General features: G+C 46.0%; 3 protein-coding genes across 15 annotated transcripts; all 3 read left to right on the plus strand.

Annotated features, from left to right (window-relative positions):
• The first annotated feature begins 2,329 nt into the window (after positions 1 to 2,329).
• LOC141743532 (epigen) lies at positions 2,330 to 69,462 on the plus strand. 12 transcript variants are annotated; one of them, XR_012587093.1, is made up of 13 exons: positions 2,330 to 5,185; positions 11,613 to 11,797; positions 13,121 to 13,243; positions 17,399 to 17,551; positions 18,330 to 18,437; positions 23,567 to 23,659; positions 29,361 to 29,486; positions 46,996 to 47,113; positions 47,890 to 48,042; positions 48,350 to 49,681; positions 60,211 to 60,364; positions 61,115 to 61,191; positions 69,373 to 69,462. XR_012587093.1 is itself a non-coding variant. In XM_074587943.1 (10 exons), exons 1-10 carry the CDS (start codon positions 4,830 to 4,832, stop codon positions 48,402 to 48,404), a joined length of 1,470 nt encoding a protein of 489 aa, XP_074444044.1. In that variant the 5' UTR covers positions 2,330 to 4,829; the 3' UTR covers positions 48,405 to 49,981. The 12 variants fall into 12 exon arrangements, 5 of the variants coding, with proteins under 5 accessions (XP_074444044.1, XP_074444046.1, XP_074444045.1 ...); XR_012587095.1 differs by having other exon boundaries at positions 48,350 to 48,487; XR_012587094.1 differs by lacking the exons at positions 60,211 to 60,364; positions 61,115 to 61,191; positions 69,373 to 69,462 and having other exon boundaries at positions 48,350 to 48,487; positions 48,879 to 49,981.
• EREG (epiregulin) lies at positions 64,402 to 82,378 on the plus strand. Of its 2 annotated transcripts, XM_074587950.1 has the most exons (7): positions 64,402 to 64,468; positions 69,373 to 69,462; positions 71,789 to 71,847; positions 79,774 to 79,857; positions 80,167 to 80,290; positions 80,829 to 80,975; positions 81,968 to 82,378. In XM_074587950.1, exons 3-7 carry the CDS (start codon positions 71,841 to 71,843, stop codon positions 82,026 to 82,028), a joined length of 423 nt encoding a protein of 140 aa, XP_074444051.1. In that variant the 5' UTR covers positions 64,402 to 64,468; positions 69,373 to 69,462; positions 71,789 to 71,840; the 3' UTR covers positions 82,029 to 82,378. The 2 variants fall into 2 exon arrangements, with proteins under 2 accessions (XP_074444051.1, XP_074444050.1); XM_074587949.1 differs by lacking the exons at positions 64,402 to 64,468; positions 69,373 to 69,462; positions 71,789 to 71,847 and adding an exon at positions 73,217 to 73,298.
• A 16,246-nt stretch (positions 82,379 to 98,624) lies between these two features.
• On the plus strand, positions 98,625 to 107,110 carry AREG (amphiregulin). Its single transcript, XM_074588512.1, has 6 exons — positions 98,625 to 98,789; positions 98,917 to 99,084; positions 102,254 to 102,437; positions 102,889 to 103,047; positions 104,797 to 104,899; positions 105,831 to 107,110. The coding sequence occupies exons 1-5, from the start codon at positions 98,747 to 98,749 to the stop codon at positions 104,882 to 104,884; spliced, it is 642 nt and encodes a 213-aa protein (XP_074444613.1). The 5' UTR covers positions 98,625 to 98,746; the 3' UTR covers positions 104,885 to 104,899; positions 105,831 to 107,110.
• Positions 107,111 to 141,933: the final 34,823 nt, after the last annotated feature.

The following is a 141,933-nucleotide window of genomic DNA, read 5'->3' on the forward strand; positions in this document are numbered from 1 at the left end:
GTGCTTCCAACACCACACTCACTTAAGAAGACATTTCAGAGTCAGACCATGCCAGACAATAAATGCTAGTTATTAATCAAAAATGCATCTACCCATAAGTGTCAGCACTCTGCGAGCATTGATTTAATGCCTTGACACCTGTAGAGAGGGATGCCAAAAAAACTAAGATCAAAAACTCTCATTAAAACAGACTTGGCCAGGTATTTATTTCTTCAGTTTGCGCCTTAAAACTGCGTATTTGAGCCAGGATTTTTCTAAACATACAGTGTTGACTGGTAGCCCGAGGACTCCCAATAGTTACATGAAACTATTTTTAAAATAGTTTTTAAAAGTTTGCCTGTGCTTTGATGTCTATATGTCTCTTCAAGATCCTAAATATGAATTTCCATCTTGAATCTAGTTCTCTTTCCTTTCCTACAGAACAATTTAATACCTGTTTTCTATTTCAGCTGACAGCTACGGTGAAGAGAACTTGTGCCCCTGTTTGACTCTGTTTCCCTGCCACCATCATCCAAGAGCAGGTCCTAAGAGAAAATGAGATGTTTAAACAAGTGAAGTGACTGGAGGATCTTATTTCACGCTGCAGAATATCGACTACGCAGCAATAGATGCAGTTAAGGCCGTCACTAACGATCGTCCTGCCATTCAAACCGAACTTTGGCTGCCCAATTAGTACAAGACGCAGCAGGGGGAAATCAGTGTGAGGCCAGCCTAACGTGTGGCATGAGTGCCTCCTGGTGGCTAGTTTTCCATGTGGCATGGCAAACCCGGGATGGCAAACGCTTGCCTTTGTAATTATCCTAATGCAGTCACAGACTTTCTCTATAAACAGAAGGCGAAGGCACAATCCGGATTATTGATGCGCGCTTTAAGACAGCCACAGCGCGTAGTAACACACATGCACACACAGACACAATCCAGAGCGTTCTGATGAAGGAAAACCCTTCAGGCTTCAAGTGATGTTCAGTGCTGCCTTCTTTTCCCCCCTTGTCCGAACAGAAGTTGCAGGATGTTGGACCAAAGTGCAAAATATGCATTTGTTAAGTAAATTGGTCACACATCCTTTTCATTTAGTATCTCTTCCTGCTCCAGCAATAGCTGTGACTCTCACTTTTGTTCATATTCCAAAAATGCCTGGTATTCTGCTGTCAGGGCCCAGGTTTTATACACAGTTTGTTGCTGTACGAAGCAGAAAGCTGAAAGTGCCAGATGGTGGGATCTTGAGCAGGGTTTCTTAAAATACAGTAACATGTTCGACCCCAATACTATGTTCGTCCCCAATACTAGTATCCAAAAATAGAGGCTGTGGTAGGACTGCTAGAAAGTAAAAGGCCAGCAAATAAATTCTATTAAAATGCAAAGCTTCCCAAGGGTAACAATTTTTTTTCTTAAACTAAATGTTTCTCAAACTAAATTTTTCTCAAAGTACTTTTTCCCCCTAAATTAAGATTCGTTATTTCCTTAAACTAAGTCTGCAAAATACGGGGTCGTCGCCTCTCTTCTCAACCTCTTTGTCTCATACAAATGTATACCCTCCAGCAGCTGGGAAGGCAAAACAGGGAAGAAAAAGTGGAAATGTGGACAGAAAGACATAATATTCTCCCAGGATATAAAAAAAATTGCTCATAAAATTTTTTGCAAAGCAACATTTCCTGATAGAGATTTTCACAAGATGAGAGAACCACGCTTCTTACTGAACACTTCTTACTAAACAACTGTGTTTGACTTCCCCTTCACACACAAATAATTATTAAGAGATAATTTTAAGTTGATGGTGTTGTTAGTGCCCAAGACAGTATTTTTTAACTATAGTCCTTTATTGTATGCACATAAAAATACTTCAACAGTAATAGACTCTGAAACAACCTGTTAAGAATACCCACCTTCTTCCCAAATGTCAGTGCCTAACTCTGCTTTAACTGTCACGCAAACCAAATTGCGTATTTTCAGCTTTGTCCTTTGTACCAATTTCATCACTGCATTTTTGTGGATCATATGCATACTGTTATTTATTATTTATAATATATGCAGCAGATTTTGAGCAATAGTAATGTGGTCACTTTTTGTAGGCTATGCTCTGCAAACTGTTAATTATAAATATTGTCACCATAGCAATGATGAGCTTTCAGGCATTTTTTTTTCAGGAATGATATGAAAAGGCAGTATATTATTTTGGTGTGAATGACTGATATTAGTGGCATTTTTTTATATGTACATTACTATACGCAGCTTCAAGGTCAAACCTGAGGTTGCCAGTATGGTGCAATTTGATTGGTGTGAAAGTTAATTTAAAATGTTGTGCTGTTTTGTTTGTTGTTTTTTTAAAAGTTGTGATATTTAAGTACCAAACTTGAATGGGATCTAAAACCCAAGCAGTTAACTCAGGTCAAGAAAAAAATGTTTCATCCTCATATTACTGAAAACCTATTTTTATTTGTTTGTAGGCATCAGTATGAATAGCAGGAATCCAACTGGTACAAAAGGGGAATCTGCATAAAAGATAACAGGCAACTTTTTGTGTGTGTGTGTTTAGCATCACTAACTGAAAGAGTATGCTTGCCTACATTTGTCAAACATTTTGTAACTGATGTACTTTTGACGTAAAGCAGTTCTCCAGTCACAATTTGTATGGCAAATTTTATCAAAAGCATTTATAATACAACTGCTTTTTCTAGTGTAATAATTTGGTAGAAAAATATGTGGTGGATGTTCTGTTTGTGGAAAATTTTAACAACAGCAATTCAAAGTTTTATAGTCAAGTATACAAACCTTAGATAAAAAAAAAAAAATGAGTGGACATCCTTTTCCATCCTAGACAAAAGGAAACTTTTGAAAGAATTCTCTTCCCTGTAATAACAATTTTTAGGACCACTGATATTTTTTTCCCTTTCCCCATCCTGTTTTCTGTTACCCTCATCTGCTTTTCTTTCTTTTAATATCTTACCCTTTCTTTGTGATACACATATATACCTCCTTGAAGTAACCAACTCCTTTTTTTAGGATTACTTGCAATCCCTTTTCCCACCACCACATAAGGTATCGATCTATCGGTACTTGAACATCTCTGTTCTTACGGAACTGTTGATATGACAGTCCTAAAAAAAAAGCAGCATTCAAAAAATGTCTAGATTTTATATAAATGAGCTTAAATATTCAATTTACATTCGTTATCTTAATTTCTTTAGAAGATTAATAGGATAGATTAGCATTTGAAGATCTTTGTTCTACCCTAAAGGATCTACTCTCTGTTCAGGACTGTAAATTTCCACAAGACTTCCTATAATCCTCACGTTCATTTTTCTGCAAACACGATAGTAACAAGAAATAATCATAGGAGTAAAGGACAGCATATATAACGGTGTCAATGAATCTTTTCCTTTTTTAAAAAAGCTTTATAATTAATGCAATATGTACATGCTAGATGGTGTGTAAAGTTTGGTGTCACTCCTTTGTTATAAGGTAAGAGATAGCAACCTAAAGGGGAAGATTTACATAATATCTACAATACTGGATGAGAAGATTCTACGAGGATGTGAAAAATAGTGAAGGTATTGTTGGCTTTCGCCATAATAACAAGGCTATAAATCTTTGATTTATAAGGATAACTAACCTTTAGTAAATTAGGAAACATGAGAAACCTCAAAGATAACAATTAACAGCAACTATGAAGAAAAACATCATGAAGAAAAACATCCGAGAGAAACAAAAGAGAACTTCTCCAAAAGACTCCACAAGTGATTAACAGAAGGAAACAGATGCATAGGAGAAGGGAGCTGATGATAATCCATCCTACCAGAAGGAAACACGTGCATGGGAAAAGGGAGCTGATCCTACCAGACGGAAACAGATGCATGGGAAAAGGCAACTGAAGATCATCGATCCTCAGAAACAATTCAGAAGGAAACACACAAATAGAAGAGAAAAAGGACTAATAATAATCAATAATTATAAACAATTACTCTGTCTAAAATAGTGAATACGTATGCAATATTGAATGTATATAAGACATGGTTGAAGTGTTAGCTGGTGTGCCTCTGACTTGAGTCATGCACCCAGCGCTGTGCTTTTGCTTTATTGACTTTGTCGCTGTAATAAAATAAGTGCCATTTCTGTTTAAGGGATCTGGCTACTTATTACAGAGGACAAATCATTAAAAAACAATATGCACATTGTCTGTGGAAACACCTGAGCCACTTTCCTTACACAAACACCTAACTTATCAAATAAGCTGCCAGTACCATAGCAGAAACCGTAGCCTCAGTAACCCGTCGCATCTTTTCAAAGCTTTTGCCGGCTTCATAAAGGAATGTTTCAACTGCCAGGAGGTGCAGTATTGTACGTAAGGTTGACGCTATTATTTTGGCACGCTTGGTCTATGCTACTTCAGATCTCCATTTGTTTTCTTCATCCCCTCTACAGAAGATTTTTTGCACGCATTTTAGCAAAAAATCTGCCACAAAACATGACAGAAAGCACTAATGATGAACAGCAAGACGGCCCAAATGACTGGGAAAAAACCAGGGTGCAGCTGAGAATTACCAAGGGCCTCGCTGTTGTCTGGGTGGCTCTGACTCGGTGTCGGCTTTGCCCACACCACATTTTGGCGGGAAGAGACGTTCGTAGGAGCCAAAGGACGCAAATGAAGACCTCTTTTTTTCACCGTCATCTGCAGGGGTTCCCGCCTCAAGACCCCGAAGCCCTGAGGGGAGGCACGGCCTGGGAAGGTGTGCGGAGGGGAGGCTGTGCCGCTCGCCCTCTCACCACACAGACGCGCAGGGGTTGCTAGCCCCGGGCGCTGTTTGCTAGCCCCGGGCGCGGTACGCCCTGTGATGTCCTGCCCGCAGGTGAGCCTTCACTGGCGGCGCTGCCGCTGGGCACCCGGGCGGTGCACCCCCCTCGCCCCTCAGGCCCGCTCTCTCTGTCACGGCAGCCGGGCGCTCCACCCTCCCCTCAACACCACGCCAGGCCCGGGGCCCGCTACTTGCCCTAGCTCCTCCCCTCGTCGCTCGGTTGCGGCGGCGTTTCCGTCCGTCGGGACCGACATGGCGGCGGCGGCGGCGGCCGCCGTCTTCTCCTCCTCGGTGCTGCGCCCGGGCTTGGCGCCGCTGAGGCCATGGCGAGCCCTCTCTCACGGTGCCCTCCGGCCCGCCTACAGCACCAGCAGCTCCCCTCGCAGCGCCGCCAGGTACGCCGCACCGCTCGGGGGCATCTTCATCCCTCATCTTCCCTCCTCATCCTCCTGCCGGGGAGTGCTGTGGGGAACGGCGGGCCGGGCGCCGCCGCCGTTTAACGGTCGCACTGGGCGCGCGGCGGGCTGAGGGGAGCCTGAGGGAGGACGGGGCCCGCTGGGCGCCATCCGCCGTCGCCTGGGGCGGGGCTGACCCCCCGCGTCCCGGCCGGGTCGCCGTTCTCCCCCCTGCGAAAAGGGGGCTCCGCGGCGTCCGAGCCAGCATGCAGAGGTACCGGGAGGGAGGAAGGGCTGCGGCACGGGCGGCGCTCGTCCCGTGGGGATTTACGGGGTGCAGGGGAACGCGGGAGCCTCGGTGGCCTTCCTGCCCCCTCCCCAAGGCGGGTCTGGCGATTAAATATTTCTTTGCCGCCGGTGCCTTAACGGCCCTCTCACTTAATTTACACAGAATTACTCTGAATGTTAATTTTTTTACATCTGTGATTATTTTCCCTGATGGGTTGCAGCGAGTGTTTTAATCTTTGCTGGAGAATATTACTGTCTGCATGAAGGGACCTGTGATGGTGACAGCCCATCCCATTGCCTCTCCCTGCCCTCAGCTAGGCAGGTGGTGTGACACCGTGACGCTCCTTTTTTTCCTGGAAAAAGAAGTAAATTAAAACAATACACATTTTTAAAATAAAAATATTACTAATATAAATAAGTAAATAAAGCCCACGTGGTCTCGCTGTGTCGCAGGTAGCACTGCTGGTGTTAGCGGAAAGCCTGGGTCCATGGGCGAGCAGGATGTGCTCCGATGCAGCGAGGACCAGTCTCCTGACGTTGTCACCCACTTTGTTTGGTTTAATGTGCTGGGTGGTTTGGTTTAATATGTGGTGGGAGGGTTTTGCCTGAGCTCTTTTTTCATTTATACTGGAGTTGTCTTAAATACTGACCTGAAAGTTGCTCAGTTCCGCAGGTCACAAATAGCCTATGCTGAAAACATTATCTTTGCTCTGTGTTTTTAAGCGTCAACAGATTAGTAAGCTGTACTGTGACAACTGAAATAAGTGTCTGACTTCCTAGGTATCTGATATGTCCTGTATAAACAGAGGTTTTGATTCTGCCGGGTTTGGCACAAGTAGATGTATTTCTGGAACAGTGCATGCCTACTTCTGTTCTTTGCTGCTACTAACTGTTTTTGCCAGTTCTTTGAAAAGTAGATGCTCATATAGTAATGATTTTACGGAGTTTTTAATGTGGTATGTATGGGACTGAGAAGGTCCCATTGTGATTTTAGTGTACAGGTTGATCTAAAATAGCAGCTGGCATCTTTGTTTCTGTAATGTCCTGCAAGTCACTGGATGCAGTAACAAGAAAATTAAAGTGTGTTAATTGTTCTGTCCTAAACTCACAAGGGTTCAGAATAAGAGCATCCATGAGTGTAATCACAGCCGGTCAAGTTTATCATGTGTATAAAATTTAAAATAATAATTCACTTTTTAATTTCAGTGTCTTGAATAGCTTGCTGCAGTGTAACCTTCTTGTACAGCTGATGCTTTACTTTTTCATGTAGTTCTTGCATAATATTTCCATCAAAGGACTTAAACTATCTAGATTCTAAACCTCAGAAGCATCAATATAGTATAATACTTGCTATTTTTATATTTGATGGTTGTGAAAAATTTTCTTTACTTCAGAAAGTTGTATACGCAGTCTTTTTAATAAGTAAGTAAAAGGCTTTCAAGAGCATTACAGTGCAACTAAGGAGAGTGGCAAGGTGCTGGTAGTTTCTCTTTAGCTATATATTTAAAGCCTGTTTTTTTATTTTCTCCTGTGAGAGTTAATTTTATAACTGGGTCGTTTTGCTGAGTCAGAGTTCTGAAGGTCCAAGTAACAAATGGAATAGTATTTACTTAGTTGTAGTAAAATATTCTTCTTGATACTTATTTCACATATGAAATTACTATTTGATGTATAGAAGGCAAATGACTGTTGAATTCAGGAAGTCACAGATGTTTTCAAGGTGACCTTGTTTTAATTAAACAGGTTGCTCAGAAGGTTGCTAGAATTGGCACGTGGGCTGAATTTAAGCATATTTTGTGCAGCACGTTGTATGTGTTATGCTAGTGCTTCATCTTTCCCTGATAAACTATCAGCACCATATGCATTGCATCTGGAGAAACACTCAAAGCTTTAATGGTTGTTGAGTAAATTCAGAGAATTTTAAAATGTGGTTTGAAGAGATGGTGACTGTGTAGCAGAACGTAGGTTCTTGATGAAATGTACTTCATAAAAATAAATCAATAAAAATAAATCAGCTGTGTTACATAAAAAGTGATGTTAGTGCAACTGTTTTCTTACTTTTGGGAAGGTGATTTCTGGAGTCATGAAGGACAGAGAATAATCTTGGAAGGAGGAGAAACTTCTCCGTTTGGAATGGTAAATGACAATGCACTGCCACCTGACGTGTTTCCTTTTTGGTATTTGCATCTAAACCCAGGAATTATGTCTGCTTTTTAGGCCCTGGCATTTAAACAAGTTTCTTTTAGTACCTTGGTGGGTAGCAGCAAGAAGACTGTGGTGGTGTTTTGGGTGCAGTTAAAATGCGTAGACAGTTGGTTTCTTTTCCAGAAGTGCGGGCAGCAGCTGTCCATTTCCAAATGTGATCTTACTTAAGCAAAGAGTTCTTTTCAAAAAATGGATGATGTTATGGGTGGGATGATGCTTCTGGCATTTTGCTTGTGCTTCTAGTGTTATTATTATTTTTCCATCTTGAAGAGAAAGGAAGTTGTTTCAGAACTCATCACTACGCATTTCTTCCATATGCTGTTAGGATAATATTTTGAAATCCTTAATGTTTTACCATCCATGTGTCTATAAAGTTTAAACAAATATCTCTGGATAAATATGCTATCTGCTGGCTTTTAGATATTTTCCCTGTGTGTTGAATTGTTAAACAATTCTCATGTTTGAGTATGGTGATAAACAGACAAATGTGCATCTTGTTAATATAACAAAACATTAATCATATGTTGTTTTGCTCCAGTTGTGTAGTTTCTTATAGTAGAGACAGACTGCAAAACTAGTTTTAGACCATCTCAGAAAGCGTGGCGGGTTGTTTTTGTTTTGGTTTGGTTTTTTTTTTTCCTGAATGTTATTCTAGGTGCGGACTTGTTCATCCCACAGAATAATGTACAGAAAAAAACCCAACTGATCAGACTTGCAGCACTCTGAAAACCAGTCCGATTCTAACGTAAGCCCAGAATGCTTTATTGTTTTTGCAAATGACTTTGAACTACTTTCATCATGGCAAATTAACTCAACATACATTAAACATTGATGTTAGACGTGTTTGTGTAGAGATGTGCGTTAAACTTCAAGCATATGTACTTGCAGAGGGTGTGTTGTAGCGTTTCAGTTCTGGAGGTTGAGGGTAGTCAGGCAAAGAAAAAGATTACGGTGGAAAGATGTCAAGCTTTTATTCTTTTAATACCTAAACAAACATCTTTTTAATCTACTGGGTTGGGATTTTTGCTTGTTGTTGTTTTTTTTTTCTTACACAATACATAATGCATGTTTTATATATATATAATGTATTGAATTTGTACCCTTGCCTTAAAATTCTAGATGAAAGTGTAAACCCACTAGAACTAATAATGATCAAGACAAATAATAAATACTGTTGTCTTCCTAGAAAATAGAGGTAAAATGCCATCACATGTTTTGCTTGTTTTATGTGTCAAGCAAAGTTCAAGCAACAAAACTTGAAGTAGCCAAACACTAGGTGGAGGAATGAAGTAATTCATTAGGGTGATTAAATGTAATTTATTAAAATCAGTATCTTGTCTTGCTGTAATGATTACCAGCTGAGATAAATCATCATCAAGAGGGACATAATTAGTTTTAGGACATTTCTAGATAGTCTTCACCTGTACAAACTATTGAGTGTTGAGATTTCAATTTGCATAAGTGAAATATGTATGGTTAAGAGCAAACACTAATTACTTATGTTCTTAGTTAGTTAGTTAATAAAGCAGACTGGTGGAATGGTAATGCATGAATAGTTGCTAATTGTGGAATGTACAACCATGTAAAAGAACACAATAATCTTTATGTTCTCAGTACTGTAATGTTTGTTTTACTCTTGGTTTTGGCCTTGGGATTGTAAAAATTTAGGTGCTGACTGATTTAGGGCAAAACCATTTGCTATGTATGAAGGTGACATAAGCTTTAAAATCTGTTTGAAAACTTCTGCTAGGAAATGTATAAGGAAATGATGAACACATCAACCTAAGTGGTGGTTCTTGCAGTAGCAATATTTACAGCTTGGTTACAGTGATGGCATTTTTCAATGCAGTGTTAACCTAGAGGATACGTGGAGTGCTTTTAATAGCTTGGGACTCGTGACAACTGGGATGCTTAGTTTCTGAACCATTATAAAAATTGTTAGCTGAATTCCAAAAAAGATTTGCATTAGTGACATTGTACTGATTTTGGTAAACTATGGGTGGTTGATCGTGGTCATCAGCTATGAGAAGATGATGGGGGGGGGGGAAGCTTTCTTGCCTTAAACAAATGGTGAAATTTAGAGGGGGCCGGGGGGGAATCAAGAGAGTCACAAGATGTGCTGGTTTTTCCTTCCTTACGAGCGAGAACGTTGCATCTGTAACTTGACAGGCTCTGCATCTGTAACTCTAAGATGCAAAGCTAACCTTTCACACTCCATTTTCCAATTATTTGGTCATTTCAGTTGCTTTGTCGTTTGTCGTCAATCTCCAAAGCAAAGGCTGAAAGTTTTATCTAAAGATTTCTTTTCTCTGTATTTTGGCTTTATTGAGGTTCTCCTGTCCTGTGTGGTGGTGGTGTTGCTGCTGCTGTTCCCCTCCTACCTTCCTTCTTCCACACCCTTATGCATTTAGATTGTTTGGTCATGAAGATTTGGTAATAATGATTGAAACTGCACAAAATTCTGAAATAAATAAAATGCATCTTATTCTTTTTGGCTGCTTAAAATTGTGGTTTTGAATCTTACAGAATACCATGTTTTAAACCAGGCCAGTGATAAAATTTCTTGCTCTATAGCTTTCTATCTCTTCCTGCTTTCTCTCCTCTAAGCACCACCAGCACCAAGCAATGAAGTCACTATAAAGGCTGCTTATCTGATACAAAAGGAATTAACATCTTAGCATATGAAAGTTACACATGCTGGAGGTTTCTTATTTGTTGCAGGTTGGTGGAGTGTGTGTGTGGAGTTCCACATCCTTGGTTGGGGTGATGATCACACCAATGACAGAGGGAAAGAGGAGGGCTGAGGAGTTCTGGTACAAGTTCATGGCACAAAACTTTTTCAGTTTTCCTGAAGGGGTAGGGCAATGGTTGTGGGCCCTTCTCCTAAGGCGGGTGTTTGTCTGCTGTAGTGCTGGTTAAGGGCAGAGTGAGGTTACTGGAAGGATGGGGAATTGAAAATACAAAAGTGGGGAGGGCATGACAGAAGCTCCCGAGGCAGTCACCACTGGCTTATGTGAGTTAAATCCTAAAAAAACTGAGAAAGAGTATCACCTAGGCTTGTACAAAAGAATAGTGTGAATAATCCCACGTCAAATAGGTTTTTCAAGGAAATTTGGGAAGGCAGGTGGGTAAAAATGTGCTGGAGCGTGTCCAGAGGAGAGCTACCAGGCTGGTGGGGGGTCTGGAGACCAGGTCATATGAGGAGAGGCTGAGGGAGCTGGGCATGTTTAGCTTGGAGAAGAGGAGGCTGAGGGGAGACCTCATTGCCCTCTACAACTCCCTGAAAGGAGGTTGGAGAGAGGTGGGTGTTGGCCTCTTCTCCCAGGTGAATAATGACAGGACTAGAGGAAATGGTCTGAAGTTGTGGCAGGGGAGGTTTAGATTAGATATTAGGAAGAATTACTTTACTGAAAGAGTGGTCAGGCACTGCGACAGCCTGCCCAGGGAGGTGGCTGAGTCGCCATCCCTAGAGGTGTTCAAGAAACGTCTAGATGTGGCACTTCAGGGCATGCTCTAGTGGCAGAGATTGTATGTTGTTTGGTTGGACTCGATGATCTCAAAGGTCCTTTCCAACCATAAAGATTCTATGATTCTGTGAAAAATTCCTTAAAACAGAAAAACTTAAAGGCGTAAGAATATTCTCATGTTCTGTTCCCAAATGCAAGAGTTCATAGATACGTTCAACCTGGCTGGCTGCATGTGTTGGGAAGGTGGGGCAAGGCAGGTGAGCTCCTCTTCTGTGTACACTGATGACACATTCCTGCTCTTCCAACAAGTGGGGAAACACTTCTTTACCTGGGTGGATTTGTAGTGCGTTAGTGTTTTCAGTAATCAAAGCATTTGCAAGTATTTAACACGGTAGACCACATACTTCAAAGTGTCTTGTTTATGAAATTTTAGACCTAAATATCATGTATCTTTTTTGTCTTTATAGTGATGAAGCAACCATTATCTCAGGGACAAAGCTTGCTAAACAAGTTTTGAAAGAAGTTCAAAGGGACGTAGAATCGTGGATATCCTTTGGAAACAGGAGACCTCATCTCACTGTCATATTAGTAGGAGACAATCCAGCTAGTCATATCTATGTCAGAAACAAGATAAAAGCAGCTGCAGCTGTAGGTATGTGTTTTGTAATATGAATAATCCTATGGTAAGCACAAGATACTGTTATTTAAAATTTAAAAAGCAGGGGGAACCCCCTTTGTATCTTTATTCAATTTGGACTGTTTTCTTCCTCATCATCTCTGATTAACCTAAAGAAAAGAAGTTGGATTGACGTGTGAATGAAGTAGTTTTAATGGCACATGAATGGTAGCCATAGGTTCAGTTCTGTATCTTAAAATGTTGTTAGGAAACAGTTTGCATCCTTACCGTTAGAAACTGGAAGCTAAAGGAGAGCACTGGGGAAGTTTTTTGACAGTTAAAGGTCTGAACTGGCTTTGAGAAGCTTGGAGAATAAAGATAATCAGAGAGAAATTATGTCATTTTTTAGTTGTTTCTGCAAGACACTCTAATTGTTTTTGAATATGAAATGCTTGCTTAAGAACTTGCCTCCTTAGTGCATGTTAGATTCCTCCTTTTATATGTGGATTTTTCAGCTTGCCTCCAACTGTGGTAGTAAACCTTACTACCCCAGAATTGATGGGAATAGTGTTTAAGTAACCAGTTTCAAATGAAGATATTGAGAAGACAGTTTTTCTTCATACTGTCAATCTTCTTGTATATTTCCTGTATCTCATGTCTGTCTCTCATTCCTGTATCTCATCATCCGTCCTGTTGAATGCTTTAGGTCCACAGTAGAGCCAGGCAAGTCAATCCAAAACCAAGGCTTCACAGCTCTGAATATAAAGGGCAAGCTTTCAGACACAATGAAAGCAGAGTAAAGCAAAGTGGCTGATTACACAGGATAAAGCCCAGTCGCTGCAACATCTCTTCTCCAAGTGAAAGAGTATCATAGCCTAAACAAGGAACTTGAATGTTGTTCCTGTCAGAGAAATTGCAATCCTGTGAAGTAACCTCAAAAATTTTCTTTTCTAATATTGAGTTTTGTCCCACAGAAGTAGAAGGTATCAGATAAAATGCCAGTAATGCTAGTGTAGCTTTAGCTGTTCGGTTTTAGTTGTAATTCTCAAGAGCACGTTTGTAGAGAAGTTAAATGCTTTATTTTCCAAATATTTCTAAACTGTTGATTAATTTTGGAGCTACTATGTACAACTGTAGATTTATAACCTTTTTTCTGTATTTTTCATTATAAGATTGTACTTGACATCTAGATATACAGCATTAAAGAGCAGACAGCAAAAGCAAAAATTTTAGCAAGTCCTTCATGGTTATCTAAGACAGTTGTTAAGCATCAGATGGATTTTTACACAAAATTACTAAGCTGTCCATAGGTAAGTCTCCTGATACTAATATGTGTCTTCTGTTTTTGGTTTTTATCAGGCATTTCTAGTGAGATCATACTGAGGCCTAAAGACATTTCTCAGGAGGAACTCTTAGATATGACGGTAAAACTCAACAAGGATTCAAGAGTTAGTGGTTTATTAGTTCAGCTACCTCTCCCAGGTAGGTGACATCTTTTGTCCCGCTCCTCATATACAGTCTAAGAGAAAAGAATTCTACAGTTTTGGGTTGCAAGCGTATCTTAGCTCTTGAAAGAGAGCGTGCATAATGAAGGATTAGTTGAGAAGTTAATTTTTTTTGTTATATACTAACCTGCAGTTCATTTTAAACAAAAAAGCAAATTAAATGGAGAGAGTCATTTCATATTATCAACCTTGCCTTTTTTGAAGTTCAGACAAAATTCTATTCCAAGGAGTTTCCCTCCACGCACGTACTTTATCCATTTTATTTCTCTTTTTTTTGTTGTTGTTTGCTCTTTAATGTATTGCACTGTTTTGCCTTGAACTCCAAGACCTTTAACGTAGTTTCATCCCCTGTATCATGCCAAGTTATGCTACCTAGCTGATGATGCTACGGCCTTTCTCACAGTAATTCCAGGTTTTGTTTTAAACATTCATTTGTGTTTTCTGTGCTGTCCCTAATGTCCTGGATAAGCTTTGTGCTCAAGTCCTAAAAGCCTCTACTATGTTCTTTTTTTTTGTATTTACCTTCTCCTAATTTGTAATAAAATCTCACTAAAATATCACTTGGCAGTAGCTGACAAAATGGTGTTTTGGCAGTGTTAAAACTTGCGGTTTCCATGTAAATCTGTATAAGTCAACTTAAATAAACCACTGTGTGCTTCCTAATGGAGAGGTACCTAAATTACTGGAGTCATTGTAAGAAATTGACTGGCGTGTTGGTTTTCCCCTGTCTCTGTGTTTACAAGTGTTGTCTTTTATCATACCTTTATACTGTATGCTGTGAAGGGGAGGAGCTCTCCTTTTGGCATGTATAGGCATGATTTCTAGCACTAGCTGGGACTCCAGGGGTTACTGTTTACAAGTATCTCTGACGATGGTGAAGTTGAAGCTTTGTTTCTAGGTAAACTCTTAACTTCTACTTTTATTCCTAGTCTTGGTCTTCACTTGCAGACGGTTCTCACTGCCTTTATTTCATATCCACGAAACAGCAAAAATTAGGGTAGATGCTGAACATTATAGAGAAAGAGGAGCTTTGCTTGTATTTCTAATAAACATAAGCATTCGTGAAAAGGAAGTTTTGTGCTTTGTGTTATTTGAAAGCTAACTGAAATTGGCCACTTGTTGAAATAAGTTGGCCACAAGGTGGAAGTATATCACAACTAAGGAGATTGATCTTGGATCCAAGTAAGGAACTCTGAGAGCTGATGGAGTGTGGTCGGTTTACTTTGAACAAACATCTTTCCCGCTAAGAACAGATTAGGGGAAATGGGTAATGTAACAAATTTTAATTTCAGTAGTGAGAACTCATGCAAAAAATGGAGCACTGACAGCTTAGGGATCAAAATCTTTCTGTGCGAAGCATGTAAGCAAAGGAAACAGACTCTCCACTGGCCTCCCAGTGCACTGTTGTGTTCCCCTGAACTGGGAGGTGTCATGTGTCGCTTGTCTTACTTGTGTGGGTACTCAGTAAAATTGTTAGGTACCTCTTGCAGAAATGCATTTATTTTTTTTTATGGGGGGGATATCTGTCATTACAGTATGCATACAGTATCGATCTGTCTGCCTTCATCGATACATAGTTCAGCAACAGCTTTAAGTCTTGAAACTTGGTGAATTTAAACCTGTTCAACATTTGAAAACATAAACCCCCTGAAGATAACCGTAGTTGTGGGAATTCAAATGTCTGATGCTAGTACACTTAAATGTTTAAGCCCTAAAGTAATTGGTTGAAGATTCTTTTCAAGAACTATGGTTACAGTAACCACATGAAGACTAATTAACCTTCCTCTACCCTATAAAACTTGCTAGTTTGAGGCCTGGCTGTTGCCTGCCTTAGTGAAAATCTTAAAGTAATTTAATCAACAGAAGAACTTTTTCAATATTGCATTGTCTGTGTAATGAGGTTTAATGCGCACGTTATCATGAACTGAAAACGTTCAGGAGGTTCTTTGCATAACTGATGTCAGATATAACTGATTACTGAATTATTTTTTTTCTCCTAAAAGAACTTCAAAAACGGAAGGGCAGAAAGCTACATTAGCTCATTTTCCAAAAGTCTTCTGCATTGGGTTGTAATGGAAGGAGACAAAGCCTAGGTGTTGTGAAAACTTTATCAGTGAAGGCTGCTTATTCCAGAATTGAGGTGGTTGTGTGGGGTTTTGGTTTTTTTTTGCAGTAAACCACACGCAGGTGTGGCTTTTGATCAACATGGGGATAAAAATAGAAGCAGAAAATAGCTTTGTTCTCTTTCACTTTTGGGAGCTGGAGCAACTTAACTTTGAGGATTGTCATCTTTGCCTGAGGAAAACTTCCTTTCTGCGCACCTTTTGAGTGCGTTACCTCTGATGTGGTAATGGTTTTGTGAAGAGTTTCCTGTATCTTTTAAATTGCCTAGAAGATGCTATGAAATGTTAGATGTCTATTTGAGATAGAATGTGAAAAACTCAAAGTTTACTTCGTGGTAAGCAGCAAAGAACTATGAAACAAATGAGTACAAACACGATGTCCCTCTTGTGAAAGACTGTGCCAGCCAAAGTGCGGCCTGCTTTGGTGGGACTGAGTGTGAAAGTGGTAGCTGCGTCTCAGTATAGCTTCTCAAAATTATTTCCGGGGAGCTCATTGCTGCTGTTGAACAGCTTCCTCCTTGTTCCCCGTTCCTTGATCGTATGGTATGTTTTTGAATCCCTTTTGTGCTGTGTTTTTATTTGCATCAGTCTTCCCTTTTGAAAACCAGTCTTTACTTTTTGTATGTCAACATTAGAGGCACGTGTTGTTTATTGTGTAAATAAGAGTTTCTCTGTGCGTGCCAGAGTAACTGGGCAAGTGATGCCCGGTGTCGCCTGGCAAATTCGGTTAAGAAGTGAAAGGGTGAGTGCGGAGAGGATCTTGGCATGGAGAGTAGCTTGAAATGACAGCAAGTAAGTCTGTATGAATATCAGTTGAGAGGAAGCGAAGTATGTTCTATGAGACCGGCAGTAACTTAAGCAATTATTTTGTTCCTCTGGAAATGAGTGAGGCTATCTGCAGTCAACTGGAAACAAACCAGGAAAATAAGTTTCTAGAGGCAAATAGAATCTACCGATTAAGTAACATATAACAAACTATACAGTTTTAATTGGTTTTGTGTGTTTTTTTGGGGGATGGCCCACCCAAGATAGTGCTTTAGAAGTGTATCTGATGAAGGAGGGAAGGTGTCCGCATCCTCTCTTCAGGCCAGTGTCAGCCTATATGTCGCCAGCTATGCAGCTGCATTTCTTCCCAGTACTACGTACCCTTTTCTGAAATTCTGCAAACCAGTTTTGGGCTATATGCTTGGGTTTGTAGCTCCGCAGAGGTAGGGCTGGCTAACGCGGTTTTTTTTTCCTGATTGGTACCGATGCATGTATATATGCAGTATAAGCTTTAAGCAGTTGCAGACCTATCTCATATCAATAGTGCGTATAAAAAATGTTCGTTACAAATAGATATGAATAATAGATTAGGTGCAGATATTGTCATTTAAGGCATACTTACAGTTTCGAGCTCATCAATATCGAACAATTTTATGTGTTCTCACAGTTTTTCAGTGAAGTAGGATACATTTTAGTCCTGCGGATTAGCAAATTACTAAAAACAGTTGTATTGTTGTGAAATGGAAAATGAGAGCTAGACCTGCAAAGGTATTTCAGCTTAGGGTTTCCGTACATGTATTTAAAACTTAGGTCGTGTATCCTTTGTGATCTTAGAGACAGGTAGCATGCGCAATAACTTTTCTCCTGTGATTTTTTTTTTTTGAGGCACTTGATAATTAACACTTCCAGAATACAGAAGTGGCTCTGAAGTGTCTTGCTTAAGTGTTTATTTTTATAGTTACTAAGTCATCATTCTCAGCTGTGTATCAGCCTCTCGTATTTTGATTTTTATCTGTTGTACTAGCAGCGTCTCAAACTGAATCATTTAATTTTCAGTAGATGACTTTAAAAGGTGAAGTTACAACTGCTGCCTTTAGGGGGAGAGTGTAGTTTATTCATAATTAATAATAATAATTAGCCTAGCTAGACCAAACTTGCGTGGTTTTCTGTGTAATGATTTCAGATAGTATTGATGACACCTGACAAGTGAAAGAACTGTAATTTGAAAGCAATGTGTTTCCTAGATCACATAGATGAACGAACAGTTTGTAACGCTGTCGCACCTGAAAAGGATGTGGATGGATTTCATATTATGAATATTGGACGTCTGTGTCTTGATCAGCCTTCTATAATACCTGCCACTGCTGCCGCTGTGTGGGAAATTATAAAACGGACAGGTAAGAAACTCAATTATATTGAAACTCTTTTTATCTCAGAAGATGAATGAAGGATAAAGTCAGGTGTGAGTTAAAAGGTGTAGGTTATCTACATGGATTGGGCCGATTGAAGAGCAAACATTTAGAGGATTAATCTAAATAATAAGGAGATGCCAAATAGATGAGATCTTTTGCCAGTAGCAAAACTATTAATTAAGTGGAGATAGTAGTCTGCATGGAATACTTGGTGCAACACTGCAGTAACTTATTTTTTGCATTTTATAATGTTGCAAGGAACTTTTTATGATATTGCTGACCTCCTAATTATTTGTTGAATAGAAGATTTGAATGCATAAACTCCTGTGGGGGAAGGGGAAGAAGCAAGAACAAAACCATGAACGTTTAATTTAGTGCTAGGAGGGGAAAAGAATGCGTATGTATTCAATATCTTGAATTCAGTTTTATAATCAATTCAATTTTATACGTGTAATAAGAGCTTCCATTTCCCTTGGTTGTCAGACAAGAGAAATTAAGTCTCTCCAAAGGGTGATTCGGATAACCTGAATGAGTTGCCAGCTTTGTTTCTCTGCGGTGAAAGCTGAAAGTTGTGTTGTGGATTCATCCCTCAGGATCAGCCGTGTGGATATTTCAAGTCATGTTTATGTCATCGGTCCACAACAGCAAATAATTATATCTTGGGGATTAAGAAGAAGGGTTTAGGTATATCAAAATGGTGGAATACAATTTTTTGAAAGTGTTTTTTTTCTTTTTGTTTTGTGTTGTTTTTTTTCCCAATAAGGAATACAAACATTTGGAAAAAATGTTGTTGTAGTGGGAAGATCTAAGAACGTTGGAATGCCTATTTCAATGCTTTTGCATACTGATGGAGAGCATGAAAGGCCTGGAGGTAAGTCCATGAGTGTTGTTCTAATGTATCCGTTTGTGAAATCATTAAAATAAAGCTGACCAGAGGATTTGGATAAAAAGAGAAAGCTTGTCTCTTGTTCAACCACAGCAAGGAAATAAATTTGCTAGTGTATTTCCCGACATATTCGCTGGAGAGCAGTTTCTGGACTTTTCCTGGTGTTATGTCATGATTTTGTCCTTCGTTTGAGACAGCTACTGCTTAAACCTGGTTAGCACTGAAGGATATTACCTGGTATAGTTGAGGGTATTACCTGGTGGTGTGGCCTTAAAAAAACTACAGAGGTTCATGTGATGTTTATACAAAGTAATACAGCTTTATGCCTTATCCTCGTGCTTATGTAATACTAATCTCAAGTTTTTCATACACATACGTGTGCACACATATATATACACATACACACATATATATATTAAAAAATATGTGACATGTGTCCTGTGTTGTGCTATGTTAGTTAGGTGGTTATGATGAAAATATGTAAATGACCAAGAACTTTTCCATATGACCTCTATGATATTACACGTTGGCCTGGGGGATTTTTCTGCAGCGCAGTTTATATCCCCATGGAAATTGGGGGTTGTAATGGAAATATTTTTAAGTAATTCTCATTACAGAAGCATGCATGTGCTCCTATAATTGTGCTGCAGAAAGAAAAACAAATATAATTTGAATAGAATACTGTCCTTTTGCAGCTTCATTTTGATGTTAGAAACTGCGAAGGTGGTGTGCGCAAATGAGGTAAACATGAATGTTTAATCCCAGGCATATTTAATAGGAGTGGAGTGAAATCTGTTATTAATATAATAAAACAGTAAAAGCTTCTTACTAATCATGGAGTTGGCTTCTCCATTCAGCCTCTGTGGGAAAGTTGCTATTTGAAACTTCTCTCAGTGTTTGAATTTTAATTACCATCAGTGCATAGTTCTGGTCTCATCCCCATTCCCATGAAAATTAGTGGCATTTCTGACATTTGCTGCAAATATTGGGTTATATATATTACTGGCAGTGTAGTTCGGTTTTTGAAATAGGCTTTAAACAACAGTTATGTTGCAAACTACTTGCATGTTTCTCAGTTGGAAATGAGGAGACTTAGTGACCTGTGATTCTTTCAGCAACTTGTTATAAAACTCAGTGGTTGCATGGAAGTTTTTTAGCTGTACCTAAATACTGTTTTGTAGCTTTCAGCTTTTGAGTTAGTTGGATCCATGTCCCCATTTTTTGTTGACTTGATTCTTGGGTTTGTAGCTCTTATTTGACTGGTAGTATGACTTGTTTTGGGGGGCTAGTCTGTGAGTTTGCTGGCCTATGAAAGAACTTTGTTGTGCTTCAGGGTCATCTGCCAACGTTCCGATTCCTGGCATAATACACGTTACTTCACTGGCAGCCCTATTTACTGGCGTTGTCATTGATGCCATGTATGTCAAGTGTTCTGTGCAGGGACACAAAAACATTCAGATATTCTCTTACTGACAGTGATGCTGGAATCTAGAAGTAGAAAGAGTTAAGTCATTGAATAAATTGATTTATTTTTAAGGTAGTTTTTATTTTATTTCCAGCCTGCCAAGTGGTAGTATACAGTATAAAGCAGCCGGCAATGGGAAAACAAAGGAACATTTGTTCTTCTTTCACAACAAATTAGCATTAAGTATGTGTTTGTCATGTACATGGTGATAAATACTTCAGTAGTTGGGGTAGGCTAGTGTAGTTTTCGTTCCAGATTCACAGATCAGGCTGTCCTTGAACGTCTGGTTGGTTTTCTGCAGTTAGCTTTCTTTTCTGCTTAGAGAAACAAGAGGCTAGCCCGGATGGCGTGTGGGGTGGGAGGCAGGCTAGATGGTGGTTTCAGCTTTACCCCAGTGGTTATCAAAATTTGCGGATATATCGTGACAGAGAAGGAGCTGCAGGCAGTTGAGAGTTGCATAAAGCAAAAGTATAGTGAGATAGAGGAGGTGGAGCTAAAGATAAAATTGGAAATGTGAATGTAATAAAAATTATAGTTTGGACGGAATAATCTTTTCCACCTCTTTCTTAGCAGCTATAGTGGGGCAAAATTTGTGCATTATGATCGGAGACGCGTCAGGATACAAGATGAGGTAGCTTTAGCAAGTCTGTTAACTTTCTAGATGAAGTGAGTTTTGCAGTTGAAAATTACACGTCGGAGTTGCTAATTTTATTTCTTACCAAACAAAAGCAGGCTTTCTTCTTAAGTGCGTGTTTAGAACAATTTAAACCTGTTAATAGAAATGAAGTAGAAGCTTTTTTATTCTTTCTTTTTTATTATTCAGGGGGATGGGGACCAGACAAGACCAACAGTTAAGTAGTGGAAAAAAACCCCGTATCCTGACTGGTAACCTGAGAAAGTTCTGTTGGCAATTGGGCTGATTTGATTAAATAATTGTCATGGTTTAGCCTCAGAAGGAACCAGGACAACAATTTTTAATGAGAAGTGATGCAAGGAAGGGGACTGGGGGATGTGTTACTATATTTTTTCTTTGTTTTTATTGTAGGTTTTAGTTGTTATTTTTTTACAGACTGTGAAGGAAACTGAAAAGCAGGGATCTGTCTTCATCTGTGATGTTTTGCATGTAGAAACTGTCATGTCCTGCAGGTGGCAATATCTGATCAGATCGGAAAGCTATCTAACTCTACAAAACAAATTGTGTTTTGTGTAGGCAGGTCAAGCAACTGTCTATTTTATAAGCTAGTGAATTGGCTCAGTGGTATCATGCGAAATCTTAATTGCGAGGTATATTCCTCTTTCGGAACAAATAGCAGTGTAAAAATAGTTGTTTATTTTCCGTTTTGGCGTGATCACAAATAAATGGAAAACCTACCCTTTCCAAGGTGTCTCTAAGCTTCTGGACTGCTATTCTGAAGGTAGGGGGTTTGGGTTGGTTTGGTTTTTTTCCCCTTCTTTTTTCTCCTCTTCTTTTTGGTAGCGAGAGCAATCACTTGTTTTCAAGAGCTGACTACAGACACATTCCTTGCTAAAATCTTGATGGGAAAGTAGCACAGATTTTATTTCTTATAAGGTGTGAATATTTGTAACTTGGGATTTTATCCATTGGTTTTTCTCAGCCTCTCTGCTGAGTACGGGATAAGAAGTTGAAAGAGTCTTGTTATGTATATGTCTTTGGAAGTAATAATTGTGGGTTTGGGCAAGGCAAATTTTGCACTTAAATTCACGGGAAGTTATAGAAAGTTGGTGAGAGATTTCTAACTGCTGGCAATTCCCCTTATTTCATGGAATTGCTTATGCACATGTGTGCTTTTCTGTTCTCATTATCTGAAACTGTCTTGATCTGCTTCTCTTTGAGGAGATGATATGCACTATAGAGACTGAAGGAGAAGAGGGATCAAAGATGAGGGGAAGCAGCAGAGAAGTCAGAGCACAGACAAGTTGAAGATGAGATGCTTAAGGGAAGAGCGTTAATGAGATTGGAGGCACAGATTAGATCAGTCAGACACATTCCAGAGCAAGTAGATGTGGTGGTAACATCTGAGACCGTAAAAACTTTAGTTTAATGGTTCGTAATGTGGCTTAGGAGTCTGTGATGAGTGGAACGTGGAGATGAGGGGATGTAACACCTGAACACTTGTGCGGTACAAATAGTTGACAGGGAGAGAGCTGCCAGGATTCTCCTTTGATAGCTGTTATCTTTGCTGTTTTCTTGGGCAGTCTGTGAGGGATCACCATGCTTGCTGTTGGATGCAGTATGAGACTTCAGTCCTTATCCCCGTGATGATTCATTTTGTGTTTAGTGGCCTATCCTCAGTGTCTCCATGAAACAGGACAAGGCTTTTTATGTTTTATTAGGAGGGTTTGTTCGTAGCTTCTTGCCAAGCAATATGGATACATGCAGGAGCAGGCCCCATGTCTTTTGAGTTTGCCCGAAAGGATGTGTGCTTCTGTTTGTGATAACTTCAAACTCTTCTCACTCTGGTGTGAAGTAAGGGTTCATCCGTTTTTCTTTTATCAGGAGATGCAAGAGATGGTAGGACACCTGCAAAAATTTGAGCACCTTTTTGTCCAGTCTTTTCCATTGCTGTTGTTGTGCTTGAGCTTCCATAAAATGATGACTTGGAATGCTCTGAGTGTGTGGAAAAATATAAGCATTGGATGTATCGATCCCCTAAGGGGTTATGGTGATAAACCTTTTCAGATCCATCTAATTGGAATTTTGTAAATACTGATGCTGAGCTCGATTGTGTTTGAGAATGCCTCTCCTTGATGAGAGCTGGTACTGTTCCAGTCAAGAGAGGGATTTTGCTGTCTGACCCTTGCATGCTGTTACTGGTCGGCAGGGTTTCTAAGCAAAGAGCCTTGGCCCAGGAGCATCCTTGTTATCATAGGTACTAGACTCATTCCCTACGCAATCAGGCCCTACAAAGAGAAGAGCCTCAGTTGTCAGCTCCTGTTGCTGGCCAGATTATCAACCGTGTTAATTCTTGAGAGGGGGAATGTCAGTAAGAAATGGTGCCACTTCGCTGAACTTGAATTACCAATTATTCCTTGAGCAATCAAAATCTGTCAAAAACACAGGCCAAAGACTAAACTTTGTCTCGAAGGAGACGCTGTTATGAAGTTAGGTTGCAGGTACAAGGAAGACTGTGGTCTTCCTTCCTGCATGTACAACAGAATGTCAAGGGAAGCATCTAGAGAGCTTCAGGACAGGTGAATGACAAACATGGTTGAGGACAGAGATCCGAACATGGTGATCTTGTATGTGAAGCTTGAGTTTGCGAGAAACAACTGAGTCTTGTGGCACATTTTATAAATTGTGCTTAATAAGCTAGACACCGGATTCCATGCTGGGTTGCTCTGTGTAATTTCGCTAAGGGTAATGAAGCTGATTAAGGAATAAGTTAGTCCACAGTGTATAAATGAATTCATCCTGTGAGAATTTTTAAGAATAAGCTTTTTTTTTTTCATATATGTGAACAGCAAGTGTTGTGAGCCTTCTGCTATGCTGAAATTAGCGATGCATCCCAAGACAAATCTGATCATGATCTGTACTACTGTTAATGTACCAAAGTAAGTCATTTGCACCTCAGGGTAAATGCTATACAAGCATTTTATATGTGACAATTAATTGATAATCTCATTTCAGGTGATGCTACAGTGACCATTACTCACAGATACACACCAAAAGAGCAGCTCAAGATCCATACGCAACTCGCTGACATTGTAATAGTAGCTGCAGGTAATATTAGTTGTTGTTCATACTCCAATCACAGCATTTAAAACCTAAAAAGTAAACTTCATTGTCTGTGTTGGTGGCACTACTAGCTATTTTACATTTCACCAAATAATTGGTGCTCGCACTTGCTGGAGGTGTTGCAGTAGGATTTCTTGTTGTAAGAAGGGCAAGTGATTTGACTCTTTGTTCTTGCCCTTGACATTTGCAGAGTCATAAACTGTTTCTCGTCACATGTGACACCTTTCCCTTAGGGAGACTTTAGAGTGAACTCAAGATTGGGAACCAGTGCATAGTTTATACAGGTATAATTATGTAAATTAAAACGTTCTCTCTGCAGTGCAAAAATTGTGAGTCATTTAAATTTTGACAGAAGGGTTTCTGTAAATCAGCTGGAGGCTGCATTTGTCAAACAATGGTATCTTTCCCTTGCTCTTAGAATTAAGAGCAACCTTGCCAAATAACTGGTAGTTTTGGTAACTTATGTTATTAACGGCCAAATTTTTATTTTATTTTTTTCTTTTACAATTATCATATAAAGATGAAGAGAATGGTAATTGCCTAGAGGAAAGGGTCTGAAAGATCAGTGTCTGTACTCTTAAAGCAACGTTGAGTGAAATCCTTGCAGTTTGACTAGTCTAGAACAAATAAACAAGCAGAACTCTGCTTCTGAGTAACCTCTGGTTTTTGATTACGGGGATTATGAATTAATTTTAAAAAAACCCAAAACAATTCAACTTACTAGAAACTTGGTAAAATTCTGTGTCCCCTCGCAGCTCAGGATGCTTTCCTTCTCTCATACCATTTTGGAGGAGTACAAGAGAATTGTGTCTCTCCTCTTTTCTGCTCCCTTCCTCCCTCTTCCTCACCCTCAAGACTGAAGTCTTGCTTACTTATTTTCTAGATGAAGACAGATCACTTCCTGTTGAAGCGAGATGTCCTTTGCTTCAGGGCTTAACTGCACTATCTCTTTCTCATGCCAGGTCAGCAACAAGAAACAGCTCAGTTGTCCCACGTGTGATTACTCAACTGTGGGCCTGACCAGAATTCACGCGCTGTGAATGAAAATCGTATAATAATGTGTGTGCTAATTGAAAATAAACTAGTAACTTTTCATCCAAATTCACTGCTTCCAATTTAATCATTGCTTCTGATTTTTATGCTGAACAAGGTTTGTCATCAGTTATGCTTGTAGTTAAATGGTTCAGTAGCAATTCAGCCGTGTTTGTTCTTCACATTATTTTCCTCCTGTCATTTGTAACAGGAGCATGATACAACACTCATTACACAACATGAGATATACTTGGAATGATGAAAAAACCTAGGGCTAGATTGTGCAAACAGTATGCGGCCCTGCCCCAGCGGATGCTCTGGGGAAGATTACACTTCAGAAAGGTGGAATCCCTCCAAGGTTCCCCTTGTTACTTGAGAACTGTGCACACTGTACCTTTGGGATCACACGTTCCCCAGAAACGTGCGACCTGTTCAGTGAGTGTTGCAAAAATGGTAACTTCTGCCTTGCCAGATAGAAACGGCTGCTGTCATAAGCCACTGTGCAAGATGTGCAAATGGAAAACAGCTTCTTGTGTGTGTCTGCATGTGGGAGCAAGATCCCTATTCTCATTCTCCTCTTCCCATGTAATACTTTTAGAAGAGCATCTGCATTCTGGGTCCTGGTCTGGTGGCGTGTTGCGGTGTGTCTGTTCATTCTGATGCGGTACTCTGTTTCTGAGGAGTTTTCTGTTCACTTGCATTTATGACTTTTGTAGTGCTTCAAATCGGGTGCTTCTGTTTTTACTCTTGAGTTTGAGAATACCTGTTTTCACATGGTTTCTCTCTTTTGCCCCCAGCCTCGGGACCCCAGTTTTCCAGCTTACTTTGATTGTAACTGTCCGTGCAGTTTAGTCCTTCCCTCTCTTTCCCTCCCAACTCCTTGCATCATAAGTTCCAACAATGCTGCTTTTGTCCAGCCTACCCCTCCCTAAAATCGGTGTCTCTGCTTCCAGGTGGAGCTTCCTAAACTCTTTCAGTACCACACAGCTTTTGCGTTTCTAGGCAAAGCATAATGTTTCGTGTTACGGAAGCAGAACAGTACATGTGCAGCACTTTGCATCCCACTGTAGCCTTTCCAGTCTTAGCCCACTGTCCCTGCTTATACAGATATCCCATGGAGTCTGTTCGTTCTGCCATGGGCCCAGACCCGTAGTAGAACAATAAGTGCAGCTTTACCTGTGGTGCTCGTATGGCCACCACAGTATTCCCAGGGCGGTGATGGAGGCCGTAGGCAGTCTTTGACTAGTTAACCTGCTGCTTCTGCTGTTTTGGCTTTCCAGTCTGCCTTGAGAGAGACAAGTCATCTGCCTGCAAGGTTTGGAGAGGGGGTAAAGAGGAGAAGGAGTGGGGATGCCAAATGCCAGGTGAAATTCTGCTAGGACTACTTGTGCTGCCCCTCGGGGCATGATCTGTGGTCCTCTTGTATAGGAATTGCTGATTTGTCAGACCCCTTAATTCAAATAGTGGCTGGTTAGCTTTCTCAGGAGTTAGTTACTTTACAGTCCTTGTACCTAAGCTGGGATTAGGTAGGGCTTTGTTTCTCTTTTGTTTAAGAAGTGATTCATCGTTTTCTACAAAAATTACCGATGAAAGATTTTCCCACATTCTTCAGTCAGTGCATTTTAGGAATAGCTGCTCTAACGCTTATCTCTTCTACTTGGTATGTAAAGCAGGCTTAAGTAAATAGATCTGCTCATTTGGTTTGGGGGTTAGTTTATTTGTTGCTATTAAGTATTTGGCCTATTATCAAACCATTTTACAAAGGGTGTAACTGTGCAGCTTCCGTTAATATGCTTCCATGCCTATCACACACAGATCATTTACCCCCATAAGGCTGAGGCATTATCCAATTACGAGCCGGCTTGCAATTGATTGCATAAGAGTGTGATGAAGTAGACGCAGCCAGATGTTATCAGATGGCATTGGAAGGAATTTGAGGTCTTGGCTTGCTCAACATCAGAAGCAGAGTTTCAAGCTTGTGTGCTATGGGGGAGTGAGAAATGGAGAGCAAAGAAGGTTCTTGTATTGCCTCTATCTAAAGGATTAATTGGCTGTGATCCAGCACTTTAAATGAAGCCAAAGCCATTGTATACCAGAGCTCGCCTCCAATAAAACTACAGTCTCAAACCATGTGGATTTGCTTTTTTTTTCCTTCTTTTCTTTTTTTTTTTTTCCTTCTCTGCACCTGAGAAAAAGCTGCTTTGGTGGGGAGAGGGGAGCTTAGACTCCCCCTTTAGAGATACTCTGTTACTGGGATGAGCATTCCTCACAGTACTGAGGGAGAAGCAGCAAGGTGAATTGTAACTCTAAAGTTGGAATGTCCCGTCACTCAAAGTTGGAGGTTGCATTGTAGGAAACAAATTTAGGAAGTCATTTAAAATTAATACAGAGAAGAGACTGCTGCTGTTGCAATTAATGTATGATAGGCTAATGCGGATGATGTATAAGGACTTGATATTCTTGGCTCTCTGATAGCATGCAGTGACTTTGGTCTCAGATGCTGCTTTGCCTTAACATTCCAGGAGGTGCTTCGTTTGTTGTGATTGTCCAGGCATAAACTTTCAGATGTCTGGTCATAGATGATGCTGCTGTTTGTAAAGCAGTGCTAGTATGTTTGTTCTAAGATGGCCTTTCTTGTAATTAAAACTGCTCTCTGCAAAGCGGGATCCTACTGAACTGCTGTTCTTGAAAGGGAGGTCTTTTCAGTGCATCAAGTGGAGCTGTTGGCATGCCATAGAAGTCTTGCCTCTAGCTTCAGCAGACTGGGGAGGCTGGGTAAGATTGATCTTCTCAAAGTACACGTGGTGCTACCTGCAGTTAGAAATCCCATGCAGCAGTGATCTTTACAAAGTGGAAGACATTCACTGTCCGGTATTACTCCTTAGAAAGTGTGGTGTTTTGCCCCCATCTCCTTTGGTAGGACCCAGGTCAGATTTTACATGTAATTCAGTTGTCATTTTTGTACTTCAGTTCTTTCGATACCTAAATAACTGTTTTGGTGTCTCTTGCTGTGTATATAGATAGCTCAGCTGTGCTGACTGGAAACATACAGCCATTGACTCAGCTCCTAATCTGGAACCTGAAGTGACCTTTTAGGTTTTCTCAGTCCTGACTGTTGAACATCTTTGTGATGAATATCAAGATGCTTTACATTTAAATGTGCTGAAGAAATACGGTGCATATGAAAGAGATGAGACGGCTTGTTGCAGCACTCGGTCTTAGCTGCAGTTTCTTAATAGCAAAAAAATCATACTCTAGGACACTGAGGCCAGGCCCTCTTTGGTCAAGCGGGGAGATGGCCCAATTTGCTATAAATAGCAGGACATGGTGTTTTGTAGAAGTCCCCTGTGAGAGGTCAGTGTCAGACACTGTGTGTGTCGTGCAGTAGCATGGTTGTGTCTGTGTTCAGTTCATCTAATCTCAAAATTCTTTTTCTGAAAAATTACTGCCTAACCAGTTGTTTGCTGTCTCTTGCCTTTGTGAGGTGTAATTATTTGTATGTAAATGTGGTGTCTTGCCTTCCTCTCTGTTCGATGTCAAATGATTTTAGATGCTTTGTTCCTTGTTTCCAGTGGCACTTGAAATCTAAGCTAATCTCTTTAAAGTTCTTTCCAGCTTCGTGTCATCTGCACCTTATGCCCCTAATAGATAATAAGCAATCTCTGCCATCGCGCTAGTGACATTATAAACAAACACCTGGTCTTTGTGGTACTTCTTCTGCACACGCTTTCATTTTCATAAAGTACCATTGCAGCCTCTTACATGGATACGATTACCCACCTGATTTTCTGTCTAGTATGTTTTTCTTGCTTGCTTATGAGAAGATCAGGTGGAGAAAGCTTTGCTTAAAAGGCAGTTGTTTCTCTCCTACAAATTGAGCTGCTGCTGTTTATTATAGCTAAATCTGAGCTGGCCATTCTGTTTTTCCTTGTTGTCCAACTGTTGCTTATAAATGACAGGAATCAAAAATAAGAAGGCAGGGTAGATCAGATTCTATTTCTGTGCTAGCGTATCTCTCTCTATATATATATATTTTTATTTTTTTTATAGCAGTGGTATTTCACTATGATTTCATGTAGTTCTTGTTCATTATTTAAGTAACTGCTTGAAATGTCATGCAGCTAACAAGTGAAGTATATGAGAAATCAGAGGAGTCGGGAGTAACACAAATGCAATACAGATATTAAAAAAGTAAAGATTAAATAAAATGCTGTTGAGGTTAACATACACAGCTTGCTTCAGCAGTTGACAACACATCTCTATCAGCAGACCTCTGACAATACTAACAGTTTCTGGTGGCTCGCAGAGCATCTTTATCGCCTAGCTTTTCTTTGGAAATGCTATGAAATGGACTTATTACCACAGACCAGCAAGTACTTCCATCGTTGAGGTCATGTTGACTATGTTTGTGACTGCAGGTTTAGCTGAGAATATTAAGTCAAAATGAACAAATTCACCTGTTCTTCTTATGATTACAAACTGTGTGAAACTGGGGAATAATTGTTTTCTGTGTGATGTATCAACAAAAAATCAAGTGAAAGACTTACCTTCTTTTCTGTGCATACATACACATGCATGTACACCCCTTGATATAATTTGAAACTGATGACCTAAGACTACCTGGCCATATTAATCAAATCTATCTTGATTCCAGGTATCCCGAAGTTGATTACAACTGATATGGTGAAAGAAGGTGCAGCTGTGATTGATGTAGGCATCAACCATATCCACGATCTTCTTACGGGAAAGACCAAATTAGTTGGGGATGTGGACTTTGAAGGTCAGCAAAACACTCTTTATACGAACCTGTTGGATAAATACGTTAAGTTTGAGGATTCATTCATGATAAATACTTGGAATAGCCAGTGTCTCAAATGAGATAAGACTTGCAGGAATTTTTTCTAATTTACTTAAATAAGAAGAAAAACTATATGTTTGTATATCTGCTCTCAAGAAATGGTATGTTATTTAAGAGAGGAAGTGTTACTTTCAATTACGCATACCAGCAACCTTTAAGAGATGCAGATGAGCTGTTACAGCAATGAGGTGGCAGAAGACGCTTGTCTCCCGGTTTCTTTAATCCTTTGTGAGTCTGTGAAGCGTTTCAAGAGTAAGCAATAAAAACAGTTTCTGCTCTTTCACAAGTATAGGGTCTCCCACTGTTTATAGCAAAGATTATTATACCACAGCTTCTCAAGCCTCCTTTTCTGCTCTCACTCTACACTCGTATGTGAAAATCTTACTTCTGCTTTACAAGTATACTTTATGCTAAGGTTTAATGTGGGTTCGTTTTAAGCTCGGTCCAGGCAAGCCTAACAGATAAAAATTTGTATTACATATTGATCTTTTTATGTTTAATGTGTTGCAGAGCAAGTTCACAATTTAACTTGATTAAATATCTCTGCTCTGGAGGAGCTCCAGACTGGAATAGCAGGATTGTTGCAGTTGAAAATTAAAGCTTATTGGCAGAGTTGACTGTGGGAAGCTTAGACAGCATTTCCCCACATTATTAATGGTTCTCAACAGTTCCTTATTTTGATAAGTATGAAAATCACCCACAGGTTTTTTTCACGGTTATTAACATCTTGGCTGGCATAATGTCTCAAAGCTTAATTATATTCAAAATGTTTCTAGCCAGCTGTATATATTTGTCATTACATCACTCCCTTAGTTCCTGCTTCTTTTACTTATCGTACACGATACCTGTCTGTTAAAGTCAGTGAAATTACTTGCACGAGTGTAGCTAAGCGATTGTCTCGGCAGGCATTTGGAAATGTATAACTGTACGTGTACAATAGAGCTCCAGTAGAAAAATACTTGGAGTGCAACTCAGATTTTTTTTGGTTTGTTATCCTGCTTATACTATCACAAGTAAAAGGTTATCTTTCTGTTTTCAGAACCGAACTAAAGTACAGAGAGTTTTCAGGAGTTTTTGTTTGCTTTAGCAGCTGTGGGAGGAAAAAAAGCTTTAAGTTTGGGAAACATGAAATAGTATCCTTTTTGTTTGTTTTTCTTTAAATGCGAGACCTTCTGAATGTATTATAGGTGTAGATTCAATGGCAAGGCCATGATTCAGAGTTTCAGCAATGCACTGTATATGTCTCGTCATGTCTGCTGTGGGTTGTTCTCAGGATTTTACCTGGGGGGAGGGAAGATCCAAAAAAGAGGGAGGAACTTCAACTTGGATTATGCCACTACAGTTGCAAATAGCATTTCACTGTACATTGCCAAAGGGAGATTGTTGTTGGTTCGTTGGTATCGGTGAAAGTTTCACTAAATCTCTAACAACAAAAAAGAACCATCCCAGTGTATACAGTTCTAAATACTAAAAAGTCAATCACCCTTGCGGAGTATTTGGTTTGGCAGTTAGGAAATGGAACAAGCTAGTGTATTCAGGTAGCAAATAATTTTATCCTTTGACTCCCTTTGATCACTCGACTGAATTTATATTTAAGCTTCAATGAAAATGATTTTTGCAGGTCAAGGCTAGGTATGTAAATGGCTAGCATGACATGCAGCACCTCTTTAACATCGTGTAGCCCACCAGTACCTACTGTCTCATCAGCTGCTTTTTTAAGTAGGAAAATGTGGCCATAGGGAGAGCAGAGATTTAACTGGGCAATCAGAGGTTAAATTTGATTTGTAAGAAATAGATGGAAAGGGCTTATTTCACCAGGTCATCTGACTGAAAATCTCCCGTAGTGGAAATTAAGTTTATTAGATGGGTGGAAACTGTTTTGATTCAGTTGTCATATCCTAGCAATACTTGGATGCTATACTCTAATCTCTAGGGGGTAGGTTAAACACTAACGTTTATTTTTATCTCTTTAACAACAAAAGGATGACATTTCAAAATTTTGTAATGTTGTTCATTATTGAATTCAATGTAAGAAGTGCCTAAAGGAAAATATTCCTACCACATTCCTACCACAGGCCAAGAGAATTTGATAGCTGCTCAAAAAAAGAGTTTTGAAATCCATTCTGAAATCTGCATTTGTTTGAGTCATGCCCGCTTCTGCTGTAGGCAACAGGGTTGCATGCAGTCACCCACAGCCAGAGACCTTGCCCTTGACAGCGCTTCCCACAGTGGGCTGAGGACTGACCTCTGCCATATGTGTGTGTACACACTCTCAAGCCAAGGAACACACTTTGGCTGTCCTTTAAACTCAGCAGATGAGGAGGAGCAACAAGATTATTTAGTTGACTTAAAAAAAATTTAATGGTATCAGACTTGTGCGTATCACTACTACAGCTGCTATAATGGCTGGCTTGGTAGCGATGGCATCAGGGTACCTCTGTGCTTGTCAGACTTAAACATTTATTTTGGGCAAAAATCACAGGCTGTGTTATGGAATGTCTTTAAACAGTATTTGTGATTTCCCCCATCCCATATGTCCTCTTTATTTTGAGACTCCAAACAGTGTCCACATCAAAGGAAGAGATTTTTTTTTTTTTTTTTTTTTTTTTGTCCAGAATAGCTTACTGAGCAGTTCCAAGGTATCTGAAAGAACATGAGTGGAAAACGCAGTGCACATGGGGGTCAGCTGTGAAGCGCTGAGGTACCCAGTCTGATATTGCTAGGACATCTTAAAGTGCGTGTGCACCTCTCCATATATAAGCAGCACAGCACATTCCATGTACCCTTATATATGTTAAGAATTTGTCGAAATATATGGTCCAGGGAGAGAAACTTTTGTAGCTTCTGGGAACCACAAGAGGGAGAGTGAGGTGACAGGGAGGAGGAGAAGCAGTGGCATCCTGAGATTATTGCTGGTGCCATTTTTGCTTTTGCGCAGTGAGTTTCAGGCACAGAAAGGGAGACATATTTCTATGAACAGGGTAGTGCATGTGTGGGTGTACTTGGCCCTGTTTTATAGGGCTTTTGTTGCCACAGCAGTAATGCTAAGGGGGGAGGAGGGCTATGAGGACCAGGAATATGAAGTAAAGCAACAACTTAAAAAGAGCATTTAGCTGGAACAGCTTTTTTGGGTGGAGCACCGTTTCCAGGAGTGACTGGTAGAGCAGGGTAGTTACACGTCAATGTAGTAGCTAACCTTTGAAACTGGAACTGGAAATGCCCGTGAAACCAAAGTGTAGAGAACTCAAATGATTCTTCCCATATCTCTGACAAGCAGATGGTAATGCTGGTTAGAGTCTTTATTGGATAGGTGATATAGTTGCTATATCAGTGGAGGGCTTTATAAATGAGAATTGCTCTCCCCACTCGTCTGTCTTGCACAGCCTAGGGGATGTAAAAGAGATTCTGGAAAATGGGTGCCACCAGGAGTAAAGAGGGGTTCCCATTGCTGAATAGCAGAAAAGACTGCCTCAACAAGTGATGGATATGGTAAAGGGTGATGGGTATATAGTATGAATTTGCTTAGAGTAAGGATATTTGTACATAGTAAACACAGGGGAAACAGGGAAATGGTACATTGAGTATTATTAAGGTGGAGAATGGACCAGATTGACATACTGCTTCTGGATAGACCAAGTGTACCAAAAAGAATCAGTTGAGTGAAAACCAGGGAAGCGTATCCTGTCCTCATCAGCTACAGGACCAATGCCTACCAAATAATTGGGCAAGCTGACAAGTTTCTTGAAATTTCTTCATGTAGTTTAAGAGATTTACCAGGATGGTCTTCGAATCCTATTTCTTAATGGACATAGCGTATCAACTACAGTTGGTGGAAAACCCAGGCTTTGTGACATCAGTCGCTTCTGACGGTTGTTTGCTGATGCTTTGCATTTGTTGCGTTACCTTCCAGGCTGCAGGCTTCTCTTCAGATTATTGAATCTTTTTCAAATTATCTCTCTGTGCAGCTTTTTCAAATGCTGGTTGTGAAACTAGAAGGTGGATGTTCTCGCTGCTTTTGCTATGGCATTTTTTAGTTAATTTCTCGGTTGATTTTGAAGACCTGGCAATAAAAATCCAGTCTATGCAAGCTTGTCACCATATTGCTGCTCTGCAAAAATCGTCGAAAGCGTTGCCTGTTGTGATGCTCTGCTGGTGCAAGAAATAAATAAAAAGGTTAGCATTAGGCTATGACCGCCAGGACGCTGGATTGACTGAGTGCTGATGGCTGGCAGTAAGTTGCTGGATGGCCAAGTCTAGGTACTCTTCCCAAGGCTACAGCGATATCCTATCCGCTGCTGATTAGCTGAATGCAAAGAAGTTTGTGTGCATAATTACACACTGGATTTTTCTGCCCCAGATGCCTCTGTTGCTTGGCTTTTAGAGGTACTGGGGGAGGAAAGATCTATGTATGCAGTACGAGAATTACAGTACTGGGCCGTAATTCCTTGGTTTTCCTTTATATTGCTGTTAAAATAGCTGCGGTAAGGGAAACAGAGGTAACACCAAAAAGAAGGAGCTGTGCGAAAAGGGGTAGATGCTTGCTGGTCGGAATCCCACAGTGCTTAGTGGGAGGAATCCTAGGATTTGTAGAGTAGAACGTGGGATATCTGCTGTGATTGCTGAGCACGTGATTCACACTTATGCAGTGCTGCAGGGATGCAGTGATCCAGAGTAGCTTTACAGGGACTAATAAAGCTGTGTGGAAACAGTGCTTAGGCAGGAGTTACTCTGCATCACTTAATGCAGATTCACAAGACCCAGAACTGCCTTCAGGTTGAGACTTGCCCGTGGTTTGTGTGATTAACCCTATTAGGTGTCTGATGTCCTTAGCTTTAAAGGAACCTAGGAATGAAGGGCTGTTTCCAAAGCAGTGGGTCCTGTTTTTCAAGGAAACAATCTACATTTCATTTCTTCTGAAGAATCAAAGGAAGATTTTAAGGTTCGACAGAAACTGCAAAATAGCAGCTCCTCCCCCATAGGCACCTAATTTGTATACCAACGTGTACCAGATTGGCAGAGAGATGAGCATGCATCTCGAGAAAGCAGGGTTAAAGCTAGGGACAAAGTTATACTGTTGCTGAGAAGCAGAAACAAGACCTTCTGGAGGAACCGACCACGCAGCACCTTACTTGCTGACGTGAGATCGGTCACACTGAAGTGCCGTCTTGGAACTGTGCTTTGGCCTAGTACACTTCACGAGGAAAGGAAAATCTATTTACATTTTTGAGGGCCAGGTTACTTTTCCCCCTTTGGTCGCTGGTATTCATCTTGGAAAATGGCATTCACCATATCTGTATTTACGCTCACAGATGGAAACTTATCAGATGGTAGTTTCCCCAACATAGACACCTGTTCTGCATTTAAAAGTCTGGACCGGCTTTTGTGAATAAGCTATCTGGGTGGTTTTATGCTAACTGATACAAAATACATCTTCTGCCGCGCTGACCCACGAGGATTTCCATAATGATAGAGTATGGGAGAGAAATTCCCCAACAACTTGTGAAAACAGTGTGCTGCTGCGTGTTTAGTGCTGAGTACAGTTACTAAGACTAGAGGCAATGAATGTTGTACGTGATATTCATTAGAAGGCTTTCTTTAGGTAAGGCATGGTCCAGTTGTGGGTTGTACCTCTTTGTAAGTAAGATAGGAGTAGTTTGAATAATACCACAAAAAGAGGTATGTAACATTGCCTTGGAAACAAGCTTATTTCAATTTAAAATGCCTAAAATATTTTCTATGGTAATTACTGTGTTTACTTCAGATGTGGGTATATTTCAATAATTATAACATTAATTTTGGAAATTTGTAGTAACTGTATTAACCGTAAACACCAATCTCAAACGGTAGGTAGTTCAGAATAGTATAACTATTAAAAAGACAAATTATTTGTGTTTGAGAATATGAAGAATAACTGTCATATGAGATCTTAATTCATTTGTTACAATTTACATGTAAAAAAATGCATTGCAATATGTCTACCTTTACAAATATTTTAGCAGTATGTCTGGTGGTACCAGTCAACTGAGTGATTAAAACCTTCCCAGTTGTTATTGCCATCTGTCCTCAATGAGGTTTAATCTTCTGTTCTTCAGCGAGATACTCGCCGTTAACTTCTGCGAATGCTCTTGTTAGGTCCATGCCTTGGGGAGTTCAGACAGGGGATTTTTTATTTCATTTACTCCCCCTTAAAATCTAGCAAATGAGCTTTCAGAAAAAAACCAATATCCTTTCAAGTTCGCCTTTAATATATCTTTTTGAGAGACCTTGTTATTCTCATCAGTAAAGCACCGCATATATTCAAGATAACATACCGCTGCTTTAAGTGTATTCATCTTGTTTGTTCCAAAATCAAGGCGCTTTTTCTCATAGCCAGGTATAGGTTCTGTTCTGCGGTGACTTCAGTGGAAATGTATGTGCTTGTGTAAGAGTTATGCTTGCTCAGTTTTCTCCTGTGTATGTATGTCTGCCTTTTTAAAAACAACGCTTTTAAAAGTGGGGAGTGAGTTTTCAAGGAATTATTTCTAAGCAAGCAAAAAAACCCCAAACTAACAAACAAAAAAACCTCTCATGGTGGCACTTGAGAAAAAAAAAAACCTCTGTAGTAATCAGGTTAGTAATGTGCCATTTGGACTAACCATTATTAGCAAATAACTGCTCATTACAGTTTGTCATGCAACAAGTTCCCAGCCAGTTGCATGTAATTCCTTCGCAAGTAACCTGCAATTCCAGTTGATTGCATTTTGCAACAGTAGATAAGAATATCAAGTTAGGATTTATTGCTGCGTTATATTAATTGCTTGTACAAAGAGGTTAACTTGACAGGTGTTCACTTAAGTGCTTAGAAAAAAAATCTGCACATATTTACCGCTTAACACAAGCATTCAAGGTGTATACTGACTTTGGATAGTCTGACATGGTTTGTGGTTGGAGCTAATTCAGCTGTAAGAGTTTCCTTTCTGTTTGAGTCTTCGGGAAGATCTGCGCCTCCAAATCCTAGTTCAGTATAGGCACCACAGTAACACTGGGTTGGGGGAGCGGGGGAGTCTTCTTTGCTTCTCTGGAGGAGCTGAGTGTTTATTGCTGAGGTTGCAATGGGAATTTTGCCACGAGGATCTGTTTTACCTTGAAGACAGCTCTTGTTTTTGTTCTTTGTCTGTATTGTGAAGCAGAAAAACAAATCAACCAGGAAACTGTACTTTCTCCCTCTGTGGTTTTCTTAAGTTCCCTTTTCTGATTGTAGAGTATCTTTGTTAGAAGCAGCAAGCTAGAGCCGGGGAAGGAGGCCGAATGGGTGACTTAACTGCTGCTGGTGCTCTGCTGTGGATTTTGACGGTTCCAGCAGGCTTCTGCTCTGTGTGCCTCACCTCAGGAACACACACCATTTGGGGAGTCATCTCTTTACTTGCAGAATGAGATCCCCAGCTTCCATAGCTCTCCTGGGTATTGAAGGTGCCGTATCACAGTTGGCAGCTGGTGATGCAAGTCTGTGCTGCTCTCCTGGGGTCGTCCTGCCCTCATGTCACCCAGGCGTTCCTGAGCCAGCTGGTCAGCCAGGTCAAACAGTCGAAAACTGCCCCTTAACAAAAAAAAAATTGCCAGGATCAACCTCGCATCTGTCTGACCACAGGCTGTTTGAATGCATGTCGCTCCCATGAGGAAAGGGCAGCCTGCTGCGGGTAGATCAGCTCAAACAGGTTGTGAAACCGTGCCCCAGAACTAGCCCCTGGGTAATAATATTCAGATGAAGAAAACTACCTTGCAGCCCCGGTCCTGACTGTATCCTGTCACTGCCATGGCTGTAGGAAGACTTCTGCCTTAACTTTTCCCATATTCTCCGGTGCTTGCCAAGTCGCAGTCCTTTATGCTCATTGCCAGTTAGGCGTGTGTGGGCAACTGAAGAAAAAAAGCCAATGTTTTTGAAAACATTCTTAGTCAATACCTTTTTCTCTTTTCTCTTAGAAGTGAAGAAGAAGGCTGGCTTTATCACTCCAGTGCCAGGAGGGGTAGGACCTATGACTGTTGCAATGCTTCTGAAGAACACACTCATAGTTGCTAAAAAGCTCATTTACTAGAGCAAGCAGGCTACCTTGGAAGAAGAATCCAAGTTGTTCTATTTATTGATACACAAAACATTTATTTTTTACTACAAAGATATTTATTTCTACATTGTATTTATTTTTTCATGTCAAGTATGCTAAACCTGATGGTTTACAAAATGTTAAGATACTTTGTGTTACCTCCTACTGACTTATTGTGAGCAAAAATGAATTGGAGAATGCAGCCTATGCAGATACGTTGGTGGTGGTCAATTATGTGTGTGAAAATGAAGAATGAAGCATGAATAAAAAATACCTGTGTATCTGGGGACGGGGTGCAGTTATCGAGACCTTTTAAGCACATCTTTCAAACAGTATGAAAAATAAGTTTCAACACGCTAAGTATCTTTTAAAAATATGGTTTGCGTTCTGAGGTCGTGAAGCACGCTGTGTGTAGTTTGAAGTCTTGAATTTATTTTTTTAAAACAGAGATAGCAACAGAAATGTTGATTCTGGAAGGAGTGAAAGCCTGAAATTTTTGTTTCACCTGCCAGGCAGTAATGCTGTCATGAAGGCAAATGTTCATACCTGTTTTAAAATAGTCACATAAACTTGAACACTGGTGAAATTTTGACTTGAAACATATGCAAGAGGTATGCATGAACGAGTAGCTAGAATTAAAGCCAGAATTCTTTTCTTCCCATGTCTGGATTTCTTTGACAAAATGTTTTGGTGCATAATACCCTCATCCCACAAATAACCTTGAATAGATGACTGGGCTGGATTGGACTTTATTAGGCAGAATGTAGGTAAATCTACAAGGTGTGTTGGAATTTTATTTTCCGTAAGTGCATGAAGAGTTGTTTTTCAGTACGTGATGTAAGGCTCAGCCCCGTGAATCCTTGGCTATGATGTTTTGCTGCTTAGAGAGGACTATATGGGATAATAAGATTGGTATATTTCTATTCCCAAAACTTTTAGTTACAAAGATGGATCTAGAATAGTCTCATGCAATGTAAAAGTTGGAGGAAGTTACTGCTGAGATGCCAGTTGAACTGAGTGTCTGCACTATTGACATGAAGAGCCTACCCTGATTCCCACTGAAGCCAGTGGGAGCCAGTTTGGACTTTTTTCTTCATGTTTTTATCTCAGTTGCACTAACTTTGATTTTTTTTTTTTCCATTGAGAGCCGTAGGTGTTTGCTAGTAGACTCTAATAACTTGAAATGGGAAGAAAAAGAATTGTGGCTAAATATTACTGCTCTTAAACAAACAAATGCACTTACGGTAATAAAAGAAACAAGACAGAGCACCACTTCTCTGCTGATTGTTCTTGTGGTTAACTTTCTGAGAGCTTTGTTTAATGCGGCGTTTGCAAAAGAGGTTGACAGAATCATTACTAAATATATGGTGCCAACAGTGCAGACACTTGCTTATCTGTTTATGTTTAAGCCGTACTATGAACGTTAAGAGGATGAAGGTGCCTATGCAGATAATGCTTAGACTGGTCAACCCGTCAGTGATTCAGGTGGAATAAAGCTTGTTCACTGTTATGTTAGTCTTGGTGAAAAATTTTAATACAGTTTGGGGGGTGGTTATACGTTTTCTTTTTTTATCTGTGTGTGAAGGGTGGAGCAAATGGAGGTCTTCTGCATGTTCAGTCATTACTTTGTTTCATCTGTTTACATTGCTGTTCTAGATTCATGTTTGTTTTCTTTGATTTAACTAAAAACATATCTGCATTTTTTTGTCGGAATCACAAATTATGCCTTTTGCTTACACCACTTCAGCGAGTCTGCCTCTTTCATGTCCTGCAAGCAGTTTATTGTGCATCTTAAGCTTTTTCTCTTTTTCACCTGTGGTGGATAGGTTAGCATTACACAAAAGCCAGTGAGACTGAGGTTTCACTCAACGACGTGCTATTTTCAGAGCTGCCAGACACATCTGTGAGAGTGTTCTCTACTGGGAGAACATCCCAGAAGGAGCATCCAGAGGGAAGGGCCTGTTACCAACCCAAAAAGCACGCTCGTGTGCCAGTCCTGGTCAGGTCCGGTCCAAGCATGCACTCCCTGTGGCGGACAGAGGCACGGCCTTATCCACTGAAGCCTTCTCCCAGGCCTACCGCACCCAGCTGCATTGCCTAATGACGAAGCCACCGCTCAGATTCAAGCTGGATTAAGCTCCCATTGTGTAGATGTGTGTTGAAAGCAAGGCTCGTGAGACTTACCCCGCTTGGGACTGATGGCAGAGGTTATCCAGGTAGGTACAAACACTCCTGTCGATCTGGGGAGTGCGCAAGCTGCACTCGATCAGTGTGCAGGCATGCAGCAATTCTGGATAGCGAAGGAAGGGAAAAGCCTCCTGGAATGCAGTCCGTAATTAAAATGTGCATAACTAGCTTGTGTTTTTCCCTTAACATGTGAAGTGGTTAGATCTAATCCTACAGGTCACTGAGGACAGGGCAGCGTAGAGGGAGAACTTCAGCTGACCGGAGTTATTAGAGCATTTATCAGAAGATTTTTGGTTTTAGATTGTAACAATTGTGAAATTTTTTTTTTTTTTTTTTTTTTTTTTTTGCTTGGAGCTCACAGTTGAGAAAAAGCGTAAGTTGTTGCTGGGGTTAAGCGTGTAGCTCTCCTTTGGTGAGAGTCGGGTTGTTGATGTGTGTGTGCGTTATTGAACTGGGCCTTTCTGATGATCTGCTCTCATATGTCTGGCTCTGTAAGTACCCTTCAGAGAGACCAGTCCTACTTGTTCCAAGCTGCCTGTGACCAAGGGAGTTGGACAGTGTTTGGGCCTGTGGAGGGTGGTTTAGTATAAGAAATACGGAGGACAGGTATGTCTTAGAGACCTACAAACACTTTATGTCACAAGTATGATTGTTCTCATTAATGCATACCCACTTCCTTGAAAAGGTATAGATGGGCTTTTATGTCAATATAGTGGCGGGACTAATGAAGGGATCACTTAATATAGGAGGCGACAGCTTACCTGCTCTTTCAGTCTGTGTTTTCTCAGTGCTGTGCTTTGCCGGCCCTCGCCTTCTGCCCTGCACAGTCGGGTGTAGCTCCAGCCAGCGATGCCAGGCCTTGCACAGGGCTGGTGGCCTGCCTTGCTGCAGAGAGTTGTGCACATGGGAAGGCAGAGTGAAAAGTGATTAGCATGCCCCTCGGGCTCGCCGGAGCCTGTGATCAAAGGCCTCTTGCTGGCAGCCACAGATGGAGAACATCATCCATTATCTTCATGTCTGATCACTTCCTAATCTTGGCACTAGCTGTTCTCGAAGTTCCTCTTCTGGATGGCAGGGAACTGAGGTACAGGGAAGGAATACGAGCAAAGCAGAAGCTGATCCCCGGACCCCGAACCCCAGAGTAGCATCCTGAATGCGGACTGTCCTCCTGGAGTTAACACAAGACCTACATTGCTAGGGGAAAGAAAGATCACGTTTTTCACAATACGTCATCTTTCATTTTGCTCACCTCTGTTTTGCTGTATTTTGTTGATCTGCTCTGGCATATACCAGGTCTCTCTTTAAAACTGTATCTTTGCATGCACAATTATGCCCACAGGTAATAGGAAACCAGGGTTTCAAAAGAAAACCTGATCCCATTGCTAGATAATAGCAGTTTCCTAAATAAATGTGTGGTTGCCCCGGGGGCTGAGGTTGCTGCCAGATGCACCTTTTTTTGATTGGTGAGAACAGCAGGTGACGCTTCCTGGCATATAAGTGCAAGAGAAAACACAGGAGCACAGATAAGCAGAGCAAGCGAGCCATCTGGAAAGAAGAGTGGAGAAGGTGTTAAAGCAGCTGCTTGCCATGGCATTTGGAATGCTAATCTATATTTTGCTGAAAGGTAGGTTTGGAGGGGGCTTTTCAAGGTACAAGGCTTTGTTGAACGGTAGTTAGGTCTTTCTGAAAAAAGTGGTAGGGGTGGGAAGCATGCGAAGACGTTGCGAAGCAGAATTATTTTAGCAGTTTTAAATCTGGATGGAATTTTAACTGATAGGGTATAATTTAAACTCTGGAAAGAAGCTACTTAGACTGGTAAATAGGTGTAACATTGTAGTGTATTACATGTATCTGTCATAAATTGCAAAAGATAATAGAATGGAGAACAGAATGGATATGTGTTTTGGAAATTTGCGAACAATAGTTTGTTTCCTCGCGATCATAATTATGCTGTGGCACAAGTAAGTTGGAGGCAAGAATGTTTTAAAGGAATTATTATATTGCTGTATCGTATCAGAATTCTATTAAGTGGGTACATGTTTTCTGGATGAAATGAACCTTGAATAGATATACTGAGTTTTTCTGTTACAGTAAACATCTATTTGCATTACACAGCAATGGGGGCAATGAGTGAAGAGTCAGCTATTACTGTTTCTTCCCTCAGCACAGACTTATGGAATAATTGGACAAAAAACAACGCTGAAGGTATTTCTTTTTTTTGTTCTGTTTGTCTCTATTAATCTGTTATTTAAAACAAAAACAAACGAAACAAAAAAACCCAATAAAATCTGTTATGATAATAGCTGCTAAAACGTTCCTGTCACTTGGACACTATTGAATTTTTTGCGTTTTATTTGTGAGATGAGCTGCTTTTTTCATGGAGACTTAAAAACCTCTCTGAAGCAGTAGCTGCCACTCAGTTGGGGTAGGCTCAGTGTTTAACAGCTACAGGATCATTTATCCATTCAGTTATAATTCGAAGAAGATACTTTCAGGCTAATTGGGATAGATTATCTGCATTTCTGATGGCCATTTCTGTTACTTTTAACTGGTGCTTGGTTTCTAGCAGTCTTCAGTGTGAATCTTTATGCACACAAGTGAGAACGCGGCAAGCGTAACTTCAAGTGATGCCTCTCATTACTGTTAACTCAGTAGTTTCTTTCTTTGTTGCAGTTTTGCTTTCGGCTATCGCAGCTTCCACAGCCCTCTTCAGAGTGCTAGCGCTCTCTTTTCTTTCTTTTTCTTTTCTGACTGAAATGTGAACTCAAGCTATTTACCTGCCAACATCTGAGGCCAGAACGCTGTGTTTATCCTGCAAGCTGCATTCTTGATGTTACTTCAGGTGCTAATGATGTCATTACTTTTGGAGAACTGTGCGATCTGGAACTCTGAGGTTTTGGCAGGTCAGTAAAGGAGGAAAGGATTTTAACTGTGATACTTATTAATGTCTTTGTACTTTAAAAAGAACATAAACATGCATACAAATCATCTTCTCTTAATTTTAAGTCATCACAGGGTGTCTTACAAGCTTTTTATTTCTCTCATAACAAGTCAAACTCTTTTTTTTGACCGAACTTCTCATTGTGGTACAGAGTTGTTTTTATATATATATATATATATATATATATGTATGTATATACACACACACACATTCATACATACATATACTATATATGTGGGTTTCATACATATATATGTAAAATACATATATATATGCACACACACATATGTACGTGAAGTCAAGAAAATGTTGATTTTTGGACTGTATTAGTCTGATTTATCAGTGCAGCACTGTGGTCTGATGTAGTGGATTTGTCTGTGACACGATTCTTCCAGAGTTCTATACAGAAAACAGGAGTATGATGAGGTAGAAATATGTAGTGACTTGATGAGTACCCTGTTTGCATTATTGATAGAAAGCAGGAGTTATGGGTCATGTTTTAACAAATAAGAGGCTTATTTACAGGGACACAGCCATGCTTGTAGTTGTCCCATGTACCTTTACGCTAGCTGTGGCTCTGCACGTCAACTAGATACCAGCGCTTTTAGTTCAGAGTGTGTTTCCCCTCAAAGATAGAAGCAAATTCACAAACATACAAACACAAATTATATGGGTAATTAAAAGTAATGGACCTTTTATGAAGCCACTGAAAACTTAGAAAACAGCATTTCCAGAAGTAAGATTGAGTTAGGCTTGGTGGTCAGCCGAGAGGGAAAAGGTAATGGAGAGGACTGGGCATTCTGACCCCGTTTGGGCTAAAGGGGAGCCTTGGTAGCAAAATGGGCAGGTTGGAGCAGGGAAGGGCTTGGTTTTACTGGGGAAAAAATGAGATCCTTTCATTGCCATGAGCTGCTGCTTCCGTGCAGCCTGTAAGGGAGGCCCTGAACCTGGGGCTGACCCCTTCCCTCCCTCCCTGCCTCCCCTTTCTGACTTCCCCGTTCCTCCCCGACGCACCATACTTGAAGGCTGAGCTGTCGTGGTCTCAGTGGCTGACTCTTTTTGTTGCCTGTCTGTCGGTTTTGGCATGCCCAGGCTTCCAAGTACCTGTAGTTTTGATTTCATGTCAGATCTTGCCAAGTGTATCTGTTTGAGTGACTCAGTTGTAGGCAACTGTCAAGTGCTTACACAGCATACTTTTCTTTCCTCACGTGACATGAAAGGGCACATGGATGTGTTTATTCAACAGCTTATTTAGTATCTAGGTGGATAATATGATATGAATTAGCATAATGCTCTGGGATGGGTTAGAAAATCATTCTTTTTGTTTTCAAGACTCATCATTCTTTCAGAGATAATTTGTACTTTCGCAGTGTCGAAATAATTAGCGCTTAGAATTTTTGTGTCTACATTTAAGATCTGATCTTGCAGCTCAAAACGGACAAAGCTCTTGCTCCTGACACCGAGGGAGGAATGTATTGTTCATTTGTCGCCTGCGCAGCGAGATATTTGGAGCGCTTTCTAGGCAGGCTTCTGCTCTAGGCTGACCTTTGCTTCTAATGACAGTACTAACTTGCAGGCAGTCGGGGGAAGAGGTTTCTCGTACCTGCGCCAAGGGAGGTTTCTTCCGGACGGTGGTAGATGGGAGGCTGCCACCTCTCGGCAGCGGTGGGGTAAAGGAGGAGGGATGTTCTGGCTGCCTGAATCCATCTGGTGGAAGTTCGAGCGGAGGTGGCTGGGGATTTTGTGCCTCTGGCATGTAGATTTGTACCTTCCTCGTTTTTTGTTTGGTTTGGTTTGGTTTTGTTTTTTAATCCTGTATAGCTGAGATGCAAGTGAAATATTAAACCTGTGCAGCAGACGTCTTCTCAGGGCCTGGAAGAAGAGTAGGACTTTGGGCCACAGGAAACACACATTAAAGGGTCCTGTTGAGTGGTTGTTTAGCGGTTTCATAGTGCGCTGTTCAGCCCCCTTTTTTGAATCCCCATTTCAACACACAGTTGGTGCCTAAGTGTTTGAGGAGAGGTAGGGGGGAAAATGACTGTGCCGTTGCCTGTTTTCTGAAACTTTTTCCCACAGAGCTGTGGCCTAAGTGAAAATGGGCTTTTGCAGGTCTCCTGCATCCTGGCTCTCCTTGGCGCACTGAGCCCTGCAGCCATGTTTACCATGTGCTTTGTTTTCTGTTGCGCTTTCCCCAGCAGTGAGCATCATACAGTCCTCCTGTACGGAAAATAGCACCATCTATCCCTTGTCATAAAACCTGTCTTTTCTTCCTGAAATCTGTCCTTTATTAAGTTGTTATTCTCTTCCTTAGATCTGTTGCTCCAAGGTCTGGTCCTGTGCTGATCGTGTTCTCAGCCAACAAGCCTGTCCCCGGAGCTTGTTGGCAGAATTCTTGGAGCCATCCAGAAAAGAGCCAGAGCTTGATACTAGAGCTTGCTTGTAACCAGCACCAGCTTCTTCCCTTGCAGAGTGTGTGGTTCAGGGCTATGGGTAGATTTGGTTTTAGTCTCTACAGCCCAAAGAAGTTAATTTTAAAGCAAGACACGGTTTGTCCACCTCTGAACCTTTTCCTGAGAAAGTGTAATAAAACATGTTCTTTTTCAAGCAGACTTGAATTGTTACTTGTTCTATCTTAATCTTTTGATAAGCTGGAAGTCTGATTACTCTGTCAGGTTTTAGAGAGCACTATTTTCAAAGTAGTGTTGTTTGATCTGAGTAACAGTGATAGCATCATGCCTCTTAGGTGTCCAAACCACATGATTCAAAACTGAAGTTGTGAATTGCTCTAACATGCAGGCGTAGAGTAGAACAGCTTTTTACCACCGCTTGTCATCTTTGTGATGAAGCTGCATAAAGGACAAAGAAAAAAATCACTTAGTTGAGTGCATAGGGGGGGTTTCTTGCTGTTAAATGGCTCAAACTGGAATTTGATCGGGAGTTTAGGGGGTTGGTGGTGTTACTCCTGTAAAATGCGTCGTGGGATCTCGAGTTGCTCACAGGACAGCTGGAGGCTTATGACAAGGGTTCCATCAGTGTCATATCTCCAGACCGCGATTCAGCACTTAGTCAGAAAGGAAGGTTTCTGCTTGCTGTACCATTGTTTAGTCACTCTGAGCAGACGTTGTCACCTTCCTGCATGGTCTTATTTTTCTTGTGGTCATAACTGAAAGCTGGTGTTGACATGTGCTCGATTAGGAAATCACCTTCAGCCATCACTAAAACAGTCCCTGAGATAGTGTGACATTGCTTGGACACCCCACCCCATCAGCGATTCCTGTAACTGAGTAAAGAGACCAGTTCAAACAGATACTTGCTTTGATGGTGAAGCTTTTGAGCTTTCTCTTCACTTGCCGCACCCCTGCTCCCGCGTTACAGATGCATGCCGGCCTCTGCACTCCTTCTACTCAGCAGGGTGCCTTGCTCCTGGGATCAGTCGCTCTTCTATCGGTATGTAGCATTGATATAAGAATCCCCAAGGACAGTTTTGTCATCGTCTTTGTTCCCGTTTGACCTGCCATGGTTGGGAATAAGGTAGTAATTTTATGTGCTTTCAAAGCAGAAGCATGCTTACTGGCCTGGATGCATATAATTTTGTGCAAATTCAGAAACTTAGTAGTCGTGGACCATCCTTTTGCGCAGGAAGACATCCAGGCAGTCTTGGGTGCTTACAAGCGTAATCGGGCACTCTGCGAACATTAGACCATGGAGAATGGATGGAGGGAGCAATCCCGCCATTCCTGTGTCACTTGTAGCTGCAGAGCTGGCAGGCAGGAGTGTTAGAAATGCAGTAGTTTGTCTTGTGATGGGGAAAAGAAAAAAGAAATTAGCTTCTTATTTTAATTCGTAATGGGAAGCATCCTGAGAATAATTCAGTGCTCTCATTGTGTCTTAAACTCGTGATATTTCTGGGATGGTTTATCTGATTGGATTGCAGGTTGGATAGTGCTGATGTTACCCTGGATGAATCTCCCATACTCACTTTCATACACGCTTCTCAAGAGCGAGTAATTTATTTACAGTTTGTGCTTTCTCTAAAGCTATGCTGGAACATCTTAGAAGCTTGCTCTGCTTAGCAGTGTTTGAATCTGCTCATGAGACATATCACAGTAAATCTGTTTATTAAGTGTCTTCTGCAGGCAATATCTGTTCAACTTGAGTTGTGAAAATATACTCAAATTATGTTTGTTTCCTAAATGTAACGTGACTTTTTCCCCTTTCTCAGTAGACTACACAGAGCAGCCAAAGCTCTTGAAGCTCATGCAGACCTGCCTTGAAGAACACCACAGCTATTGTATCAACGGGCTCTGTGCTTTCCACAGCGAACTGAGGAAACCCATATGCAAGTAAAGAATACTGCTCATAAGTATCCTTGTTAGAAAATAACAACAGTAGCATTGTTTCTTTGTCTGCTACATGTTGTTACTGTAGTGTGGGTAATTTGCAGCGGAGCACAGCTTTCCAGTGACGGTCAGGTATTTGCAGGCTGAGAGTTTGGCACAGGCTTGAGTGCTGTGGCGGCTCAGGACTGTTAATGAGGCAGTAGTGCTGTGCTAGGGTTATACTAAGGAGGGGAGAGGGAAAATTCACAGCTTGGTAGGTCACTGCCATGATGGCATATCAAATCACAACTGCTGCTAGAGTGAGTAGTAGAGGAATAAGTGAATTTTCACTCTGGGCACAATGAAGGGGGAAGGATCTTCCAAGATGTCAGCTGCAGCTCCTTTATTCCACAACTACTTACACACCAATTGGGACTATGGTGCCCTTAAAATTTTTTAGGGTTCATGTTGGGCAGCTTTGGCCTTTGGAGGCATTATAGCAGCTAAGGATCAGCAGAGCACAGTGCTCTTCATCCACACCCTCCGCGATGAGGGTATGTTTAGGCTGCATTTGCCGCTGTGGCTGCAGTACTTGAGCTAGCTTTAAACGAGATGAACTGGGGCAACTGGTAGTCTTGGTGGAGCGAAGAGGTACTGACCTAACACTGGATTCAGTCCATCCTCATTTAGGTTTGTTTTAAATTGGTTAAAAATGATGAAAACTGATGTGTTTCTGAAACTGAAATACAAAGCGTAAGAAGCTGTGAATAATTTTTGCACGGTGTATATTTATTTTGTAGGTGCCTTGCAGGTTACAATGGAGAGAGGTGTGAACATTTAACCCTAAATTCATATGCACATAATTCTTATGAACGCTACATTGCTGTGGGAATTGGTGTGGGAATACTGACAAGTGGGATACTTGCTATCATCTACTGCTACGTAAGAAAGAGGTATGGGAGATACGTAACCTTCTGATTACATTCGTCTGAATTAAAGCAGGCAGGAAGAAATTATGCAGAGTTGTGAGGGTACCGGGAGCGTTGCTCTTGCTTCGTACTGATCTGCGGTGTGATCTTAAAGGAGCTGACGCTCTATAGCTCTGCTTTGTGATCTGCCAGTCACGTGAAACAGTGCGATTGTCTGGAACAAGGGTTTCATTGGAGCTGCCTAAAGCAGTTAGGCGATGAGATTTAGGTTCTCTTGAGACTGCTGTGGTTTTAGATTTGTCTGATTAAAATGACTTGTTGTCCATTTTAGATGCAGGAAATGGAAATCACCCTACAAAATCTGCATGGGCGAGACGGCGTTGTGAAGATGTGGCATTGGGACACTTACCAGTTCGCCTGTAAATGAGAGGAAGTTCTGCTGGGAAGGCCACCCCGCTACATCTGGCAGGTACCCCAGCCTCGCTGATGAGGTGAAATAAAGGGAATGACAGAGCGAGTACATGAAAGGAACTCCTGCAGGACTGACGGGCTCCATTCACTTTTGAAGAAAGACTTCCTCTTTTTAGTAAAGGTTGCTAGATGAGCAGGTCCAAACAGCTAAGGATACTTGCAGCCCTCTCAATGCTCTCCTGTGGTTGGTATTTGCGGAGGGGAGGACTGGTTGGTTTTAGCTGTTTTCAGTCATTTCAAGCCCTAATACAGTGTTCTGCTCTGGTCTTTTCTGTCTTTTTTTTTTTTTTCTTTTTTCTCCTCTGGAGGAAAAGCACAACCTATCTCACAATGCGGTTTTATTCTGAACATCACGTGCTGACAAGAAACCATTTGGGTTCTAATTTCAGTGTCTGCTGCCTATGTGTGTGGATAAACAGCCCTCTTCCAACACAGCAGTTATCTTCAGTGTGCTAAGCAAAGCATAGGCTTCTGTTGCAATAAAGGACAAAATCATAAAATGCTTTGGACTGAGGAAAATGGATGGCTCTCAAAAGCTTACTTAAACTTAGGAATAGAGAGTAAGCAATTCCTGGAAAATTAGACCATGACACCTCTGGGCGTGGCAAGTTCTTACTATTTCCATAAGCAAAGGAATCGGACATCTTTCTCAAAATGGATTATTGAGTGGGCTCATGACAAAGAACTCTACTCTTCCCTGACATCGGGTAACGGCTCATGAGATTGACGGAACTTCAGGCAGAACGTTACCTTGCTGCGCTGTGATTTCAGCACAAGACTTCAGTTGCTACCGAAGCTGGAATTGTTATGAAACTTCAGTATAGCTTTGCCCAGGAAACGGGACTGTCTTTATTCTGTTCTCACATTATGTGCGTGATGCGACCACTCAAATAAGAAAGAAATGACCATAGGGATTTTGTTGCACCCTGGACAAACACATTACATATAAGATGCTTGTTTTTCTTCATCTTGTCTATGAAGAATCATAAAGGTAAAAAGATTTTTGTTCAAGGAAAAGGGAAGAAAAATGGTTCTGAAGACGGTGGCACTAACTGTGACTTCTCACTGACAGTTGGAGCGTTTGCCAGTGCTGATGAGACTGGAGATGGCTCTAAGAGATTTTCATTTCATGCTGTTGCACGTCGTAGATGCATCTGCTATGCACAGTCATCTACGAGAAACAGGCAGTTAGGTACTTGATGGGGTGATATAGGCTCCTAAATTTAGGTGCCCTGGTGGAAAGCTCAGTTTCTTTATGTGAATCAGTTTTCACAACAGAATACATGTCATTTGTTGAAAAAATCCTGTGTATTTGTGAGACTACAATAATAATACTGAAATGTATATGAAAGAGTGGGTTTTGAAAAGGTAAATGTACATTTGGGACTCGAGTGGTCTGAAGTTCAGTGGGCTTCTGGCACAGGGGCATGCTGGTCAGTAGCTGAGTCATCTTGGCTCTCCATTTGATACCAATAAATAAAACGTCACATGCTGTTTGGTTGGAGTCCCCATGGAGCACACTGGAGCAAGCGACACATGCATACACCGAGAAAGGATTGTTGGTGAGGAGCTGGACGGAGACAGAAACCAGTCCTTTCCTCTATGCATTGACATGAGCGTTTTGTAAGAGGCACCGAGCTGATTTTCCAACTCTCGGCCTTTTTGTTTTCTTCATTTCAAGTTAAATCTTCAGAGCTCTGTATTTTTAGCTCCTTTCCATTCTTCTGACCTTTCCGTAGTACCCACTGAGAGACAACTGCTGCTCTTCACAATTTCCAAGTTAGCTTTCGGTAGTTGCCCTAATGTTTTCTGTGTCCCACGTATGTAGTGAGAGTGCAGTTAGATGTTAATTACAGTCTGCGCACCCACACACAGACATATAAAAAACACCCCTCGCACACGCTGGACAGACTGAATGGAAATACCTATTAGAAACATGCATGTCATCAGGAAAACAAGGGTGAGAGATCTTTCTCCTCGATCTTGAAGAAAACTTTAGAGCTACGTAGGCCAAAGGATGAAAAGCTTCAAAGCTTTTGTCATGTGAGTGAATTTCTTTCTCCGCAGTGAGTTGACTCTTCCTGCATGCGCATTGCGAGCGCTGCATTCACTTGTAGAGGACCAACCCTTCTGTCTTGTGGAGGCTGCACCTTCGAGCAGACACGCACAGTAACCTAATTTGCTCAGGCTATACGTGCAGTTGTTGAAGGGGTTCTAAGGGCAGGAGTTTAAACAACTGGACTTTCACTTGTCCAAAGATAGCTGTCGGGGAGAGATGGATTTTGTTTGGTTTTAACCATTTGCATCTCCTTTTACTAGCCTTTTTGGTACCCTTTACGTACCAGTGGCCTGGCTTGCAGGATATGCAAGTGCTGCTTCAAAAATATTACTCTTTGCAGTGAGACATCTGTACCTATAGAAACAGACAGTGACTTCCTCTTTTCTTAATGTTTGGTTAACCATAACTTGAAAGGAAGGTTTATTTCAAAACCACAATTTTACAGAAGACTAAATAGCAAAAATATTTTTGTCTAGTTTGCTGTGTGGTCCAAGGCAGCTTTGAGAGGGCCGCCAGTCAAAGTTTGCTGAGATTTTTCTCCTGGTGAGAGAAAAGCTCAAGACCGAAACACCAGCAGAATCTGTGCCATGCAAAATGAGACTTTGTAGGGGCAGAGTGAGAATAAAATGGAAGACAAAGATGGGAAGAGGGAAGGCAAAGGAGGGCTTTGCTTTATTTTAGTTTTTTTTTTCCAAGTGGTATTGAGGCTTCCAGAAATGGGTTACTTGCCACCTGGGTGCTGAGGTACAACCTCGGAGCAGGCTACCAGCTTCTTAGACGTCCAAGGCTGGTGGCATCAACACAGATGACAGCTTTCTCTGTCAGTCTCAGTGTTTACAGGCTGTAGCCCGTGTGGGAGAAGAGTGTTGTCATTGCAGTTTTAAGGGATTTCATCAGGCCCCAGCTGTGTTTGAGGCATCACTGCATGAATGAATCACTCTGCTGTTTGATGCAGTGACCCGGCTGAGGAAGTCTGCGTTGCCTCAGATTGCTTCGTGGAGTCAGCCGTGCTGAGCCCTGCCTTGATAAGTGGCAGATGCTACTGGGCTAGTATGGTATGTTGCTGCTTACAGTGCTGAATTTCCTGCAGAACTGGCTTGTCAGAGGATCAGGATCATCTTTCCTGGCTCATTTATCAGGCTCAGACTCCTTCTGTAATGGCATAATTAAGAGTCGTAAGCTTCTGCTTCCTATTAGCTGCACGTGCCAAAAACTGTCATTTCCAGAGGAGATCCTGTGCTTGTGCAGCTTTTAGGCAGTCCTGCATCAGCTTTGTTGGGGCACAAGCTCAGCATGGCCAGGGGAGAGACGTTAAAGTCTGGGACCTGCCTTTGCAAAGGACAGAGCACTTGCCCTGTGTGTGATCCCGGATGGTGGAACCACACTGGCTTTTCCTGCAGCACATCTCTCAAGCCTAGTTGCCCTTAAGCCACCCAGCCCTCTACCCGCTTCCCTGGCATCTGCAGTCACCATGCAGGTGTCCTTTGACACCCATTTTCGATTGAAGTGCGTGGGTGGCCTGCAGTTTACCTGATCCCAGCAAGGTCTGTTTAAAATGGCGAGATGCAAACCTGTGGAAAAGATGACTGTCCTTTCAAAATACTACTTTTAATCTTGGAAGGAAGTGTAAGGAAGTGTATCGATGGCTGATGTTCGGAGTACACAGCGTCCCTGTCCTGCCTGCCTGCCAGCCTGATCGGGGTGTACTGGTGATGAACAGCAGTGCCCTGGATGGCACACAGCTGATTCAGCAATCTGAGCTACAAGGGCACAGGAGCAGCCAAGCCACTGGCCCATCTATTCCGATAGCCAGCCAGCGACTGCAGACAGTGCCAGAGGCTTCTGGAGAAGGTCTTAGAGATCTGGTGGCAGGCAGGTAGGTAGGAGGCAGTTTGCCATCAGAGGAGGCTTTCTCTTATTCTCAGTAACCAAGAGTATGTTTTGCATAATGACACAGCAGGGTTTGTGGCTCTTCCCACTTACTATGGCAGCCTAGCTTCTTCTACTGTGTATTAAAAGTAAAAAAACTATTTGTGCTCATGTGGCTAGCACAAGGCTAACTAGCATGTGGTCTGAGTGTAAGTGCTGGGATGTGTTTTAAGAACTAGTTGTGAAACTAGTTACTTGCTAGTGACTGGATTTTATGCAAAAAAAAAAAACCCCAAACAAAAAAATCCAACCCCAAAAAAATCATATGGCTCTCAGCAAAATTTTATAGCTTGGTCATTCTTTACACCCATTATATGTTTTATGTAATTTCTGGTCCATGAAATACACTGTAGTTGGAAAAGCATCCCACAGAGGGAAGGCTAATGTGGCAAAGTAATGGATTTAATAATTAAGTTCAGGATAGCTCCCATGACCCCTGAAGCTTGCAGTCCTTAATGGGTTTGCCTTTAGAGCATCCCTATGAAGCAAGACAGTGCTTTGGGGAGGATGTGCTGTGCAGAACTAAGACAGGGAGGGATAAAAGTCACATGAAGGAGAGGCATCAAACTTTCCAAATCTGCTGGTAGTGCTGTAGGGAACAGGTGATTCTTCTGCTCCTTTGAGTTCTTTTAAGAAATGGTTCTGTAGTAGATCAGTAATACATTAGCAGTTTTGAGCGAGTTGGGAAAAAGTGATCGGTCTTGGTAAAATGAAAGTTTGATGACAAACAGCGAGAGTTTCTTTTTGAATATTCATTTCAGCTCTCTATCTTGTATGACAGGAATGCAGGTTTTCTGTATTTTAACTTTTGGAGCTATTCAGAAAAGTATCGTGACAAAATAGAAATGCTTGAAATAAGACAATTTGCATGATGCAGATAAATAATCTGAAGACTGTATTCAGTCAACTCCAGACCATCATAGGTAGGGTCTTCAATAGCCCTGCTCGTTTCAGTACCTCCTGGCGTGGAACCGAACAGCTTCCTGGCAGTGGGGTAGCCGAATCCAGCCTCTAGAACAAAAGCATGAAAAACGAGGAGTTGGGAAAAATGTACTGGTTATTGCTTGTATTTCAAGGTGTCACTTTGGTGGCCCGAAGGTACCAGTGAGCAACTTGACCTGCTGCCTGAGAGACTGAAAGTGCTGTCTGCGCAGCTCAGGGCTCTGTGGTCTCTCTACGTTGCAGAGCTGTGGTGGCGTCTGCAGTGATGCGTGGCTGCTCGTACAAGTCCTGTCGTTAGCCTTGCTCCGAAGAGGGAAACACCTCTAGAGGTCCCTGTTGTACTATAAATCCAGGAAATCATTTGGGACTCCTTCTTTACAACCAGTTAACAAACAAACAAAAAGAAGTGCAGGTATTCATTAAAATCTCAGTGTAAGTAGTCATTAATTATCACGACAGCAATAAAATCTTGTACTATGACTAGACCTTGGGCTGCTCCTACTCTCGCTGAATCGAATGGGAGCAAGAGCAGGCTCTGTAAGAAGCAGCCCTTAGCAAGCTGAAGGAGGCGTGACAGCACAGCCCACACCATTGCTTTGTGCAGAGGAGGAAAACGTTTATTGTACTGTTGCTGAGAGCACTGTTAGTGCCAGGTCCCTTTTGCTTGTTACTGCGCAGATGGGAAGAGCAGGCTCTCCCGGGGCTGCTGGGGCACAGAGTGGTTTTGGTTGAGAGCAGAGTTTGACTCCGTCTGTGAGCCCATTGCCTCTGTGGGCCAGCAGATCCCTAAATGAGAGGTTAGATAACTGCAGGGAGATGAGGTGAATGCCTGTCTTCTAGGAGGCCGGATGAAATCATACGGGAGGAAATAGGAGCACAGAAAAGGGCGAGTTGCTTTATCTAAGTTGGCATAGACCCTGGGCCTTTGGCCTACCCATCCAGGATCTAGGCGAGCTTTCTCCTGTTTGCAGACCAACATTTTGCCTTTATATTTAAGGGAAACAGCAGAGGCCTGACGCCTAAGGCCTGGAAAGAGAGCCAAGGTGTTGTTTGCTAGGCTTGGTGGACATCTTGTTAGTGGAAGGATAGGAGTTGTTAGCACCAAAGTCTAAATTTAATTTTTGTCCATCTTGCTGGGCCTTCAAATTGATAAATGTTCGTATAGAAAAGGAAGTCAAAATGTAGCTCTGGACTCAGTTTTCCAACTCATCAAAAGGTCAGAGGTACTCAAATGAGAGGTTTTGATTCCATGTCTAACGTTGAGTCACTTATACACTAATTTTTAATGAAAACTTCAGGTTGAATTTATCTGGTGAATGTCAGTGAACAAGTTTCCATGTAAAGATTTCCTAGTGACATTTCTTTTTAACGGTCTTATGTCCTCTAATAAGCAAAAATACTGTTTGCTGTATTTTGAATATTCAGATGTCAAGCTGTGGTTCCTGGTCATGACTGACCAAAGTGCAGCATGGCGGCATTGCCGTTGACTGATTAGAGACAGGCTGATGGGGACGCAGCGCGGGAGGACTTCCTCGGCAGGGTCCGTCTGTGAGCCTGGAGCTGAGTGCCGGTACCTGCTCCTCCGACCTACATTGCTCCTGAAAGCCCAGTCTTTGGAGTAGCCATTGCTGTTTGCAAATTGATCTGCCATCCCCGTCAGCTTCCCAAGGCAAGGAGCCACGTTGTGATCCAGGGACAGGAGTGTTAGAGCTTTGTCACTGTCACTCTGTGAAATACGTTATGTTCTTTGATTTTTTTGGCATTGCTGTTTGGGGTCTTTTTACTGGGGAGGAATGCAAGAACCCTTCCTCTGTCTTCCATGTGCCAGACTGGTGTGCAAAAATGCCTCTCCGTAGCTCCGTCTGACAAGCAGCACAGCCAGGGCTGAGACATGAGAGGACAGGGCCGTGCTTTGCAAGAGCGTCTGACTAACCCGGGCAAAGCTAATTTGTTTGACATCATTTCTGTACGTAAGACTAAGTCTGTTTGTGTCCCATTGTTATGGCAAATCCCATGATGAACTGCATTTTATTGACTACTTCTGGCCATATGACAGAGCCCAGCAGCAGATTTGAATATGAGCACTGTTGCAGGAAGCTGTCTTAATAGATACTAATTCAGAATGTAAAGGTTGCGGGGCAACAGATCGGCCTCGCAGGTAGCTGTGACAGCTTTACGTAACAGGGAGGACCTGGACACTTGGGTGCATCCCTGCTTTGCAAGCTGGGCAGCCCGGCAGCCACCCATGGGGTGGGTGAAGCAGGCTGAGATGAGTCAGTGGCAGGCAGGGACAGCAAGGGGGGACCTTGAGTTACAGGCCATGCCATTATGCAGTAACATGCAGTGTTTAGCTAATAGATTTGTGCCTTTTTTTTCCTTTTTTCAAGGCTACAGCATCACTCATTGATGTGTGTTTATTGGAGGGATGCTGTTCAGGAAGAGAAACACAAGGAGGCCCCCAAGTGGCCTTATCTGCGTTTGTGATTTTTGGAAACTCTTAGCATCTAAAGTGTTGGTTTGTTGGGTACAAGTCTTTGAAGCTCTGCCACAACACTTTGTAGACTTTAGCAGCTTAATCTGCCTTCTGTCTCTAGCAGTGCAAGCACTGAAGCTTGACAAGCTGGGATTTATCATCGTTGTAGATGTAGGCAGGGGAGGGAGAGGAGCTGCTGGCAAGGGTGGAAGATGCTGCAGCTGGACTTCTGAACGGGAACGTTGTGCCTGTCCTGTCCAGATGAACAGGACATAGGTATGTGTCGGTCCCGATCTTGGCTGCTTTCAGTGAATGCAGCCTTACTGATGCTGGCGGTGTTGGTGTTGATCTGTGAGTGCTGAGGATTTCCCTTACAATGGATAATGCGGGTCTAGCCGGCCTGTCTTTATACTCTTATTTTATCTTAATTGAATGCACTGTTTCCATTTGATTAGGCTATGGGGCCTCGTCTTTCTGTTTGACTTGAGATCAGACCAGGGTCCGCACAGAGGATCAAATGCTTTGATACCTGGTGGCTGTAACAGAGTGGTGGCTGTGAAAACCTTCAAGCAGGAGTTAGCGCTAATTTCTCTCGATGCCTTATTCTCAGGGGGATGGTGAATTGCAGAACCATAAATTTCAAGATAAGCGTGAACAAGAAGACGAAGGCAAGTTGAGCCTGGCGGAAGGCGCTGTGCTTAATGAACCTGTAAAATCAGTCACTTCCAACCTCATCCTGTCAAACAAGTCAAAAGAAACTGAGTATTTCAAAGCAAAACAAAGTTCAAGATCCAGAACTACATTTGGGGACAGCTGAGTAGTTCCAGTAATGGCAGAGTAAGATCTGTGGAATGTCACGGGAGATGCTTATCTCACAGCAGCAGCCCCTGGTTCAGCTGTGTTCTGGTCTCCTGCTTATGCTTTTACAGCTGAACATCTTGTAGCCCCTGCGTGAGCATGTGCAGCTCGGCTTACGTAGCCTAAACGAACAGCTCTCAACGTTCCCTACTGGATGTGCGAACCCCGGTTAAGTGAACGCAGGTCCCAGCAGTAGAGCTGGCTTTGGTGGCTGTGTTGCAAACCCCTTTTCAGTAGTTCATGGGCTGGTGGTGCAAAAGATGTGATAGAGCAAAGGCACATCTGATTTTGCTCTGGTCACCAAGCAGGCCGAAAGTTAGCCCTCTTACAGCAGTGCCCGTGGCTCTCATAATTGGGAATCACTTGCATGAGCTCCCATATGTATCCAGCAGCTAGATGTTAAAGCACGATGTCTTCTCATTTTCCAGCTATAGGTGATTTTGTAGCTCTTAACTGCCCATGGATGAGTTCTGTGGTGTCTGCTGCTGCTCTTGAAGCAGTGCCCTTTCAGGTGTCCGGGTTTACCGGAGTGAACCGGCACACTGAGATGCAGGCAGGATTCCCTAGTTGCTGAAAGACAGGAAATTCTCTTGCCCTTTCCCCTTGCCTTGTTAATACTTCTCTTGACTTTTTGGATGGCATGTTCACGGCTTCTCATGTGCAAATACGTTTGAAAGTTCTTCTCCCTCAGGCATCTCCTGAATTCCTTCCTCCATCACTAACTGCTTTTTCCATCAAGATTACAGCAGCAAAAAAATGTTCTCTATGGACTAGGTGCTCCCCTGTGCATGAAAAATGTGTGCAGGAGCCAAGAAACAGCAGGAGTTTCTCCCTGATTGTTTCCAAGAAGAATGGGGAGTGACGCAGGCAAAGGACATGACCTTACACCGACACACACGTGCTCTGAGGCCTGCATAGAGGTGGCCGTGACCTCAGCGAAACCATGAGTTCAGGGGTAGTCGGACCGAGTGTGTGGCCCCTCACATTCCTCTCTGACCTTCGCCTTCTGGTCCAGCGTGGTTCCTTTCAGGTTTGTCTTTCCTGGCCTGCCCAAAGCAGGTGTCCCCTCTTCCCACCAAGAGCAAGTGCCTCGATGCGGAAGGGAAACATGTAGGTTTGCTCTGTGTGGAGATCGTTCCCTTGAACTGGGTACAGGGGAGACCTGCAAAGGTGCATTTTAACCCCGGTCCTGAGCTCTGCCAAGGGCTGAGCTGACGCCCCTGAGAAGAAACTGCAAGAAGTCTCGTGGAGCTGGGAGGAAAGGTGGAGCAGGTCCTTGCTTTACTCTCCTGGTGCTCAGGGCACATTTGCACTGGTTTGACCTCCTCAGTTCATTTAGGCAGAGGGAAGATAGGCCTGTGTGGGGTACCACTATAAACTTGTCCAGTGCCCTCTTGTAATTCAGGTGCCATATTCAAACTGCAGCCTGGAAGGTCTTTAAGGGGTATTTATGGTAGTGTGATTGCTTTTAAATCATTAAGTATTTGTGAAATGTAGCAATTGAATGCCTCCACTGAAGGCTTTTCAAGAGAATTAATCATAAAGTTGGAAACTGTGATTTTCCCAATTAGCTCTGGCCTAACTCCAAGCCCTGCTGCAGGCTATAGTAAAGCATCTGTTGACTGCAGTGGATGCAGAATTGGGCTCCTTGCACCATCTGAGTCCATGGGTATTAAGGCATTTGTCTTTTAAATGCCATGGGATTCTTAAAAGTTCCCGTTGGTGATGTTTTCTTTAGTGAGAAGTCCCCTGATATAAGAAGAGCAAGGGAAGAGAAGCTAATATGCTAGTCAGCAAGAGCAACTCATAAATGTAAACGTGCTTTGAATATTACTAGAAGGTGGAGGCATCCTCCCTGGGCAGAGGAGAAAACTTGGGAGCACTTGACTATGTATGAGCACAGCTTGGATAGAGCCGGTTGAAATCCTGGGCATTTTTCCATGAACTTCATTAGGCTTTGGAGCAGACCGCAAGTGGCTCGTGATTCCTGTGACACAGGAGAATCTGGGGGTGTCAGTCGCGTCTGGGCCCCCGCCTCTCCTGTGCATGCAGATGAAGGTGTAGCAGGATTAACATTGTCAATTTTGAGCAGTGACTTGTGAAGTAACACCTGACAGCAGCAGGAATTAGGCTTTGTGTGTTTTCATAGGATTTTTATATCAGCTGGATTTTTATATCCGTTCTTCATGCCTACCACAGGACTTCTGGAGACTGTGTACATTATCCGTAATTTAAGTGAATTAAAGTGAGAGTGCTTCTCTCCTTCAATGCAAATACTTGTATCTATTTGTTTTGAAAGAAAACATGACATAGATATGAGCCAAATTCCCTTTGTCTTCAAAACATTTGAATACACTTGTTTAGGAATGTTCATTGCTTTGTTATTTGCTCCTTCTTCCTTCAGCACTTTAGCTGTGTGCTGCCACGCGCAGGATTTGTTATGCCAAACGATATTTTCTGTGACCAGTGTCTAGTTGACGTGGAAATATATAGCCAAATATTGACAAAGGTGCCCTGTGTGTATGATAGAAAATCTCTGACTTTAATGTGCATACCATACCTTGTGCTGATAGAGACCTGAGGCTCTGACTTAGATTTCAGGTGTTTGGTAATGTTGAACAGCAAGTTTGTCTTTTATTTCTCATAAAAATAATTGTTGTTAACCTAGAACTCGGGTTCATGAAGATCACTACATGTGCAGAAAGCTCTGCAGAAAACATCCCGCTATTCTTGAAAGAACTCAGTTAGGAATAAAACACCCCAAACCCAAAACCCAGCAGTGCAGGGGTGAGTTGGATCCCATGTGCCCACTGCCGTGCCCCTCCTGAGCCCCATATAGGTGTTTGGAGAGAGGGGCTCTGCCGTGGCAAATCTGGATGCAGAAAGATACAGATCAGGGCTTGCTTTAGTCCAGTCCTTTCCCCATGTTAAATTCCCCCAAGGTTTATGGTCCTATGCAGAATGCAAAAATCGTAATTAATAGAAACAATACCAAATCACAATTCCATATGATTTAATGCAAGTCACTGCCAAAGAAATCCAAGCAAGGGTTTCCACATATCACGAGGAATTAGATGGTACAAAAGAAGCTTGCGTCTGCTTCAGGGGGCCTGGTATTTCAGAAGCTTGAGCTCAAACACGGGTCCATCTCATGCTGTAGACCTAAATCTCTCTCTCTTGTAAAGCAGCAGGGTACCTGGGTACAAGATATGAGCTAAAAGTTTAGTCCTTACCCTTAGACATATGCTAAAGGTGAGGAAGCAGCAAAGGGGAAAAGCATGGACTGATTGCCTAAGACCACCATGCACAGCATGTGACGTGTCCCAACTTGCCGAGTAAATGGGCCCAAGGGACCAAGTGCCCTTGACATTTGAATGTAATGACCTGACAGTTTTGCCACTCATAAATCTCTCTCTTTTAAATTTCATTCGGTCAGCTTTAAATTTTCATTCTCCCACAGCATGGATTGGGGCTGTAGCATCAGGAAAGGGAGTCTGGGAGAGAGCCAGTGCTACTCCAGCTCACCATCCCCGGAGGACGCGATCTGTGAGAAGAGCAGGAGTCAGGATCACGGGAGACTCAGTTACAAGGCTCTGTCTCCGCATGTGCATTTGGTAAGTTGCAGATGCTGTGCGTGCCTCCGTGCTACCATCAGAGAAGTATCAAAATAGCTACAGGGATGCCATGGGGATGAAAGTATTACAGACTGTGAAGGTAGTTGGTAGGTGCTGGGGCATGGTAAACCAATACTTAGTCCTTAAGTAACACTTGGCATCTGTAGATTGAAAACCGGTCTCGCCCTCAGCATTCACCGTGGGGGAAGCAAGCAGCAGCCAGCTGAAATTATACAGAGCCTTCGCTGGCCCGTCACACTGCAGAGCAAGTGGAGGCTTCTCTGCCTCTTGCTTTCGCTGCTTGGCCTCCTTCAGCCCTGCCATCCATAAACAACTGGGGGTAGTTTCGGGTGTTGCTAATTTTAATAAAGTGGTTTTAGGAATGTTTTGCCTCTCTGGAGCTTTCATAACATATACTAATGGAGGCTTTTGGCAAGAACAGTAAAGCAAATTGCTCCCACCCTCTCTTAGCATGCGGTAAGCAGTGTCTGTCCCAGCAGCCACGTGACTGAAAGTCTGAATGCAGCACAGCACCTGGTAAGCTGGGAATGCCCTTGTGAAACACCCAGGCTCTGTGTCCAGCAGAGAAGCGCCAGCCTCTGCCCTCCCACGCTCGCTTTGACCGTGATCTCTGCCAAGTCGTGCAGTTCTCGGGAGATGCTCATTTTTGATGGGGAATGTTCTGTCATTGGGGTTGCACATCCTTGCCACCGTGGTTGCCTCTAAGCCTTTATTTCCTTTGCTTTTGAGGGCTTGCATCAGACTTTCAGGCACTGTTGAACAGAGACGAGACATTTGTGTTTATCTGCTTACCTGGGAAGGGAAAGGTAAGCAATTTTTATGCTTTAAATGCCTCTCATATCTCCCCAAGGGCATTTAGTTATCTCGTTCCTTAGCTGTAGGTACACTTGTAGTGGGTGTAAGTCACAGTTTCCTCCTGCTTTATCTGCAAAGCAATCTGAGGCCCAGCTGAGTTCATAGTGCAATACACAGTGATTTACCTTACAACAAGTAGCGTCAGGACTTCACACCGCTGCCTTTTCCTCATTGTTTTAAATTAAAGAAAAAGTTTATGGTCATTTCGTTTACAGCGAATACCTTTTTCAGATGCGGATGTCTGTGTTCAGGTGGTGCTAGTGATGGGTTAGAGGTGTGAAAAACAGGCCCAACATTTCCCACTTGTGGTGGCAGCGGGAATGACACCAGAGGAGTCTGGGCCCCCACATGGGTACCGCCGAGGCAGCTCTTGCAGCCGGAGCAAAGGCTGCTCTCAGTGGCTCAGAGTATGTCAGGAGCGGTCCCTCCTACCCTCCGGTTCCTTTCACCCGAGTGACTGGCAAAGGAGGAGAGGAGAAGAAAACGGGGTCCTGTCTGAGAAGATTTTGGTGACGCCAACCCCGCTGAGGTTATTCTGGGAATCAGACTGAAATGAGACACGTTCTGGTTTTTTCTTGCTTGTGACACAGCTTATGACTCATGTCCTTTTTACCAAAGTCTGGGGGAAGCGTGTGTGCAGGGGGGAGGAGAGGCAGAACGGGAAGGGCATGAAACGTAGGAAAGCTTATCTCGATGTCCCTGGAGTTTTGCGCAGGATGAACAAGACATGCAAGTCCAGTGCCTTTTTCTGGTATATACCGAGGACTGTTGGGAAGAAAAATCACCGCAAGACCACCAGATGCCAGTGTGTATTTTGGGCCAGGCAATCTTGGCCTTGTGCGCTACCATTCTGCCCAGTTGCTGTTCAGGATTGTAATCAGACAAAGCAGCAAATGAGGGTGATGGCTGGAGGGCATTGGAACTGGGAGGTGGGAGAGGATGGAGATGTGCTGGTGACAGAGAAGACGTGGCTGGGAGATGGTCTGTGCAGCATCCAACTGGGAGCAAGGGGAAGAGAAAGGCTGGGTTTTAGAGTGGGCCCAGCTAGTAGCAAGCGAGGATATGCCGCTAGAGGAATAGGACTGCTTTGTGCAAGGAGAGCCTGCAAGGCAAGGGGAATGCAATGCAGCCACAATTCAGGGACAGAGACGTAGCTAAGGGTCTGTCGTGGCCAGGCCAGGGTAGTAAGCTGTGCCCTCTTTACCTTCAGAACTATCTTCAGCAAGGACAGTAACTTGGACTGGCTCGGACAGACAGCTTTTACTGCAGTGCACGGCTTGTCTGAGTATCTCTGTGTGGGAGATAGCATCTTGGATGGGAGCCTGTATATGTTTTCTGGTCAAGGGTACATCAGAGATAGGGATGTGGGTGCTGGGGGACACCAGCTTGACTCAGAGAAGCACTAAAGTCTATGGGGACAGTGTTAGGATTTGTGTAATGTCCAGACCTCAGGGGTTTGGTAAGAAATAGCTGTTAACTTCAAAGGGCACCAGGTAGCTGCAGCAAGATTTCTTTTAGGTGCAACGTGTTTGGAGACAGCAACAATATGCATACTTCGAGGACTCCCTCACCTGCCCAAATAGTATTTAAGGTTAGGTCAACTATTATTTCTTGAATGCTTTACTAGCATCTGACTTTATGCTAGCACAGTTGTAGCCTGGAGTTATCATTCTTTAAGGCACTTGTTTTGGATCTAAGGACATACTGTCACGCTGCTTTGTATCACTGCTCCCAGTAGTGGGTTATTCCCATATGGATTAGGAGTGACACAGCCTGGTACTTCTATTTCTCCCGTGCCGAGGGTTCTTATTGTTGTTCTTCTGTTACCTTCCAAGCTGGAGCTTCCCTCTGCGTGAAGGCAAGTCCGCTATCCCCCGGAGCTAGCTACCTGGTCAGTTAAATATGTGCCCACCGGTGTAGCTGTACATTGCTTTTAATACAGGATTTAGCTGAGAAGGAAATTTCGGCCTCTCTCTAACTCCGCTGAGAGTCCTGAGGTGGACTGCTAAAACATGAGAGGTTAGTCTTATGACTTCTTTTTGAAAGATATTTTTAGACTTACTGCAGAAAATTTGCAGGATTATGGACAGGTATCTAATTATTGACCATGAAAACACCCTATTTCGCAACGCCAAAGGAATTCCCAAGAGAATTTTAGATTTTTCTGTGAGCGTGTGTCTGTGTGTACATGTGTATGTCACTGTCTTTGTTCAGCTGGAGTGGAAGGTTATATGAAAGGGAAAAAAAAAACCCTGCCTCTAGGTAAGATGCAGCAACAAATCTTCTGCGCTAACAACAAATCAGTTGAAAGAGGCCTGGGAGTTCTGGTGGACAACAGGATGACCATGAGCCAGCAATGTGCCCTGGTTGCCAAAAAGGCCAATGGCATCCTGTGGTGCATCAAGAAGAGTGTGGCCAGCAGGTCGAGGGAGGTCATCCTCCCCCTCTACTCTGCCTTGGTGAGGCTGCACTTGGAGTACTGTGTCCAGTTCTGGGCTCCCTGGTTCAAGAATCATAGAATCTTCGTGGTTGGAAAGGACCTTTGAGATCATCGAGTCCAACCAAACAACCTACAATCTCAGAAGGACAGGGAACTGCTGGAGAGGGTGCAGCAAAGAGCTACCAAGATGCTGAGGGGACTGGAACACCTCTCTTATGAAGCAAGGCTGAGGGATTTGGGTCTCTTCAGTCTGGAAAAAAGACAGCTGAGGGGGGACCTTATCAACACTTATAAATACTGAAAGGGTGGGTGTCAGGAGGATGGGGCCAGGCTCTTTTCAGTGGTGCCTGGGGACAGGACAAGAGGTAACGGGCACAAACTTGAGCATAGGAAGTTCCACCTAAACATGAGGAGGGACTTCTTTGCTGTGAGGGTGGCAGAGCCCTGGCACAGGCTGCCCAGAGAGGTGGTGGAGTCTCCAACTCTGGAGACATTCCAAACCTGCCTGGACGCGTTCCTGCTCTGGGTGACCCTGCTCTGGCAGGGGGTTGGACTAGATGATCTCCAGAGGTCCCTTCCAACCCTATGATTCCATGATTCTATGAACAAGAATTCAGAGCAGTGTAATTCCCTTGCTTTCTCTACTTGAATGAGAACACAGCATAAGCCTATGGAAAATGACGACAACAATAATGTATTATTTCTTTAATTTATATTTCCCAAGCAAATGCTCCGAAGATGTATCAACTCCACAAACAATTTGTAGGAGTCGTGAAGTAGAAGCATCGGTACGTACGATTAGAGGCAATTGTTGTGGTCACTTACAGTTGTGCAATGTTTCCAGTGAAGTTTTGGTAGAGAGACACTTACGGCGGATGGGCATGTATCAAACTAACTGGTCTATTGTGAGCTTGCAAATACAGCTGAGGGATTTCCAACAGGATATTTACAAATTGTTAATGTCCTGTTTATGAAAACCGTGTAAACAATCGAAGGCCATTGCCCAAAGGCTCCGATGTTATTTAGATCTACGTAAAAGACAATTCCAACATTTGCAATGCAGTCGGCAACTCTGATGATATGTGACATGGTAATCAAAGTTGTCCCAATGTAATCAAATGCATGCAGCAGTGCGCAGCGCGTTGCATAAGAATGCTGTAGGAGAGAGGGGAAAGAGACTTTAGTATAGAAACCTCTTTTTTAGTTTAGTTAACCTATGCGCCCTTTAAAGTGGTTGATTTGGAAAGATGGTAATTAGCTTTGCTTACAGCAGATCCTTCCTGGAAATCTCTCTCCTGCTTCACAAAAGGGAATGTTACAAGAACAAAACAGGGGGAAAGGTTGAGAAGCAGGGATGGAGGCAAAAGAGCGAGGCCATGTTCTGCACGGGCTCTCGCATCTGGCACATTTCACCCCAACCAGGCCATCTTCTGTGCTAACTCAATGGTCTGGTTTGGCTGATATGGGCCTGCTTGTGTGCTTGGTTTGGGCAGGGTAGGTTAATCTGGGCGTGGAGCTGGAACATGAGTGTGTTATGTACGAAGGGGTGACCTCTGCTGTAGGCATGCTGCAAGTCAGTGGCCAAAGGTGTCTCATCCTGAGCATCTAATGTGCAGGTTCTATTCGGACTCTTACAAAAAAGTCGTTTTCAGGGATGCCTGTTTTCTTTGAAAGTCCTGTGGAGGGACTGTTGTTATTGAGGAGTTTGACTAGATTGAAAGACCTAACTTGTGTTTGCCAGCTTTGGCTAATTGACCCTTATCCATAGTCCTTTCTTTTCCTTTCTTTCATGTATAAAGGACAAAGACCCCAACTGCAGGAGCATTCATCCAAGAACTGCCAGCCCTAGCTTAGTGCTGTTCTTAGTTTAATAACTGACACCAATCTAATTAAGCCCGGCCGTAGCCTTTGTCCTGTCCCACTTGATTTACACGCATGCGCTCTGAGTGTCATAAAGGAAATCTCATGCATCTCTTAAATAACATCAAGCTGCAGGAAAAAGGACGAAGAGGTGGATGTGTAGATACTATGCAGAGGTGTTATCCATGGAAGTGTCACGGTCAGCCGACTGGCTGCTGACACCTCTCCCCCAGGACATCCAGGTGCAGATCGCACTCCTCGTTCCATCTCCCATGCACACAGCAGGCGACCAGCACCCTCCATACGCATGGGTGGAGAGGTAGCGACGAGTTCACGGGGGAGTGCGTCTAGGCCTTTGCCTCCCCTCGGCCCTCAAGCAAACCCACAGCTCTGTGCTGAGAGAGCAGAGAAACATGCAGGGTCTGAACACGTTTTATTTTGCTTTTTAGTCAGGGAGGAATGTAGGCTGCACTCCTGAGACGGGTTGGGGAGCAAGCAGCTCTGACCAGAAAACTGGGGTCTTGTCTCCTTCCCCGGTGGCTGATAGCAGCCAGACCTGCATATGTGGGAGGAAAAATCAGCGTTGCAGGCAGATGGTTACCACCTGTACTGGAGCTATCTCTGTCCTTCTCAGCCCCAGAGAGGCCTACAGTCTTTCCCTGGGGCTCCCCATTTGTACCCAGTCTGTGGCTAAGCTGGCTAATCCATGTCTTCAGCCTGTGACCTAGCGACAGTGTCTAGGGAGGCTTGGATACCTGAGGTGACGTTCAGACCATGGATGGGAGGAGAAGGTGACTGGAAGATGATTTCACATAGTCTGGGTCATCCCCAAACCAAACCCCAGAGGTTCCTGCGTACCATGTGACTCACGGTTGGCTCTCAGGGGTTGGTGGTACTAAATTCACCAGAGATCAAAGAACATGGAGTTTTATAGCAGGCTGGGCCCACACAGGGAAAAAACAGAATGGGAACGTCTTGTTGAGTGGTGCAACCCCAAAGTATTCCCCATCGGCTGCTTTCCCTTCTAGCCGCATCTCAGCAGAGAGCAAGATACGAACAGGCCGGCTCCAAGCTGATGCGAGCCAGGGGGAGCGCCGTGGCTTTTTTTAGCTGGAGTTGTAGGAGAGCTTCATGGTGGACCACAGTGTCCTAGTTTGAAATATGAGTGTGGTGATGAATTGGGCAGCCGTGTTTATAGGTTCCCTGGGGCAGGCTGTCTCATCACCTCTGCATGACAACAGCCAGCACAATAAAGGCCTGATCCTGAGAGCCTTTTTTTTTTTTTTGGTCGCTTCAGTAATAGTAATGATTACCAGTAATTATCAGAACAGTAATGGGAGTGTCCCATAATGCCAGTGGATGGGGGATTTCCACTAAGTGCATCTGCTCCCATGCCTAGCACTAGTTACAGGCCAAACAAATACACTGTGGACCTGTGCCTCTTTCCTAGATTTGGTTTCTGGAACATATGCTGGCTAAGCTGGTTTCAGGTGAATTGCTGTTTACTCCATCATCCCTAATGACACATTCCTTGTGGAGGGTGCTCCAGCTCCCCGTGCGCATGGCTGGCGTGCAGGTGACAGTCACCGCTGAGTTGCAGTCAAAATGTGGAGTCTGTGGATGGGTGAAGTCCCAGTGGCAGTGCAGGGCCTGGAGCACAGGGCAAGTCACAGCCCGGTGCTGCTGCTTCCGATTCAGCAGGCCAAGCACAGGAACTCTGAGGCTGGGAAACAGCCATCAAGTCACCCTTTTCTCTGCCCTTGCCTTGCTTTTATCTCCTCACCCCCTGTGGCAGTGAAAGGGGTGAAATACACTTGCCAAAGAGATTGAAGCCACTGTGGCTGAGGCCTGCGTAACGGCTCAGCTGATTGCCAAGGTTCCCAAATGGAGCAGGGGGGAGGCAGGGGGCTCTGCTGATCACCTGCGTTGGTCATGTATTGTTTTGGCTTTAGCGCAGGCCTTAGAGTCTAGCCCTGCTCCAGTCCAAGGCAGGTCTTTCCTTCCCTCTGACACTGGCACTCGTATGCAGAGTGTATTCCTCTTGTCTTCCCCAGGCTAGCGCCAGCTGTCCAGATGGAGGACAGGGTAAGGGGGATGGAAGGTAGCGGTGGAGAGCCCATAGCTGGGGCTGAGTGCTGTGGTGAAAGCCTGACGGGAGCCGGTGAGTGCCTGTTGAGTCACATCAATCCCCACGGTGGTGGTTCTTGGTGTTGTTTCACTGGCCGACATGGATGTTGCTCTCACGGCAGAGCTATCGAGCGGATGTGCCACATGGTCAGCCACCAGGAACAAGCTTTCACATAACGATTTCAGTTATATTTGCCACTGGTCAGGGGTCTAAATGCTGCACCCGTGTGTACGGATGGTGAACCATCAGAGAGGGCAGTCTTCCTATTTACATGTATTCTATCTCACAGTGATGAACATTCGTCTTCCGGGAGAACGAAAAATACTGTGGAACAGGACTTTATGTACTTGAAAGAGGTGCTGATGGACACAACAACACACAAAACCGATGGGAAAGGGGCTGGTGTTCTTTGCCCAGCTTGCCTGCAACCTGCTGTGTGCTCTGGGGAGAACCACTTTCCTTCCACCTTGGTCCTTCTCATATGCTTAACAAGTCACTTGGAGCAAGGAGAAACAGTTACTAGATAGATGGGCAGTGATATGGGAGGGACTTGGTTTGATAACACCCTGTACAAGGGTACAAATAAAATGCTTGCACAGATTGGTTTAGCAGTGAGTAGAAGCAGAAGCCGTGAAAAGACTCCACAAGTGAAAAAACCTACAAACCCCTTGGAGGCTAAGAAATCACTGAGCATGGAGCACTGAGCTGTAATTAGGGAAGGGAAAACACCAGCTGAGCATTATGAAGTTCTTCCTGCCAGTGAGATGTGTTGAGCCATTCAGGAGTTGCCCAGGGGAGAGTAATGGAAATGTCGTACAAGCCAGAAGAATGAAGGTTTAAAAATTGCCCTGTAGGGAGCAATCCAGCATGGACTGGCAGATCTGCTGCCTTTTCATCTCCATCTTCTGAAACACGTTGAGATGGATGGGAATTAGCTGTTTGGGTTTTTTTTCTTTCTTTTTATCAATTGCTAGTTAATGCTGACCTGGGAAGTTGGCTAAGAAATCAGGGAATTTGGGGGGTTGTTTTTGGTTTTGTTTTTTTTTAAACAGCAGAACATCTGTGTTGTGCAGTAGCTTTGACCTCACCCTGCATTAACAGGAAGAGGCATCAGCCACTTTCGGCCTTGGGGGCAGCATTTTCAACTCTCATAGTTTATAGGAAAGCTTGGTTGTTTAAGAACATTTGACCTAATTCATCCCTCACATACATGGCAGATTTGAAACTGACCTTTAGATGGACTAAGTTTGGCTCAGGGTTTTTCCTTACTCCCATTTCCTCCAGACTGCCTCATCTATGTATCCCACTTTAATCTATTCCCTTCTTAGGGCATTTGTGCTCACATGTGAGCCCCCTGCTTTTTACCACTTACGATTTTCACACTTAGTATTAATTTTCTGTAGTTCAAATGAAAATGCCGCATTCAAGTGAGCTGCACTCCAGTTAACCGTCTGATCTTTTGAGAGTGTTTTTTGAGGATCTCTTATGTTGTGCAGGGAAAGCTTGCTGGATATAAAAATTTGTCTTAACACACATAATGATGGTTGTACTCATACTGTTTTCAAAAATGCTGGCCTATTTTCACAAGAATTTATGAAAATGCTAGGTTTTCTTACTCTGTGTGTGTAAGAGTGCAAGGCTAGGAATGATTTTCTTCCAGTTTCAAGAATGCTTACTAATAAAATATATTGGTTTTGCAAATAGGTCTGACTCTCGACAGACAAAAACAATGCAGATCATCCCCACAACGGCAATGCATAAAACTGGATGCAAGTCCAACAGAGAGCAGCTAGAGTAAGTAGTATAGTCACTTGCTATGTATGGTTTTAGATATGTAAAAACATATACATAAAGCGGTAGTTCCTTGCTATGAACATGTGTATTCTACAGCAAATCACCATGAGGAAAAGTATTTTCAAGCACAGAAAAATGTACGTTTCACCTATATTTTTTTCGCTCTAAGTTGAAAAGGGTATGTTGTTCATCGAAAATCCTCTGTGTCATCAATGACACATAAACTCATAGACAAAGCTCAATCCATACCCTTGAAATAATCACTGCTATGAATCTGCTGCTCTGTCCAAAAAAAAAAAAAAGAGATGAATACCTGTGACGTTGAAAGAAGATTAAGCATAACACGGACTTCATCGAATCATAAGATGGCTTGGGTGGGAAGGGACCTTAAAGACTGTCTAGTTCTTACCTGCCTGCCCTGGGCAGGGACACCTCCCACCAGCCCAGGTTGCTCCAAGCCCCATCCAGCCTGGCCTTGAACCCCTCCAGGGATGGGGCAGCCACAGCTTCTCTGGGCAACCTGGGCCAGGGGCTCACCACCCTCACAGCAAAGAATTTCTTCCTAATATCCGATCTGTATCTACCCTTCTTCAGTTTAAAGCCATTAGCCCTCGTCCTATCACTACATGCCTTTGTAAAAAGTCCCTCTCCAGCTTTCTTGTAGGCCGCCTTTAGGTACTGGAAGGCTCCTCTGTCACTTGGAGAAGGGCATTATCACCAATGCATTCCAGAAACCTCCTGAATTGCTTATGTCCTGCTGTGTTGTCCCTCCAACAGATATTGGGGTGGTTGAAGTCCCCCATGAGGACCAGGGCTTGTAAACGTCAGACTGCTCCTGTCTATAGAGGGCCTCATCTGCTCGGTCTTCCTGGTCGGATGGCCTGTGCAGACACCCACCGTAATGTCACCTGTCCCTGCCCTCCCTTTAATACTAACCTATAAGCGCTCAGTCAGCTCCTCGTCCATCCCCAGGTGGAGCTCCATGCACTCCAGCTGGTCACTGACATGGAGGGCAACACCCCCTCGTCCTGTTGTGCCTGTCCTTCCTAAAGAGCCTGTGTCCTTCCAGTCGGATGCTCCGGTCGCAGGAGCCATCCCACTTGAGCTCAACTTGAGTTGAGCCTATGGACTTTGTAAATAGCAGTTTTCTTTAAAGATGGTGATTAAGCCATTGCAAGGTAATAAAAGCAAGTAAGTCTTTTGCACAAGGTCTTAAGGTATTTCCTCCTATACTTGTTACACTTTGTAAAGAAGATGATCCTGAAATGTCAAAGCATTCTGGGGGCTACTCGCTGGTCTGATGCCAAGTGCCATGAATCCATCATTGGCTTGACTTGGGTGTGACAGTTCACCCCAGCTGAAATTGAGGCCACCAGCCGAAATGTGCCCGGGATGCCGTGTTGCCCAATCAGTGCCACCTCTCGGCATTGTACAGGCATGTCGCTCTGTACGCAGGTCTGTGGGATGCGATGAATCTGCCTTAGAGTCAACCTACGGGTGCAGGGAGGCACTGCTCGGGGTGAACAGCCTCTTGGAAAATTGGCTCTTAAGGTGTGTATTGGCATTATTGAAAGAGGCGGCCTCCGCGTGGAGGAGAGGATGGTGAAAGCCTCCAGCAGGGATGCGGGATCACATACCGTGAGACAAAGGACATTGCAGAAAGATGAAATGAAGACGCCTGTATGATACTTGTTTTCCATACATTCAAATCTGAAAGAGGAAATTCCAATGAATTGCTCCAATTGTGTCAGTTACTTGGTATCTGGATACCGGTACAAGACTATAATTAAATGCTCTCTTTCAGAGGATAAATCATGCAGGAATTTAAGGGTGAAATTAATTATAAAGTGGAAGTTCTGCAGTGATGGTGCTTTTTAAGGCATCTGTGTGCCCACACACAGAAATGCTTTACTAATTGTTGCAGTTTCTTCCTTTACCCATTATGATCCCTGAAAGACCAGACAATAAAATCCTTAATAAGGGGGATCAGCCCCAGCTAAAGAAGCAACGAAAAGAGTCGTGTGGCATCAAAAAAAGCTACCATCTGCTAATCTTAAAGTGGTGTACTGATTGTATGGGGGGAAGCCATGACCCTAATGCTTGAGGGGGGAAAAAGGCGACTTAGAGAAAGATTCCGGCTTTAACATGTCCCACTTACCTGTGGAGGATGAACTAAATATATAAATGGTATAAATAATAATATAAATGCTACTTTTGCACTGATCTTTATTACGTGTATCTTGCTAACTCTCATACCATTTGGATAATTAATAGATGTTGCTGATACACAATTTTATAGTAACATATCTCCTTTTTTTCATTTCAGGTTCTCCACACATCTGTAGACCTAAGAAAATGCTCCCAAAACAAGGAGGAGTATGATTTGTAAGTACCAGATCTATTCCATCTCCCTGAATGAATGTGTTTGTTCCCTATAATTGCAGTCTGAACGCGGAGGGTGTAGTGTATCGTATTCTGCAGTATCTTCTACAATTAACTCTCTTGTATCAATAACCACTTAGAAAATGGAAAAACTATGGATACTTGAGTCATCAGCTGCTGAACTGCACCTCACTATCAGTACTCGGATTCCTTACTGTGAGATAGGCTTATCGGTTCTGCAGTAATTGGGTATCACCTTGCCTTTTTTGACAATGGAAAGTGGTAAGGCAGAGGAAGAAGGTTTTTTGCTTTAAAAGGAAAATAAATAACCACCATTGCTGAGCAGCTTGTTTAGATAAAAGCACACTTCATGTTTCAGGAAGACGTGTACAGTAGGGATCTTGGTGTGGTGTATCCCACAGCTATCCGATGATGGGATGTGAGTGCCAGACGAGGCCTCATCTAACTGAGAACAGAGCGCGTGGGCTCCGACAAGATGCTTGAAAGGAAATGTTTTAAAAGTAGCCATATTTAGTCAACTGGTGTCTAAGTAACTGAAAGATACATTGCTGCCAGGAACTGCCCGTGCCACAGGGCTGCGAGGAGGCTAAGGGCTGGAGGGGCAATGCGGGGTGAGCACCCACGGACCTAGAGACCGTGGTGGCCGGGTCTGGGTGCTGGTGAGGTGTTGGCATTCCTGTGGCCTGTGCTGTAACTTAATGGACCATTTCTGCCCCCAGCTCCCTGGCAGCAGCACGTGTGCGCCGAGGGTCATTCCAGAAATGCCAGGAGGTGGGAGGTTAGGGAACGCAGCCGGTTTCTGGCTGCCTGCCCTGAGGTGTTTTCCAAAACCTTGGTTTATGCATGGGCAGCGTTCATGGCAGGGCAATGGTCCTCCCTGTGCAGGCAGAGCCCCCCCGGGCAGCGGTCGGCTCTGGGTCCACGCTTGCACCGGCAGAGAATCACACCGTTACGCCTCGCACGGACGAACGGGGGGCACGCAGAAGGCAGTGTGGTGGTCAGCCGTGGGCACCCATCGCCCCGGCAGGTCCCGGCCATCGCTGCCTTGGCCACGTTGCTAGGAGGGGACAGGTGACTTATAACCACGCATAACGCTTGCTAAAACAGGGGAAACCACGCGTACCCGGACAGCGGCCGCGCGTCCGGCCGGCCCGGGGTGCACCCTGCCGCTGCCCCCGGGGCAGGGGGCCGGGGCGGGCGCCCGGGGCGGCCCGTCCCAGCCCGGGGGCGGCACCTGCCCCGGGCCCGGCCGGGTTTCATCACCGGCCGGCGGCGCCCCGCCTCTCCCGCCTGCCCATAAAGGTGCGGGGCGGCGCGGCCGGCACCCAGACCGCTCCCGCCGCCGCCGCCTCCCGCTCCTCCGCCGCTCCCCAGGGACGCCAGGGCGATGGACGCCGGCTGTCTGCGGGCCCGCAGCCTGCTTCTCTTCCTCGGTGAGTGCCGCCGCCGGGCCGGGCCGAGCCGCTGGGCACCGCTCCGGCGGCTGCTGTGTCCCCCCGGGCAGGGGCTGGCGGGGCCGGGAGGCGACCGGGCGCCGAGTCGCGGGGCTGGGGAGTTCTTTAGGCGCTGGAAAAACTCCGGCAAAACGTAAAGGTCAGCTTGCCTTTAGGTGCAGCCGATGTGTTTGTTTTCCCGAGATGAAGTCTCAGGCAGGATGGGTGTACCGGGGTGGCTGTGTGAGCCGAGGAGCAGAGCAGGGGGTCTTACTCTCTGCTGGGCTGCCGTGGGACATCTCGTTGCTTGTGCGATGCCCAGGTGTGTCGTCTGACCGAGCGAAGGTGAATGTTCGTTCCCCTTCTCCCCCTGCAGCACGGTCTGCTCAAAGCAATGCAATCTGTTCTCCGTCACCTTGTCCTGTTTGCATTCTGCTGCCTTCACCCAGGCCACACTATGGGTGAGCTCATCAGGTGAATCCCCATGACAGCAGACACTTCCTTATGGTAACAAAACAGGTTGTGGCCTCCCTCTTCTTGACACTTCTCCACCTCCTCACTGGGAGCGTGTTACTCTATTGCATGACACAAGCTACCTGAAAGGCCAGAGTGAACACGTGTATCTAAGAGAGTCCTGGAGCCTGGGTGCGCTGGTGAAGCAACAGCTGATCCTTGCCACACACCTCTGCTGGGCACTGGCAGGGGCAGGCAGTGGCTGCTGAGAGCTGACCCTGTGAGGTGACTTGAACTGTGTGGGCAGCAATCATTGGAGGCAGGACGGAGACATGGCGCACTCGCAGGCTGTTTTAACGGCAAAGCAAACTCTCACACTTGTGATGCTGGGCTCAGAGTCGCAGTCGATGGGGAAGCTCAGTTCCCAAGGCTTCTCTTTAGGGGCAGATGTTCCCATATCTGCTAAGCCCACTGCAGCATCTGTCTTTCATCTTGGCCAGGTATTTCCATAATAGCTTATGGATCAGCTGCAGCACAGCATCTTACTTGCCAGGACAGCGGGCTAAACATCTTGTAGTCTGTGACTCAGCCATACTTTGCACAAAACTGGCACTGGAAGGAACTGGTATGTCTTCATGGATTTGTGTATGGATTTATTTATTTCCGGGGCAGGCACAAAATCTAATAGTAAGGGGTAGGTTAGTCATAGCTTGATGGCATCATAACAAGTGGTAGGAGCACTTTACTGCCTTTCCCTCCCAGGTCACTAGTGTAAGCAGAACTCGGTGCCACTGGCAGAAGCTGGGATGACTGTCTGTAGCTGGCATTACACCAGACGTTAAGAGGTTCCCTGCTGAAGCCTAACCGAAGTGACAGTCATTGTCAGCTTCATACCCTGGCTATCGTGGGCTTGGCGACTGCGCAGCAGAAAGGCAGTGGTGGGAGAGCTGACCACCCCTGGGGAGCCACGGTGCTATCCCAGCCACGCGACGGCATAGCCAAGCCCAAGCCCTGCCTTTCCTGTGAGTTTACTGCAGGAGACTTGGCACAGGCCTCCTTGCAGTCACTGTGAGCCCGCTCAGTGGGGAAGGCAGGCCTCGGATCTCCAGGCTCACTGGACAGTTTCAGGAGCTGCTGACCTTATGTTTTCCTGCATCTCTTTTTCTGGCTTTCAGCAAATGGGCTAAACATGCAGGTCATTGACTCTGGAGATGTGGAACGTGTCAATGGCTGATGTGTCTGGCTGGAAGCAGTAATGGATTTCTGCTGCTTCTGTGGTGCAGGGACCTCTGCCCCCACACATAGTGGTGGAAAGCAGAGTGGCCCAGGCACAGGGGGAGCGTGTGAATGAGATCCCTGGTGTGTAGGTCTCCACAGGGCTGGAAGCAGTACTGAGATGACTGGGTGCACATAATACGTAATTATTTACATGATCTCTGCTTAAGGGTAGGTCCTGGCACAGTGCTGAAGATGATCATGTGGGCCTGTAGCCCGCATGGAGTGATAGCCTTCCCATACAGGCTGGTGTTTCCAGGGCTGCCTTAGAGCTGCTCTGGGCATCTGACTGAATTGGCAGTTCTGAAGTCACAGGTATAAAACGTGAGATGGGGAAACCTGGATGTTACTTACCAGAAAAATGCGTAGACGCTTCTGTCCAGTTGCCCTGGGTAATTTATTTGAGCCTACCTCTCTCAGTACCATCACATCTGGTGCCTCTCTTTAGACAAAAGGCCAAACATATGTAGACAGCAGGGGGGTGAGGGATGAAAAGAGCTGATAGCATCTCCTTTCACATGGGTGAGAAGAGCAACTGTACATCTTGTGTGTCTCATCTCAGGAAGAGGGGAGTTGGGCACCTGCCTTGATGGCCATGGTCAGGCAACTAGGCACCAGGTACATCTACCCAAAACAGCAAGAAGAAACCAGCTGAGGTCTCCTGAGTGCAAGGGAGGTCTGCTCTGTCTGAGGTGGTTAAAATGTCTCGAATGACCACTTCTCCTTCCCCAGGAAAAAATCCCCGGTCTTCGGGGGTAACCTGAACTCTAGAGGTGCTGTGGTTGATGTAAGCAAGGGGTATAGTTGAATCTTGAATAAGACTGAGCTGTTTGCAAGGCTTTCCTGGCTAACTCTACATTTCCATGATCCTCATCTAAAATACAACCATTCACCTAGCCTTTATTGCCAGAGGTGCTTGTGTTGTCTGAGATGGCCTGCAAACTTCTGTGGCTAGCTAGGGAGGTTAGCAGCAGAGAGACACGGAAGGTGGTGCACTGGGGTTAAACAGTAGTAGCAGTGATGCTCACAAAGCCAGTAGGGCAGACTGGCTAACTTCCATGTTTCCTGCTTAGTCTACACAAAGAAGGCCTCAGAGAGTCAGACATGCTCTGGGTGTCCAAAATCAGGTGACAAGGGTCCACCTTGATCTGTCTCTAGAGCTAAAATGGGCTGAGATCCTCCAGGTGTGAGTCATCTGGACATCTCTGCGCTTGGCGTTGCTTTGGAAGTGCAACCCACGCAAAAAGCGTAGGTGCTGCCTCTGGCAGAGAGACCACAGAGGTGCCGAATGTGAAGTAGTATCATGGGGTCTTCTTCAGATGAACTAGTATAAGACTAGTGATCTTGGTGACCGGCAAAGCCAACTCAAATGATGATTGACCTCTCCAAAACCTGACAACTCCCCTTTAAAATGGGTGTAAGTCTTGCAAAGAGACTAGTTCTCAGTTATGTGTATCCTGTATGTGCATCCTTAACAGTCATCCTGTAACTGGAAACTATAGCTGGCTTTCAGTGGATGGACTGATAATTAGCCCTTGCATGTCATCTCTGCGGAAGGCTGCAGGAAGCGAAGGCAGCCAGTCTCTGTCCCTCATTTTCCTTTCATCCTTCATGGAAGGACGAGTAAACAGCAGTGTTATGCCTGTTCCAGAAACAGCCGCTGCTGTCAGTGGTAACCTTACAGGAATACCTGCAACACCAGAAGGTATTGCGTGTGCACGCTGGTGGTGTAGCACTAAGTGTAGCACTCGCATTCCTGGGAGGCACACAGGAATATCCACCATCTCATTACTGTTATCTTGTACCTTGTAGAGTATTTGCTTAGTGAACAGCAGAGGAATAAAAATATAACTACCTCTCCCAGGTCCTATGCTTGGTATATATCGTCTGATAATTATTCTGGGAAAGGCTCTCCTTTGCCTTTGCGGTCTGTGGATCCCTCACGTTCCCGTAGGATCCCCCTCCCATTGATGTCAGAGGAGAAATATGTGCATGGGGGAAAGGGCAAAATATAGCAGTGCAGAGCAGAAAGAACTTTGCCCGAACGCAGAAAATACTGCTGGGTGTCAGCAAATATCCACGCCTGCGCTCCAGCCTTTCCGGCCTGTGTGGCTGCGGTCAGGCGGAGGAGGCTATCGGTTGTTGCGCACGTCTGGAATGGGCCAAGCCTTTGTTCGGTGCTGTAGCAGGAGGTGTATTTTAATTTGTCCCTCACAGGTGTCTGAGTTTTGGGCTTTCCTCTAGCTGGAAAGTGGTGCCGCCTCCTGAAGCCAAGAGAAGAGCTGACCTCTTGCACGTACCCAGGTTTGAGTTTCTCAAATGCAAAACCCGGGTTCTCAAACTGGGAACTTTAGATTAAAAAGCAGCCACTCAGATGATGCTCAGATCAAGGAAGTATGCAAGCTGAAACAGAAATGTCTGAGCTAAAAGAGATGGTCAGCTGGCTTAATCCCTCTACTTAACTAAGTACGATAGAAGTGGGTATCTCAGATACTTCTAGCATATTTTGCCTAGGCTTAGATTCATTACTGTCAGGTGGCCCCAGACCGAGTCTTGCCATAGCACGTCACACAGAGACAGTAGCAGCAGTACGTGGGGAAGAGGAGGGAGCCTCAGGTCACTAACTCTCGCTAGTCTCAGGATTTCAGCATCCCTCCTTGCAATGACATGGTGCACACTTAGTGGGACAGAGCTGTCCTCCCTGCCGAGGGAGCAGCGTAGTCCTCGGAGCACTTCTGAAATGTCCCGCTAGTTCATGGGAATAAGGACTGACTCGGTAAATCTTCTGTTCCCAGCATCATTTGGGACACCAGGTCCAAAGCCTGCTGTTCTAGCGGTAACTGAGCTGCCACCGTCCATCAGCTGCTGGCCTCATCCTTCACACGCTTTAACTTTCTGTCGTGGCGACTCGTGCTCTCCTTACAGAAGTGTTAAACTGCTCCCGATGATGAAATCTTAGTGAGCACAGTGCTATTTAAAAAACAAAATAAAAAAATCCCACCCTGAAAGTAAACTTGCTGGTCCTGCCCCATTGGAGTGAAAGGCAGGTCCTGCTGAGTCACACTAGCATCGCAGGTGTCTCCCGCTTAGGCTCCTGTACCAGTCAAGATGCCGGCATCACTGGTTTTTGTTACCGTGGCTCTCGCTTTGGCAGACTTAGTCTTTGTCTTTTCTTCTAAAGCTCGGTGTAAACCTGGCTTACTAGCTTTGCAAGGAATGCGGTGGAGAGGGAGGTAAGAATTTTCAAAGAAACAGAAAACACACAAAAACCTCCCGTCCCTCTAAGATGGATATTCCTGCTGTTCTTGTATCTAGCTGGAATAAAGCTTAAAGGAAGCCTGCTAATCACCCAGAAGTAGATGGGCTGCAGGAAATCCATAAATGACTACTAGATTTAACTCGGAGAGGTAATGAAACTTTCTAATAACCAGAGTTGAATTAGAGTGATCAAGAAATTATGAGGGCACACTCCCTCCATTAGACATGCATGACCTGACAAGTTAATAGAGGCAAACAGCCCAAAGACACAAATTACAGACTTCTGTGGAATGGGGCTGATGACTAAGCAGTTCATGAGCAGGTTAGTTTGTGACCACAGCAGGAGTGTGAGCCAAGTGGATTTCATGGCCGGCTGGGGCAAACATTGACTATTCCTCTTGGGCTAGCTGGGAAGCTAGTTGGCCTTCAAATCCTGTTCGGAATTGTTTGTTGAACTACTAGAATACCTGGAAGCTGTGTCTGCGCAGCACTATCCAGCCCACATGGTGCAGTCTCCTGTTCTGTCTGGTACCCACGTCGCACCTGCCGAGCTGCAGTTTTCTTCAGTGTGGATGGTGAAGGAAGGACAGAAACGTACACGTTTCCTTCTGGGGTTCTGCTGAGATAAGTAACACTGGCCCAGGATCTGTGAAGCGGTCAGTAACCTCTCCAACCCAGTGACCAGGTGAAGAGGGCTTGGCGTATCGTGTTAGCTGTCTTTGCCAGAGGGCTTTTAACTGAAAAGCTCCAGAGTGGGTGTTAGCGCAGGAATTGTCCAGCCTTTCCAGCTGGCCACAGCAAGCAGAGGGCTGAGGAAGCTCTGTGCTGCTCAGGAGCAGCTGTTGTGCTAAGCCTACCTGGAGCAGTATGTGGTCTCTGAAGCCAGCGGTGGGGCGCCGAGCCTGGCTCAGCCCTGACCTGGCGTCCTGAGTCACCAGCTGCACTGACTTGCTGAGTCCTAGGAAGTCCTCTCCCCGTGGACGGTTGTGAGTCAAGGACATCTTGATTTTGATCACCAAAAGAACTCCTCCTGCGATGAATGCTGGATTGTCATGCTTAATTGTGGAACCCTGACTGTGTCCCTTGCACAGGTGCCGTGCCAGACTAGTCAGAAGCCTAAGATAATCGAGTTGGACTGATTTCTGCCTCCCCTCTGTAATCTCTCCAAGCCTGTTCCTGCCCAGTTTCACTCAGAGTGTGGGTGAGAGGTGGTCACAGACACTGAGTTTCTGTTTGATCTCTCTTCTACATCAATTTGTAGAAGTGAAATACAACATTTTGTATTTCAGAGATGTTTCTTTGGGCTACCTTATAGAATCTAGGCAACAGATCTCTGACCTGTATTTTTTCAGCTTACAACACTAGGTTTTTCCTACTAAGGTAAAAAGCTTCTGTTGTTCTGCTGTTAACTTAATGACTGCACCAGCTGCAATATTTAACTATACTTGAAAAGCATCTAGTTTTGACTCTTACTTTTATTCTCTTGTAGGTTACCTATTGCAGGCAGTCCTGGGCACAACAGTGATCCCATTATGTGGTCCTGGTGAAATGGAGAACTGCACAACAGCGCTAAGTAAGTGTACTTGCTGAACAAAATCCGTTTTTTAGCCTGCCTTTCTTTTAATGTTGCTTCTTCAGCAGAAGAGTTCTGTCTTAGGTGAGAACTCTGCTGTAAAAGCCGAAATAGCTTATGTGGAACTCCTGAAAGAGAAGTCAGGATAACTCTGGCCTGGGAAAATCCTCTCCCAGTTCTCTCCTGCTTTAATGCCTACTGTGTCTCTTGGTAGCGAGAGCATTAGTCATACTTATAAAGCTTGTATGTTGTTAGGGAAATAGAAAGGGAAAATAAGGCCGAAGAGATGCTAACAAAATCTCCTTACAGTCCAGACAGAGAACAGTCCACGTGTGGCTCAAGTTGGGATAACTAGATGCAAGCCTGAAATGAAGGACTACTGCTTCCACGGGCAGTGCGTGTACATAGTGGACTTGGATGAGCACTATTGCAGGTACGGACAGGGCGCAATGCGTCCTGCAGGCTTCCCTGAGGTGGGCTTGGCGGTGAACCATACATGGCCTTTGATCTCGCTGGTATTGACGCTTAGGCAGAACACCAATCCAGCAAAGCCTTTAAATGCTCACAGAACATAAAAAGGAGCAGTATATCGATAACACACCTCAGCTGCATTTGTGCTGGCTCCAGGGAAACCTGGGTGAGAGTCTTAGACACCTGAAATTAGTCACCAACCCAACATAAACTTGGGACACTCATCCTGATGTGCTTCCCTGTTCATTTGTATTTACAGTAGTGGGAGATCCAGACCTCAGGCAAAGCAGCGAGGTCTCTCCTTTGATTCCGCCTACAAAATAAAGACCCTCTAGGCGTTTTTAAAGGTATTCCTCATTTACTTGAAAAATTTGCAACCATTTCGAGGACCACATGGGCTTGAGTTACATCAGTTCAAATTGCTTGTCCCCGAGGAAACAGCAGGCCATCAGTATAGCATGCTTTGGTAATGTCTCTAATGCTGCATCTCTTATCCTCAGGTGCGACGTAGGCTTCTCTGGTGTCCGATGTGTGCATTCAGAACTTGTCAGACAACCCCTCAGTAAGGAGTATGTGGCACTGACAGTTATCATAGTTCTGCTTTTCCTCATCGCCGTCTCTCTTGCAAGCTACTACATCTGCAGAAGGTAAGAAAGATTTTCTTTGTGGCTCAGGAAGCAGGTCAGCTGTACGTGTAGTAAGATGCCCACCAAGTACCTCCAGATAGACTTGGATACCTCTCCTCGCTTGACTGCATGGAGATAGTTTGGTATGCACACCTGCTAGCCTGCACTTAGTGAAGTGCTCAAAAAAAGGAAGTATGCTGACTATGTAGCGTACCCCAAATGGCAGGTGAGGCAGCAGTACCCTCAGGTGCCTTTTACCTCTGACGGGGGACTGTGCAGGTTAGTTCGCATCTGTCTCAGAGGGTGCATCGAGGGACAGGAGAGAGCAGACAGGGAATAGGAAAATTCTAGTTCCTTCACCTGGTAATGCCATTTCCCCAGTCATGAGGAGCTGCAGAGCAACTGGATTAATACTAGCTCATTTGTTTATCTGCTGTGTTGTTGTGGTGACCACTATCACGAGTGTTGCCTTATCAGCTTTACCATGGAGGACAGTAGTAGTCTTCTCTGCTCACAGACCCACAAGCAGCCAGAATTGTTCTTCAGGCTATAATAACTAATCATAAGCAGCTGTCAGAGCCGAGAAGGTGGAACAGTCCCCAGAGAGAGTGCTCGGCCTCGCAGATCTGACAGCTAAATGGTAACCACTGTAATTCCTCTTCCCTACCTGAAGACTGGATGGCGCGTCACCTCGAACAGAAGATGGCCTAGTTGGTTAGGGTACTCAGCCCCATGGCAGGGAAGGAGCCAGCAGGATTTCTCAAAGACAAACCTAGTGCCAGCAGCACGACTTTAATGCACGTGTGAAATCTTCAGTGAAGAGCTGAGAAAGGGGACTCTGCAGGCAAGTTATCTCAGAGCTGGAAATGAGCACAGACAGAGCCTAGCTGATAGAGGTTTAAATCAAACGTGAGGAGGTCATGCAGCTTTGTTTTACTTCCTTCGCCCCCCTCCCCAAAAAGCCATTTGGAACAACTGGCTTTCCCGAGCTCACGCTTCTCTTCTACTTCCAGGTACCGAAGCAAGAAGAGACAAACGAACGCCAGCGAATACAAGGAAGTTGGTACCCTGTAGAAGAAGCGCTGGCTTCCTAGAGTGTTCTGTTCATCCGGGAGGACTCAGTGGCTTCCCATCTATTTAAATGTTATTTTTATTAACAATATTTACAATATTTATATCCTTTTAAAAATTTCAATTGTTTGGTGATCCAATCAGTATAGGTCAAGCATTTTATTTTCAGTGTTTTATTTTTTTATTAAATAATATTTCCTAATGAGAACCCCACCTAAGTGGTTCTGTGGGATAGAGATATATTTTTATAAAAGCTCATCTTCTTACTCTGAAGAGTAATTTTATATTTATTCTTGTGAATATGCTCAAAACAATTCTATTCCTTGAAATAAAAGTTCTCGACAAAGTCAAAATGTCTGCGTGGTTTGATTGAACTGAAACTTGGCATGGCTTGGCTGAGGAGGCTGTTTGAAGTCCCAGCAGTTATTTTTGGGGAGAAGCCGTAGTATTGCTAATAATAGGTATCAATGCACCTTGATTCCAGTGAAGGTAGCAATTAGCTGGGGGAATTGGAGGAAGACTTAAAGGAAGAAAGAACGCAACTCCTCACGCAGCCTCTCCGAGCAGCGTGGCTCTCGGCTCATCCACACCCAGCACAACGTCCCTGAGGGTCTATTTTGGATTACAGCAGGGAGGCGGCAGCACAGGCTGATCAGTCTCCACGACTGACCGTGGCAGCTCAGGGTATGAGTGCGGCTACAGGAAGAAAACTCCCTCAGAACCAGCACCAGCGCTTGAGTCCTGCCCAAACCATTTCTGCCATATGTCTGTGGTACAGCTGGGAGTTGGGGAAAGGAAAGGGTTTGAGTTTGGGCTTATTGTAGGTATCTTGTTGGCTTAAAATAATAACAGAATAGCCTACTGGGCTTGGCTGCACCCTGAGCTTGACTCCCCATGAACAGGAAGGATTCTTGCAGCATCTGAATCATCCCCATTAATCCCATCACTTCTCACACTCTCAGAAGAGGTGAGAAAAGGCACAACCTTTATGTCATTATTCCCCATCTTTGTCAGAGGTCCCTGAGAGCTGCGTCGGCCCGCGTTGCTTGGTGTTTGTGGGCGTGAGACCTGTGGTCTCGACCTGTGCAACAAGATCTTTGTAAGGAAGAGTGGTGGGATCTGAGATGTCTCAAAGTGGGAATGCTATTTCAGCAGCTCTCCATCATCCGGAGGCCCTTGTGGAGGAATAAACTGGCTCTTTCCCTCTCTCTCTAAACTGCCCTCGTGTATTAGATGCTCTTGAGAACAAGCAAATGAAAGGAGGGATCTTATTCTCAAAAGTGACTTTCTTTGCTTTTCTGCTATGTGTCACCCAGTGACAATTCTCAGCTGAGCTTGTAGGTAACAGGGCTTAACTCTGCCTTGCATCATCCTGTAGAGTAAGGCCGGGCTGTGGTCTGCCGTGAGAGGGAACCCGCAAGCTCTTCCACGCACACGTGCAGCAATCCGGGAGGAGGGGAGTGCTTGTGACGAGTCGTTTGGCCAGCAGTGGTCTTGGGGAACATAACCGTTGGTCTCCTCTCCAGAGAGCAGGGGGGCTTGTCAGTGGGAACCGAGGAGGGTCGCTGCAGTCGGGGGTGGGAGGTAAGGTGGGAAAGGCTTGCCCGATGCTCTGCCCTGGCCGTGTGAGCTATGCCCCATTCTTTGGAAAAGATGAGTCATGTGAAATGATAGCTCTGCTTCATTCCCAGCTTGGTACCTGCCTCCTGGCTTGGACTTAACTTTCCCTGCTGTCGTTCCTCTGACGAGCACCAGCCACGGCCAAGGTGTGGTCAGGCAGACCTGGGGCGTGATGGCATAGCTCTGGCCAGAATCTCCCAGTTTTCGTTCCGCTTCCCTCCCTAGTGAGGAGTGCTTGAGGTGGTGAGGAGGAGGAATGTCTACTGAGATAAACAAAGGTGTGATCTGAGCAGACCAAGGTTACACGTGACGGGGTTGCTCCAGCAGCGCACAGCGGGAGAGCCCAGGTGCTCCAGGCTGGTGGATGCGAGCTCTGCTTGCAAGGCTACGGCCTGCCATTGAGTTATTTTTCGTGCTGCTCGCTCTGCTGCGTCGCTACAGACCTCCTCGCGCACGCAGCTCTCCTGCTCTTTGGCAGATATACCTCCAGCTCCTGAACGCTGCAGCCGCCGTGTCATTTCTGCCGCCCACAGGCCTGCAGGTAAGCCAAGTGCCATCAAGACTCAGGCCTGCTCAGCCAAAGCGAGCCGTGCTGTGCTCCTGGCTCCTTCTCAGGAGGAAGGCTTGACCAAGTGACATTGACCAAAGGCAAGAAAATCTTCCCAGATTGAGTATGGTGACGTAGGGGTAGAAGGGACCCCCTTTACGTGTCCTTATGGCTGCAGGCACGGTGGCTCTCGCTGTTTGTCTTGGGGTCTGTCACAGAACAGCCTGTGTTCCTCTGACCATGGGATCTCTTGCCCATCTTTTTCAAACACTGGGTTATCCTGTAGGGTTTACATTTGGTGTGCCGGGTCTGTGCGGGTTGCCTGTGGCTACCTTCTGCCATCTTCTGAGATAACTTAAGCATTCATTTTTGGCAGTGACACGGAGCAGTCCTTATCCGGCCCTCAGTGCGGGTCAGTCTGTGCTTAATATGGGTCTGGACAGTACGAATTTTTCCCTGATCTGCCTGGTCCTCCTTGTCTCTCTTCAGCATCGAGTTAGAAGTGGATCGTTGGCCATTCCCAGTTAAGTGGGTTAACTCTGTGTCACAGGGCCCTGATTAGCTGCTCTTCAGCTTTTCACTTCCTCTCCTTCTGTAATCCGGTTGTCACACAGGAACCTGTTCTGCCAGGTAACTGGTGACAGCTAATGGCAACCCCAGCCACAGCCGCGTTGTAGCGCAGCCTTTCCCAGTGGGAAGATGGGGCAAAAATCCATTCTCGGAGCATCCTTCCATTCTTGCTGTGACCCAGTTAGGATACATAGTGACACATCTTTGTTTCCCCTTCGGGCTTCCCTGCCTGGCCGTGGACTGCTCTGGCCGGTCCCTGTTCATCTTCCAGAAACTTTTCCTGGACTCCCCAGGTAGACTCAGCCCAGAGACACGTGCAGCCCCGCCGCGCTCCTGCTCTGACTCCACGCACTGCCCTTTCCGCTCCTCTGCTCCGCTTGGCAGGAGCGTCACAAAAGGGGAACCCGTCCTCTCACCCCACCTTTTGTAAATGATGATCCCACGTGTTTGAGGTCCCGTTACTGGAGCTCCGGTGGCCCCTCTGCACCTGGGCAGCCACAGCAGCTAAAGACGCATCTCTCTGCCGCAGCGCTCGGGTCCACAGGCCCATTGCTACGCTTGCAGAAGTCTTGAATTGCAGCAACAGCAGCAGCCTGGGGTTTATCACACCTTGAGCTATTTGGGTCAGGCAAATCTAAGAGAAATAGTCCACTTTCAGACCCGAGCGGGATTTGTTTGATTTTTTGTATCTGCCTTAACTTTTAGCTGACTGTCCAGATTTGGCTTGGGCTTTCTCCACCTATCCTGTTGCTCATCTTACTCCCAGCCCTTCCAGACCCTGTGTTTTTCTCACTCCTGCACACGATTGAGCAACTGAAAAGCTTGGGGCCACATACCAGCCTGCCACCTCAACAGCTTGTGCCGGCTGGACGTAGATTGCCAGTCCAGCAACCACGCAGCCGGGTCCTGGTGACACACCCCAAATAATTTGTCTCGGAGAGTGAACCTCCCTCATTCTTCCCATGGTTTCTGCCGGCACCACCTCCATCCCGCTGGTGCGGCTCTTCCTCGCCCGCACCGCCCACTGCCACAGTCACCTTTGGCTGCGGCTCTCTTTCCGCCGGTGAGAGCGCCCGCGGCGTGCCTCCGAGGCTGCCCTGCCTCGGCCTTCCTCACCAAACGCCTTCGCCTCCTGCACGAGTGTTGCCAGCTCCTGTCAGGGCAGTTCTCCCATGCCCGTCTCAAGCTGCATCACGGCAGAGTAGGCACGTCAAACAGGCGGGGACAGGGACTAGAGACTGGTGCTGGAGAGACCCACCTGGCCCCGCAGCCACCTACCGACGTATCGCCGTGCCGTTTTTCTGCCTGGGACACCTTTGCTGGCAGCTCTCTGGAGGCCTGAGCAACCACAGCTCCCGTCAGCCGCAGCGGTGCTCCGTTTGACATCTCCCTATCACTTTAAAGCTTACCCCATCGCAGACCTGCCCTGTCAGTAACCCTCCGGAGGGGTTCTTGCCCACAAGTCCGTATATTCTATCCAAAACCCATTCTGGCCCCTGGGGATTCAGGCGAAGGACAGCTGATGCTTGCTTTCAAGCCGGGCGCTCTCTGACCCAGAGAACAATGGCTACAGCTCCTCGCTTGGCACTCTGTGGAAGGATGGTGCTTTTTTGAAGTACGGCTTACTGTAAGCTTTCTGAAATGCCAGGCTTCTGTGCACATATCACCAGTGTTAATAATTCCTCTGGTCACAATGCATCCAGACTTTTTTAAGAAGGCATTAGAAAAATCTTTGCAAAAGCGGGAGCCGGCCACAAAACTGCAAAGAGATCAGGATGGGAGTAGTCACAGTTACCCAAGCCTTCCATCACCCTATCGCTTCTTGAGGGAGAAACTATTTCAGCACCTGTCGCGTGTGCCTGCTGTTATCGAACCTGGAATTACCGTTACCACAACGTCCGTGGCTACCGCAGGGGTTAAAACCAAACCTCCTTTTGGGCCTCTTCATCCGTGGCCCACACGGCGATGCATTTAGCTTGGGAGGCTGACCTTTCTCTCTCCAGATACCGTCTTGCCCGTTGCGTGCTTCACGGTAATGACACTAGAGGTGCTTTGGCAATCTCGAGCCTCCGTGAGTCATGTGTCCCCCTCAGCGGGTTTCCTTGGAGTGCGTCAGCCGGTCATGTCACAAGAGAGCTGGAGGAAGCCTCTGTGACGGTCTGGGGTTACATCAGAGAGGCGGAGGACGTTTGGACAACTGGTCCTCGTCCCCGCTGAGGCAAGCCTTGGATTGCACAGTGCATCTGGCACCTCATCTCGGGGCTGCGCGTGAGAAGGGCTGGTGCGGAGCGCAGGGAGGAGAGAGAGGAGGTTAAATGGGCTGGAAAGACAGATCACGCACTCGTTGCAAACCTGGGCTGGGTCAGCAGCAGTTATCCTTTGTGCTTATGATGAAGAAAGAATCGTTGGATGGATGGACGGACGGATGGAGCAAAGAACGGATGGAAGGAGGGAAGAAAGGATGGATGGAAGGAAGGACAGATGGAAGGTGTTCCATCAGTAAATGTAGAAGTTTGGTCTTGCACAAATAGTCATCATTATTTTAATAAAGCCGGTGCCAAACCTAAATTACTCCAGCACTCCCATTATATAATTCCGTCCTGTATGATTAAAAGCTTTCCCAGCAAACTGGGAGATTAAAACAACTGATCAAAAATTATTGAGCAATCTCTCTGCCCTTCCCTGATGGATGCCACTCTGATCTTTCTGACCCACTCACCAGAGGGCATCGGCCTCGCGATAGGAAAACCCCGCAGGAAATTAGGCGATGAGATGCAATAGTGAACAGGCACCAGCCCCAGCTGGGAACCACCGTTCGTCCGCGGACGTTTGTCAGTGGTCCCCAGTGGTCCTGTGGTGGTGGCTCTTTCTATGCCTTTTGTCGGGCTGGTTGTTGATGCCCTTCATTATAACGGGAAGCTGAGGCGGTTGTACAAGCCACATGAATGAGGAAGAGAAGCCAGTTCAGCTGCCTCTCCCAGAACTGCTGTCGTTTAGGCGGTAGAGGCAGGGAAATAGACGGCAATTTCAGGAGAGAAGAGTAACTGATGGGAGGTGGGTATCCATCTGGATACACACACCCACAGGGGAATAACGCCTTCAGGTCACTGCTGAGAGGGGCACAGTGGAAACCGACTGAAGAGTCGTAATAAGGGGACAGAAAATCTGTGAAGAATAGAGTTTAGAAGAGGGCAAGAAAAGACACTGAGGCTTTTGACTGTAAAAAGGACACAGTATTGAAATTAGGAGGAAATGGGAGAACTCAGTACCTTGCAAAATCAGCAGACCTGTGGCCTCCCAGACAGTTGGTGCTCATTCAGGAGGTCCACCTGCTCAGCCCACCTGTGCCAAGAACATCACTGAGACAGCAGAGCAAGGCGCAGCAAGTTCCAGCCCTTGTAGAAAGCTCACCAGGAAGGACAGGAGCATTTAAATGAGGAAGGTCAAATACCAGAAATCAGACTAGATTTACAGCAGCTGGAAAACCCAGGCAGGGTGAGTCCAAGCCGTCGTTTTCATTTTAGAAACCAAGCAGCCTGGTTTCTAAAAAGCTCCAAGAGCCACAGCTCCTCTCCTCACTAGGAACATGTTTGTCTTTTGAACTGGGAAGAAAATACGCCAGAAAAGGGTCTTCCCCGTGCCACCCTCAGCAGCTGCAAAGGCTCAGCCGGGGAAAGGTTGCTCTCAGGGCTACCAGTGCCCGGCCACCGCTGCTGGCGTCCCCGGCCAGCCTCCCACAGCTCTGAGCAGTGCCCTGTCCCGGGCCATGCTGTGATTACCGCTCCTTGGTCCTGAGTCACGTAATTCCTCCTCAGCCGTTCGCCCCGCGACGGCATCCCCGTGCAGATAGCCCGACACAGCCAGGCGAGTCAGCCGCTCCGCTCCTGGGGACGCAGGGCTCTCCTTCTGCAGGCAAGTTTCACTGGGGATTTCTCCACCCGAAGGATTTTTCTGGCGGAAAATACAGGTTCTGAAACAGGCAAATAATCTCATTTAGGATTGTTTCTTCTCCCAACATATTCACCTATTTATTTAGTCTTCCTTTCCGCTGGGATAACTGAACTGGGATATTTCATTTCAGCCAGTTCATCACTGGTCAAAACCTGTTGTTTTTTACCGTCTCATTCAAGCTGTTTTGTTCCGATGAGCTCAAATCAAGCAGAGGGGAAAGAAATCCATTCATCAGTCCATACCCTGCACGGTTGGGTGCCACATCACATTTCTAGCCCTGGTTTCATTCCCACCTAGTGGTCACCTCCGAGACTACATCCCCCGCTTCCAGTGTCCTTTGCGTGGGACATCCTGGCTCTCATCCCACTCTGGCATGTCTAGGGCTCGGGTATCGGAGTCGGTGCAGCAGGGAGGGAGGGTGGTAGCGCAGCCTCCCCCCCTCGTCCTGCCATGGGGAGTTGGCTCGGAAATTTCCTGTGGAAAAGCAGTGTTTTGCGCTCATCCCCACAATGGCAGAGAGCATTCTGAGCTTACAAAAATTTGTATGTTTGCATGCATCAAAAAAGGTGGAAATTAAGGCTTTCAGTGTTTTCTGAAAGCAAAATTTGGAGCATTGCCCACTCCAACATGGAAAAAATAATTACGACATTTTGGGTGTAACGCCCTGTTTTGGAATAGAAGTGGAAGCTGGAAAGCCTGATCTGAAATGCATGGCGTCTCTAGAAGGCTCTCACCATTCCTTGCGCGTGCTCTCCTCGGGGTGGGTGGCCATTACTGCAGGCTCAGTTTCCTGATATTTACCAGCAAAGTCCTCCTTTCTTTCCAAACTGACGGCTAGCGTCAGCTGCCGAAGAGCGATGCAGCCACCGAGAGTATTTTGTCCCTTGCAGCCGCGGGTACCCTGACCCTCGGCCTGCCTTTGGCGGCGGCTGGAAGCGATGCCAAGTGATATGACAGATTTTATTCAACCCCACAGCCGCCCTTCCTGCAAATCCATCAACTTCAAAACGAGCTGCTCAAGCTCATGGTCTGGGAATGCGAGAGTCACCGTGTCCTCCCGGGGATCTGGCGATGACCTCAGCCCTGACGCGTTTAGCCCACCGACAGACACCCGGGACGGCAGGGTCTCCGATTGCCGCGGCGCTAATTGGGCAGTCGTGGGTGGCAGGGAAATGGCAGGCGAGCAGTTTGTGGCACGCTTTCGCAGAGGCATTGCTAACATTGCGCGCGAGGCCGCTTGTTGCTGTAGGTCAGCAGGGCCCCGAGCAGCTCCGTCTCTCCTCCTTTCAGTTTCTTCCAAAACATTTAATGTGTTTGCTTACTGTGTCGCTTAATGCGTAGCGCGTAACACCTGCGAAATGAAGAATTTGGCATTCGCAGGGGGTCGGGATCCTTGAAATGTGACTCTTGAATTGACACTGCGCGGAACATTTCTGAGTTTTCGTACAAAGCCTTGTGCATTTTTTTTCAGCTCAGCTCCTCTTTTAAATGCTTTTTATTTTATTTGCCACCACTCTGCTAACGTGGGGGAAAAATGGCTTTCTGGCTGCAGTGCTTAGTGACCTGTTTCAGGCACGTCAATCTTTAAATGCTAAAATAATTTAAGTGTAGTCAAACACCATTGAATTTTCTCTCTCTTTTTACACAGAAACACGTTAGTTCCAGGCAACTTGAGGAAGCTTGGGAACAACTTTCCGAAGTGCAGAATGAATGAGATCCTTCATTATCAGTGAAGGAGGTAAATCTTGAATAAAGATTTCAGAAGACAGTGGGACAGAGGGGCACAATCCTGTTACCAAAAGCTTGTGCGTTAAAGGGGTCCGTGGGGCAGATAAATCCATCCTGCTCTCCTGTACCTCTCGCCGTGGCAAGGGAGCAGAGCTGAGCCCTGAGTGGTGGGGACCAACGCGCTCACCCTGCATTCGCCACCTCCGGGTTCCTCCCTCCCCATTCGACGCAGACCTCTGCTCCTGCTGAAGCTGCCTGGGCGAAGCCCACAAGGGGAAGAGGAGCCCTGCAGATGCTGGTGATGTTAAAAAGCCTTTTAGGAGCAGAACGAGACCTCTTGTCAGCAAAGCACGGCCCACGCAAGCGGGATACCTGAAGCCAACTCAAAGCGGAGACTCGGTTTTGCCTCAGAGGGCGCCTCCACGCAGTCAGACTTGGGCGGACCCAAACGCGCCAGGCGGACAGCGTTGTGGCCTGTCAGTGTGAGCTGGTTTCTGTCCAAGGACTTTAAGAATAGGGGTTTTCCTACATGAGGGCAAAGCTACCTACAGAAGGAAATGAGACTGCGCCTAGGAAACCTCCTTGACAGCATGAGTGTGCAATCTTTATGCAAACGAGACCTTACTCACGCAGTGTGTCTCAGCAGCCCGCTCCTGGGAAAGCGCCGGCCCCACACTCCTGCTGGAGGGGACACAGGCAGCAGGCGAGGAAGCGGGGACAGGAGGTGCGCTGCCGGCATGGGTTTCCCTGACGGATGGACCTGCCTGACTGGAGGCGGCCTCGCAAAGCACTCGCTCACCGATCCCCCTTCCCGAAATGAATGCCCAAACGGCCAGGACTGACTTATTCCAGTGGCACCTTTTCGGTTTGCCAAACTTCATGCTTATTTGCTAGCACCGTGGCACAATTAAAGGCAGCCGACGTCACGAGGGCACAGCGCTTGTAGCCAAAAGTAGGCACTACCAGCAAACAATGGGATTTCCAAGGAAGCATAACAAACATGCCCGTGAAATGCAGTGTTCTCCTGAGCTCCATTGCTTGCTCATGGCCTGTGAAAAAAACAAAATCCAGAGTGATCTACGTAATCATTGTTGCGCGTAGGAAGGCTTGCCTGGGCTTTGTTATAGGGAAAAAATCTGGCTTTGGCAAAGGCGAGAGGAAAGGAGTTTCTAATTGCTGTAGGCTTCTCTTTGTGATTCATTGTTTCTTCACATGCGAAATGACTTCAAATAGGTAAAGAAAATTCACCTCCTGATGCACCGATGGGAAGGCACTGGGCAAAAGCCCAGCTGTGGTAAGGCGGTACCAGATGCCCTCCTCTTCCCAATGGTGGGGTGAGTCAGAAGGAAAACCATTCCCATCAGGGGAATACTGTGAGTCTCGCTTATGCCAAAGACCCTTTGCTCTGCTCCAGCTGGAGGGAGCTCAGCAGACCCGCGCCCGACGTGGGCTGACAGTAATGGGTCCCTCCAACAGCTGGGCAAAGGGCCCTTCGCGGGTGATCAGCCCCAGACAAAAGTTGCCTTGGCTCAGAGAAGGATCAAGAACGTCTTCGTGCACCATTTCTGCTCAGTTTGCCCCCACCGGGCCAGAATCCGACCTTTGCCTCATCCTGTTAGTCTAAGATCTGAGAGAGTCGGGGGCTCTGGATCCACCTGCCGTCAGGCGGGAGGTGGATGGGCTGCGCAACCCCTAGTGACCGTGGTGGACATGAGAGCAGGGCCCTGTGTTTATTTCTAAAATCTGTGTTTGATTACGACGTCAGATGATAGGACTTGAGCTGCAACAAACCAACGAACGCAGTGGAGAGGAGAAATGGGCCTGCAGCGACAAAACGGCAGCCCCTCTCTCACGCCATGGGCTGTACGTGTCGTCGTAAAGATGCCGAGACAAAAAGCGTTCCGTTTGGGTGGGAGAGGACCCCTTCTTGGCTGAGGGGATGTTCCTGGGTTCCTGCAGGGGATGGATCCAGGCAGCTCACAGCATTTTGCTGCTGGGATGAAACCCTTTCAGGCAGGAGGACGTCCGGGCTCTGTTCATCTGTGTGTGTTTACCCGCCTCACCAGCTCCTCAGCTTGGGAACCAGTCCGAAAAAAACGTTGTGCAAGGAAGATTATAAAGTAAAAAGCTAAGACTTCAGCGGCACTTCCAGGAGAAAACTCTCAAACAATCCTCACATGTCCTTTATTTCTCTATTACTCTGGACACGATGGGAAGTAACACGCGAGACAGAAGAAAAACATCACGCTATTTCTGTCACGTGTTCCCAGTCCTCATGCGCGGCTGCCGTCCCTCAAAACGTGCAGCACCGTGTAATTTACTCACATGCTGTGTGCTTTCACAGGAGCTGTGATACACATCTCCGAGGTGACTTCATACCCAAGCCACCAAGGTGAGGAAAGGGATCTATTATTCACCCCGCTTAACAAACTCAGTTAGTCAAACTACCCACTGCCACTTTCATTGGCGCCAACGCGCTTTAGATCAGCCGGACTCTCATGGCCAGGATCCTCTTACCTTAAAGGTAACCCCAAATTGTTGCTGCTCCATCTGTACGAGGCCATCTCAAGGAAGCTGGCCTTGCCTTGTGACTATAAAAGATTGTTCCTCCACCGTTAAAACTAGCTGTTGTGTTTGCCCTGCTTTAGTACCCTGTGCTCCTTAAAAAGAAGGCTGCCGTCAGCATGTGATAATTAAAAGCCACCTCTGCCTACAGAAAGTCACTTTGTTACAGTAAGCAAAAAACTCGTTGCCCAGAAGTCGCGTGAAATGAAGAAACCAGAAAATTCATGCTAACTTCCCAGGTATCGGAGGTAACCATGCTTTAGCTTTTAAAAACACCACTTAGTGTTTAGATTTCTGCTCCAGCGCTTTGCAGCTCAATCTCTAAGAGACTAGGGGAAAAAAGCCTATATTTTCCCAAGTATAGACATCATTTTTCCAACCGCCACACCGCACGCATAATTATACACATTCTCAAAGCTGAGTGCATTCTGCGGCTGAGCTGCAAGACCACCAGAACTCAGTGAACAGCAGCCACGTAGCTGTTGCTACCTTGAGCTCAGCTCCCCATTTAAACATTTTTTTTTCTCTTCTTCTTAGAATGAGTACTTTTGGAGCACTTAGAGAATGAGCCGGTAGCTCCATACACCTTTGGAAAGCGATGAGCCGGCTGTTCTCCGTAGGGACCGTGCTGGGCTGCAGTCCTGGAAACGTTGCAGAGAAGAGAGGCGATCTGGTGATTTTGCCCATCTGACGATGGTATGCCGAATATATAAAATAATGGGCAGTGCAGGTGAAACGCTGTTGTGTAAGGTAAAGGGCCGCAGTACTGTTGCTGGGTAAATCGGTGTAATGGCACTGACTGCAACAGCCGAGCTCTGGCCTCCGTTTCTTTAGGGATTGCTATCTAAAGCACCCACCCCTTTCTGTCCCGCGGGGCTGGGCAAGCGTCGTCAGGAGGGTGGGTGTTCGCTGGGTCGCCGTGGGGAGCCTGCCTCGGGACGGGGGCGTGGGTAGAGCTGCGAGCTGGCCCCTGAACGCAGAGTCCTGGGGGAAGTTTCTGCAAATTGCCCGAGGAAATGGAAGAAAGGGCAGCATTTTTCAGGGCTCTCCGGCGTGGCGGGGTGAGGCATTAGAGGAGGAGGTGGTTGGCGAGGGGACGGCTCCCCGTTCTAGCGTAAATCCAGTGTTGCTTCACCCATCACGGCTTCAGGCCCTTACAATTACTGCTGGGGTCAGGATCTGCCCCCGAGCGCTTGCAAATTGAATTATTGCACAAAAAGGAGTGGGTGAGCGCTGGAGGATGTGTTTGGTCCAACGAGAGCTGCTCGGTGTGTGCGGCGTGGAAAATAGAGCAGTTGAAGCCCAGGGCGGCGTGCGAAGAGCAGGCAGCTTCCCAAAAAACCTCCCAGCACGTGGCAGGATGGTTGTCCCGCACAGGCTTGCAACGTGTTCCCCACCACTGATGCAAAACTGAGCCCAGCCTGTCCTGCTCAGCTGTATCTAGTGCCAGCGAGCAGGCAGCAACAAGAGCCCCAAGGATATTCTGCAAATGATCAGGCCTTGTTCCCCATTGCCTGCCATCTGTGAAAGCCTGGGCACAGCAAGCGTAAAACCCCCCCGCTGTGATTAAGTGCGTAAATTACCCCCTTTCTGGACAGGTTTCGCTCACGCAGTCCCTGCTTCAGCCTAACTCTCGGGGAAAGGAGTGGAGCACAGGGAGAACGTCATCGTCTTAGGAAAAACTTATCCGCTGAAGGCTTTCACGGCAGGGATGCACAGCCATCCGAACGCCCGCGTATCTCAGAGGCTAGCAAAATCTGTACCGATTTCCCGAAGGGCATTATCCGGGCCTTGCCCCTTCCCTCCTCCCCAACACCCCGGCTTCACATTTGCATCCTCTTTATGACAGCAATCTGGGTTTACATCAGCAGGAACCGGAGTCACACACGCCTCACTTCAAAGCTCCCTCCCTGCCTGTGAGGGAGCTGCTGATAGCAGAAGATACTGGCGTCTGCAGATCGCAAGTCAAGTGAAAGTCTGGTGAGCTGCCCAGACAGACACCACTCGGGTTTGAGTCATTACCCTTTTCCACCTGTTCTCAACTGGATGGATGAGAAAGGATAACTCATGTTCAAACACCCAGGTCAGCTGTGCCCGCCCTTGCAAAATAAACATTTGATGTCAGTGAAGAAAATTAATGGGCAGGTATTTGAGCTACTTCCTTTCCCTTCACGCATTTCTCGGGGGTTTTTATCAAAAGTAAAGAGAGTGAATAACGAGATCGCAGTTGGCAGTCGGACTCTTCTGGAAGAGAGGATGCCCAAGCGTGCTCCACCAAGGCCGGGCAGCTGTCAGCATGGATGTCGCTTTGCCTCCCTGCCTACGCCCCGGATTGGGGACAGGACGGGCTGCGCACTGGCCACCCTGTCCTGGGTGAGGGCAGGGCGGCTTTCCACCCTGGTCCCCAGGGTCAGAGTGGAAGGAAATATAACTTAAATACGTTGCCAGGCTGGGGGCTCCCAGCACAAACCAGAGCTGACAAGGTGCAATTTCACACTCTGGGCACATCCTTCCCTTTTAGTCACCTTAAGGTGACAGGCCACGGTCAGTGATGGGGACAGCAGGTCCCAGGAGCTGCCAAGAAACGGGAGAGAGCGCATTAGTGTCAAGTCAGCCAAATTTGCTGGGGTTCACCACAGAGCGGGAGATGCTGAACCGCCGCCTCGGAACATCAGGTCCTTGCCAGGGGGGCCTTGTGGCCCCGGGGCTGCAGGTAGCCCGATGATGCACTGCTGCACAGCAGGAAAAACAGCCACAGTCTTCATCCCTGGGATGTTTTCTGGAGAAGACCCTGGGAGAAGAGAGGCAGATCGATGGAGAGAAACCTCCCCTCCAACGTGGCCACAGTGCCAGACTCCACAGGCACGGCCGGAGACCAGAGGGGAAAAAAGTTGGCCCCAGCGCCACCTGCGCCCTGTACCAAGTCCATGCTGCGTTGAAGGTTTTCAGGGCTAGCAAAAAGACGGTCAAGGCACGGGAAGGACCAGCCTGGCTCCCGAGGCGTTCATTGCCCCCAGCAAGAACCACGCAGTGTACCACCGGCCCATCTCCTCCCACTGCACTGCCGGCCCGTGGAAATCAAGGTCTGGCTCACCGCAGACATCGAGGAGAGACTGGTCATGTCCGTGCGTGCAGCTCCACGCACAGACCCCCTTCTAATCTCTAAGGGGCACCCTGTTGGGCATGCCAGCCTTTGGCGAAGCTCCATGACCCCTGGGAGTGGCGTGATGGACCAGCCAGAGCAGGCCAGGGCACTTTGGGCAGCCACTCCAGGCTGGGTGTCCTGCTGGAAAACCCCGGGTGCTGCCGGGAGCGGTGGCTCAGTAGGTGGCACTCTGCATCCATGGGGAACCAGCACCTTCCCAAAAGCGAGCCCTGCCCTTGCCTGCCTGACAACCTGCCCCACCGGCCCAGCCACTGTGGGGCAGCCCACGGGGGTGAGCCTTGCAGCCCCCTCCTCAAGGCTTCTCCTCCTTTCACCACTCCTGCGGACATCTTCCGGGAGCTTGGCCCAAGTGTCCTTCTAGCCCTGGAAGAAGGGAATGGCCAAGCTTAGTGCCTCCTCCTCGACAGCCCACGGCAGAACTGGGGCTTGCAGCAGGATCCCACCCTCAATATCCTGAAATACATGGCCTCTGGAGGGTGTCCTCTTGGAGAAGGAGCCAAGCAGGGCTCTGCCAGGGCGCTGCCATTTTGAAGAGCTCCCCTGATTTCCCATCTGAACCTCTCCGTGGCCATCGCCACCTTGCTGCGTTTTCTGCAGGCCGAGCAGCGGAGCTGGTTGATGCCAGGCTGCTTCGAGGAAGCAGGAGCAGCAGGAGGAAGTCGGCGAGATGCCTGACAAATTCGAAGCGCGCTGAGCCAAATTCCTCGCTGCTGCCAGTCAGTGAGACGGAGCCATCGGCTGGAGATGGGAGGCGAGAGGGAACGTAGTGAGTCAGGCGCTGGATATGCCGTGTTTGGTCTCCAAACAGCGCAGCTAACACGGGCGATTGCACTCGGGTCATCCAGCCTTTCCCCGATAAACTGCTCCTTTCAGCTGCTGAGCAGTTTGCCAAGCGTAGCGGTGAAAATTTAACGACTCAGTATATTCCTCTGACGGGACTTAAAAAAAATAATTGAAAACATTTCCAGTGAATCTCTGATAAAAGAAACGGGAGAAATACTTCATTTTAACAGCTGTAAAAAAGGAAATTCAGGAGAGAAGCTGCAGTGCCTCGCCGAGGGAGCAGGCCTTGAGCGTGGCAGGCAGGGGGGAAGGAAAACTCCCCGTTTACAAACCTCCCTATGGCTGTTCTTACACAACCAACCCCACGTTTCAACAGGAGAGACCCCAAACGCCACCATCTCTGCCTTTGGAGAAACTGCTCACACACGCTCGCTCTCTGCTAACACCAGGCCCTTATAGGGGTCTTGTGGGAAGGGCACTCCGGTCCGAGGGAGAAAGGGGGGGCCCTGTGGAGCCCCTGGCTGCCCCCAAATGATGACCAAGCCGCAGCCTGGGAGCTGCTTGGGGGCTGCGTGACGCGGCTGGGGCTGGACCCAGAAGCGTCTGCCCAAGGCTGCAGCGGCCGAGCAGGATTTGCCTTTTTTCTGCTGTAGACACTATGGGAAAAAGCATGGGGAACGAGGGGAAACGCAGCGATAAAAATAACCCAAGAGTAAAGCCATCAGCTAATGACAATCAGTTTTAATTGCACTATGCACAAAGGCACTGATGGAGGTTTGCTGGGCCTGTCTGTCACAGGTTTAACGTCCGAGCGACCGATTCGGCAACTTCTTTTTCAGAGCTCTTGGGCATCGCTTCTTGGGACTGGCATCACCCGGCAAAGATGGCACCTGGAGCCGCGCATCCTCCTTCGGCCTGTGTGGAAGAGGGGAGAAGGTTAATGACTGAGCAGCCTGAATCCCAGCCAGGGCCAGCGAAGGCTCCGTCAGCTTCCAGAGCTGTGAGTGGCTTTCCAGCCCCTCTCTCAAGAGAAGATCACCCAGACGCTCCTTTTCCGATGCCTGGCAGTGTTGCCAATGGTTCGTGTGTGGAGGCACGAGGCCTGGGCTGCCCTCCTGCCCCGCCATGGCACACAAGGCCTTTGTGGGGACCGCAGCAGGAGGGTACCCGGCTTCCCACCCGACACTAGCACCTTCCAGCCCGCTGCCCGGGTTTTTCTCCCCAAAAAGTACTTCAGGATTTCTTACGCAACAGCTGAGGAGAGGCGGCCGCGGCCAGGACACGGTGATCCTGGGGGCATTTCCCGCTCCCCCGCCCCCCCGCCCCCCCCTTCCCCGTTACTCAGCCGTTACTCATGCGCCGCTCGGGCAAGGGCCGAGGTGCCGCGGCGAAGGGCGATCACCACCTTTATCGCCGGAGAACGTTCGTGCCGTCCGTCCGGCGGAGCAAAGAGCGGAGCGCCCAGACAGGTGTGCCCGCGCAATAAACCGCCGGCTGTGCCTGCGTGTGCGCGGCACGCCGTCCCCATGGCAACCCGGTCCGCCTCACCCCGCGCCGGGATCCCTGCGCCGCGCCAGGTGCGCCTGCGCCGCCCCCCCCACCCTCCTCCCTCCCGCCGCCGCCCCGCCCCGCTGACGCCACGCGCCGGCCGGGCGCGCGAGCGGCCGCCGCCTATAAAGCGGGCGGCGGCGGCGGGCGGCTCCTCATGGAGCGCCGAGTCCCGCCGCCGCTCGCCCGCCTGCCCTTGCGCGCCGCCGACCGTCCGCTCCCCCGTCTTCCCCGGGACCGCCGATGCGCGCCGTGGCGTTGCTCGCCGCGCTGGCCCTGCTGGCAGGTGCGTGCGGGGCGGGCGGGAGGGGAGCGGGGCGGCTGAGGGGGCGCGCGCGCAGGGCAGGGCGGGGGGTGTCTCGCGCGGCGGCGGTTGGTGTGCCCCCTGCCCACGGCGCCATTTCCCCTCACAGCCAGCCGGCCCGCCGCCGGCGACTCGCCCAACGCCACCCAGCCCCAGCGGCACGGAGGCCACGGACAGCGGGAGAGCGAGGCCGTGTCGGGTCCCGACTACGAGGAGGATGAGGAGTACGAGGAGGCGCTGCCCGTCCACCAGTACATCGTGGACGACTTGATCCGAGGTGAGCCGGCACCAGGTGTGGTGAGGTGGGCTCGGCAGTGGTGGGCCTGAGGGCTCTCTCCTTCCTTCTGCCTGCCTCCCTTGTAAGGCAGCTGCACTTCGCCCATAGAGTGTGGCACAAAAGCATGCTTCTGCTCGAAAGCGTTGCATTAAAAACAGGTTGTCAGGGATGAAAACTTCATGTGAGTGTGGCTGGGCTCTATAGAATCTGCAGGTTAGTATGAGGAGGCACTGTCTGTCCACCAAGTACATGGTGGATGACATGATCTGAGCTGAGCCAGGGCCAGGTGTGGTGAGTTGGGCCCATCAGCTTCACAGTGGTGGACTGAAGGGCTTTCTGCTTCTTTCTGACTGATCTTGCTTGTAGAGTACTGTGCAGAAGTGTGCTTCTGATTGCAAGTGTTGTATTAAAAATAGGCTGCCAGGGATGAAAACTTAGTGCCAGTGCGGCTGGGCTGTGTGGAAGCTGCAGGTTAGTATGTTGAGGTGCTGCCTGTCTGGCAGTACATTGTGGACAACGGGATCTGAGGTGAGCTGGTGCCAGGTGTGGCCAATTGGGATCACCAGCTCTGCAGTGGTGGGCCTGAGGGCTCTCTGCTTGTTTTTGACTGATCTCTCTTATAAGGCTGCTGCACAGAGCTTGTAGAGTACAGAGCAAAAGTGTGCTTCTGATGGCAAGTGTTGCCTTAAAAACAGGCTGTCAGGGATGAAAACTTAGCGTGAGTAGGGCTGGGCTGTGTGGAAGCTGCAGGTTAGCTGATTGCCTACTGTACTGCTCTTCTCTGGTAAACCTGACAGGAGGGCTGTGAGGGGGCAGCTACCACCTACTTACCATGGATGGCTCAGCGGGGTTTGTGGGTGCTGCTTGGCCCTAAAGGTGGGTTTTACATCAGGTTGTTGTTCTTGCTCCAAGGATTTCCTGGGTGTTTTCTCATGATGGCTTATTTGGGTTGGAGTTCACTAAAATTTCGTGGGAAAGCAAATAGGTACACCTGTGAAGTGGCTGCAGGGAAGCTTGTTAAGCATCTTTCAGGCAGTACTTCACTGTCAATAGCTATTGTGTGAATTTATTGTGATTAGTCCACTCATAAGCTGTGAGGAGATCTGAATAGCCCACCTAACTATGGGGGTGGGAGGATTTTGTTGGTTCTGGTCTAAGTGCAATTGTAATATACGCCAGGTAGTTGAAGGGATTTGTGCCTCAGTAGAGGTTAGTAGGCTGGTGCTGTTAACCTCTAGGGTGGATCTCGCTACTACGTTTCTTGTGGAAGCACCCTGAGACTTAAAGGAAACTAAGAGGACCTTTTAGGTGAAGGGGGACCATGCTCAGTCTGGGGAATTTGTAGACCCTTGCTGGAGTTTTTAATGAGTTGAATACAGCCAGGAGAAGCAGGAACGTCAGAGTTATTGAGCAGCTCGGCCTGTAAAACTACTGGCTTGGTGACTTAAGTGTTGTACAACTGCACAGAAACCAGATTTGTTACTGAAGGTGGTTGGTTTGTAGACCAGCTCTTCTACTTGGTGTGAGGTTTATCTGTGGAGCCTTCAAGCTGTTATGATTCAACTGCGGATGGCTTTCCTGGCTTTGCAGCTTACAGACAGGGACACAGAGATCAAACTGACAAGCTGAGCCTTGAAGAGGGAAGAATGGAAACGGCCTCAATTATCAAAGTGTGAACCTAAATATCAAGTCGAACTGGACAGAACAGGGGCCTCAGCTGTCAGTAGTAAGCTTACCTTTCTAGGGACAGGAAGCCTTGCTGCAGGAACAGTGTTCCTCGTTTACATACTAATATAGCTTATACCATTTGAATCAGACTTCTGGTTGCTGAAGGCATTTTTGCTTTTAAGTAACTTCAAGCCAGGCTTGTTGCTCTAGAAGTTAAAATGATCAGCTGTCTAGACAACAGTGAACTACACCTTGTTTCTTTGTGCAGGCTCTCTTCTTGTCACTAGAAATACAGGGTTAGGAAGTAATTGGATCAAGTTCCGTGCTATTGTGGTGGCCTATATGCATAGTGCTCTAGGTAAAATTTTAATAGTCCAAAATTATTTTCATTAGGTCTGCAGAGCACAATGGAGAAATTCAAGAGTGTTGTAAATAGCTCTACTGTTCTTAAGACCTGTTCAGACTCTCCTGGTTAACTGTTACTCCTGAAATGCAAAGTGTTGAACTGAGGAGACCTTCTTTATGGCTAGCAGTAAGGGGATGGTTTCTTTGGAGAACCAGTGTTTTACCAACTTGCTCTAAAACAATGCTATTGAGCTTTAACTGCTGAATGGAGCCGCTGCAGCGATTATGACCCTTAGTCAGTGGCTGGCTTGAGCTTGTTCTTCCCAGCAAAAGGAAGATGATTGCCCTTGCTGAAATCCAAAGGCTACTAAGTCACCAGCACTTTAAACCACGCTCTTCTAGAGGTTTGTCTTAATTGAGATAATGAGGGGCAACAGTAAGCGGCAGAACAAATAACCTGACTCTTGCGGACTATCCTGCTTTCACTCTCTGGGCGCACTCGGCATCTCTCTCAAAGTAGGAGAACTGGAAATGAGCTATCTTCTGCTGAAGACAGCACTGCCGGTTATTTGGGAGAAACAAGTATGCTAACTGGGATAGCAAGCTGTCTTGCCTCTGCAAGTGCCCAGGACTATCTAGAGACTTGTAACGCCTTTCATCATTGATGCAAATAGAGAGTTCAGAGCAATGGAGGCTGTTAGCCTTGTATCTGAGTCGGTGTAAAACTGGTGGATGGCTGGGCTCAGTGTGAACTCCATGTTCTTCACAGAAGAAGTAAAGAACTTTCTTTAAACTTAATTTCTTTGCTTGAACCTGTACAGTTTCACTCAAGTATGTTATCCTGTGCAATGCTGCAGTCCTTCAACTCTACTCTTCATCTCTGGTGGCACTCTCAGCTCATCTGCTTATACTGCTTTTGGTCTGCATTGCACAGGACTTCATGGTGGCAGAGTTGTGCCTAATGAGCTTCTAAGCTTGCTGCCCTTGTGCTGGGTGTGAAATACCCAGCGGTATGCTCACCTGCATCCTATGCTTCCTGGTCACAGATTCTCCTGCAGTCACCACCTCCCTACCCCTCACCAAATTCTGTAATTCAGTTTTCACAGAATCTAGCTTTTTCGCATGGCTAGACTGAGTCATCTTGTCCTTTTTCCAGTTGAACCTGTGGTTAAACCCAAGCCAACAAAGAGGGGGGGTGAGAAGAATGCTGGCAAATCAAGAAGGAAGAAAAACAAAGGGAAAAACAAAAAGAAAGGGACTCCCTGTGAAATGGAATACAAGAACTTTTGCATCCATGGTGAATGCATATACCTAGAACATCTCCAGATGGTGACCTGCAAGTAAGTCACTTGTACCTTGTGAGTTAGCTGTGATTGGCATGAGCCGGTGGCGTATGAGGGCTCAGAGGAAAAAATCAGTGTCGGCTTGGCATAGATCCATCTCCTGCCGTATTTTGACTGAGAATCTTTCTGCCATGTAAATTAAGTGATGATGGAATCTGAGATGCGTAACAAGCCACTGAACTCATCAGTTGGTCATAAACTCAAACCAAAAGAATGAAAAGGTGTGTCTTCCTGGAACATCACGCCCAAACTAATCTCGACTTGTTGAAATGCTGACAAACCTTGTGCTAGAGCCATGACTGCGTTTCATGAACATGCTCTAAAGAGAGCATTTTGGGATTCATGGGAAACTCTGAAGATGTCTAAGTCAGGTTTGAATGTGTGTGGGTGTCCTTGGCTCCAGACAACACTGGAGCTGATAAGAACTTGTGTTCATGTTTACTTGCAGGTGTCATCAGGATTTTTTTGGTGAGCGCTGTGGTGAACAGTTCATGAAGACTCAAAAGAAGAATGATGTGGCAGACTACTCGAAGACTGTGTTGGTAGTGGTAGCTGTCCTGCTCTCAAGTGTCAGCTTCATTACTGTACTTATCATAGTGATAGTGCAGTAAGTATTATACTCTTTGGTGTCTGTCTAGCTTAAGTGTGCGTGCGGCCTGTGTCCGCTAGCCCTGAAACATGCATGGCTTATCAGAATTACCTGTGTGGAAGACAATCAGAAGGGCTGAGCTCTTATCCCAGCTTGAATATGCCTTGACGGCAGAAGCAAGCTCTGAAAAGTTCCTAAGTGACTAAGTGTTCACTTAACCTCTGTTGCTATTGTTTGTGAGCAGCCTGGGACCCTCATATTTTAAAACAAGAGCCTTTCTGCTCTTGCTACAACCAGGATAGTTACAGTGCTGCAGAACATCAGCAGGAACTGGAGGAAAAGCATTAAGGCTGACACAGCAGTGCCTTCCCTAATCCTTGTGGAGAGGCCTGCAAGAAGTCATGTAACTGCCTCATGCATGGCTATTATCCAACAGCTGGGTGCACAGCTGGAAGGGAGGAAATGGTGCTCCAACTGTCTGTTTATTAGTGAAGGTTGTGGGCTTAAATAATGACACTGCGGGAGAAGCAAATGGGGGAACAAGAGCTGTCAGTCCCAAATACTGTACTGCTTGCTGTTAGGATAGAGGGAATGATCATTCCAGCCTAAGCAGCTGCTGACAGTTCAGTGTAGTGGGTAATTAGAATCTGGGGTCCTGTTGAGAATAAAGGAGCTTTTCTGGGTACATGTTTCAGGCCATATATCAGACTCTTCTTTGTACCTGCTAACAAGCAGTATGCAGCAGCTTATGCCTCTCTGTGTCTTGCCAGTGTGTTTGCGAGGAGTTTGTGCTGAGATTAGATAGTCATCACAAGGAGCTTGACTCCAGTGGTTCCTGAGTATTGGAGCTGTCCTCCACTTTTTCCGACACTGCAATCTCCACCACAGTAGGGCTTGGGATATTGTAGGTGAAACTCAAAAGTTCAGTCTAATTTTAGATCTTGAAGTACATCAACTGAGTTGGGTACATGCTGTACCCTTTCCTGCAATTCAGGAAATAAGGTGTGCATCTGTCACTTCACTGTTGCTTCATTTTTAGATCTGAACATGAGGAATGCTGGGATGAACACTTGCTCTCTGGACACTGCCTCATTCCTCTTTGCGAGGAGAGATAACCAGTTCTGTGGTGCTGTAAGAACCAATGATGGCTGTTAGTTTCTGGAGTGAGCTGTGGACTAGGATTTCATTTGTTTCGTGCTCTGAACCCTTACAGGCTTAAAGCATGAAGTTCATTAATCTGTACCTTTATCCAGAGAAGCTAGGTGATCTGTTTGGAACTGTTACTAGTAAAGACTGGAGAAACTGAGAGAAAATCAATAAGCGGCTTGCTTGTGATGTGTTCCAGGGACATGTTAAGGGGACAAGGACTTCAAATACTCAAAGCCCACAGGGCCGTGCTGTGGGGAGGAGGAAGGCAATCTGGTCTCTGCAGCTGTTGGATAAAGCCACCAGGAAGTCTGGTCCCTAGAAAGGCTGCTGGTGCTTTGCTCGGTTCCGGTGATAAGCCCTCTTCATCTTGGTGTCTATTTGGGCTTAAGCCAGGAAGCCCTGGTACTGTGAGGCAAAACTGCCAGTGCCAAACTTGGCTGCTTCTTGATGTTATTGTCAGATACTGCTTGATGCTGAACGTTTTTAAAACTGTTTTGCTTGAAACTTCCTGGTGCTGAGGAGTTGCTTGAGGATTCAAATGCTGCCTAGCATGTGGGGGCTGGTAACAGGACATATGTTGGGGTTCAAGATGACAGCTAATGTGCTGTAATTCCACAGGGTCAGGAAAAAGTGTCCTCAGTATGATGAGAGAGAAGAAAGGAAAAAACTCCGACAAGAAAACAGAAATGGCCATGTTGGTGTGTAAATGAGGAGAAAGCAGGTATGAAAGCTGACTTGAAACACCTTTCAGTCCTTCCAGACTGGAGTTACCATATAAGAACTACTTGCATGTTTTGCAAAGCTAGTGTTTGCTTTTAACGCTCAAAGTGCCTGGAAATTAATAGCTTGCATGTGAATGCCTGGCTTTGTTTTCTGGTGTCCTGAAACCACCTGAATTGTGCCGAGTTTCTCAATAGTGTTGTCAGCCTTCTGGCTGCTCTCTAAAAGAAAAAGTGAGGATAGGAAGCTGTACTGTGATAAGTGGACTTAAGAAGGCGGGGGGGGGGGTGGAAACGGATGGACACAACACAACCCAAACCCTAATATCTGTGCAGAGGCAGGTTTAGTGCAAGAACACAATGTTAGACTTCCATCATGGAAGATGGTGCAGCAGGCAAGTGGATCATCTCCCCTTGTAAGAGAAGTACTGAGCGTTTTCATATTTTGTCTGCAAGGCATCAGGAGGTTTGTGGTGCTTAGACTGTAGACCAAGAGAAAGATGCCAGTTGCGTGAGCGCTGTGGCCTCTCAGCCAAGTTTCATACTGTCATAGCAACCGAGTGCTAAAGCTCCTTGGCTAGGTGGATCACTCCTGGGAGAAATCTAGTGGATTTTAATGAGCAAGCAAGTTGGTCTCTTCTGAGCAAAAATGTACCTAACAGCAGACTCAAGGACCCGTGTTGAACAGGAATTATATGACAAGCTGACAGGAGCTGAAAGGTCTGTCAGCTACAGACCTTTTCCAAGCTTTGTCCAGTGACAACTGGAATGTTTTGCTCAAAGCTCACTTGAAGCTCAAGAGTATCTAGTGGAGTGTCCTCAGGTGCGTGCGCATACTTAACCTAACTGCCTCAGATATAGGTTTGATGCAGTTCTAGCACAGGGTGCTTGTGTCTTGGGTGGTGATTAACATGCCTGGTCTGCCCCTTACAGAACAGTTCTGATGTGGCCACTGCCAAGCTGCAGGGTACCTCTGGCTACCTGACACATCCACCTGGACACTGTGGGCTGGAGCTGTTGCCACTAAGCTCTGATTCATCAAGACAGAGGCTGCTGCAAGGAGATGTCAACATGCTACTTGCTACTGAATCGCTTGCTGGGGAGGACAGTTACCGTGACATCTTGGCACAATGATGTGGAAGGAGCTGCTGCTGTGGAGTGGAGGAGCTGCTATCAAGACCTGCTAGAGACTACTGCTACTGAGCCCTCTCTGTCAGTGCTGGAGCTCCAGTCTCTGCTGTTGTGTGGATGGACTTTGTTCTGTTAGCAAGTCTCCTTTGGCAGCTCTAACCCGAAAGGAGAGTTGGATGGAGGGAGAAATTCAGGAGGGAGAGAATTTCAGGAATGGATGGAGGGGAGGAAAAAACCCTTCCCTCTCCCAAAGTTAAAAAGGGGAAAGCTCTGGATGGCTTCTCTCCCTAGACCCCAGTGGATGAAAAACCTAATTCTGCTGTCACTGTGCTCCCTGTTGATATCGGCTTCAAAGAACCTCATCTCTAGTTCTTACTTGCAGGGTGTTGGTGACAGATCTTTGTCAGCCACACCTGTGTTCTGTTACTGTATGTGTGGAAAGTAATACCTCTGAATTCAGTAGGACTCGTGTGAGTGGAGCTATCCATTTGCGTGTGTGCTAGCCTGAGTTAAAATTAGTCTCCTCAGGATGCTGAGACAGTACATGCAAGTTCTGAAGCTCTGTATCTGAAGGAAAAGGTCCATGCTCAAACAAGCTGATAAGCCTGGACCCATCTGTTAGTAACACAGAGCTACTTCTGTTACCCAGATTCTCAGTGCTGCTTTAAGCAGCACTTAAAGTATAAAATGCTTCACATCAGATCTAGTCAAGTTGAACTTGACCAAGAACCTGTTCCTTTGAAGAATTAAATTCATGCACTGACACTCTGCAAGCAGTGGTCTCTTGTGCTCTACCTTCTGGTGCGGAGAAATCAACTTACCTCAGACTTTTCTGACCCAAGTGTCCTTGGTTTCTTGAACTGTCCATGCAGCCTTGAGCACAGAGTATTATTTGAGTTCAGTTTCTTCTTGGAAGAGTGAATGTGTTCTGTATAAACAGAGCAGAATTCTTCTGGTAGCAGAGAAACACCATTAATTGTCAAGTCATATCTGTAAATGTGTAAATATTTATTACTGTATTTAATATTTAATGTTTCCATAACAAACTTATTTATTTTATAATTAAACTTTTTACATAACCTAATCATGGTAAGATTTTTTTTTTCTTGCTCTTGGGAGTACATGTAAACACTTTAAATTAGACCTTGGTTTCTCCTCAAAGCAGGAATGCAACACTGAAGAGCACAAAGTATGGCTGTGAAGAGCTACAGCCATGTGTGAAGTACGAGCTTGGTGCTCTCATAAGACTGCAAGTTGTTTGTAAACAAAAGGGGCAAATGCAAGTACCTGTTTCAGTAGGAAGTCCATTTAATTCAACTACAAAGGAGTCTTTTAGTTTACTGGATTAGGGAGGGGTTATGTGAGCCACCTTGTTGGAAGCAAAATCTCAAACTGAAGTTAGAGCAAACAAGTAGCTCTCTGCACTGGACTAAAGAGCTGGGAATATTGGAGAGGGAAGAGCCTTTCATCTCTGTTTGGTCAGAGGGGATTTGGACAGCGGCTTGAAATTTGGTGTTGAATAAATGAGGAAAAGCAGAATAGCTTCAGGCCAGTGACTCCCTCACCAGAAAGGCAGTCTTGGCTTCTGCAGTCTACCTTTAATTTCTTTTCTTCCCCAGGTAGTTATTAGTCCAGTAGTTGGATGATGTTCCCTTTAAACGCTTGTAGCAGTGAGCTGGGGTCTAAGTTCAGAGTTGCTTGAAAAAATGAGCGTGAAGGGGGTGAGTTTTGTTTTAAAGCCACAAGATCTATACCCAGTGTAGGAGTAGAGCATAGCTCTGTCCCGAGAAGCTGAGATGCTTTTGCCTTGGCCTCCTGACTTAGCCGAGTAGCTCTCAGACTGACTCTTGAGAGCAGCCTGTATGGTATGTAGCTGAGGTACAGGTAAATGTGTTGCAACATCGATTGGGAAGATTGCAGGACTTCATTCCAGGGAACTTGCTTCATTACCAAAGTAAACAGCACTTCTCCAAGCGGCTTTTCCACAGACATTTGCTATTAGAGCTCTGGCAAGAAAAGCTGTTTCTGTAAGTCTTGCCAAGCTTTTTGCTTTGGAGTAAACAAGCTCAATCTCAGTGGTAACTGAGCCATAGCCCAGTGAGACTGGGGACGGATTACAACTCCCATTTGGAAGCCGTGAGACTCTTCTTGCAGAAACTCTTCTATCTCTAGTTGTCTTTCTGGAATAAATACTGGGTTTTCTGCTTGATAGGCTAAACCAATGCTAGCATAGAAAACTGAGCTGTTTTCCCTCTTCCCAGCTCGAAAGTCTAACAGGAGCAAGGCTGCTAGTGTAACTTGTAAATTCTATCCATTGTGTGTTTTTCATACTCTGGCTACTGAATGGACTAGAGGGTGTTTTCAAAAAATAGACAGTTAGGGGGTGGAGAGGCCCAGCTGAGCTATTTCTGGGAGGCTGGACTCTTGAAAATCTGAGTGTCAGCTGGTGGTGTCCTGGCTTGGACTTGAACTTGTGTCAATAACGAGGAAGGAAAATTATTGCTGAGTCTCCTTACCTGAAAGTTTGGAAACAGTGGAGGGCAGGCTTCATAGAAGACTCGTTCCTCCCTAAGGGTTTAGGTTATGGCTAGATTTTCTGACAGGTAGGGCAGCCAGCACCTCCCTCGTAGAGACGGCTTTTGCTCTGTCTCAGTCACATCCAGCATAGCTATAGAAAAGCTCCTGCTAGCAGACCTTTTCTGTGCCTGGGAGATGACTGCTGTCTTGTGCTGGGCAGAGGACTGCCTGTGTTCCCTGCCGTGGCTTGCTGAACACAATAAAATGTTTTCTGTGTTTGCTGAGGGAATTCCATTTTGAGAAATTTAGTGCAGGAAACTGAGGGTAGATCTCCGTGTCTAGGAATGACATACATAGTTGTAAATTCAGAACTGATGTACGGCTTGGCATTTAAAAATAAAATCCCTTAATTATGTTTTTAATCAATTATAACTTCTAGCAAGCAGTAATGCTGCTTTTTTTTTTTTTTATACTTGAGCTATGGCCCTGACTAAAAACACCTTGCTACCAGCTTCCTAGTGTAATTGTGATGCACAAGCGCCATGAAGGCCTACAGTGTTCAGTGGGTTGGTTGCTTAAAAGACAACTGACGGGTGGAACTATGTGTCTGGAAGTCTCTTGCTGTCCATGGGTGCTACACCTGTGTGACAAGCAAATCTGATCTGCTGCAGGGCAAGGTCAAAGATAATTTTTATTGTTGATCCTACACAGCCAGGTCTGCTCTTGAGGATTTATGCATCACCTGGCTTTTAACCTGCTCCCCTCACCATGTTCCACTAAGCATGCCTGGGTTTCTGGGCCCACATCTTAATAAGTTATGCCTCTAGATTTTCCTTGACCGTCCAGTGGCAGTGTTACTTTGACAGGAGGGCTGTGGGGTCCTTGTCACTTGTGGCTGCCTCAGTTGAGACCTGGATGAGAAGCCTGATGTTCTTGCACAATTTTCTGCACACACAGCTGATTTTGCAAGGTATTTTCGATACCCAGATCAGCATCCAGGAATTTGGTAATGTGAGGGTCATGTCTGCTTGCACAAGTCCTTCCTCTTTCCTAAATGTTTTGTTCTCTGTGATTGTTGCATCTTGTAGAAAAAAACGATAGTTCCTCACGGTGTTTATTGTGTATTTATGGAGCTTTTGAGTGTTTTGTTGTTGTCTGTAACCTGAGTAGCTTCCTGTCTACTTCTGGACTTCACTGCCCTCCTCCCACTATGCCCCTTCTCCCTCGGAGCAGTAGCAGATGTTACTTTGAATCTCGGCCTGCTGGGTATTGTAGGAAGGTCAGTTTTACTCCGGGGCAATGAAAAGTTACAAGTTTAAGTTGTTTTCTTTTCCTTGGTAAATCCCGATGTACACAGACAATTATGAAGGTGTACTGACAGTAGCCGCAGGTCGATGTTGTGCAGTGGTTTGCCTAAATCCACCTTTGAGTTGTTCCATGCCATTTCCAGTAACTGGTGTAAAATTTTTAATTCTTAAAATAACTTTGGGCGGTTTTTATATCAATATAATTACCTAGGCCGTTAGCGCTATGAATACTTCTGTAAACTACCTGAGCAAACATATCTGAAAGCAAGGTTGTTAACTAGGACAAATGCTCGCCTCTTCAAAAAGAGTTTTTCTTGATGTGCTAACGGTATGTCTCGCTTCAGTGCGCAATCCTGCTATCACTCGTCTCTTGAGGCTTTATCTTTGATAGGAAGCGATGGCTTTGCATTCTTGGTGGCAACTGAATGCAATGAGTGAGTGTGCTCGAGGAGCAAGGGCCAGTTGTCCGTGTCAGTGCTGGGGTCTCTTCACGTGAAATAGATCAGTGGACCGAAGGGTCAGGCAGCCTTTAATAAGCAACCCTTGATTCCCTCTCATTTTGTGAACAAAGCTGTACATACCTATCGTTCCTCTGCTGGTTACGCCTTCCTTGAGCGAGTAATCCTCATATACGGCAGGTCTGGCTTTGCCTATGACTCGTGGGTTTGCTTGGTTGAGACAGCTACGCCTGTGAATGGCAAGAGGGAAACAGCTATTGTTTGCTTATTGTGGATCTAGGCCCAAAGCCAAGGAAGCAGGAGTTGTGCCTTTTTCAACCAAAGGCGACCTGTGAGGTGGGACATCTAAAGTCCAAAGGAAATAAATGCTTTCAAAATACATTTTCCTAGTAAGGAGAGTAGCAGTTTTTCTTGAGAAAAACCACATTTTCATTTTTAGGCTTTTTGTGTCAGAAAGACATATCTTTTTGTATATAATGCAGAAAAAAAACACTTTTCAGCTCAACGTTTTTTGACTGAAATCATGCATCCTGTTCTGTTTGCATTTTGGGACAAAAAGCAAAGCTGAATAGTCTGAGGGTCTGATCTAATCCAGCATTTCCAATATGTCTTAACCTAGATGTCATACCCTCCGTCCAACGCCGTGCCCGCTAAGTCAGGCAACACCATCATTACTTCTGAGTGCCTTTGGATTCTTGCCTACTGATGCTCTGGTCCAGACCTTGGAAAATAGCTGCCTCCTTTGAGTGTGATTTCCTTACACAGCTGGCAATGAATGTGCATTTGGGTATCAGACAGCAGTAACTTACAGACTGAACTAGTTCATGGGCGGTGCCTGGAACCTGCTAGTTTTCTGGGAGATAAGGAAGTACATGTTTTAGCATCAGTTATGTTCCTTTTGCTTAAGAAAGGAAATCTCTTCAGCACTGCAGGTAACTAGTTAAAAAACAGTGGAAACGGAAGTGACTGTTAGGTGTCTAAATCGATTAATATATTTTAAAATGTCTCTATTAGAGCGTCCACAGCTCCTGTCAGTGTAGGGTTTGAGCACCTCAGAAGCAATCCAGATGTGCTGTCAGATCTGCATTCCACACCTTATTTCACTGCCGGGATGGCAAGGTGAGTTGTTGGTGGTCGAACAAGAGCTGGACGTGGTAGCTGTCCCAAGTTCTAGCCCCAAGACTTCCCTTCTTGCATCACAGAATCACAGAATGGTTCAGGTTGGAAGGGACCTTAAAGATCATCTAGTTCCAGCCCCTCTCCCATGGCATCCTTTGCCCTCACGTTTCTAAGCAGTGTGATTTATGTTCAGAAATGACTAAAGGTGCGCACAGAAAATGCAGGTCGAAAGAGTTGCAAATGAAACTTTCAACTGTAATTTCCATAGGCGCAGAGTTAGTGTGGCTCCCATTGCTATCTGTCTGTGTTGCTTTCATACTGTATCTGCCTCCTGCGGATCTGGCTCCTTCCAGTTAAAAGATGCTTTCCTGTCTTATGCCCGGAGATGATTACTGTCAGGGATGAAAGGCAGACACCTCTTGGGTGGAGCAGAACGGAACAAAACCAAACCAGGGCTTAGGGCAACAAATGTCCTGTCAGGTCTTAGTCCTTCTCATTTATGATGAAAGCTTTTCAGGAACATGAACAGTAGCTATGGGTCTTAATCCTGTTTAGATGTTCTACGCAAGCGCTAGCATATTGCCTGAAAAAGACAGCAGCAGTTGGGATTTCACTGGAAGGGGGAGTGAGGTGGAAGGATGGAGTAGCAGAATAGAGCAAAATGGGCCAGAATAAGTACAGGATTTTACGTTATGACTCCCCAGCAAATACCCCTGCCATGGAAAAGTAGTAACTTCCCTTTCATTTTTAAAGGCTTACCCAGGATAATTCCCATGAGCTCTGCTATCACCTACGAAGGAGCTCTTGAAGTGCTAAATTAATCCAATATCTCCCTCATACCGCTACAAATATTAAGGAAAGGCATAGTAAAGAACACCAAGGCATATTAAGGCATGGCCCCTGTGCTATGTAAGTGCGTACCATAGTGCCAGTGTTTCGGTGCCTTTTGTAGGCTCAGCAGCGGGGAAAAGCTCGATGGGATACTGACGCGGCGATGCACGCTGTGGCATGGATAAAAACCGAAACCGTTTCGAGGCCTTTGAGAAGCTTGTATTAGCAGCAGCAATAAGAAGAAAAGGATCCCCTTACCGTGGCTGCACACTTGTTTTTCTCGGTCACATTTGCAGTCTTTAAATTTACGAGATGCCACATAGAAAAGATATGTTGCCATTAGCTACATAGCCATGGCTTCGAAAGATAAAGTTAAGATTTGAAAGAAGACGTGAGGTCCACAGACAAATGCTCATCAGTTTCAAACCTCTAATTAGGTGCACGGAAACTGCTGTTGTACACACAAGTTTGGTGATGGCACTTGCAAATAGAGAGCCAGGGGATTTTTGTATCTGGAGTAGTCTCTGCGGATGCGAGGGTAATTCTGCTTGCAGTGGAAGATACGCAATGACTGCTTTTATGACTGGTACTTGGTTTTCTATTTTTTAAAAAAAGAAAAAAAAAGATCATTAGCACTTCTCCTCTGTTCTGTGTCCATCCCAGCAGTGCAGGCTGGAATTGAACTGGTTTTTCTGTGGGCTGGCACGATTTACATAAGAAATCACTTACTGCAATGCTAATGAACAAGCAGTGCAAGACTCAACAACGTGTGTCTGTTAGCAAAAATATCGCAAGAAAAGTTGAGAAGGGGTGGTGAATGGTGATGGTGGGGAGCTTGTTAGCCATCAGCGCTTTCTAATCTCGGTCCCAGTAGCATCAGCCTGAGTTTTGTCGTTGATTTAGCCGGAGCTCAAGGAAAAGAGCAGTTTTCAGAATATCCCATCCTTTTGCTGGGGTCTGAAAAATTCTGCTTTAAGACATGATTAAAGCATTCCACGATTCTCTTTGTGGAGATTATCTTGGCTTGTGCTAGTAGCTGCTTTGGTTCAGAAGACATACAGAGGCCTTACCAGTGCATCTGGAATATGGTTTAAACACATGGCTTGAATTTGCGTCTTTGTTAAAACCCTGTTTCTGGTTTAACCTAGTTCTGGAGGGTACTTAAGCCATGCTCACCGTTGAGCTGTTTCATCTCCAGGATGCGTTTCAGTCCACGCTCTGCTGCAGAGCGTGTCACATAAAGCTGTTGCACACTGAATCCCGAGTGGGAGTAGGATGACTGTTGCCGCTGAAATAACTCCGTGCTTCACCGTCTCACACCGATGTTGCACAAGAGTCTTTAAACGAATCCCACTCATACATCCCAAGTGATTGCGCTAGGGTTCAACACTGTGATTCAACATCCACGGTCTCACTGGTGCTGGGGAGATGCTCCGCAGAAGGGTAAACTCGCAGCAAAACAAGGCAGCTCGTGTTTTCTTGGGGAGGAGCCAATTAATAACAAGCATTATCTTCATCAAGTGTTCCCAGCTTTAATGAGGGCCGAAGGCCTTTTGTCCCCTTGCTCAGATTTCGTCACAGCCATCCCGGGTCCGGGCTCAGCTGCGAGCCAGTCTGGAGGGAGCTCTCTGGGAAGCAGCCAGCTGGTCTGCCAGGAGATTGGATCCAGTTGCATCAGCATGGGAGCAGGAATGCTCCCGGGGCTGGCGGGACCAGTCCCGACTGGTTTTCCCAAAGCTCCTCCCACAGGAGCTCCTACAAGGACATCCACTTACCTCACCAAAACCTGGGTGATCCAGGGATCCGGAAAGTAGAACAGCTGTTACCTGGCAAAAGCAGGGAAGGGATTAACCCTTCCCTGGGCTCTGAGCCCGGTGACAGAGTGAAACGATAAGTGAAACAGCAGCAAAAGTGCTCCCAAGCCATTCTATCTTTAAGCGTCACAGCTACAGAACTATCACAGACAAACATCTACCAAAACAAGGATGAGCCAGGCCCTTGTTTAGCGGAAGATTAAATCGATTGGTCTGTGCTGATTAACAGCTGATGATATAGATAACTTTGTGGAAAGCACTCTAGCCTTTTGGAAAGGATGTCTCGGACCGACTGCTTTGTGCAGGGTTATCGATGCTCGTGACTTCGCTGTGAACCTTTCCATCAGCAATGGTGCTTCATGGAGGAGAGAGTTGTAGTTTTTGGTCTTTTGTATTAGCAGCATTTCAGTAGGAAGCTTTGTAGGAGCTTGAAGTGTTTCGTACACGTATTTGTAGGCGTGCACATCAAATCTAAGTATCTACAATTGTCTGGTACTGTGGAGGACTAGACGAGGCATTCCCTTCAGGGACCCAATCCCTGGAGATGTGTAATGGTGTATTACACCAAGGGCTGGCTCCTGGCACGGAGGCACGGCCTGAGACCCTGAAGTTTCACATACCTGTTTTGAGCAAGGACATTTATGGCCCCTAGGACCAGAAGGGATGAAGATCAGTGTATGACCGTAATGTTACCCTACAGACTTTTGAAAATAGCAAGACTTACTTTATTTCCTCTCCTGATTTTTAGAGTCAGCAACATGATTTGGGCCAACTGTAACACGGCTTAAGCTGGAAGCCCGAGACCGTGAGTGAGAAGCCGTCTTCGACCTCAGCGGGTAAGTTTCCATCTCCCATCCAGGCAGCACGGGAGCGTGATATGGGCAGACATTCCAGCCCAGCTGATCTCGGGTGCTCTGAAGGAAGTAGGGCAGGCAGCAGACAAACCCTCAGGCCTGTTTATGAAATATTCCTATGCAGTAGCTCCCGAAGTGAAGTGTAGGGAGGCTCACAGTTACCAGGGGAGGAGGAAGCAAGGGTTGATGGGAGGCAGTTTGCTACTAATGCCACGACCTATGCGAAATGAAGCCTGACAATTGCTTCTTCACCCCCCTACCTTGCTAATGACTATTGGAAAAGCTGTCTCCAATGCAAAGCATCTGGGATGACTGTAGCGCAGAGAACATTGATTAAACAGATGGTATCGCCCACGAGCGTGGCTGAGCTGGTGACCTTGTACATGTCTCGGGGAGAAACAGGATATGCCGCACAAGAGAGTGCTTTGCATTGGGTTGCTGTGCCCACACGCCCTCTGCCACGACCTGGTGTGGCGTGCCTGCCTGGCCTCCCAGAGGACACTCACTCGCAGCCCACAGATTGAGTGCTGTGGCTCACATGGCTAATTGCAGCTCAGAGGCCTGGCTGGTGTGACTGGGGCCACCGAGCACAATGACGGGGCATTGGGCAGGAGAGAGCCACTGGAGGTGTTTCTTTTCTCTGCGCTGCCCTGCTGGGAAGGGTTCATCCTGCCTGGGTGGTAGCCTCCTGGTACCTCTCGTTCCTCCTTGCTGTAGTCTCTCCACTCTAGGCAGCGTGGTACCACTGTGCGTGTGAACAGCTGTTCACCCCAATACACGTGCCCTTCTGAGCTGTGAGTTGCAGTTCGTTTCCACAGGAACGCCAACCTTCTGCTTTCCCTTCCTTAGGCGTTTGAGATTGGTGGTGCTTCACACCTTTAAGCATCCTTTTCTCACCACCCTTTGTCAGATCTGTGAAATGCACTGTGCCTTCCCAGAGAACTGGCACAGCTAAGTGGGGAATTCATCCCCACCATGGACAAAGACCTGTCAGTTGCCTCTCCTGTAAGACTCCTCTCTGTGTGCATATTTCTAACTTTTGCGATTCACTTGTGACCATTTTGGGCCCCGTTAGTGTATTAACACTGCTCTGATGTCCTGGCCCAGCTGCAGTGTGGTGGTGATGCCTCTCCTGGACCTCTTTGCTGTCTCCTTCAGGCTTGTGCTCACTAAGCTCTTCCCTGCGTTTTGTCTGAAGCGGTGTGCTCTTGGCTCTTGCTCTGAGGGCAAGGTTGGCTGGAGGTGCCTGCAAGATGCAGGCAGGTTTTGCAGTGTCTGGGGTGTTATCTCGCTCTATGGAGCCTACCTTGAAGAGATTAAGCAACCGAGACCTCATCACGCTGGCAACAATAGCGCTATGTGACCTCCTTTCAAACCTGTAGAAACCAGCAACAGGGCATTGACCATTGCCTCATGCTTCCGTCAGCCCGCACAGCTCCTCAGATGCTAATGTAATTTATAACTTCCAGTGGATAAACCAGGACTGATCTGTCCTCTGTAAAGAATCTTAGACTGATCAACTCTTGTTCCTTGAGCCTTAAAGGTTCTTCCAACAAAATCAGAAAGTACTGGGAGCAGAAGAGGTGGTCTGGACATTTCAGCCCACTCTGCGCAGCCTCCCAGAAAGGTTTCTTTCCTCCTCTAGGTAGGTGGGAGGGAGACAAATTCTCCGTTAGTGAGGTGCCCTAAATACAAATCTCTTTCTTTGCCACCTCCCAGCTGAGGAGGTGTAAGCTACAGCTTACAAAGGGGGCACTGAGCCAGGCTTGGCAAGCCAGCCTCCCTTTTCATATTGGCTTCCTGATGCAATTTCACACCTGCCTCCTGGCGCTGGTGCGACCAAAGCGTGGCTGCAGGTGCTCGCTGCTGAGTCTAAGCTGTACCAGTTACACCCATGCCAGATCCAGCTGTCAGAGTTGAGCCCCCTGAGGAGAGGGCCCCGTTGAAGGTCTCAGTCAAGTCAGGCCTTTCTCAGAGGTGTCTGCTGCAGCCCTGTAGGATTTTTGGTGAGTCACCGGAAAACAGGAGGTAAAGAGAATTTGCCGTGAGAAATGCCATGCAGTCATTTATTCCCAGCCTACCGTTGCGGGTTTGTTTCTTTCTGTGCTAGCAGGAGAATGTGTAGAGTCTCTCTAACTGGTTCTCACCCATCCACTATTTCAGGATCTAGGTGTATCTACTTAGTAGCAAAAATTTATATAGGTTAATTCCCACACTCCCAATGAATGAATCATTAAGGGAACAAAGAAAGGTGCCTCCTTTAAAGTATCACTGCCACCTGCATTATGAACATACGCCCAGGTTTACCTGTGCATATTTAACCCCTTATCGGAGCAAATAAATGACAGTCAGCTCTGGCACTGGCTGCACCTCTGACATGGTCGGCAGGAGGAAACACGTTCCTGCACTTGAAAGTGGTGTGCAAAACTCAAAAGAGTGCTGAAAGAGAAAACAAAACCCAATATAGGGTTCGTTTAACTAGACCTGGCCAGAGGTATATCCCACCTCCCACACCCTTCGGTTTCCAGGCACATTGAGGAGGAGCGGTACCCTGCAGAAATGTTTAGCATCTGCCAAAACTGAGCTGGAAAAGCGTACCTCCCACCAGGAAAGCCCGAAAGCCTCCTTGCTAGTAATTGATGAGCAGTTTGAGTGGAGCAGCTGACGGTCAAAGCCAAAGGATGCAGTAGCTTCCCGGGAGAGCAAATTGTTTCTTCCTGAATGCACGTAAGAACAGCATCCCCTTCAGCTGAGAAGTGCAGATTGGCCTGAATTGCAAGGGGGAGGAAAGGGAGTGCTGTATCTCCTGTGTGTTTTTCCCACTTGGTTGGGTTGTCAGTATACAGTCTGTGAAGAGGTGTGCCCCAAGGATGTGAAAGGAGATAAGCCACTGCACTGTATTAGCACATGAAAGAAAAAACAGTGGGAGCTTCCAAAGGATGGCAAAGGTTCAAAACCTGCTCACAGAAGCACATAGTTGTGGATGATTACTGCAGCACACTCCTCCAGCCGGAGGTGTGGCAATGTAGCGTGAGATGAGAACGTAGCAGAAAGTGAGTAATGCCAGTGCCATTCTTAGCAAGGAATCCTATTTTTAGTACGGATTGGCTTGGAATATAAATGGCTTTAAAATCAAAGAGCCAGTGAAAGGAGAACTCCGGTGAAAAGTGCTGACTGCCAGATAAGAGTACAGCCTCCCTCTGAAGATGACCCCGAGACACGCAATGGCAAAAATCGAACGGTGTAGGCTCCTTGGCCCACTGCTCTGTCCTTGCGCTGTCCCACTGCCCTTTCTTTTAGGCACTGTTAGAGGCAGGATCCTGGACTTCCCTTTTGGTCCCTGCACTCTGCAAGCACCCGGTAAAGGGCTGTGCAGCCGGGGACTCCTCTTCATCCAGCCAGGGAGACAGAGGCACGACAAGACATCAGGCAGCAGACCTGTGCAAAAGGTGGATCGGTGTCCTTGTGTTGAATCTAGCTTGCCTCCAAAGGAAGAAGGACGGAAATCCCATCTTTTGGTTCCATCAGGAATTAAATATGGAGAGGAAGCACTGCGGTAAAATTTTCTAGTGCATCCAGCGCTGGACACTCTGAAGGGTTCAGTCGCCTGATACCTGCGGAGTTGTTTGCACTGAAGGGAAGGTAGTGCCTAACTCCTTTTGCACCCCACGCTACTTAGAAAAGGGCAGGTTGAAAATAAGAGCTGTTATTGGCAATGACACTTCCCTGCTACGCACAGACACTTTCTATCCTTGCAGGGGCTCGCTTGCTGCCAACTCAGTGGCTCTGCATTGCAGTAAACTGCATGGTCCCCTCTGCCCCACAGGAAAAACAAAACCTTTCTTTCTTATCTTTGTGGCCTAGGTGTGAGGCCAGCCCCTCAGCAGTCTGCCTTTTTTAAAGAGCAGAGCACCCAGATGAGAGCCAAATAAATAGAAGAGATACTGTCTCTCACTGTGACTCAGAAATGGGTAGTCTGGCCGGCGGTCTGTACATGTGTTGCAGACATGGCTGCGATTTCTGGAGATCTAATGCCCTGACTCATCTGTAGGACATCTAGAAATCCCGGGCAAATGTCCAGAGGCCTCACATTCTACCTGGACACCGTTTCCCAGCAGAAAAGAAGGAACAAACTAGGGAAACCCTGGTCATTTGTGGGACCTACTGTGTCCTGCACGCAGATCTGGCTGTCACTTTGAGTCAGTTAACGGACATAGAGGTGACTTTGCCCTGCTGGTTCTTCGTAGTCTTTTAGTGTAAATAGCAAAACAAAAACTTTCTCCCCGCTGTCATGAGACAGTCTCATGTCTGAAATCCAGGGCACCTTTCGGAATGCATTTTTTTTAAGAGCAGCTGTTTGGATGTTGAAGGTAGAGGGATCTAAGAGGTGGCTGAGAACCACATTGGAAGGCCTGTGGTAGAGAGGGAATGGCTTGGGGGCTTCTTGTTTGGTTTTTCCTTTGCTGTACAATGTTAGAGGTACCATTTGGGATTTCTCTGCTTTTCTAATTGGTGGGACATGGAGCAAAATTAGGAAGTTTAGTCTGATGTGGCACTTACCAGCTTCTGGCTGGGCAGTGAGGAACCGTAGCCTGGCTGAGACCATATGAACAGGAACCTGTTCTTAGTGCATAAACGATATGTGGTTATTGCCATTGTTTTTTCGTTGCCCTCTGCCTTTAGAACTTCCCGTAGTGAGGCCTCTCTTTAGAAGTTTGCAAAATGGCAGCCGTCACTGTCACCAAAGGGATGTTTTGCTCTGGTCTTTCCTGGTCTTACCTGCCTGTCGAGAGCCCTGTACAGAGTGCAGCCAGCGTGATGTGCAGCACAGGGGTTTGCGGCCAGGACCCCGGGTGACTCCCTGCTGCTAACACGTGCAGCTGCAAGAGATGCTAAAGTTCACGTGAGAAGGTTCAGGTATGCGAAACAACGGGTGTGATCCAAAGGCTTGTGTGTTTTAGAGGTAAAGAAACACCATTTAATACTTCAGGTGCTCTCCTATGATTAACGTATAATCTCACATGGGGAGACTCTGCAGGGGAAGTTCTGCCCTGGAAATTCTGTCATTCTGCAAACGGGGTTATTGGTAAAGTGCCTCGCTGCTGATCGCTGACGACAATTACAGGTAGGAGGTATGTCAGGGAGCATACTGCTTTTCTTTCTTCTGATCAGAATGGCTGTCTAGCAGATCGGTGACATCAGTCCAGGAAGAAAGAAATGTTGCAGAAAGGTCTAATTTCATCCTTTTCAATCCAAAAATATTTTATTTATTCTGTAAATGATCATTCAATGTTTACCAATTTTTTTTTTCTTTTTTTCATTTCTTGTAAAATGAAGAAATCGCTCAAAGAAGCAGAATGTTTTGTTCTGAGTAGAAGAAGACATTCTGTTTGACCTGGAGTTTTGTCTTTGGGTGTGTTTTCATTTGGGTGAGAACGCAGGGGAATATCGACCGTGAGGTGCGAGTTCTCCAGGCTCCCCCATGGGGACAGAACACTAAGTAGGCGCAGGTACCTACCGGGTCGTTCACTCGGTGCTGCACATGATTTGAAGGTATCTTTGTTTACGGTAAGGTGACCTAGGTGTATGGCTTTGTCCTTGCTGCTTATCCACCCAAACACACCTCAAAGTAAAATGCAAGTGACTATAAATAGTTTGGGATCCTTTAAGACAAAATACAGGTGCAGTGTAACCACATCGTTTGGTCCGGGTTTCATGGATGACAGAAGAAGTCCTACTGAAATCTATGGTTAAATTTTCAAAAGCCCGGAGCACACCCTGAAGTTGCTAACTGTGGTGTTTTCCCATTGATCTCAACAGGGCAGAGCTGGGCCCGTGCTGAAGACTTCTGAAAACGCTGCTCTGCAGTTGTGGATCTGGTCCCGTCGCCTCTTGTGAACTCAGCAATGTTTCACCACTGTAAGAGACAGCAAGGTCTGGCAGCTCTGCTCGTCTCCAGCGTAAGTGCTTAACAGATACCGCTTAGTAACTAAACACAGAGCATAATTGCTGCGAAGGCCAAAGCTCTTAATAACAAGTATTGACGAAGATTTATGCATTTCTTTTTCTCTGTGGGGGAGACGGGAAAGTGCGGGTAGAAAACTGCGCTCATGTTGGAGCAGTCTGGGCTTACCTGGGCGGTTTGCAGTGTACTGATGAGTCCTGATGATTGTTTGTTTTGTGTTTCCCCCGTGATTGTGTCTGTGTGCAAATCCCTGGGGTTTTCTTAAGGTGTACTCCAGGAATGAGGTGAGTGAGAGGAGCAAGCCCTGCTGGGAGGACAGAAGCAGGATACAAATGGGCTCTTGGTTTCAGTAGGAGACAGTGAGGAACTGCTGTGAGTCTGGGTGTGGAGGAAATATGTCAAGACTCTGAGCCAGGACTGGATGGCACTGAAAAGCAGGGAAAGCAGGAATAGAGTTGGTAGGGTCTTGGTGAAGCCACCTGACAAGTACATCTGAGGTGGAGCAATAACAAGCACTGTAAGGCCAGCCCACAGAAAAGGAATATGATAGTGGAGAGGTGGAGACTAAAGAGATGGGCAGAGTCTGGAATGAAACCTCTGCATGTCAGCGCAAGGCCGCTCTAGTGCTGAGGGCAGATGATTTTGCTCCCAAAAGTTGTGCTTTTGTGCTGGCTTAAACTTGGAGAAAGGGGAGGAGAACGGTGCTTTGTGCATCAGCAAGTTCCACTTGGAGATATCAAAGCATTTAGTTTCTGCTGGGCTAATCTGGATGTGTCAGTGTTGCTGCAGTGCTGCCTGACCTTCCTCTGCTCTAAGGGGCAAGTTATTCAGCCGGGCCGTGTTTCTTACAGTGCTGCAGCCAGACAGCTCCACGTGGTCTGAACGTCCTGCAGAAAGGAGATCAAAACGCACCGTGAGAGCCCAGCTGCAGGTTGAAATAAGGCTTTGGTCCTGGTCAAGCGAAACCATTTGATTTGGCTCAAACGAGCCCCAGACAGATATTCTGGGAAATATTGACATTTTGTGAGGTCGAAGGAGTTGTTTGGCTTCCCTTTTTCCCTTCCCGCTGTTGTCTATTTACAGGAGAAGGTATTACTCAGGAGAAAGGAATGAGGAAAGTGCAAGACATTATCTCCTGATACAAATGACAGGGCCCATCCTATAGAAAGACTCATGCTCTTCCATCAAGGTGGTTGTGTGGGTCTTGGGAGAATAAGACAAGTTAATTAATAATCGTGGCTTGGGCTTGCCAAAGAATGAGCTCTGAAATCCCTAGTCCCTTTCTCCATGACTGGGAAGAACCCAGAATTTTTCAGAAATGATTGAAAAGCCTTGTGAAGCGAGGGGCCATTCAGGTCCCGGGTGATGGAGCGGACAGGCCATGTGTTCTTGTTTTAGTTGCAGGCATGTGTACAGGAGGTGGGCTTGGCCTCACTGGCACTTGTTCAAGAGTACCCGTCGCTTCTGAAGGGTAACTCTCAAGTTGCACACAAGTCACCGTACATTTTTTGTTGCAGGGTTACTTCCCCAAGCCCAGCAGACTCTGCATTGGCGGGACTTTGCATTTGTCTGGGTTTGGTGTTTTTTTTTCTCCTTCTGATTCTGAAATCTGCCTGCAAGGGAATTAAGCAGTGGTACATACACATGCACGCATGCACTGTCCCGCACATGTATGCAGACTTGACTCATCTGTGTCACAGGCTGAACCCAGTTAAGGAAAGGCCCCGTGTGCACCGTAATGACCCGGACACTTTCTTGCCCTGTAATGCTTCCGTTCGTCTGCAGGGATGCTCGGGCTTGCTTCCAGAGAGAACCAGCAGGGAGGTGCTGCCCCCGAGGATGCCAGTCTTGTGTGCTTGGGACTGGCTGGCCTCACCCCTCCAGAGCCACCCCCCCAGAAACCAAGCAGAGCTGTTGCTAGCTTGGGCGAGCAAAGTCTCTTGGTTCCTTTATCCCGGCTTTACTGAGATATTTCAGGCATGCATGATATAATGACAGTGTGCTGCAGCCCAAAGGTGTGGCGGAAAATCTGGTTCAGCACGCTGGCTGAGCTGCTCCGTGCATCCTCAGCTGGGACTTGCTGTGAGGCACAGCTCAGCACTGTTAGCACAGGAAAGACAAGAGCTGCTTCTCTCACTTCACCCTGAAGAAACCGCATTTTTCCATTTTGATTTTTTCCATCAGCTCTTGCATCCCTATGTAAGTGCTTGCATGTGCGTTTGTATTTCTAGCTGTTAGGTGCTATCTCATATTTTTATTACGATTATCTCTGGAAGCCCCACTTGGGATCAGGGGCGCCTGTTGTATGAACCCACTTGTTTCCTTCAGAGGCAGCTTCTGGAGGCAGGTTATTCTCTCTGGGCTGCACGGCCTCTCTAGCCTGGATTCACAGTCTTGCCTGGGCCCTCTGGCACACTGGAGCCCCGTAGTCTTAGTGTGTGACACTGTGGAAGCTCAGAGGGTCTGTCTGCAGGGAATTTATTGTAGGATCAGATGTTGTACCTGGGGTGTAACGTGAGCTGGAGACTCAGAAATCAGAGAGACAATCAAAACGATGCTAGCAAGGTATGATCTGCAGCTGTGCCCTCAAAGGACTCTGCAGGCCACCTGCCTTAACGTAGGAGGTCAGGGTAAACACGGTGTTCAGCTCTGTCGGGGAAAAAAAAAGTGCAGTAATTTTTGTCAACACCTATATCAGTCCAGCCCTGTTCAGGCTTCCAGAGACTTAACACCCCAGCCTGAGTTGGAGCAGAGTGATGCGGCTGTCCTGGTCTGCTTCGGCCTGTGGGGAGATGGGCTTGGGGAGGACGCTTTGATAAGCCAGTCTTTCTCCCTCAAAACATACTTCCACTTTCCTCATCCCAAATCAAGTCCAACAGCTGCTATTTATTTGCTGAACATAAATTTCCAACAAACCATAGCATGAGAAGGATGCGGGAGTGCAACTCGGACTTCTCCATCTCGCCTACACCGACCTGAGATACTTCAGTGCAAGTCACGTCAGTGTTAAGCCAGATGTTCCCACAGCAGCACACTGCTTTATGAGCCTTGCTTGCCTCCTTGTTAGCCTCGCTGAACCAAGCCACCTGACCACGCCAGTCATAAGGAACCAGTCCGTGTGTCCCCTGCTGGGAAATCCAGCGGCACGTTTTGCTCTCTTGGTTAAAAGTTCAGAAGGGAAGAAAATCTGTTTGGTTTTCCTGAACTAATCAGCTTGTGTTTTTCTTCGAAAAACGGAAACTTTGCAATAGCAACTGCAAGAAGTTTAGGATTTTAAATGTATGACCGCTAAGAATATTTGAACAAAGGGAAGGGGAGAGAAGCTGAACTTTACAGACCTCTTAGCTTGGTGTCAGTGTGCAGTCTGACCTAGTGACGCTGCTGTTTCCATGGGTGATGACTGCAGGCGCGGCGGGGTTTGGTGTTTGCTTTGGGCTCTCCCCGTTTGTTTGGAGGCAGGGAGCGAGGCCGTGATGCCGTGGCAGGGAGCGGTGCCGTGGCCTGGCTGCCCTCCTGCTCCGTGCCCTCTGCTGGCTGGCCGGCGGGGGCTCTCCCCAGAGGACAGGACGGAGGCACACAGCATCGCCGCAGACAGTGTGGGGAGATCAGAGAGACTCAGATAAAGATCACAGATGTAGCTGGCTTCATTAGCTTCGTTAGGCTTCTTCCAAAGGCTGCTGGGTCTCTTCGGCTGTGTGTCTTTGGGCTGCATTGTTGTCCAGGAGTGAAAAATGCAAGCATCCTCTCTCCTGGGACTGGGGGGAGTGTTTCTTGTTTGTGCTCATGATTTTCCATGCACAAAACCCTTCTGGAGGAGAGGAAATGAGACTGCCAGGCCTGGCAGCTGGCATAGGGATTGCTACTCGAGGCAGCAGGTTTCCTTTCAGCTTCCTTGTTTGCTGCCTCAGTTTCCCTGTCTGTAAAACAAGATTAATAATCTTTGTCCTGTGAGCTCTTTCCTGGAAGAGGAAAAGGATGAGAGCGGAGAGAAGCGTAGGTGCTAGAGCAACACACCTGTTGTTCCTGATGCCAGCGTGCCAAGGAGGCTGTTACTCACAGGGGCTGTTCTGAGAAATAGGAGCAAGTTGCCTGTGCCTACAAGTGTTGGTTTCCAATCCATAGCTGAATTTCTTACCCTTCGAGCTGCCCTTTTTGCTCGCTTGCACCAGAAAGACTGTCTCCCCTTCTGTAAACGCACTTCAGTGCTTGCACAGGGGAAAATGGTCCACATCAGCGTTCCTCGCTTTGTGCTCTTTCTTTTGATAAACTTTATTGTTTCTTTACCTTCATTCTCTCGAGCACTCGGGGCTCTTCCCATCCAGGCCCTGTGAGCTGCTCATGTAAACAGTCCCTCTATTCTGGCATGCCTTTACCTAAGCCATCAGAATAAAAACTGGCACGGGTTACACGCAGAGGGAAATACACCACCTAAGCCAACAAAGGAGGCTTGGAGGAGGACAAATGGCCCGCCTTGCTCTCATGCTGAACGCACACAGGCCGATCTGCACTGGGGATCGAATTCCGTTTGCATTCTCTTTGGCAGGTGGAAGGCACACACACCTAAGGCGAGCCTGGGGAAGCCCTATTTTAATCCAAGGGCTTTGGCCCGGGCCTGATGGCAGCGTGTGGCAGGGCCTTAGAGCAGGAAAGGCCAAGGCCAACTGCGCTGGGCACAGCCCCAAGATTTGCCTGTACTCGTACCTGCGCAGAAGTTTCTGCTAACGTGAGCAGCGTGGAGGTGATTAGCCATACCAGCCTTGGTGGCTGGAGTCAAGTAGAACAAAAACTCAGGGTCATCATCTGGAATATGTACAGAAAGGGACATTTTCCTTAGCTCAGGAGCTTGGAGCTAGCGATGTGCTTTTATATGAACCTCTTGATAAAGCTGTAGAAACTGGGTCCAGAATTCTGAAACTGTGGCAAAAATCGTAGAAATTTGCTTGTGTAATGATTACAGTAAAGGACAGACCGGTGGCCATCTGCTCCTACGTATTCCCTTCTTGAAGTCACGATTCTGTTTGTGACAACCATTTCCATAGCAATGCAGAAATGAGGGTTAATAGATTCATCTTAAAAGGGAAGAGTATGAACACACAGGTTTTTTAAAAACAAATACTGTGACACAAGCCCTCTGAGCAACCACCAGTAGAAAAGGAATGCAAAAGGGTGGTTTCCCATTCAGGAGGTGGAATCATAGCTTAGGAGCGTACTTTTTCGGATATATATATTCAGGCTTTCATGGGTCTGCCAAGCCAGATCATTAAAGTTACTCCCTACCAACATAGTTCTATTGCAGCGCTCATGATCTAGATGTTTCCTGCACGTGAGTTGCGCAAATTCTTCAGGAAAAAAATCTCATTTTGGGTGAGGATTTTTTAGTTGGAGTTTCACTGAGGGAACACTTCCTGGGTGAGACTGCCGTGGGACACCTTCTCACTTAGCTGCTTGTACAGTGCTGAGGTGCGAAACAAGGGAAGACCTGCTTGCTGCTTCTGACAAGAGTTTCACTGTGTTATTTACAGGTGGCCAGACACAGGGACTCTTCTGCTGTTTAATTCTAAAACTTGTGTTGCTGTTTCCTCTTTGTCCATAATCTCCTTTATTAGGCTTAACGATGCAGGTATTAATAGATCCAGTATCACTAAGAGGAATAATTATTAAAATCAATCATGGAATTATTATAGCCCCAACAACGTGAATTATACTTGTGCATGGAACACCAGTGTAATATTTGCATACAAATGAATTTACGTTGTTTATATTGTGTTGCTATTTACTGTGAGCAATGATAATTGCTGGGCTGGGCAGAAGCTGTATGGGTCATTTTCAGCTTGGGCTCTGGAGGAGGTGAGCCTGCACGAGCATATTATCTGTCTCATCATTTGTCAGTCTCCTCTTAATCACTTTTGAAGGCATTGACTAATTTCATCTACATTTGACACAAGAGTAGAGGTTTTTGTGGTGGGGAGGTGAAGGGACAAAGGACAGAGGTACCCAGTGAACTTATTAATTCCACTGCTCAAAGAGCAGCTTGTTTGGAATTAACCTCAGGAAATGCTCTTTCACTGGGCCCAAACCTTCCTGCAATTACATGGTGATTGTGACAATATTTTACTTAAATCATGGGAATCATTCTCTTTCAGCTTGCTGGACAGGGAAGTTTGCATTTACCTTCCGAAACAGGTTTTCACTTAGATATTTGTTAAGTTTTGAAAAGGCAAATCAGATCAAAATTGCTGGGCTGATTCAGAGAGAAGGCACTTTCTTACAAGTGTTACGCTCAGAGGGGCTAGGGGGGAGATCAGGAAGAACTATCGGTCTCTTCTTTAGAATAGTGCAGCCGTACATAAACACAATTTTGTGTTTAGAAACTGCTGATCCTAAGTGCTCTAGGTAGTTAGACGGAACTTGTGTAGGCCCCATCCCTCAAGATTAAATCAGATATTCCTCTTTTTCAGTTTGGAAGATGCAGATATTCACAAAGCCGTGCCACAGACCTGTTTCCTGAAGTGGCTGTCGTGACTGAGAAGGAGGGGACGGAGCGGTTGAGTTACTTGGTGGTGACATCTGCAATCTGCCTTCCCAGCTGAGCAGACGGTGTCTAACCATGCCTTTAGTGAGGTCCAGCCTGCGAGAGTAGGACAGACCAGGGCGGACCAGCTGAAGTGAGGTGCCTTTGAATGTGAGTAGAATAGCCAGAATATGGCAGTTCATGTCGAATAAGAGACTGTTTTTATCAGGTGAGGCTTGCCAATAGTTTGCCGGCTCTCCAAGGGGGTTCAGATCACATTGCAGACCAGTTTCTCACCTCAAGACCATGAAGTCATTCATGACTGTTGCCATGACAGTAGGCAATCAGGCGTCTAGGCTTTTTCCCTTTCTGCGACACTACAGATTCCCAAATAAATATGCAACACAGTTACAGTCATGAAGTGGAAATTAAAGAGAAGTAATGTGAAGTACTTGCTTTTGAATCGCATCACATGTTTGGAGTAATTTCATGAAGTTTTTATGTGAAGCCCAGTTACTCATTGTCATGGCGCAAACATCAGGTCTGTATCTGCAGGGAATAAAGCAGAGGTTTGACTTCAGATGGCAGGAGCAGTGCACTCTGCAAAGAGCACTGCTCGCACAGGGACAAAGGGTGGCCGCATCCTCCCGTAAGAACAGACTCATTTATACTCAGGTGCTGCTTGTGCACAGCCACTCCTCTGCCTTGTATCAAGGCCAGAGTGAAGTAAAACTTTACTTGCGATCCCAGCGTGGGATCGAGGTGGTCGTTGCTTGCGAGGATTTAGCCTTTAATTTCTTCGGTAAGTCAGTGTCAGCTCTTCTCCTCCTATTAGATGTGGAAACTGCCGTTCTGCTGTAGGATCCTTTCTTTATCTCTCTGTGTCTGTGGATAAGTCAGATAAATAAAATATAGCTTTGTCCGCAATAACTTTAATAAAAAAGATAACACCTGTAACAAAAAAATACTTTTTTCAGGAAAACTTTTAAGCATACACCTGACATAGGGCCTAATGAGTTTGTTAGAACACTCATTATAGTTCCACCGAATAGTTCAAAGTTGCTTTTGTTCTTTCAGATTCAAAACATAAACTCACTTGATACTTTTTCTGGATGGCTGAATGTCTGTCTGAATTTCCAGTATAACCAGAAGTGTTCCTAGGTGGAAACAGTAGGAGATCAGAAAAGATGAAAACAAGGCCAAATTACATAAGGGGAGGAAAACAAAAGAGGGGAAGACAATAACTGAAAGAAAAAGTTGATTTTCTTTATGTAAAAATATTTTGATTAAGGGCTTTTCCCTAGCACTTAGAAGATGTGAAGCAGAAAGAGGGAAGATGCATTTTAAAGGTAAAAATTGTGTAAAATAGCTATTATTTTTTATCTTGCTGCTGCTGCTGCTGCTATTTTTGTGGGTTTCTCAAAGATGAGAGTTGAATGGGGAAATGTAACAAAATTAAACTCTCCCAGAACTGAGCATTTGCCTTGTACATCTCACTGAATATCATCAGCCTGATTCCAAGCAGTGTGAAGTCTGTTATTTGTCATTTGCCCTGAAGGCAAATCTTTACACCAAATTTGAAATAAAAGGCTACGATTTATATTTCCTACTTTTCATCAGAAACAGGGAATGTGCAAATTAAACAGAACTTCCTGTTTCCAACCTTTCAGCAAGTGCCTGTTTTGGTTTGTGTTCCTCTCCCTTTGCAGAAGGGAAAAAAAAAGAGATGCACTTGAAAAAGGATGGATCCTTGCCTTCGTATTATGTCTGCAAGAATAAGTATCAAACGTGCCTGGACATGACACGATCTTAGTAAGGGCTTTGATTCATAAGTGGGAACACTTTGTATTGGGACAGCTGTTGTTATTCCTGCCCGAGCTCTCTGCTCCAGCCCTCAGAGGATACCGCCTCCGCTGCAGGGGTGTCTCTGTTGGTCACGAAGCAGCTGAACTGCCACAGTTTATAACCAAACAAGTTAAAGTAAAGCCACGCTGGTTTCACCTACCTTACAATGTGACCAGATGCACGAGAACTTCATTAGTGTCAGATCTTCAGCTCATGAATATCCCCCTCAGACATCAGGTAGACACAGCTATTCCAGTTGTACCAGGTAAATACCTGCCTTGTGCTGGGTGGCCCACCTGTGAGAAGCAGCATTAGGAACCGCGCAGAAAGCAGTTGGTGTAACTCATAACAGAAGATGAGCCTGTAAAAGAGTCAGCGTTCTCGGCTCTCTGCTCCTTCGCCGCTGTTTAGGGGACACAGTTGTGCTAGGCCTTTATTTTAGAGATGGGTTGCCAGTTAAGCTTCTCTTGGGAAAAGGCAAAGTGCTTGGACACAAAGCCGAGCTGCCTGGTTTTTTGAGCGCACACAGACAGAAGTATAAAACATAAAGGAGGGGACAAGTCTTGCAACAGAAAAGTGGCACCAAGCGTGACCAGGCCTTGCGTTCATCGCAGCTACTAGAAGTGGTGGGGATTGGTCTACAGAGAGTCCCCTGCAGCAGCTGGGGATCAGCAGCGGCTCTTGGTGCTTGTCTTTCAAGAGGAGCTATAGGTGATGTGCTGCCTCTTGGTTATATTTACTGTTGTAGTCGTCTTTTGATGCAGTCCTGAGCTGCAGAATGTCTGAGGTGAAGAGGCCAAGCTCTCTGGTGTACCCACCTAGCACTAGCCTTTGTGGCACGTGAAGGGTTGCCATGCGGTGGGTCACGCCGCAGCCTGTCCCATGGTACTCCCGTCCTCCGCCTAGCACTGGAGCAGGCACGGCGGAGGCCATGGGCCTGGGATGCCCACTGCTGCTCCATGCCCTTTCCCAATTCCGGTGCAATGCCTGAGACGCCCACCCAGCTCCGGCAGAGCACTTCCCCGTCAGGCTGTGCATTTCGGAGCAGCCATCAGCAGTAGCATGGCTAATAGGCCGGTGTTTAAATGGCTGTAATTAGGCTTCAAAGTAACCATTATGATGAAAGGGGGAAATCTCACATTCCTCTCCACACTGTCATTTCAGGGTGTCTGGCAGCACCCCAGAAAGACAAAACTGCATCCCTTGATACCACCAGAGCTGCCTGTTTGCAAGGAATATCTCACCTTTGGTTTACAAAGGCCATTTTTTACGGGAGAAAAAAAAATCCATGCAGCTTTGCATGAAGTCTTCTGTTCTCTCCATTCCTGTGGGTTGTTATCTACCCAGTACGTAAGCATTTGCAAATATTTGAGTGGAAACGACAAGAGATAAGGACAGCTGATAATCTGCTAGTGCTGCAGCAGGCATGCCCCTACCAAGCTGCATGGTAACTGCAGGGAGATTGTCAGTTTATCGTGTCCGAGAATGACTGTGGCCTTTACTGAGAGCCTGCTTCTTCTGTTTACTCATTTATCCATGCAAATTTCATTTGAATATCTGAAATGCTGACATTTATTTATTGCTCTGGTCCTCTTTGTCACCCACTCCGTGTTTCAGACAAACTGAGGTGCATAGCAGGAGGAATTGTAAGGGTGATGCTACTACTGTTAAATGCTGGTACTGGTTTATCACTGGCTTGTTCTGGAAAAGTACCTCATTCTTTCTGAGCGTCACCTCTTTGGGAGGAGAGCAGGTTGGGGAATCTCTGCTCAAGTACAGTCCTCCCTGCTGCGCTGTTTGTTCCAACTCCTTTTTGAAGGATATTAGCAGTTTCCATCCTCCTCCTAATTCCACTGCCATAAAACATCCTTCTTACTCACGAAGTAGAATACCTAGATCCACCTTCTTGCCTCCTGGCTAATTACTGTCATTATCTGGCTAGACAAACTTGTCATGAGATTAGAATCTCCTCACAAAACAGGGTCATCTCAGGAAGTTCTCGCTATCCGGTTTTGTGTAAATCAGTCACCTCTGCAGCTAAAAGGCAGCTCTGATTCTTGAGAATTCACACGCTCCCAGGAGGGGAGCAGGGAGCATTTCCACATCGGAGCTGCTTCAAAAGGCGCTGGGCGTTCCCCCTGACATCAGTGGGGCAACGACTACACCCACTCTCTTGCACCTGCTCAAGGAGTTGTCTGTTAAAGATACTGAAAAGTACTAACCGCTTGCATCAATTTCATTGCCTGGATGTATCATTAATGTAATACAGTCGTTATATTCTACTTACCGTATCCCTCACCGCTGCGTTTTTGCAGTTTACCTCGGCGTAACTCCGCTGCAAGCTTAGACATGCAGGGAGAAAAGGCAGAAGCCACAAACCAGGCTGGTCATTTTTTGGTGTTTTTTAAGGCTTCGGTTAATTCCAGTTTAAGATCCCAAACTAAAAAAAAAAATAATTCAAAACCCCATTTAAAACAGCAGCTTAGCTTTGTGCTTGTGTGCTGTAGGCACCGGGTGGCTCACCCTTAACTCTATGGGGCTTTCACGCGGTCTCTCTCGGGGCTGGTTGTTGCAGCGTGCTGAGAATGTAGGTCTCCTCGTGCTTAGGCAACTGAAGAGTCAAGCACCTCTTACCTAATTCCCGTCCTGAGTAGGCGAGCAGAAGCAATCCTTCCTCCCATAAACCTTTGGTGACACTTCACTTTGCACACTAGCCCACATACAGCCTGCCGTGCCAAAGAGTGCATGTCACTAATGCACGAAATAACTGTATTGCGTTTTAACAGGCCTGTGGCATCAAGGAAATTTATATTACCCCATGAATGCTCCAGAACGGAAATGTGTGCAGTTACAGGCTACTGTAACCATAGCTACAGCTAAACAAAACACTCCCTCGGCTATTGTAGCCACCTCAATTACGGATGGTTCTGGCTGTCCTATACTTCTGCGATGCTTCAGTGACCTGCTGTAAAAAGATGATTGTCTTCCTAGCTACGTGCTCAACCTTGTCTCTGTGCAAGAGTGGATCAGCCAGAATACAAATTCTGGAGGCAGCAAGTTTCCTAATTAGTTTACCTGGGAAGAGCCAGCCATGGGGAAATGGGCTCTCCTGGAGAAGCCTGCTGAGACCAAACAGAGACGACAGTGACTGGAAACAGCAGAGCTGAAAGAGGGCATGGGAATAGTGGCTGCGGGTTGAAATCGCAGAGGAAAGATGTGCTGCGAGAGCTGGAAACCCTGCAGCCACGCGTGAGACAAGGGGGCATCGGTGCCCAGGGGCAGGAGGGTAATGGGACGATCCAGATGTATTGGATGCCAATTTTGCATTTTGTTAATTGACTTTCGCCTCCCTGTGCCCTAATTTCCAGATCAGTAGAGCAAGGATAACAGGCCTCTCCTTTGCAGAGTGCTTTGAGATCTCCTGATGGAAAAATGCTAGATTAAAACACGGGTGGTTTTCATACGCCTCTGTGCCAGATCCTGGAAGCAGCTTCTCATTCTCTAGTGAGAGACCCAGCTGCAGTGGAGGAAGGGTGCTGCGAGCCAGCAGCTGCTGTAAGGTCTCTCATTTTGCATGTGAGCGTATCTCTAGGCCTTGCTGCAATCCACTATTCAAATTGTACCTTGCAGACCAAACCAATTATAATCTCCTTGAGCTTTTCTGAGCCCTTCATCCCTACGATACCTGCGTATTTCACAAGTCTCTTGTTGAAAAACCCAGAGACGTTGTCCCCGGTTGTACAGACTAAACCGAGGCTGGTAAATTAAAACTTAAACAAAGAACGTTCTTTCCTTTCAGTGACCAATTTTCCTGCATTTCTGCAGGAGTAGGGCAAGGCTGTGCAGATGAGCATTCAGCAAAGGGGTGCGAACACACATACTTACTGAGCAACCCTGCAAAATTCCGGTTCGTTACGTTGCTCAGCAGGGGACGGAGAGTTGCCAAGTCCTCGGGGCAGCAATTGGCTGCCCTAATCCTTTCTCTTCCTACAGTTCCCTGCTCCACTTACACATTATTGTCCAAATTCATCAGATGTCGAAGCTGAGATGCTACAGACAATAGTCTTCTCTTCTGATTCATCCCTAGAGCAGGCCCTGTCCTGTGTAGGAAAGGATGCAAAAATAAGATACCACCTGTGTGTGTAATGAGGCTGTTTCATAATGCATGCACACAAGACAGCCAAATGAGGGTTGTACAGACACGCTGTTCCCAAAGGTACCCAAATAAATGAAGCTTCCTACTTCCTTTATAGCGGCCCTATTTGGACAGATTTGTGACCTAACCAGCTCTGGGGTGAATCCTACGGCTTGGCAGTCCGTACAGCTTGGGAGTGAGTATGGTGGATGAGGGTGGTTGTCTCTGACCACTGAGCCATTCCTCAAGTAGTCACACTTCAGCACCTTTGTACAGCGGTGCTGTGACTTGTCCCAGAGAAGAGGAGGGTCAGAACTGAAACAGTCAAAACGTCTGTCAGCTCAGCTTGGCTGGTCCTGGAAAAGGTCCTTGAACTACCTCCCATTCATGCTGAGAACGTGTTTATCAGCAGGCTGTTATCCCAGCGGGAGCCACTTCTACGTCTCTTATTCTCCTGTTGAAGTGCTTCTACTTTGGTTTCATCAGCTCTTTGGAAGACGTGAGAGATGCTCAGGGTCACTCCCTAGGGTAATAGCTGCGCCATGTTCCCTCAAACCAGGGCCACACACATCTGAATTCTTACCCTCAGCTCACTTCTTTATATTAGTGAAGGGGAACAGTTAGATGAGAAGATCCTCCTCTGAGAGCGCCACATTTGTAAAAGGAGCAGGTTATTCCTGTCTTCTAGTGAGCAAGGACTGTGCTGGCTGTGACGGCAGTCTAGCTCCTGACAGCTCTGTTGGACTGTGGAGTCAGATAGGTAAAACAGACCACTAAACACCTAGGGGAGAAGGGCAGCTCCAGCAGAAGAGTCTGAGGGAGGGAGAAAAAAACCCATTTTACAGCCTGAGATAAAGCACTGCTTCAAGTCCTGTTCTGCTGGTTTCAGATCTCAAGTGATTCATTTCTCCCAGAGCCGTCTCTCAGCGTGACGGAGCTGCTGACCTCCCAGGTCGTGGTCCCCCTTCCTCCGTATCACCTCCAGCTCTTCTCTTTGGGGCAACGATACCATCAGGGGAGTGAGGGCTTCGGTGCTGGCTTCTGAGATATTTTGCAACTCTCAGCACCTGTAGGGTGGCGAGGCAGCAAGAGCAGGTATTTCTCTGTGTCCTGACAGGGAAGGAGAGGCCCTCGAACAGGGCCCCGAGAGGGATAATTGCTACAGCGTGTTTTCACCTCGGGAATGATTTAACAAAGATTTGTAATCTTTGCTTAGGCATGAGGGGAGACAGAACCTTGGATTTAGTCTCCCGTCTTCCTTTAGACTTCTGCTAGCAACATCTCTTTTTCTTTCCATTGCAGCTAAAGAGGGTGAAAGAGGTGGGAGAAGTGCCTGGTGCATTGGTCAGGCTGTTGGGCCAAAAGGAATGCGGAAAAGCAGGCCAGCTGCCTGCAGAGCAGCATCGGCCTTGCTACCGCCTGCAAGCTGCACAAGCCCCCGCTACTAGAGCTTATTCCTCTTGATGGGATAGGAAGAAGGATTTCTTGGCTGCTACGTCCCTTGACCCAGACACAGCTCCGTATGAGTTGGTCTTATAAGACTATGGGACGAGGCTAGCTGAAATGTGCTCTTGCAGCCCTTCCCTACAGGTATGCCTCAAGGGCCACTTTCTCTCTATTGCTTCTGGAAGTGCTTTAACAAGTCGGAGGGATTTTGCTGTTGGAAGCAGTTTGAATATGAGCCATCTGTCATTCAAATATTCTCCAAGGCAGGATTTCACAAGTGGCAGCCAATGACCCCGTGCAATTATTTGTTAACCGTCCATTTGTACCGAAGTGATGCCCAGAAATCTTTTCTGCTGGCGAGCAGGAAGATAAGGCCTGAACCTCGGTGCCAGGAAATCATCTCAAGCCCCAAATCGTTTAGACCCTCGGAGGGAGTTTGCTGCTGCTAATCCAGCTGTAACTGTCGTACAGCGTTGAATTACTGTGACTTCAGTTGTTTCACAGCGCACCTTTCACCATCCCGTTCCACAGAAGTAAGTCGTGGTTGTGTGACAAGTCATGGGAAGCGGCCCTTTCTCACCAGGGAGCAATCACTGTGCAGCGTGGAAGGGCTCTGAAACTCTTGTGTTTGGGCTGGTGGAAGGTGTCAGAGGGCTGTGTTTGTTTTGTTCTTCCATAGACACATCATCCTGGCACCAGGACACAGGGATCTCACATCTCTGTCACAGGAGGCAAGTTAAATTTTGAGCTCTGTCTCGGGACTCTCAAGTCAAACAAGATGCTTCAGAGCTGCCTTCTCTATCAGAAGCCTCTAACCTGTTCAGTGGTCCCCACATTCTCTGTATTGTATAACTGGTGGTGCACGCAGCTCCGTAACCATTTGGGAAATATGGCAGAGCATAAACAAAATATATTGACACACATAGCAACCCCAAAGTTACCTGTAGGTTTTGCATTGAAATGCAGAATAAATTAGACATCAAGCTGCTAGTGTCAGACACACAGTACCCGGATTATCCATGAAACTTCCTAGCCACCATTATGTCAGTTATGACTTGGAAATTAAGAGAACAAGAGATCAGTTTGTATTCTGGCATTACTTAATGTATGGGTTTTTGCGGAAAATTCTCTACTGGCCTTCCAGTGAAAACAAAGCAGGTTTTTATCTGCAGACCTGAGCGCTCACATTTTGTGGAGAAATTAATAATTTTAGGGTTTGTTAGTTTGTTTGACTTTTCATCAAATGCGAAGTAGAAGCACTCTCTAATCCCCTCCCATCATTCTGGCTAAACAGGCTCAGTTCAGAGGCGTGAGATCTTCAGAGGAAGGCTGCGCCCCCCGGCTGGATTTCCTTCTCCCCTGGCTCTTGCGGAGGGATCGCTGCCTTTGGCGAGGACCATCTGGGTTTACGCTGGGAAGCAGCGCCCCAGCACAGACAGCCTGGTACTGCATCCCCTGCTTTTCATCCTTCTGGCCTGCGTTGAGGCACCTGCCTCCCAGGAAAAAGCGTATCTTAACCTCTTCTCTGCAGAGCGCAGGAGCTCCTGGCCACAGCAGAAAACCGAGCTTAATGCTGCAGGGCTGCAGTCGCCCGCAGTTACCCGTATGGCCACGGCAGAAGCCTCTTGCAAACACGCTGAAGGTGGACTTGTCTTTCAGCATCTGGGTGAAACTGCATGGAGTGCATTCGTCGCACTGACGAGGTTTGTCCGCCACATCGAGCTGTTCAGGTGGAACCGGCGAGTGTGTTAGTAAAGCATTGCAACTGGTCCTTCACAAATCACGTGTACCTGATTTATGGTGGAGAGCTCTTGCCCCCATCCCAATTTCTCTTTCTGCTGTGGAAAAGAACAGCGTTAGTTCCCAACACTGCCTCAGAGAAAACAGTTGTTTTCTGGCATGCTACTTCCTTCTCCTGTCTGGAGGATTTAGAGTTTTGCCCTGGGGCAACCGATCTCCCTGTGCTCTCTCCTCACTCTCTTATCACTTACTAAAGCCAGTCCCATCTGGCCAAACCCATGGGACAGTGATGGGGAGAGAGGGATGGAAAAGAGTTAATATCACTGATGTAAAACCACAGTGTATTTGAGTGTTTGTTTAGTACTTCACAAACTATAAACCACTCTGGGGGGGTGCTGGAAATAGAGATAAATGAATCTGAGTAACTTCACAGACCAGCGTTGTTGGCTTTGGTGGCTGTATGAGAGTCCTCTTCCGCACTGAAAGCCGAGTTGCCACACAGTAGATAGCAGCTCTCCCCTGGGCTGGACATTGGTGTTTTGTATCCTGGACCATTTTTGGTAATGACCACGTCATTGCAGAGGCGGTGGTCAAATGTTTATTAGTTTATGAATCCAGGACCAAAGATGTTACTGTGGCGTGATCAAATGCCTTCCTAGTGATCAGCAGTACTTGAAATCCAAGTTACCATGACGCACTAAGTTGAAAAATAAAGAAGGATCCCATGAACAAAAATTTGCGACACCCAGGAAGCACTTCTGGGGCTGAGCCCATCTTTTTGGGACACCATATTCCCTCTACTTGCTGACAATGCATGGTTCTGCCAAAGTTTCTGGTACCTTGAAATCTACTTTTTGGAGAAAAACATCTCTCCAAGCCGCGAAGTAACACTGAAAACTTAGGTGTCACAGCAGATGGGATGTATGTTGAAGAAAGGGAACACGGAAGGCAAGAAAAGAATGAGGGGAAAAAAAATAAAATAGAAACAATAACATAACATTCACACCATTATGTTCACTAGACTTTGATGATCCCTCTTCAAATTCTTTCAGGTAATTTTTGAACCAGTTTATACTTTTGACTTTCACTTCAGGCTGTGGCAATGAGTTCCACAGGGAAATGATGCACAAAAAGAGTGATGGCCCCAGTGAGCCCATTCAGGCAGCAGCCTTGGAGCAAATCGCTGTGTGGAAAAGCTCTTCTATTTCACAGCTACAGTCTAATAATTACAGCCATTTTTGCCTACGTCTTGTGTTACAGGAAGAAGTAAAAAATCATTCCCTGATTGCATTCTCTGCTTCACACCAGAGCTCCAGCATGTTGCCCTTCAGTCGTCTTCTTTTCAAGTGAGACAGGCCTAATCTGATTCTTATTATTATTTTATGTCCCTCATCAACAGTGTCACCTTAGACTCTCCTAGTTCTGAAGAAAAAAGAGGTCATAGCAAGGGGATGGCTAAGACTGCAAGTGGATTCTAGATGTTACCGCATTATTAAAGTACGCTGTGGCACAACTCTATTTTCTTAACACCTTCTGATATCCTCTGGGCTTTTTTGGACTCTGCGGCGCGCTGTGTAGGAGGAGGAAGCCTTGTGCTGCATCCGGGCTGGACAATTTTAGGAAGGGCCTTGAGTTTTGCTGCCACAGTCTGATGAGGCTGTAAGAATAGGCAAAGCTTTTGGCAGCTTGAACAGTCACGTCTAGGAGAGGAGAGGATTCTGCTCTAGGAAGATACCTGAGGAGGTTCACAACGGAAAGGAGGAAAAACCTAAACAAAACCTCTTTTCAAAGAGGTTCTCAAAAGCTTGAGTGCACCTCAGGCTCTTCTGGAGGCCTTAAGAAAAGCTGCCATCCCAAATTGTCCTGTCTAGACTCCTGCTGCCAGAGCATGGCGTGGGCCAAAGAGCACTGTGGGATCTGGGACTGCCAGCACATCTCTGGTTGTCGGATACGCACTGGGGCATGTCCTGGAGGGACCTGACACGTACATGCTGTCTCCTTTCCTGCAGCTTTAGGAACACGGGGAAGATGATCCCTCTCACGCCGCTTGATGCAGTCAGTGCAAACATTTTTTCCAAGCACTTAAAATACAAAAAGCCCGATATTTCTGTTGCTAGAGGATTAGATAAGCTTAAGTAAATTGGCATGACCACCTTTTCTCCCCAGGCCTGCAGTGTCTTTCAAAGGCTCTTTTCAGAGCAGTGGTGTCCCCTGAAAAGGGCAGCCTGAGCAGAGTAGCTGCTGCCGCGCTGCTTTCACTGTAAGAACTGCCATTGTTCCGAATGTGCTGAATTCCTTTTGGCGTAAATCCTGGAGCGCGAAGAGAAAAAAGAGCGGCTCCTGTCCTCTTAAGAGCTTCTTTTCCTTCCCCCACCAAGTTTCTATTAAACTGCCCTTGTGCAAGCGCCTCCTGAAAGTCAGCAATTCAAGTCGGTGGTGTTTCATGGGGATAAGCGAAGGCAATTCCTGATTAGTCTGCATTACGGAGTGCACAAAGGGGACAGACACAGTCTGTAGTCTCAAATCGCAAGTTACATTTGCGTTTCTTTGCTTGTAGATAAGCATATTTGATATGGAATTGCTAGGACAGCAAGCATGGCACTCTTGCCTGCTGTTACACAGCACAGTGTAACTAAACACTCACACTCGGAAATCACAAGTAGAGCCCTCAAAAAACTCTTAAGGTTGGTGTAAACTTGAGGAGACACAGTGTTTCAACCTGTGTATTTTGAACTGCATTTATTTGCTACTCATCTTTCAGAATTCAGGGTCAAGCATTTTAATACCTTTCTGTAACCCTGTGGGCTAGAAGGGTAGTAGTTCTTCCTTTCTTTCTTTAAAATCAAAGGTGGGAATCTCATATAATTGCAGGAGTTGCAGCTGTAAAAGGGAAGGATCGCTCTGGGATGAGGAGCAGTGTCACCGTAGCTGGTGGTACTACCTGTTAGTCTCTGCCAAGTGCTGGACCAGGCCCCTCCTCAGCCTTCTGGGAATCCCAGGTTGTTGATTCCTCTTTCCAGTTTTGTTTCACGAGACTGCTCTTTTGTGGTTGAAGCCTGTGTTTGCCACCCCTGAAACTGGTGACAACCTGAGATGAGGGGGAGCGGCAATAGGCTCCAAGCTGGTAGGCAGACATGCCATTGCCCAGTGCCTCAGCCTGTATTTATGAGCTCTGGCTGGCTTCTCTGTCAGCAGCGGTGGATTTTGTCCTGAGGACCCGGCATCTAAAGAGATGCAACGCTTGACATAGTTTAAACAAGTATCGTTGCTGTCCTTATGATAGGAGCCTCCAGCCAAATACCCAGGGCAACCCTCAGCCTGTCTAGGGCTCCCTCTCTGGAACAAATTAAACTGTGGCTCCATCTCCATCCCAGGACTTCGCCCTCTGGGAAGGACAGCTAAAACATTCCTAGTCGTTCAGACAGCTTTCCTCCTACTCCTTACCCCTCCCCAGCCCCGCAATATGAAGAGCCTGTTTTCAGTTCCACTCTGCATCAGCCAGATTTAGTAAAAGCGCGGGCTGGAATGAATTCTGTTGCTATCACACCCGCTCAGCACACTCTACAAACGGGCAGACTGAGAAACTCAGGACAAAAAGTAGAGCCTGAGAGCTAGTTTCTGCTCAGACAGACAGACCCGCAGTCTTGCAGAGCAAAACCTTTTCCCCTGTCCTCTCAATCAAACCCAAGCTTCCTCACTCAGCGCAAACCTTTTCTTCTGTACAGTCAGAGTGACCTCTCACCCGGGGCTTGCCTGCCCAATTTGTAAGCCCTTTAATAATGATAACCCATTATCCTACTTTACACATCAAAACGCACACAGGCTCCTCCCAAACAAGAGAACTTGGCAGATGAACCGTGGGTAAAAAGCACGATCATTTATACAAATGATACTGTTCAAGGGTATCATTTCTCTTTCTTCTCAGCAGAAGGAAAAGATTTCTTCCCCTCCGAATCTTACAGAAGTGGTGTTTATAATGAATCATTGCAGCATTAGCGTTATCCAGACACAGGGTCACTCTGCTGTGGATGTGCATTGTACTACGGATGCATCTGGGAAAGCCTCGCTGTGTCCTGGTGTCTCTCCAAGACCACTTCGGGGGAGGCTGGATCAGGCTTTCCCTTGCTGCTGCATCGCCTGTGGTTCTCTGCACTGCGTCCTAGCCCTTTGTAACTGTCCTAGTTTTTGTCCAGCTCTGAAGGTAACTCGTGCTTTAGGTGATTATGGAGCATCTAACACAAGAAGTCTGTAATTTGAGCTGAGGATTAGCTAAGTGTCTGAGGCAAGTTCTTCGTGGAGGAAACAAACTACTCACAATGCATTCTGGCTTCTGCTAGAGACTACGGCTTCTGGTATCCTTTTGGAGTGGGTGGTAGGAAATGACAGGGAATCCGTACACATCGCAGTCCCTTGTGAGCCACAAATAATGTGTATTAGAGCTCTTTCACGTTTGGGACTCAAAGAGGAGGGTCCACCCTGCTGCAGGCAGTGCATGCAGCGGGCATGCCGTGCTCTGCCAAGGAGTGGAAAGGGTTGTCACTGCAAATATGTGGGCCTTTCCGCACCGTCCTTCTTCATTACATCGTGCCGCTTCAGTTGACACAGCTCGTCACACTTGCCATCACGAACCTGTTAGCATCTTTCAGATCTATGTAAATTCTGGTGTTGATGAATTCAGCAGCTTCCTCTTGAAAACCTTTATTGGGTGACTTTCACACTGCCCCCACAGAGCCCTCCCTGCTCCTTGAAGTCAATGGGAGATCTGGGTGTGGTGAAAAGTCAAGATCAGACCTGTAAATCAGATGATAAAGAGAAGTGAATCAGTAGGAAATGCTCTTGGGGAACAGCGTATTCCTCTCCCATCGATTAAAAGCACGGGGAATGGCTCAGGATTAGCTTCCCTCCGACACGTAAGAGACTATTTCAACAGCATAATGGTCTAATAGAGCTTTCTAATAGGTTGAGGACATAAAAGCACCCTTGTGCTAAATAAATTGCTCAGGCCATCTAATAAAATCCGTTTCTGAAGAAGGATATGCAAATTTGTGTGGTTGCTCCAAGGATGTTTTCAGACCTCTCGTATAGTATTAGCATATCCTGTGGCAGAGCCCAGTCCCCAGCAAATTGACATGCTGTGTGCTGTGCCCCAAAAATGTTTGATGTGGCTCTTCAGGCTTCAGGTGCTCAGCCCTAGGGAACATTTTCTGCTGTGTCCAAATCCCTTGGGTACTCTGAAAGCCTCCCTTATTCGCTGGCTCCTCCCGAAATATCCGTGGCAGGTCACTGTGGAAATTATGTACCACTTCTGTCCTTTTGGTTGCTAGAGTTAATTTAATTAATGCTATTCCAGCTCTCTTCCTGAC

The sequence above is a fragment of the Larus michahellis genome, chromosome 5 (assembly GCF_964199755.1).
Source record: "Larus michahellis chromosome 5, bLarMic1.1, whole genome shotgun sequence".
Lineage (NCBI taxonomy): Eukaryota > Metazoa > Chordata > Aves > Charadriiformes > Laridae > Larus > Larus michahellis.

Excerpts from the sequence above, each read along its gene's own strand:
- EREG (XM_074587949.1), top strand. The coding sequence starts at position 73,253 with ATGGACGCCGGCTGTCTGCGGGCCCGCAGCCTGCTTCTCTTCCTCG. Across the intron at positions 79,858-80,166 it reads GAACTGCACAACAGCGCTAA|TCCAGACAGAGAACAGTCCA; the intron begins GTAAGTGTACTT and ends ATCTCCTTACAG. Across the intron at positions 80,291-80,828 it reads TTGGATGAGCACTATTGCAG|GTGCGACGTAGGCTTCTCTG; the intron begins GTACGGACAGGG and ends TCTTATCCTCAG.
- LOC141743532 (XM_074587943.1), top strand. The coding sequence starts at position 4,830 with ATGTCCTGCCCGCAGGTGAGCCTTCACTGGCGGCGCTGCCGCTGGGCA. Across the intron at positions 11,798-13,120 it reads AAAAGCAGCTGCAGCTGTAG|GCATTTCTAGTGAGATCATA; the intron begins GTATGTGTTTTG and ends GGTTTTTATCAG. Across the intron at positions 13,244-17,398 it reads AGTTCAGCTACCTCTCCCAG|ATCACATAGATGAACGAACA; the intron begins GTAGGTGACATC and ends TGTGTTTCCTAG.
- AREG (XM_074588512.1), top strand. The coding sequence starts at position 98,747 with ATGCGCGCCGTGGCGTTGCTCGCCGCGCTGGCCCTGCTGGCAG. Across the intron at positions 99,085-102,253 it reads CGTGGACGACTTGATCCGAG|TTGAACCTGTGGTTAAACCC; the intron begins GTGAGCCGGCAC and ends TCCTTTTTCCAG. Across the intron at positions 103,048-104,796 it reads CTTATCATAGTGATAGTGCA|GGTCAGGAAAAAGTGTCCTC; the intron begins GTAAGTATTATA and ends GTAATTCCACAG.